The sequence below is a fragment of the Aulonocara stuartgranti genome (genome assembly GCF_965226115.1).
Source record: "Aulonocara stuartgranti genome assembly, chromosome: 7".
Classification (NCBI taxonomy): domain Eukaryota; kingdom Metazoa; phylum Chordata; class Actinopteri; order Cichliformes; family Cichlidae; genus Aulonocara; species Aulonocara stuartgranti.
In genome coordinates, this window is record NC_138945.1 from 36029995 (window position 1) to 36161169 (window position 131175).

Genomic DNA, 131175 nt, shown 5'->3' on the forward strand with positions numbered 1-131175 from the left:
AATATGCATCAAGCTGGCAAATAAATTCTGAGCATTTTGTACAAGTGGAAAATACTACTTCGAAGGTTGTATCTCATACCAGACTAGATTTCTAAACCTTTAGATCTGTAATCAGTCTGTGGATGTTTGGAGATGACTGCTGTTGGGATTGAAAATGTTTGATTTCTTTTACCAAAATAAGTGGTTATAATCATTTTCATACATATACTGCAAATGTGCTCATAATAAGTTGGCACTCAGTCTTCTGAAGGTCATAAGCTTCGTTCGGCGTGACTGTCCGGACTGATATATTGTATTAAAGGGCTTAGAGTGCAGAGGGGTAACTGCAAACATGCTTACACACATAGATTGTGACTAGAATAATTCTCTAGGTCAGAGAGTCCCGAACATGATATTCTAAACCAACTTTGAATCACTAGAAGAACAATGGATAATAACATTAGATTATCAAGGCTAGGCAGAGAGGTGTTTTGCTTTTCTGTCTCTTACAGACGAGGAAGCAGATACCAGACGAAGTCACGGAAATAAGAGGATGCTTCGGAGCAGACACCAAGACTGCCACGTCTGTGCGGGAGGAAGATAGCCGCTATAATCTATGTTTTTGTCTCACTATATAATGTTGTACACTTGAGGGTCATCCTTTTTGTGCTACATGCTGTTGGTTCATGTAGAGGTCCACAGCATTGTGTAAACTTGTAATTTCAACTGCCAAAAGCAAAGTAAATCCTTTTTAAAAGACAAACCTTTCTCCTGAGATTCCTTCCAAAAATTCTGAACACGACACTACAAGAAAGACACAATCAGAGAGAAGCACTTCCTGTTACAGAATTATACAGTGGTTTCTGTATGTGTGTGTGTGTGTGTGTGTGTGTGTGTGTGTGTGTGTGTGTGTGTGTGTGTGTGTGTGTGTGTGTTTAGGGGACGTGAAAATCTGGGACAGAGTGAGCCTAGGGGTGTATCAGCAGCCAAAAGCCATCACTAAGAATGAGGTTCAATCCTGTGATAAGAACTCTGAGAGTTTATAAAACCTGGCACCACGCAGCCCTGTGGAAATCCCAAAGGCCTGGTGATCAAAATGGGGGAGAAATAGTATCAGACTAAGAGAGGAAAAAAACCTACAGCTGAATTTGGCTCAGAAATTTGTTATTCAGTATTTGGAAAGTGAAACATATGCTCTTACAAAATGACTGGCAGTGAAACCAACACATGGTGCTCTTGAGGTGCTAGGTGATTTCAGTCTTTCTGTGCTGAAATGATAACACATTTGATCTCCAGGCATTCCACATATAAAAATGTGTAAATGGGATAACTCCTGCTTTTCTTATTTGGGTATTTGGATTCAGTACTTATATAATCTTCAAATGTATCACGTTTTATAGATAAAGCCTTATTTCCTCTTTGAAAATAGTCAAGGAAGAGCTAGAGTCCTGAAAAGAAATACTGGGATTTTTTGTTTTTTGCGCCATTGTTCTGTAATTACCACATGTGGCCACAGGGGCCGCTGTTAAACAAATGGTGCAGTGATTTCTTACTGAAAGGACACGAGTATATCCCGCAGACTTCATTGCACTGGTAATAAAGTCGAAAAATATATTGAACACAATACAAGGCTGCTGTTTTGTGAACCTATCAATACATTTAAAAAAATCGCCCAGGTCTTTTTTTCTTCTTCTAATCAGGATAATATATAGACTGAAATATGTCTGTGAAGGTATAGACTGAAAGTAATATACTGCAGTCATTAGTTGTATTGCTTCTTTTATCTGCGTTTATAGTTACTTAATGTAATCATTTCGATTTTTAGGGAGGAGTTGTTTTGCTTTTCTTTTTTGTCTCTTTGTCATTATTTTAAGTCTATCAGACGAATAGAGCCTTTTATGTGTCTTTGGAGTCCTTTTATGATCTTTTGTGTTTGTTTTGCAGTGCAAGTGCACTATTAAACTGAGAAACAACAGCGGCGCGTGGGGGTTGGTAGCTGAAAAAATCTTCCATTGCTTCTTTAACTGAGCGCTGTGACTTTTCCACTAAAAAGGTGTATTATAACCCTATCAGTAATCCAAAGGATAGGTAGCTTAATGAAATCAGACTGAAAATGGAAAACAGGACACAAAAAATAGCCCAACACAAGACACATTTTTGTCTAGGTTTAGGACATGTATAGCAGAATTTGTTTTATCCTTGTACTTTGACATTGTTGAAGGTTTAAAAATGAATCTATAATAGTATTAATAGTATAAAGCTGCTTTCCTCATGATCCCAACAACTCCTTTTTCAGTGGAGTGAGCTGGAAAGTGTTGCCACCCTCACTGGTGAAGGCAAAGGATTTCAAATGCATTACTACATTAGCTACAACCACCTGATTTTAGTGGACTAATAAAGATGGTAGGGTTCAGCAGATCCTATAATGATGCTTCCCGAAAACTTCCTATGCATTTTGGCCTTGTCTGAGTGTTAGGTCTATCTAACACTCAGGAGATTATGTCTCTTGAGACATAAGAGATTATGTGATTTGTTGTAAACGCCTCAGGGTCCCACCAGAAGAGCTGGAGGTGGTGGCTGAGGAGAAGGAGGTCTGGGAATTTCTGCTTAGACTGCTGGCCATGTGACGTGGGAGAAGATGGACGGCTGGATAAAAAGAAAAAGAAAAAACAGATGCACTACTTGTGATCACCCATCCTCCAAATTAGCAAGGCGTGGTGTGGAATTAGCAATATCTTGCTCACAGAATTCAGCTGGCGCATGAACATTAACTTGTTGATTTAGAGTCTGTGCAACATATTGGAGCCAGTAATCTGGACCAGGAGTGTCAAACATAAGGCACAAGGGAAGGAATTGTCTCAACAAAGACAGTAATCTGGCTCCCCTGGATGGCTTTGGAAAACGAGACCTAAATTTTTTAATAGATTTTCTTAATGATGAAGTGGAGCTCCATTGTTGTAGTCCATTAAAGATAAAAGTATGTGCCCTACAGTTTGACATCCCTGATCTAGAGAATACAGAACATAAACATAACATATTCTATTCTAGTACAAGACCATTTAACACATGCCCAATCTTCTAAAATCAATGTAAATGAGAACTAGATTCATAAACAGACACATCATAACCTCACATTAATTTTATTTATTTATTTATTTTTACTGCTTTTCTTGCAGGAGTAGATCAAACTCGTGTTTCCATAAGTTATTTGCCCTTTATCTTTGATACAGCCACATGACAGACACTACTCAGGCTGATGACATCTCAGCCTATAGTTTCTTCATGTTTGATGCTAGCCCCACCCACCTATGCCATGTCACACCAATGAGGATGTGCAATTTTGATTATGCTGTTTCACAGATTTCACTTACCATTAATAATAAGAACAATAATAATTTTACCTCTTTAGGTGTGAAAACAAAGCTTATATACAGCACGTTTGCTGTATATAAGTATCGCAGTCATAGTTACTGCCCTTATGTTTGAAGTATATGCAAAAATATATTCATAATGGATATTGAAGAAGCCAACTGTGTCTTAATTTATCTTTGATTTAAGATAGAACTGCTGTGTTATGATACACAGTTACCAGTTTCTTTGAAGTGTTTCCTGCCATATAAAATGTGCTTTATTGTTTTATTACTTCATGCGGATAGCGAAGGGTTAACGTGTGCCGAAGACGTATTGAAGGAGGAAAAAAAAATCCTCCTCAGCTGTGGCACCAATACCTAACGACCTGACCGGTCTCCGCTCGTTACCGTCAATTTGGGGAAATGGATTTAGCCTTGATAGGACAAGACGGGAGCCGTGCGGGCTCGTGGTTGTAGAAGGAGATCAGAAGACGCGTGGTGTGCGCGGCGAACCCCTCCGTGTCTTATTCTCAGCGCTCCTCTCCCCTCGGCCGGACTCAGGTCTGTGTGGCGTCGGCAGGCAAAAGCGGCCCTTCTGCTCTACTCATTCTTTGTGTGCGCATGTGTGGCTTGCGTGTGAACCGGCAAAATCAGAGAGCAAAGCAGGCCAGCGCGCGACAGGGAAGACGGGCAGTGTTGAGGTAGCCCAGCTAGCAGCCGCACGGTTTTTTTTTTTTTTTTCGCACTGCCAGAGATGGTCACGTCCACACAGGGGATCCTTCTGCTGCCGATGCTAATATGTCTCCAACGCTTCGTTAACGTTCACGGTAAGTCCCGAGCCACCATTTCTTTTGTGTGTGTGTGCATTTGGAGTCACCGTACCGGCGAAACGCGCACCCTGTGCGGTGAGTTTAGCTAACCTTAAACGGAGCTGCACACCTGTCTTGGCTGCTCCTTGAAGAAAAGCCCGTGCTTGGCTGCACCTTGGGGCCACTCAACCCCTGCCGCTTCTAATCGAGGAAAGCTCTCAAACTGCGTCTTTCTTAAGGGGACAAAATGAGAAATACGTGCTTTAAATGAATCTGAGTCTGCATTATTTTAGCTTTATTAATTATTGGAAACTACAGGGAGGGGGGTGGCCCCGTTGGGTTCAACGCTGCTCGTTGATACCCAATTAGCCCCACGGTCATTTAATTTAGCCCTGAAGACCCGCAGCCATTCAAATTGTAAACCCTTGTCGTCCTGATTTCTCCTTAGACTGTTGGGATTTTCTCCTGTCATCTCCACCCCCATCGAGCTTCGTAATTTATTTATTTATTCATAAAGTGGAAGCGGACTGGGGAAAGGGGGTGGGTAGGCTGAAAAGCGTGGACACAGTGCGTTAACACGGAGAGAAAAAGCCACAAATAAGGGCAGCAAGCAGCCCCGCAGTTTCGGGAAAGGAGTATCAGCAGTTGACGGATTTTTTTTTTTTTTTTTTTTTTTTTTTGGGGGGGGGGGGCGCAAATTACGTACTGCAGGGGATCCCAGTGAAGGCCCAATTAAGAGCAAAGTGGCCAAGCTCGAGCCGTTAGCAGCTGGTGGTACTTGTAGAGCTGTGCGCACTGGGGTTGCAGCTGTTGGTGATTTTCATGATTGGTTGTGGAATGGAGAAAGCGCTCTGGTCTGCAGAGTAACAGAAAATGTCACGGAGTGTCTGTTACAAGTTCAGAGCATAGCAACAATCAAAAGTTAAAAAGTTGCAGGGCTTTTGTTTGTTTCGGGTTCAGAAATGGGCATGTGGAGGTGGACTAAGCACAACTGGGCTGCATACACTCAAATATATGAGCAACTTTTTTTGGGAGAAATATTTGTATGTCACACAAACCCCTCACTTAAATTCTGTGATGCACCTGCTAAGTTATATATTTTTTAAACATTGTATCATATGGATACTTTTACATATGTGGATACAGACAAGGGGCTAATTAGAATGAGCTTTTAACTGCATTTAATTACTTCAGAACCATAGTCATACATCGATCCCCTCTAATCTAAACTCTGTATCAATGTAAAGATTGATGCGTAGATGTAGAGGGACCTCTAGAATTTATATATGGCTTTCCATAAATGGTAAACGCATCCATTTTTTGGCAACATCTGTGACTGAGAATATGAAGTGCTAAAACGTTGAGGAATTAAGCATATTGATTTTGGTCTCTATTGGTGGATTTCCCCCCTTTAATAACTGCTAGAGAAGGTGATTTATTTATTTTTCATTATATTTTTAATAACTCATCTATCAGGTGTCCCAACACAGGCTTTTGTAACAGATTGTCTGTTACAGGGCCTCACTTCATCTAATTAGAGCCACTGAACTTCATGCTGCTTGGAGCATTTTTAATGGAATTGGCTGCCAAATAACATGGCTTGTTGTGTGATTTTTGGAGGTTTGTTAATGTTTAAGTAATATTCTAGCGTCATCAGTGTAGCATGGCAGCAGCTGTGATGAAGCCTCAAAATCCAGAACATAGCTTGTCTTTTTTCCCTTGATTAGGATGACTTCATAGTCTAATGGTTATCACATTTGCCTAACAAAATGGTAAATGGCCTGTATTTGTATAGCGCTTTACTTAGTCCCTAAGGACCCCAAAGCGCTTTACACTACATTCATTCGCCCCAGGGCACACACTGGTGCCCTGGGGCGCACTGACAGAGGCGAGGCTGCCGGACACTGGTGCCACCAGGCCCTCTGACCACCACCAGTAGGCAACAGGTGAAGTGTCTTGCCCAAGGACACGACTGACTGTCCGAGCCGGGGCTCAAACCGGCAACCTTCCGATTACAAGACAAATGGCCAACTCTTGAGCCACGAACAAAAGAAAGATTACCAACTTGATCTTGAGAGAAGACTGAAATCCTTTGGGATTGTTTTGGGAATAACGGAGCAGCTGAAAGTAGGTTATTATAAAAGTGCTTCAGTATTGCTAGAGTTTGTTTCATGCATCCATCTATATTGGTCTAAACTGAGGTGCATACATGACTCTGGACCTGGTCCAAATGTCGGTATATGAGAGTACTGTCAGTGATTAGTTTCTTTTCTGATAATTGTGCACTGTGGATAGCTTAGTTTTAGCACAATGTTGCAGCCAATACTGGAGATTTTCCTAAGCCTTGTCAACACATACTATCTGGTTACAAGTTTCTGGATGCTTTCAAAGTTTTCAGCAACTATGGCATTACTAGAAAAATGCTAAGTTTAGTCATTTACAAGCAAAGTTTAGGAATCTGGGCAGAACCCCTAAATGATTCATTTCCAAAGGCCTGAAACTTGTCTGAAACCTGCCCGAACCCCAAACTTTGTCCTAGTAATGTGGTAAGCTAATCAGAAGCACACACACAAGCTATTAACAGCTAATAAGAACATGACATAGTCAATCTTGCAATTAACATTTAAACATGTGGGGGATGTGAATATTGATGCTTTCATTGGCTTTTGAACTTGCCCCCCGCCCCCAACTTTTAACAGGTCTTTATGGCATCACATCATGTTCTTAAGCTATTTAAAGTGCTTTTATTTAAGGCTGTAAAGTCTCAAGTCCAGGAAAACAAGATGTTTGTCCTATATTTTTGCCTTCATGCCACTTGCTCAAAGATGGCATCTCTTTGTCCTCATGCAACTTGCATTAAGCTTCATCACTGTTGGATGACATCAGTTGTTTCCTAACCTCAAGGTCAGGTGTTGAACAATACCCGTTACCTTTACAGAATTGAGCAGCTGCAGTATCACATGTGCAGTTTTTTTTTAACATTGTACTATAACTTGTGTCTATAGACATGTCTTACAAATTGAAAAATCTGTTAGTCCCTTAGGCCTGGCAGTATGCAGCACACTGGTAGAAACTCTGAACATGAAGTGAAATGCACGGATCAGTTACATCTTGTGTTTGCTCAACAGACCCAGATTCACCATTATGTATAATAAAAAGCATTAAATGCTGTGCTGTAGGGGTTATTGCACAGTTGAATCGATCAAACTAGTAATTTTGTGTGAAAATGGCTACATTGTAGTAAGAATTCAGTAATTTATAAATGTATCAGTCCCTTTAAGAAGCCTAAAAAACCCCATGTGTATCTTTTGATCAGTTTTATCCACTTATCTGAAGTAATGTTGTGGGAACATCAGGGTTTTCCAGACTTTCCTCCTGGAGATCCCTAAGGAGTTCCCAGGCCAATCGAGAGAGAGAGAGAGAGAGAGAGAATCCTTTCAGCAAGCTCTTTGAAATCGTGGATGCAGCACAATCACTGGTTAACCATTTGAGTGACAAGTAGTTAGGCAGTGGACTTACCCTCATAATTCTCCTTATTGGCTCTAATATTGACCAGAATTTAGAAAATAAACTTTGCTTTACTCTAAGACTGTGACTGGTGCTGGAGCTCATGACCTCAATGTCAGAGGTCAGAGTAAGGTGAGGGCTTCCCCCCCCATAGTCTTGTTTTTGTTGCTTTTAATTTTTATTTTTTGCAGTAAGAGCAGTTGTCCCCTGCTGACCATTAGTAGTGCAGCTTTTAGACACTACTTGGTTGGTTTATATTTTCTTTGGTTGGTGCTTGTTGAAGAAATTTTAGCATTTCCTTTTTGGCCCCAATTACTTATATTTTTTTTTAATCTATTGTTGTTTTTTTTTTTTTTTTTTTTTTTTTTTAAATGTGTGTTTAACATTAAAAGGAAAAAAATGGCAATATTTTCTGTGCTTCACACCCTCCACTGGTGACGGCCCCTCCCTGAGCCTGGTTCTGCTGGTGCTCTACCTGTTAAAGGGAGCTTCTCCTTCCATCAGTAGTTTGATGGTTGGGGTTATCTCTCTATTGTAGAGATTTATAATAAGAAGGCTCCATAAAACAGTGGTTGTGAGCTGGCGATATGTAAATAAAATTAACCTGTGCACGAAATATTAAATTTAATCATGAAACAAGTTATTGAAAGAGATGCATTCCCTGAATTCCAGCCTGCTGTGGAAAAATGGCCTTTGGTGGGAAACTGGTGAATCAGAAGTGCTTATAATGCGCACACACTCCACACACAATACACCCACCAGCAGCACCACCACCACTGTCTCATTCTCAGCTTCTCACCAGGCCTGAACGAACACACACACACAGACCGTGTGAGCCTATTTGAACAAGATGCCACGCAAATTAGGCAACAGCGAGATCAGCAGCGGCAACCCTGGCCTGATTAAAATGGATGTATTTTTTTTTTTTTTTTCCCTCCATGGTTACTGTGATACCATGCTAGACCCAGATCCTCGGCTATAGGGGGGGGGCGGCTATGTGGGGGTGCGCTTGATTCTTGAAGTGGGCGGGGAGGTGGACAGGAGGAGGAGAGCACTGCAAACGTTTCTGTTACTGGGGAAAACTGCATCACCATGACCTCAACTGTGAAAGCAGTTCTATAGCACACAATGAGCTGCTATTTTGGGCAGGAGATGGTTCATTACAGCTCCATGCCTGTTGAATCTGTGGTTTAAATTAGGAGAGTACTACTAGCTGACACAGTTGGGTTGTATTTCTCACAGTAGTAATAGAGAATATTCTGTAAATTAGTCTTAAAGTAGTGTAGTTTTGACAGTTTACTGAGACATTAAACAGTTCGTGCTCTGTGCCCAGTAATGCAGAACAGTGCTGGTTCACAATGCTTTCCACCTCGCAGTGATGGAGAGGGAGAAGTGCTCTAATTTCTCCAGGAATGCCGACTTGGATGGTGGCAGATGGCATCGCTACATTTCAGTTAACTGGTGTACACGATATTAAAAATCTAAATTGCTTAAGCATCTTTTACTGTGGGTGCCAATGAGAAAGGTGGCAACCAATATCTGTATTGCACAAAACATGAAACGATGTCAGTGCGACAGGTTAGAAAATCAAAATTATTTAAAAAATGTATTGTTTTTTGGCTTTTTTAAGTTTTTGTTTTTATATATTTGAGGAGAGAGTGGCTGCGCCACAGAAAATTAGTGCAGTAGAGTTTGTGGCAGTGTGGCCGTGCACATCAGTCCTTTTCTTCAATTAAGAATACCACGACTGTTTTGTGACAATGAATAACAGAACACAGTAACCAGCAGCCTTTAAGTGCTGATTCAACAGGGTTCAGTTGTGCTGGAAAGCAGCTGGTGAGCGTAGTCTTCCTTTTGCAGAGCAAAACCTTTTCAATTTGGCTCAAATTGTTTTATGCTGCAGTCTCTGAGCTCAGTGTCGTGTCACAGGAGCCATTTGGAGTTATGGATGGGCAACTATGTAGAAATCACACTTGTATTCCAGGTATCATCATCTGTTACTACACCAAAGTTTTGCTCGTGCTGCTTGTTCTGAAAAGTTGAACATTTTCAATCATGGTTGTTCAAATACTCCAGTGCTGCTACTAACCAAATATCCTGTGAATATTGTGGGAGTGAGGTGGATGCACACACTTAAAAGAGCATGCATCAACTGGAACTTAAAAAAGGCTATAAATCGATTTGGTGGAAAACTGCAGTCGGTGCGCTCGAGCCAGAATTCTGGAAAATGACAGACCAATCTGAACCTGCTTCTGTGCTGCTCAAACAAAAGTAAACAGCAAATCAGAAATCGAGTTTTTATATACCAGATGGTTGAAAGTGAGACTAGCTGGACAGCAGCAATATTTAAATAATGACTACAATCAAAGAGGCCAGGTTTTTGTTCTATTTCTTGGACGTGTTGGGCTTCAAAAAAAAGCTGTATGCAGAGTCTGTAAAACATGGCCAAGTAATGTGATCTTTAGTCATGTTAAAATATTTAATGTAAAGGTGCAAACAAAGAATGACATTAAAGCAGAGCGACATTTCTCATGTCATTGTAAGCAGTAGTCCTCACTCTGTACAGTCTGGAGGGTTCAGGCTTCAACTCTCAGCTCAAAATTGAATCTGACACTGCAGGGAGAAGGAGCTCGTACAGGTTTGTATACTCGAGCTTACTACTGAGGTGTGTTGTTGCGATGTGTGGATCAAAGTGCAGTTTTCCAGACAGCAAGCCGATGGTTTTCTGTGTAGATATTGGAATAGTAACCCAGGAGGATACGCTCTTAAAGAAGCCAAAAACAGGAATATATTTACCATTCCCTGCAGCTTGGCTTTATGGTTACTTGTATGCGCCGCTGCACCCCATTTACTACACCTCATGTTTACACTAGCAAATGCTGCATATTTTTATATTTCTACTGTGCTTTGGGCTTCTGTTTTCTTTTTGGATTCACTTTAGAGTCCCACAGAAATTGGAGGTGTATCAGTGTTGCTGCTGGACCTTCTATGATTTCTCTGGTTTACATGGTGGCGCTTTGTTTTGGAGTTAACAGCTACTGTGTGCCAGAGGCTCTTTATGTGATCTCACTCTTTACCTCAGTCGGCATTAAATGTACATCAGCAGTGTGATGAGTCAGGACTTTTGTTCCTGTAACATGCAGTTATTTGTCCAAACCCCCCCCCTTTTTTTTTTTCTTTTTTTTTTTCCCACCCCCTTCCCCTTGAAATGAAACATGAACAACTGGGCTGAGTAGTATGAAGGTGAACACTGTAAAAGGATGGACACTTCAGGGGACATAAACGGTGCATGTTCAGTGTTAGAAACTTGGAGGCCAAGGGGACTAGTAGGCTTATTCTAAAGTCACTCACCATGTAAGGGTTGTGTTGAGGAGTGAGGGTCATTCTCAGGGTTATTAACTTAACTGGTTGAAGGACTGCAGAACTGTCATTTCATAATTCACAAATTGTTGCTGCTTGGGTCAGATTTTAGTGAAACTTGTGCACAATTTGGGTGAAAACCAATAGGGTGATCATTGTGCACAAGGTCAAGGCTACATTTGAATTGTGAATGAGCCTTATGGGTGACTAATATCAATGTTGTGGTTTTTATCTTGTTTCCTCATTCCTCCCCTCACCCCAACTGGTCACCCCCCTCCCTGTGCCTGGTTGTGCTTGAGGTTTCTTCCTGTTAAAGGCTTTTTCCCTTCCCAATGTTGCCAAAGCGGTTGCTTAAAGTATGTCATATTGTTGGGGGGTGGCATGGGAGATCAGTAACTTGCAAGTTGCTGGTTCGCGTTTCAGATACAAATACTGCTGTAATCATTGCCCTGAGAGTAGTTGCAGTTGCACAGAATTGATTAAACTGTGCCGAATATGTGTAATCACTCGCTGAAAATCAAGTCTTGTATGCAGCACAGTATCCTGACATTTTTTTTCTTCTGAGAAAGTTGGAAGTTTGGCGAAATCATGAATAACTTTCTGCTTGTGTATTTTTATTTGCGTAGATGTGAATATGTTCAGAAGATGGGTCAGGAGTTGTTGAACCCAGTTAATGGATTCTGTTGCTCATTGAGCTGATGGCCAATGTCTCTGGCTTCATAACAGTTTAATTTATTAATTTTCTTCATAAAATATAAGGTCTTCCCAGAAACACTGCAGTGCTGAGGGATTAAGGAAAACACTAGGTGCTGGATAAGCCCCCCCCTTTTTTTTTTTAATTTATTTTTTTCTTTCATTGACACCTCAACACTTTTGCTTGGCAGTGCCTATTGAAGACTTCAGTGAATTCCCAGATCCAATGTGAATGTTAGTGAGGCTCTCGGAGTGCTTTATTTATTCAGCTTTGTCTGCTTGTTTTGGTCATCTTACAAATGGGAAGTCTTTATGTAATTGCTTGACTCATTTAGCAGTTTCTCCTTTTTCAAGGAAATGTATTTGTCATGGTCGGACTTTATTTTCTCAAGTCATCAGAAAATAAAACATTCTGACAGGAGTCATGTTTTTGGATGGATCTTCTTGTAGTAACTTTTTTAATACTAAGTCTAATCTTAGTCTCCTATCATTTCTAATCATCTTGCCCGTTATCAAGTCCATATGTCACTGTCAAGTCGAATGAAACTTGGGACAAATGTGGCCATGAGGATATATAAGGGAAGGTTCTAAAGAAGTTGTGCAAAGTCACAATAACATGTGGAGTCATTTAATCATTCCTTTTAAAAATAGCATTATTTTAATTATAAATTTCCTTCCGCTCTTACAGACATAAAATCTATTGCCTTTTTTTTTTTTTTCAATTAGTTTAAAGGCATCAACCTGACTGATTTCCTTCAATTGGGCTCTTTTCATTGTCACTTTTGAGAAAGATACTTAATTCCCAGTCTTCTGCAGCAATAAAGCTTATAAAGGGCTGTTAATAAAATCGAAGCCTGCAATGGTAACAAGAGCCGTACTATATCAATGAGTGAAGTTATGGTGTAGCCTGTCAAGTTCAGTGGAAACATTTAAAATTTCAAAAATTGGAACAATGGCCTGTATAAATGTGGCTGCAGTCATAATTGACTCCTCTCAGTAATATGAAGTTTAGAGCTGTTGGATCTTATCCACTTCATTGTCGGTTTCCCACAGTGCCCTCCACCATTAACAGTTGCTATGAATAGTTTTGCATTAGATAAATATACTGTTTTTTTTTTTTTTTTTTTTTTTTTTAAATAAATGTTTGCAGTTTAAAATTTGCCTTTACCACTGACCTTTTCTCTAAACATTTCCTCCTTTCTATGATTTCTGTCTTGGTTAATGATTTTTTTTGGTCTCTTTAGATTGATTTATATTTTTAATATGGTGAAATTACTTGCCGTTTTCCTGATGTAATGGAAAATGAATGAAATGAACTCTTTAAGTACAGGTGGTGTAGTCTTGGATGAATGGATGTCTGCAGGCGTGTATTTGCGTCCTGTGCGGTGAAGCTGCTGGACTCTGATCAACAGCATGCTCTGATGAAGCGTTCAAGTCTTTGCTTTGTTAGTGCAGCGCTGTGCTTGTGTTTAGCATCTCTGTAGATGGTTTGACAGGAGTAAATTTGACTTCGGGATAGAAAGCCTGTAGTCACACCCTTAATCTACAAGGCTGTGTTTGTAAAAATATGTGAAAAGGAGAGCTTTGATGATTAACTTGACCCTGTTGACTCATTAAGAATGTCCTTCCCAAGTGTTTTGTTTCTTACTTGGGTGTATTATTGATTTGGTTGGTGGTGTTTTTTTTATTTATTTTTTTTTAAGTAAGCTTAAATGTTTTTATCCCTGAAATAATCCTGCCACCTCCTGTGCTTTAGAATTTGTCAAAGCTCTGTAACTTCCAATATTTTCCCTGTAAAATCTTACATGGATACTTTAGCTGATGTATTAAGCTCTGAAAATGTTAGATTAAAAAAAACAAACAAAAAACAATAATGCTATAATACATTCAACAAATGTACCAACTATAAGTGGGAAATGTCAGAAGTCAAATGCAGTCTTGCCAGGGTGTAAAGCTGGCTTGCGTCATGAGCCCCCTCCCCTGATGCCAGCAGTGACATATTAAAGTTGACAGATTTGCATTTTTAAAGTGTCTGGCCTCTTACAAAACATTTGAATATTAGTCGTTGGTGTTGGCAGCATGTCTTGAAACTGTGGCATGGTTTCATTGATGTAGATCTTGAATAAAGTGTTGCAGCTTCAGCTAAAGGCCCGAAGCTGTTCAGGTTCAAATCAGTGTGGGGTGTTTTTCTCTCTGGAGGAGCTGCTGACCCACTTAAGTATCCTTCAGATGGCGTTTCAGTGTCTGAATGCAGTTTTTAGAGGCTCTTTCTGGCCTGACGGGGCTATAATTCTGGTGTGCATTCCTGCAGAGCTTTTGATGTTTTATACACATCTCAAGTTTTAACGGGGAGGAAACTTTTTTTCATACATCTTTAAATTCATTGACCTCAGTGGCATACAGATTCAGTTGGAACCGTGACTTCCTCTGGGCTGCTTTTAATCATTATGTGCTCCAGTTATCCACCTGGTCAGGCAGACAGTCGACACTAAAGCAAGGTCAGACTGTGGTATTTTAAGACCTGGAGTAGCGCCTCCAGTACTCTGGTAATAGACTGCACTGCACAGTACTGTCTACAAATCGGTGCTTTGCTTATGTCTGTTTTACTTGTAAAGTGTCAAAATGAGCTTAAGGTTTTCATTTTAATGTCTCTATTTAAGAGGCTTTGATATCTCATTGCAGGCTGTGGGTAGGTGCATTACAGTGTATTGAAAGTGGGATTGTGTTGTCATTTAGGACACAAGCAGACTTTTAAAACTCATAATTGGAATCTGGTTTTTATGGAGAAGCCTAAGAATCATTCTTCTGGTTAAGCCATCATTTTATTTTTTCCCACCCCACTTATTTATTCCACCTTACTAAATTATAGTGATGTGGTAAACATGGTAATCTTGGCTGTTTAGGCTCCACTGAATGATCCTCATACTGTCATACACCAGAAAACTGCAATATTAGCTGCTTCTCAGAGTGCCACTGGGGATGGCAGCTGTCAGCTTCAGAGTCTGGTTAGGACAGTCCTCTGGGAGCGTAGAACTAGTCACCAGCTGTAGTCAAACATGGGGATGAAATGTTCTAAGGGGAAGCATCTGAATGACGTAAAGAACCGAACACAATAGCTACTTGGCTATAGGGCTAGATAAGAATGTCTTGGGGCTGGTTTGCAGCCATTATACTTTCAAGATAAGAGTGGGGGAACTGGTGGGTTTTGGAGCAGTCCAAGCACGTAAGAGCTTCCTATAGTTAAGGCACTGTGGGGGAAATCCATGTTTTAACAAAATTTAACCCTACTTAAAAAAAAAAAAAAAAAAAAAAAAAAAGTTTCAAATTTTTCATATTCTTGTGATTTTTTTTTTTTTCTTTTTATATATATTCCTCTTTTCACTAGCAAAGAGAACCTGTTTGTATAGTATTAAATCAGTTCTGCACGGCAGCATTATTTCAGATTTTTAAAGTTACTCGCTGCATATTTCTGGGTGATGGTTTGACCTTGAGACGATAGTTTGCACTGTTGCCTCACAGCAAGAACATCCTGAGTTCAGGCTGGGGTCTTTCTGTGTGAAGTGTGCATGTTCTCCCAGTGTTCACGTGGGTTCTCTCTGGGTACTCCAGCTTCCTCCCACAGTCCAAAGACATGCAGTTAATGGAGGTTAGAGCAGGGCCAAAAATGTTTATCGCAATATAAATTTGAGAATTTGCGATAACGATATAACTGATGATATAATTGACACTAGACAAGATACTTTACAACTCCACAATTTTATTAGTGCAAAAAAAACCAACCAAAACGTATTTTCACTTAAACAAGCAGCTGGGTTTTTTTTTTTTTGTACATTAAAGTTATATAAAAATGTAACAGTACAAATTCCTTGCTAACAGTTTAACCAAAATGCATTTCCAGTGGAAATTGGCCAACATCCTCACCATAACCATGTTTAACATCCACAAAACTTAGAGGTTACACACACACACAATACGGTAATATTATGTTGAAGCACAGTTCACATCACTCCGCGAGGCTCCTGCCTAATATAGCCGTAATGCTCCGACAATCCATCAAGCGGTGCGGCTTCGTAGCTTAGCAAAGTCGTACTGAAACATTTGACAGATTTTCGAGCGCCGTGTACGACATAAAATTGTTTCGAGGTCAGTAAACAAAACCAGAATCCATAAGGGGACCTGTCGATTTTCAGAAAAATCAAAGGATTGTTTTAAGTGTGCCGTATTTTCCAAACAACACGGTAATAACGACGGCCCGCTAGCATGCTCTACCAAAAATAGTGCTTTGTTGTGTATCTGACGGACGAAAGCTAAACCAGCTCCACACCACTGAAGTTGCAGCTTTTTTTTTTTTTTTTTAAATTAACAAACAAATTCTGGTTCATCCGTTCCATTCAACGATCTGCTTTCACTCTTATTCTGCACCGTGCCTTTTCTGCCATGTATGTATGAAAACAGACACTGCGCATGCACGTTTTATCCATATTCTATTGCAATATTTCATTTTCCTATCGTTGCCCAACATTATACCGGTATTACCGTTTACGGTATGATATGGCCCAGCCCTAATGGGGATAGGTTAATTGGTAACTCTAAATTGCCTGCAGTAGTGAATGTGAGTGCGATTGGTTGTCTGTGCCCTGCGACAGATTGGCGACCTGTCCAGGGTGTGCCCTGCCTCTCACCCTAAGACGGCTAGGATAGACTCCACTGTACTTAAAGGCAAAATAGGAGCGTATTGGTGAAGTTAAAACAAGCACAATTTGTTATCTTAAGCGGTGAGTCAAAGTTGTTGCTGTAATTAAAGTGATAGTTGCAAAGCCCAACAACTACTCAGTTTACTGTTGCACATGTTTTTCAGTTGACATGAAATTGTCATTTCTTTGTGAAATACTAGTGTTACATTTTAGTTGTTGAAGTTTGAATTGTGAAACAAGTTACTGTGGATTTCCAAAATATGTGCCAACTAATGTTCTTTAAAAGGAGATTTAAGCACTGGAGCGAACCTTGATAGAACTAAAACAAAATGGAAATGACATCCCAGACTCCAAATTATATGTGGAAACATTTGGGACTATAATAAGTTGAGTTTTTGTTTTTCTTCTCTCTCTCAAACTGTCTGTCCTCTGTAGGTACGAAGACAGAATGTGAAGCCAATCAATTTCAGTGTGGAAACGGTCGCTGCATCCCGTCCGTGTGGCAGTGTGACGGAGATGAGGACTGCAGCGACGGCAGCGACGAGAACTCATGTGGTGAGGAAAAACACTCAGCTGTCACACAGCAATGCCAACAACTTGAAGTGTGAAAGACTAAGACTAATGCACGTGGCCAGATTTGTTCCATTATGAATCACTGAAGTAAATGGTTTCCAAATGTCCCAGACTATAATAGATTATTATAGTCTGAATTTAAACATTCAGGTCATCAGACCTTTGCATATGTCAGGAAATGTAATTTACCTTTGCCACACACAAATTCTCATCTGTGTTCTTTGGATGAAGATCTTTTGAATATAGCTAATGCCAGATTCTGAAAACTGGCTAAAGTGTATTTAAGAAAATTCAAGTCTTACCTCTGTACACCACCACAGTGGAAATGATCGAGATAGAGTTGAAGTGCACACTCTAAACTTTAATTCAAGTAGTTGAAGAAATGTATTCCACTTAAGCTGCTATATGTCTTTGGGTGGTTATCGGCTGGTACTGAGAGGCACTGTCCAAACTACTTTACTGCATTTGGCTGAATCTGAGCTAAATGTTCTGATGCACATCAGAATTCATCCAGCTTCTCTGTACGATGCTGCACATGCCCATGCATCTCATAGACAGGCCTCGACTGTCTTTCTAATGAGGCTGTATGGTTCATATCATGCCCATTCAAAGCCTCCGCAGTGCTTACTAGTTCCAGTTATCCTTATGCTGACTGATCTTCTATTATCTCTAAAATCAATGCCATTTTGGAGCGAATCCTGCATTATCTTTTTTAGATATGCATTTTGACAAATTCTGGAAATGGCCTTATTTTGAAACTTACTGGTTTGTACCCTGTGGTGAACTGTGCTCTCGTAAGTTTTCTTTCTTTCTTTTTTCTCCTCCTTGACAGACTTGGATAATGATCTGCGTGCCTCCCAGAGAGGGTTCCTCTCTTGACTGCATGTTCTGAAGGAATTTTTATTGGGGCAAAAGGGATATTTTCAGAATGTACCAACTCTGTAGACTATAAAAGATGAATGTGGGTTTCTGGCTCTGAAAAGCCATTTGTTGTAGGACAGACTTTTTAGTTTTCTAATGACCAGCAAGCACTGGACATTTATAGAAATCTTTGAAACTGACCTCGGCTCCCTTGCTCTGACCTTGATGAATGCTTTGCTGTCCTGAGTCCTTATTTCCAAGTTTGATGAGATCATTTTGTAAATTAGTCCTTGGTGGACTCAAAGGTTTCAAACACAAAGATTGCAAATGTGCTCAACTTGAGATTTTACAGCACGACTTTGTGAACAAAAGGATCGGTGACGTCGAGTGGTTACATTCATCACATCACCCGCACTCTTTCGGAGACACTTTCTGAGAGTGCTGCAGCCTGTAGCTGGGTTGGTTCTGTGCTTAGATCGCATTAACACAGGTTACATTTATACCTGCACACTTGTCTGTATTCTTGTTGTTATGAGTGAAGCTGAGCTGCTAATGTTAGACTTGGAGCTCATTGATCTTTCACCGTTAACTTTACTAAGAACTTTTAACTGATTAAGTCAGAGCTGTGAAAATGAGATGTGTCGTAAACACTGAGAATCCTGGTTAATAGAGTAGTGAACAAGTGACTTCCTTCCAGTGATCAGTAATAGTTTACACTGGATATTGCTACCAAATAGACCCATCAGTAGTTGAGGTCTCAGTCTCTGGAATGTGTAACTACATTCCTGGGATGCTACCTGCCCAGTGTGGGGTATGTGTCCAAGAAGCTTCAGAGTCAATCATCAAATTGGCTCAAACTTTGACCATTAAAGAGTCAAAACAGGTTTTCTGCATCTTAAGTTTTAAATCTATTGTGCTGACATACAGAGCTTGGAATTGCAGCTGTCCAGATATTTCTGGAGTTAAATATATCAAATCTTTCAAATCACCAATGAAGTGATTGTGTTGGTAACACTTAGTCTGCCAGGCTCCAGTTATACAAGGGTCTTACTTTCTGCTGTAGAGCTATGGTTATTGAGAAATGTGTAAAAATATACTTGGTGACATGTTCCTTTATCACTGAACACGTGGGAGTTTATTTTGACCCACTCCCACATGCCATCCTGCTCATGGAAGGATGAATTGGTGGCCTAAATGTCACCACCTCAGTTCACTTCTGTGGCAACACAACAAAACTGATTCTGGATTTGGTTGGCGTACAGATTATGTCACAGTCCCATCAGAAATGTAAACATGTGAAGTTAACATAATCCATCAAATGCATTACATGGGTGAGGAGTGAAACTAATAAGCCAGAATAAATTTGTTGGTCCCACAGTCAGGTCAGCATTAGCGTGGAACCGGGGAAGGAAGTAAATGATTAGAATTGCTCTTTTTGTGCTCATTTCATTATTGACTCTTATTCATGAAAGTAGGACCAAACTTCAATTTTACTTAGTTTTGAGGTGTGAACATATGTGACTTTTTTTTTAACTACTCCAAAGACGCTTGTCCTCAATACAGACCACAGACAGTGTAACAGTCAAAAATCAGATGGATTAACAAACTGATTTTTATTTGTGTCATCAGTTTAATGAGAATGTCTCTTCCTTACTTGCTCACCTCCTGAAAACCCTCAGCGTCAATGTTTGCCTGGAGCTTGTCTGCACTGCTCTGTGGATCAGTTGCCATTTATGTCTCTCTTGCTGTAACTGGGCTGGAAACTAATTATTTACACCGTTTGTGGCCTTTTGGAGTGTGGGCGACTGAACGACAGTCCCCCTTGCTTGCAATTAAACGACTTTTCCTGCCAATGTGAACAACATGTAAATTAAGCAGGAAATGGAGTCTGAGCTGTCTGTAAAGGTCAGCTCACAGGGTGCCAGATTTGAATTGATTTTGTATTTACAAAACCTGTTAGAACAGGTACTAAAATTCTTAGTTTTGCACTAATTTTTTCTTCTTTTTATGCTTGGCTGCAAGGGACACACTATATATTAAGATTATATTTTTTATTACACCTGCTGATTACTGCTTATCCCATCAATTTATTATGTGCATTTTGTGTTTAAAAAAAAAAAAAAAAAAAAAAAAAAAATCCCTCAAAATTGCCTTTTACTCCTCAGCCATAAAGACAGTCACCATGCTAGATGGGTAGGCAGGCATCCATGGTGCCCGCCTACCCATCTAGCATGGTGACGAAGTTTGAAAGTAAGAACTTGAGTAAAGTGACGTATGAGGTTCAAATTGATCCACCAATATTTAAGTCATAAAAGGACCTGACGAATGCTGCACACATTTTGTCTGTGATGCAGATAAATGCATTCGAATCACATTGTCCTCTTCTTTCGTATCCTTCACTGAGTTTTAAGAGTGGAGTTGATGGGTTATTCTCCTTAACATTTGCACACATGAATATAATCTCATGACATTCAGAACCTGCCATGTTGGCTCAGTCCCCATCAGGAGCTTTGCTAGGTTCCCTTGGGACATGATGACCTGGTGATGTCAAGGTGGCACATAGAGAAGAGCTAAATATAGTTACAGCTGTGTGTGTCTCCTATACTTTCATCTATCTGGGTCATGTGATGGTGCTAGGAGGGAGAAAAGAACAAGGGATGATGGGAGAGGAGGTAGGGCTTTGCTGTCAATTGAAATTATGGCTTCCAACAATTATTAAAAACAAGATAATTGAGATGGAACGATTATATTGCTCCTTTTTAAGAGCGTGTAGGTTTATCAGTACACAGTACTGTGCTTTAGCACTCTCGAAATGGCCATACTTAATTCCCAACAATGTTTTGCAGGATTTCCTGATGGCCAATTTTAATTAGACTGGGAACTCTATTTCAAACGGGTTTTGGAAGTGTACACTATACACAGCATCGAGTGACTGCAGGGAAGATTTGGAGTTTTACTTATAGCCAGTTAGAACAGAAGCAGATGACTGGTTTTGCGAACAGTGATGGTGAACTGAAAACTAAAAATTAGTTGTATTCCTTCACGCTCTCTCAGCTGCTGACGTGTTGTTGTATTTGAGTCTCAGACTGTTATTCTCTCTGGGAGATCAGAGCTGTTTTACTTTCAGCCCAGACTGAACTGAGGCTCACTGATGCGTGAAAGATGAGAATCCAGATTTAATTAATAAAAGAAGAGTTTGGTAATGAGTCCCACTGTGGCTGGCTGTTGTCATGAGCTTCAAATTGGAGTTGGTTCTGAAGTCTGTATTTGTATTCTGGTCAGATGGTGAAGAGGGCTGAAGTGTGTTCTTGAGCCTCCAGTAGAGATGCTAGTGTTGGAGTTTGTTGTTTCACAAGTTTTCTTGGAAACCTTTCTGTGTCTTCTCTACCGACATGAGAAATTAACATCTTTCCACATTTCTAGTCGTTCCTATCAGATTCTTTGAAACTTTGGTTTGGTTGAGATTCATCAATCCAACATAGCCTGGAGACTGCACTTGCATAAAGGTGTATTTTCCTTTTTAATGTGAGAGTGTTACTGAGAATAATTTAAAGGTTGTGTTATTAAGATAAGAACTTTTATTAGTCCCACACGTGTTTTGTCACAGCAGGAAGTGGACAGTGCAAAAGTTATGAGGCAAAAATTAGAATACAATAAGAATAAATACAGTACACAACTGTACAGAATAGAATAAAATACTATATACAATAAAATAAATATACAATAAGATAAAAAATAGAATACATACTATATACAACTGAGTAAAAATACAACGATGACAGAAAGTCAAAGGTGTAACCACATAATTAACATGGCAAAAGGACAAGTAAACTATTATACTCCAGACTTTAAGTGACATTCTAGGAACAATATTCTCCTTCCAAAGGGAGTATGTGATCTTTTAGTTTGTCTGTTTGCAGTCTAGCTTAAACACTGGAAGCTACACCAACATTTTCAAATACTGTGATGTAGAGGCTAATAACAAAATGGCCGACCTAGGTACTAATGTCCCACAAGGCCTAAGCATTTGACCTTGAAATTCACTGTTTGCAGCCAAGGTCAAAATTGAATGCCCAGCTTATGGTACCCAAAGATTTCAGCTAGTTCTGCTCCAATCATGAGTAAAGAAAATTCACCCTTTTGGTATGTAATGCTTCAGTCAAGGGTCAGGGTCACACGAATTGGGGAGGAAGTGGATATTTTCAAAACCTCTTAAAGAAATATTAGTTATTTGGGAGATAATGAGCTCAAACGAAGATCGAAAAACATTTTTATACGTGTTATGGCGTCCCCATTAATGACACCTGCATCGTTTTCATAGAGCATTTGTGCCAATGCCAGAGTCTTTGTCATTCTAATTTCCATATTAACAATGCTAACAACGTAAGAAATCATTTTATTATAACCCTCGCCCTTTGGGTGGAGTTGCACTCTGAGTGCTCTTATGCATATACTGTTTGTAGAAGTTGACCGACCTGTAAATTATTACCTAATTACTACCTAGTTTTGTAAACCTTATGTTTATATGGTCTTTAAAATGGGGGAAGCTCATGGCTTTAAATGGTTTTAGCACTTTATTGATATTAATGGAGAATAAAATAAGTGTAAAAGATGGAAACCTGAGGCAGGGCAATAATTTCAAAGGAATGAACCACCAAGCCAGTCGTTCACAACCATTTATGGGCTTTGGGCATTCATGGTTCTTTGGCTATAGCACGCATTTATTGTGCTTGGCTGTCTTCAAACACAAGTGAACTAATGTAGTTTCTAGTTGGACCATGAAGATTTGGGTTTAAACATGTGTCAGGTGGGGGCATGTAGCTTCAGCATAGCCTTGCATCACTGTAGTCTAAAAAACAGCAGTGCTTGAAATGTCAAAATGTTTGTGGTGCAATAAATCTGTAAAGCTAAAGCAGTGTGAGAGCTGCTGATCTTCCTTTTCATGACTGTCACTGATATGTTCTGTTTGAAGGGTTGTGAGGTCCCAGAACAGACCTACAACCAAATAAAAATTACACTTTATTTTTGTCTTCAGCCCCCCTTTGATGGAAGGTGAGCGAGACACTCGAACCTCCCGAGGACCGTATCGACTGCATTCCTTATGCAAATGTAGTGTTTGAATCTCGCTTAATCAGAACAGGTTGTAAACTGGTGACCTTTTCACAGGAGAGGAGCAAAAATGAATTCATATTCATGAAGTGCGCCAGTATGGATTTGATCTTTCCCTTGATATTATGTGTTGTTCTTTGTATAATGTGAGACATTTCATTCAAACAGTGATTTCATTTTCTCTCCCATGTTTCAGTTAAAAAGACTTGTGCGGAGTCGGACTTTGTGTGTGACAATGGGCAGTGTGTCCCGAAGCGGTGGCACTGCGATGGGGAGCCAGACTGTGAAGACGGTTCTGATGAGAGCTTGGACATCTGCCGTAAGTAGATGGTTTTTGATGAACGCTGCGCTAAAGTAAATATGAATCTTTCGGTCAGAATTTAGTTTTGAACCTGTAAGCTGTTAAAGTGGAACCTTTCAGTTTGTAAGAATGTAATTGTCTAAATGCCTGATTATCTCATTAGATCAACCTTACTTTATTGTAAATTTCACAATGCAATCAATATGAAATGTAACCAACTTTAACGTGGCAGTGGTCATTTCAGTGTGCTGTTCAGTCTGCAACCCCATGTAAATCTTTTAAGAAAATCTAGGCTTGGCTGTAACAGAAACAGGAAGGGGATGGTGCTTTCAGTTTTCCCCAGCAGTTAAGAGTACGGTTATTATAAGACCAATGGGGCAAAGAATTGGTCTTGGGCTAAATAATCAGCCTCGATCGCACACAGTGAGAGCCCCAGAACTGAAGTCTTTTTAGTGCTGAGTAAAAGGTTTGCATGCTGCAAGATTGATTATTGTTCCTGCTGTATCTGCCGCTGGAGAGGACACTGCTGTATGCAGGTCGGTTACTCCTGTTAATTTATAAATTACTTGGAGGAAAATGGGTTCATTCACAGGTTTGCACAGCAGCCATCACACAGATTAAGATTAACGACAAGGAACAATATCATGAACATTAACGTGTGAAACCTGAGCTTGTATACACATCTCTCTCAGGAGGTCAAGCAGCATGAGATACTTTAATTCTGTGAAAGATACAAACAGCAGTGGAAACTGTAGGTTCAGCCCCAAAAAAACTGAGGATAAACTGACCTAAAAATTGTTTGTCCAGCCTTCTTTGGCTCACATCCTTGTGACTGGCTCACATCAGCCACAAGGATGTAGGCCACCACAGACAGGTCGGCCTTCCTCCCATGGGGTCGTGGCAGACACAAGCACGCATCACACTTGTAGCAAGCAAGCAAAACGTTATTTTATACCACATTTTAGTTGAGGTGGAAGTCCATTGTCACCCCAAAAAGCAAAAGTTGCACTATATGAATTATGGAAAACAGAATTGATAAGTGTAATAAGCTGAATTAATAATAGAATCATAACCAGTGATGATATAAAGGCAACAATAGACCGATAAAAATGACACACAATGATTTCAAAAACCCAAATTTGATGTAAATGTGATGGCTCGTCTGACTTGTGTGGTTTTAAACGCTAGTCTTCAAATGTGTTATCAGTCTGTTGCTCCAGCAGCTTGGTGCATGAAAGCTAAAGCTGCTTCCCCATAACTGGTAGTGACTGGGATCCCAGACCATGCATTAAAAACAGTGAAAATATGAAATGAATTCTAAGATTAGAGTTGACAGTTGAAGCACACACGATCAAATGTCTATGCATGTTAGTTTGCATGTTTGGTTTGCTGCCTGGTACAGTATTAGGTTTACATTGACTCGAGAAGCAGCTGCTGCTGGTCCTGTAATGCCCATTTGAGACCCACCTTTTACAGTATTAAAAGCATGCTTGCAGCCTGGTACAGAAACTCTTTTTGGGGAGAACTTGTCACTGAACTGGCCGTTCGTCGTCATTTGTGCGTCTTGGTGCATTTTAATTTCTTAAAGTGACCAATGGCTTGATGTGGTTGGTGAAGTTTGTGCTTCAGTTGTAATGAGTTAAATGGATTTAAAAGTTTTTTACTCTGCACTAATTAGCTGGTTTAAGATTTCATGGATGTGGCTTGTTGAAGCACTGATAGCATTTGCTGATAACAGTCCACACACTTTTCCATAAATGGTCACTTCTAGGCCCCAAAAACCAACACAATGGAAGTTCAAAAGTACTAATTAAAAAAATAAAATAAAATTCTTGGCCTAAATTTAATGAAATTGAATTTGCACACTGAAATGTATTCAAATAGTGCAGCGAGATGTTCCCGATGCAGAGCTTTCTACAGATTTTAACTGGTGTAAGTTTCATACCTGCCCTTTGTGGGAAGCTAAAACTGTGGCTGAACTTGTATTTTCAAGCACAGTTGCCTTTACTCATGCTAGAGCACATTTATAAACTTTAATAAGCTTTCCATGAGGTCAGACTGGGTTTTTTTTTTTTTTTTTTAAGCTCAAAGTGAATGGTAGTCTCCCTGCTGTTCATAACAGACGCTCATGCTGCTGCAGAAATTCAGCGAGGTACTTGAAAGCAGTGAGGGAAGAGTCCCCCCCCCCCCCCCCCACAAGCAGTACTGTCAAATAAGTTGTTTAAATGGGAAAGCTGCTGTGCTTTAAATATTGTGTGATATGAGGTCTCACCAAGGTGCTTGTTGAAATCAGAGATGACTCATGATGATGATCTTCAATGAATCACTTCTGTGTGCTGCCTCCACTGTGCTGCGTTAATGACAAATGGACTTTGGTGTCTCCTCAGGTGTATAGATAAACATCAGAGTGGAGATGAAAGTGGTTTCACTGCAGCTTTAAAATCTTGATTGCAGATGATAAAAATGCAGAAAGTATAGCTCATGAATGCTGCTGTAAAAGAATACTGAAACTCTGGTCTGGCACACATCAACACCCTTCCTTTGTTGTTTTTAAAGCAGAAAATCAAACTACGTTTTAGTCCTAAAGTCCCTGAAGAATTCCTATTATGTCATTTCTGTGACCTAGAACTCGACTTGCATGGCAGTGAAGGTTGGAAGGAACAGTTTTGTTGTGGGGGTTTAAATTATTGCAATAAATGGACTAAAATAATGACTTTACAGTTAGACAGTTTCAAACTTGTTACAGACATGACTTTCAGCATTATTTGGGGGAACACGAGCAAATGGTTAATGTTACAATTATAGAACCAGGCACTAAATTTAACTTGGAACACGGGGGTGTCAACACTTTTATCAGTGTTTGGAGTGAGATTTGCTGGGGCAGCAGAGCATCTCAGGTGTCTGACAGGGTTGCGCACCAGCTCTGAGTTTTCACAATGAGCAGTCGTGTGTCTGGTATAGTCCCTTTCCTCCCACTGCAGTATTTCAACTCAGCAGGTTCAGTGCACAAACCTGAAAACGATACGAAAGTAACAACCAGCAGAAAAGCAACATCTTAGAGTTGGGGCCAATCCTTTCTGCACTCCTGTGAGGGGATGTTTGGTGCTTTCTGCCAAAACATGAGCGGGACCCGTTGGGGAGTCGTTTCAGCAGCAGTTGTTCCAAGCCGTTGGCTGTTAGGTGTTGCTGAGGCTACAACAGAATTCCTACAGTTAGAAAGACAAAGTGGGTGAAGTGAAAACAAAGACTTTTAGGCCTATAAAATGGAGAGAAACTCCACTGTAAAGTCGTCAGTGAAATGAATGAAAAGGAATTAAATCTCTAATTCATCCCCCTGTGCATCAGTTCAAACATTGAAATAACTTTGTATAATACAACCACTGTTAAACAAGACTTGGCTGACCACCTGCTGTTATCCATTCAGTAACTGCAAATCAGTGTATGGCTTCCCAGATGGGACAAATGAGAACTAGAATGTCTTGGAATACTAAGCAGCCAGGTCGCGTTGTTGGATTGAAGACAAACCCTTCTCTGTGTATTTGACAATAAACACGTCTTATTGCCTGCGCACCACATTTTGACTCAGTGTAAAGCTGATCATGTTGAATGTGACAAAGTAATGATTAGACTAGTTTGGACAGTTGTGAGGTTTCAGTGTTCTGGCTAAAGCAGACTAATGTTGGAGTAACAAGGTTCTTTTTACTTAACTGCCAACTGTAGTGAAGCAAGTTGACATGGCTGAAAAGATCCAACAGTAGTTGTGTTTTTCCTTTCAGTCGCTCCACTATTTGTTTTCGCCCGTGACGTTCAGTCAGAAGGCAGAAGCCTGATGGATGCTGGTTTGAACACCTGTTGGGAAGCTTTTGTTACTTATAGTAACACAGCATGCTGTGGTGACACCATTAAATATAATTTGACTTCAGCTGAATCTTGTCAGCTCCACACGCCGACGTAGGTTTCAGGTGCAAGAAAAGGAGAATATGGTGACTGTAAATGACAGCAGGATGCAGCAGTCGAAAGACTCAGTAAGGGGAAAAAATAACTTGCTGTTTTCTTTCACTGTATTTATCCTCAGCCTGTTTAGTTTTGGCCTAAGGAAAAGCAAATGCATAAGTGATGTCATCTTAAAGACCTTTGTTACACTTTGATTTTGTTATTTGGTAAAATAATTAAGTTGAACTTTGTTTTTGGGTTGGGTTTTTGTTTTGTTTTTTTAACCCATAAAATGATTCGGGGACTTCATATTTTAGCGCTGGTAATGAATTTGTACCAGATGTATACAAATGCCCGTAACAATGTATTAGATTGGACCACAAGTGGAAAAAGTAGTTATAGGTCACCAATTTTTAAAAGTATCAATACTCAACAGTAAAAACTGACACTGGACATTATTTTACTGTTAATACAAGAGCACGAAACCCCATTAGGGGCTCCAAAGGACACGAAGGGCCAGTCAGGCAAAACGCTAAAATAATGGGGGCGCAAACAAGGTTGGTGAGCTGCAGGTTAACACTCCTGTTATGTTGCAGGTCAGATTGACCCAGAACAGAAGAGATGTCACATGTCATCTGCATCACTACAGAAAATGAAACTAATCATAATTATAAAAGAAAATTGTAAAATCAATGCCAGTGTTTCTGACACTTTTCGATGAGTAAATTTCTCCCGGGTCAAATTAACCCAGAAGCATAACTCGTGTTCCTGGAAACCAACATAACAGGAGGGTTAGGAGTATTTGGGAGTGCTTTCAGAACTCAACCGCTCCTGTCAAAAAGCAGCTCTCATAAAGTTGTGCGTATGTAAAAAGTGTGTCTGTCCATCCACTAGCTTGGTTACAAAATGCAATTACAAATGCAACATACGCAGCACATACGTAGGCCATCAAGCAAATGTTAGAGGTCTGTATTGCAACATTATCAAGGTTTGAGCACAAAACAATGGAATAGAAAATATTTATGAATGGGAACTTGTATATAACTGGTGTTTAAAAATTCACATTCATAGATATTATTTATAATCAGAGGTGTTGTTTGTGTATTTATGAACATTAACTGACGAGTTGTTAGAGAAGCTTGAAGTGGTGAGACTCTCTACTGTAGTAACACATTTGAGGAGAATAACAACCCCAGGATAAACGGGAATGTTGGCAGGTGAGAGTATGGTCCGGTGGGTTGGAGGAGCCACATTCCCAAGTTTAAGAACAAAGTAACTTTCAGTTGCCATTTAACTGCCCCCCCCTTTTTTTTTTTTTTTTTTTTTTTTTTTTCACCCCTGATTGAAGTCATGAAACTCATCTAAGTGTTTTTCTCTGAAATCAGCTTGAGCTTTTGTACGGTTTATGCTCTACAAAAGCTTGTAGTGCATGTCTCACTTTTCACTTGGAAAAGTGTCTCGGTCAACTGAAGGTCTTGACAGGGATATCAGTTTGCAGTCTGTGTGAGAAGTTCCAGTCATAACTACAGTGGTGTACGTGCCAGTCAACACTGCTACTGTAGCATTTATCGCTGTACTGTTTGACCAGCTGTTGCTCATGACTTTACAGCAGGCAACAGAGTGACGTCGTCTGAGTGGCTACATGCCTGTTTTTCCTTCACATTTGCATGAAGGACTTTTGTACTGCAGTTGCATTTCTGGAAATTATTTCAGTTTATTTCCCTGTACAAAAACACTTGAGACCTCTTGGTAAACAGAACTTGCAGAACAGGCGTAGTTTCACTATGTGGATCTTGGCAGGATTCTTCCATGTTTGCTTTGTCTCAAGTGTCAGTTTTATGTGGCTAATGAGAGAAATTTAAATTGGTGTAAACTCGAGGCTTGGAAAGTGTTCATGATTGGAAGTAGCATTAAATAAGATTAATAATTTAAAGCTTGCTTCCTTGAAACAGTGTTAACATGTATTTAATCTTGTGGTATAATTGTTATACCAGTCTCAATTCCATTTTAGATTCTACGTAATTGGTTACTGGGAGCACTTATCAGTGTATTGAGGAGAAACTGCATGTGTATGTTAGCTTGGAGGGGCTCAGAGCTACGTTCAAAATCAGTAAAGACAAATGGACGACACAGAGCTGGTCTTTGGTCTTTGATTTAATCACAGAATCAAGTCAAAGATTAAGCCAACAGCTGTGTTTTTGTGTACATGAGTGTTTCAGTTCAAGATTTTTCTTTCCTCAGAAGATTCCACAAAAAGTCCAGTTGGATTCAAAACAACAGTTTGGTTTTTCATAGTTCAGACTTTACAGAGTTAATAAAATATGAAGAATTTTCAGGAAAAGGTAATGGAGGTTTTACCTGGAGGCAGTGATTTGCCATGAAGGTTAGAAGGAAGGGTCCAAATGGAGTTTCTTTCAAAGCCAGCTTCACTGTGGAAACATCACTAGTTTATATAGACAAATGATTTATTTATTTTTATTTCTAGTCTAAAGGGAGATGAATGAGCCTTTGTAAGCCCCTATAAAGGCCTCCTTAGGCAAAAATGTTAATGAGAAATGTTAATGTCATTTGCTGTGAAACTACCATAATCTTAAAATGCCATAATACAAATTTTATTCAGCTCAATTGTAGTTTGTTGGAATTTACCAACTGCTAACTCAAATTTGACTTCAGTCACTTCATTGTTGTATACCTTGCTAGTACCTGGTTGGATAGGGATGGGAATAGAGAAGCAGTTCTCTACAAGAACTAGTTCCCAGTGGTGCAAGTAGTTAAATTTCTTGAGTTTCGGCTTCATCGTGTGTCGTGCATCGTGTAGTATACGTGGGGTAACGAGAAGCAATTAACACCTCACGACCAGCTTCCGATCATCAATCGCTTCGTCGTAAGAAAATCAAACCTGTTTGAAATCCTGTTGGCCATCGTGAGGGTGTCACCGCAGCCTGTCACACCACGCATGAGCAAACACAGAAATGAAAGTGAAGACGGAGTAGCACAACAGTGCAGCGTGTGATCTGGACACAAGTGATGAAAGCACAACTTGTAGAGCTTGCCAAAGTTCTACAAGTTGTGCTTTCATCACTGTTGTGCTGCTCAGTCTTCACTTTAATTTCTGTATTTGCTCATCTGAGCCTTTTCGATGTGGCCTCACAAAATTATCACGACCGCAACAACCGTGAAAATAGTTGGATGGACATTGCTGCTCAATCACAGCTGCCTAATCAATGTTTTTCATTAGCAATTTAGCAAAGTTGATGGTAGTGGTGTGTCTGTGTCACTCAGAGCGAGAGACAGATTTTGTTATAACCTTCATGTTATGGACGCACAGTGTGAGCACTGAGGTCGCATCAGAGCATCGGGCCGTATAGTGTGAGACCCTGCATCGTGAATTAGGAACTTCTAACCCCTGCGAGTCAATCGTACAGTTTGAGCAGGAGCTGAATAACGCGACTAAAAAAATCGCAGTGTTTGCCCAGCTGTAGTTGGCTTGCCTATCGATTCTGCTTATTGGTTCCACTTCCACCGCAATCAGCTGATTTCAATTCATGTGTCTAAGTGGGGAAAATAATGGCACAGTTTATAGCATGGACAAGAGCGTGGTGCATCCAGGACAGAAACAACTGCATTATTCTGCTAACACAATTTCAGCTATTTGCAAGCATCTGCACAGCCAGCCAGCATGCTAAAGTTAAGCTAGCCAAGAAAACAGTGAATGCTAACCCCAGCCCAGCAGCCACATTCTGAACTTAAACGGGTAACAAAATCCCAGCATATCATCTGAAAGGCTCAGGTCAGCCTGTCTGGCACCAACAAGCATGCCATTCAGTGAAATAACCATTCTGATGCAGACATCAAACCAGCCTGCTCAAGTACTTTGTGTGCGCGTGCAGTGTACAGACTATGCAGAAACTTGTACTCTACTGATTAATGGCTGAACTGGAACTTTTCACCCTGTATTCTTAAGAGTGAAGAGGAGACTGCAAAATCAACTAGTCAGTGATGGGGATAAGTGTTAGTGCACACACTGGCTCCTGTGCACTGTGTGTGCAGTGTGCAGCTGAGAGACCAAACTGGGTTCAGAATTATGTCAGTATATCACCAGCCTGGCTTATCACCCAAACTACAATTCTCATAGTCAATAATTCATACATCTGTGGGAGTCACTCTTCTATTCACCTTCATCTGCTGCTCCACCGAGCAGCTCTTATCACTGCACAGCCAGTTTTATGTGCATGCTGCTTATCTCCAGTGTGAGATGAAGGGATAAGAAGCGAACTTGATCTTGGAGCTGAAATTTTATGGAAGAAAGTATTGTTAGGGGAATATGTACCCTGGGGGAGGAAAAAGGGGCTTCCTGATAGTTCAGTAGAATTCTGAGTCGCATTTCTGGAGATGGAATTTAACCCCTTTTCTGGCCATAAAGGGGATCGTATTGTATTAGTAGCTGGCTTTTAAAATAAAGTACATGATCAAGAAAGTTGACAATGCTAAAACAAAACCGAAGACAATGGAAAAGATGATGTACATTCTGACAGATTAACCTGGAAAATATTTGCACCGTAAACATGAAAGGAATCTCAACACTGTTGTATAAATAGGATTTTGCTGCATCAAAGCTGTTGCTGTTCCAGCTAAATGGATTATCTAACAGCTTGCAATTGTATGGTTCTTGAGGTGTTGTGAACATCTGACTTTGTTTTCAGTCACACCTCAGTGCAGCATAACGTTGCCCCGAGCCCTCCAGCTCTCACAAAATGTCAGTTACTGTCATTGGGGCCGCCACGAATGAACCTAAAAGGTAACTGAGTCGCTGCAGCCTTTAGATGATACAGTGTTTTTGTTCATCACATAAACATGATGTGCATCGTTTCCTAAACCCATGTAAAGGAGTCTTGCATTCTTACCTCTGCTTACAAAAGCACGCAGACAGTTGAGCCATCTCAGCTTAAATTGGTCCTTTTTAATATCCCTGTAGAATACATCATTCATTGGAACAGCACCAGCAGTCAGCTGGACTCTTAGTGGTACATTTTGGCCTTTTAGTGACTGCAGCAGAACGCCAAACATCTCTGCTGTTCTGTCTTTTTGATTTCCTGTGTTGTTGGTAAAGGGAGAAAATATGTAATTTACAAAATATGTTAAACATTAAAAAAAAGTGTGTGTGTGTGTGTGTGTATACATAATATGATGGAGCATGAAAATATCTAAGATCTGTTTGTTTTCTTTCCATACAGACATGAGGACATGCCGGATGAATGAGTTTAGCTGTGGCGCCGGCTCAACCCAGTGTATCCCAGTCTTCTGGAAATGTGACGGTGAGAAGGACTGCGACAGCGGCGAGGACGAGGTCAACTGTGGTAGGTGGACGCTGTTTGGCTTGGAGTGCACATGACTTCAGTTGATTTCAATAACTGGCTATTCATTTTAAGTGATGAGGATATTGTTCGGTGTTCTTGAAATCCTTTGGGATTTAAAACATTCCCAGGTTGCCATCAAACACTCGTGTAGTTTGTCACAGCTAAGCAGTGACATCTTCATTTCTCATGTTTGCTGTTCATTGATGAGCACCGTGATGCTGGGAGCTGCAGAAATGCTGCCGTGGACGTAATGAATTGAGACTATCACTGTGAAGCCATTTGAAGTCTCCTTTAGAGCTGCAGCTGAGCAGTTTTCTTTGCCATCTCATTAATATCACAAGTGCACATAAGTTCTTGGTGTGTTTAAGTGTTTCAGAAGTGTTCGAAGTACTGCTTATTACTTGTAGCATTTGGTTTCCAGCTTTTATTGAAGTATTAAAACTGCTTCTAATCGCTGGCATCAGTTTGCCGCCTCCAGCTGTTTATCCTAAATTCTTGCATAAACAAGCTAACGGCTTTTCCTGCACAGCCCGGTCCGAACGATAACACAATCTGACAGTGAAGCACCCTGTAGACATTTAGATTTTTAATTAGGGCAAATGATTACTTCACATAGACATTAAAATGGCTTGCATACTTTTAAGCCATATCTTGGAAGATTTTAATAATTGGCTTTGCACATTTGTGCTGAGTGCGTGACTCATGTTGTCTAAAAGGTGCCAATTTTGAGCATTAGCACTAATGTGTGACACTATACATATATCATTGTTTAAATACTGCTTAGTATCAGCTCTGAAGCAGCTGAAAACACTCAGAAGCTCAGCTACGGGTAATTGTTTGTTCCTGTTGAGTCTGCACCCTTGTTGTCCTTGAACTGTGTGCTGTGATGACTTACTGCAGCGTAGCGTGCTTAGACGGTGACCTTTTTTTTTTTTTTTTTTTTTTTTTTTAAAGTGAGCTGCCACAATACAGTGTAAATCGCAATCTTGCAAACTCAATGTCTCGCGCATTCTTGGAGCTTCCAGTCGCTGCACTAAACTAACACTGGTGTTATTAGAGAAAGCAGAGAGGTGCACACATGATGGGTTTTGCTGTTGAGGTTTTAAAAATGGCTGTGAACTGGTCATCAAGCTGGACTTGTAAACACAAAATGCAGTATTTTAAATATTGAATATTTTGGATGGAAGTCGTTAACAGGCACACAGCAAGTTGTTGACTCGGTTCTGCCCTGTGTGAACTTTTCAGGACTCGGTCTGTGTGTGTGTGTGTTCATGTGACAAATGTTTTGCTCCAGCTGAAGCGTGGCATTGCGCTTGTTAATCTGAGACATGTCCTCTGCTGCTTGTCCAAGGAAACAAAGGCTGAGGCTTGAAACTTAAGTTTAGCCTATTGTTTTAAAGCTGTAATAACAGTAAACAGAGGTCATAAATTCTAGCTTTAAAAAAAATGTCTTGTTACTGCATTAAAAATTCTGTGCTGTCAGTCCTTTCACAGCACACTCACATTTTTCCCCATAACCCTCTCCAGGAAACATCACATGTGCCCCAAATGAGTTTACATGTGCCAGTGGACGCTGCATCTCCCGGAACTTTGTGTGTAATAGCGAGGATGACTGCGGCGATGGTTCGGATGAGGTGGAGTGCGCGCCGTCCTCCTGCGGGCCCAGCGAGTTCCAGTGTGGAAACTCTTCATGCATCCCAGCCAGCTGGGTGTGTGACGATGACGTTGACTGCCAGGTAAGAAAGAATGCCACACACTAATTTGCAACACGCACTCTGACACAATTCTTAACTGAATATGGTCCTTGTGACCCAGCCTGTCTCAGTTATTTATTAATGGGAGCAGATGATTAGGGTCTGACTAAAGTATGGTCGCATGGCAGGAAGTGTTTTGGTGTTATGCTGATTCAAACTAAACAACCCATGTAGGATAAAATTCTTATGGTGTTCTGATCAGTAAACCTGACCTTTTGACCAGTGTAGCTTTTTAGCACTTATTTGCTTAATCTCACAACACTGTCAAAACTTGCCTTTGACTTTCTATGAGAATGTGTCGAACCCAGATCAGTGTTTGTTTTTAGGACCCAAATTTATTAAATCTAATGAATACAACCCAGCTGCAACCTCCAGGGCCAAAACATTAAGCCAACACAGATGTGCCAAAAGCAGTTTCCACAGTCTCGTGTTCTTTAAAACTGGATTTTAGAATAGAATTGGTGTGTGTGATGAAGTTGTGTTTAGAGTGAAATTCTAGTGTTAGTATCTTGAACTAATTAGAATTACAAGATACAGCGGTACAGTACCACTGTGGCGTCGCCAGTTGCATCACTGCTGGGCAGCAAAGGAGGTTGTTGTGGTGCTATACTATAGACAACATGTGGATCAAACACTTGATATAATTGACATTTATTTTTGACCATAATTGGTCACTGACAACAGCCATCAGCACAACCATATTATGACTCCAGCTTGCTGTTCAACTGCCACAGTGCACGCCACCCTCTGATCTAAAAATGGTTACTTCTGGTACCAAACAAACTACCATGACAGCAACTGAAATACTACAGATGTAGTGCCAAAATGTGGAGTTGAAACCCAGTGGATGATGTCAGTTTTAACATCTGTCTTTAAAACTGTCGTATGGACAAAACAGAAAAATGAATGCTGGCTCTTCAGTGGGAGCAGTAGAGGTGAGGAGAGGGATGAGGGGGATGTCGGCTGCAGACAACGAGTGCACCAATCCAGAAACTGCAAACTCGCTGAGTTAACTGGTCACAGGGCTCCTCCTGTGTCAGCATTATACACACCCACACACAAGCTGGAGGGGAGATGCATCTGCCACATGTCAGATGACACAAATCTGATCTTGCACTTTATTCTAGAGAACACTGAATGCCAGAACTGAAATCTGATTCAGAGGCGCTGAATAATGGCAAACTCCATGAAATGGATGGACATGACAAATCATTTTACATCAAGATAGTAAAAAGAGAACCTTTTGTCAGGGTTGCAGTAGGGATACGGTCTTAATTTGAGGCAGACTGCCAATCAATGGTCCGATATTTAACACCCCCACATAGTTATTAACTGATACTTACTATACGTATTCATGAAGAGGTATTAAATCATTTTCTGCTCTTGTAATACTTGACCCTTTATATGCATTGTCAACTCAAACTTTAGTCTATCCTTAAAATACTGATGTTCTTCACATGATGAATAAAAGCTTAAGCTCACTCTTTCCTTATGAGGAAACGTTTTTGTACATGAATACAATTTAGTCTCTTCTAAATCAGTCTTTTCTTTTATAACATTAAAACTTTTAAGATCCTACATTGAATAGGCAAAATCTGTGACTGAGACATGCAGAGTTAAAACTCGGGTTTCCTGACTCTGGCTTTGCATCTTCACTTTGTCTTCAGGTGTTTTTGTTGAGCCTTAAGTATCTGCGGTAGAGATGGCACGATACCACTTTATGTTCGATACCGATATCATAAATTTGGATTTCTGCCGATACGATAAGAATCTGATAGTGTGTTTTTAATCAATGAAACTGGTTTTTTTAATATCTTGAGCATGACTTTATACAAGATGCAGCAAGTTTAAATAAACAACACGAGAAAATTAAGCTTGCAAAACTGGTGTGCATGGATGTGCACGCCTAGGGATGTCATACTGCTTTCTTTACAGTGAGGCTACACACATTTAGGAAATGAGGGAGTGAACTTGTGCATCTTTGCTGTACACCTGAAATGCATGTGGGAAATCCAATGCAGGTGTACAGCAAAGATGCACAAGTTCACTCCCTCATTTCCTAAATGTGTGTAGCCTCACTGTAAAGAAAGCAGTATGACATCCCTAGGCGCGCACATCCATGCACACCAGTTTTGCAAGCTTAATTTAGTCGTACCACCCAGCAGCCACTGACCTGCCTCACACACAAATATTTTCACACACTGCAGAACAAGTTCTACTGATGCAACAATATGCTGCATACCCATTAATTGGCTCACCGGACACAAACACTCACACCCACAAATATTTAAAGGGCTGTGTTCAGTGGGAATGTCGTTATTGTTCCCTCTCTGCTTCTCACACCCCGCCTGCCCTGTGTCAGTATTACGGAGCAGCAGACACGTGCGTTCTCACACTCCATTAATCTGCTCCCATGTGAGTCGGTGACTTTGTGAGATGATGAAAGTGTGAGAAACTCCTTCGTGCTGCTTCTCTTGCTCCTGTTCTGGTCTGTTTGGCAGAGATTAATTCTAATTAATGAGCTAATCATCAGAGATCTAAGTGCTAAATGCTTCTGGCTATGTTATCTGTGACCTGTATGCCCCCCTCCACTTCCAGATCATATGTAAATAATAGTGTGAGGAACCATGTGTATGTGTCTGGGCTCTGTCCTTCAGTGGCTGATGGTGCAAAACTTGGTTTAAAAGTTTTAAAATGTCTCATTAGAATTATAAAACCCACAAATGGCCTTTGACATGCAGCTTGACTAAAGTTTCTCATACACTCAAACCAGACCCTAGTAAATAAGTTTGTATTAAAGTATTACATAACAGATGTGCTTGTTTTAACTTGTTTCAGAGCTGGTTTAATAAAGGACTCGTTTGCTTTTTAGTCATTGTATTTCAGATTACAGTGACTTAAACCTCAATTTCACACTTTAATATGAAATAAGCTGCTGATGGCCAGAGAATGTTTTGGTTAAAAAAAAAAAAAAACACACCTGTCATTGCCAGGAACATCATCAGTAGCCTAGATAAGCAAATGGCTGGCCAGCCGGCTTGCCTGATAGGTGAACTGAGTCTGAGCCATCAGCTCTCCCTGCCAGGTTTACTAGCTTTAAGTTAGACACAATTTTGAGTTGGGAGTTTGCCAACAACTTTAGGATGATGCACTCAATGTTGCTTCTCTGCAAAATTAACTAGAGTTCAGACCTGTTGTATTTATGAATGGTGAAGGGAGGCAGTCTGTGCCTTCAGATTGTTCCTGTCTACTGGAATAATGTAAAGAAACCTTCACCCTCAGCTCCATCACCCACAGCTGTTGATACTCCAGGATGCCTCAGTGAAATCACTTTATGGAGGCTTTGTCAGTCGGCATAATTTTAAAAATAAATAAAATATTGTCAACATGAGTTGCTCGTGTGTGGCAAACAGTGTTGTTACACCTGGCTTGGCTAATCTTTTCTGTCTGCTTGGATCAGCTGGAGGGACTTAATGTTGCTGTACTGCTGTGCAAATTGGGAGTTTCTGTGAGGCAACTGGTGATGCTGTGATTAATTGAAAAGGTGGCACAATGGCTGTTAGACTTAACTTTTTTTTTTTTTTTTTTTTTTTTTTTTTTCTCTGACAAGCAGTCTCAAGTCCCCAAAAACCTCCTGAATTATGATTTTTGCCCAACTGAAAGGATGAATGGTTTCCACAGGTGGTCTCTGTAGCTTTCAAAAGACAGTCAGAGCGGAGTCTGACACCACTACAATGATGCTTTGTTCAACCAACACCTCAGACCTTTAAATTATGTAAAAGTATTGCAGAGTTGCACATTTAAAAAGCTGGAACCATTAAATTTCAGCTTTTCGTTATATAATTTACATGTAATTTTGGTCAGCACTGTGCATTTCCAGGGGATTTATTCAAAAGCTTCAATTCTTAATGAAAGCTTCAGATTGAAAGTGTAAAACTGACTAAATTATATATGCTAAATCAAAGAACTCCAAGGCACTCGTTTCAAATAAAATTTGAAGTGCTTTTATTCTCATGACATGGCTGTGCTTAACTTTAAACTCAACACAATTCAACAGACAAGTCTTCCAAACCCTTCCAAAGACCACGTCAAATAGAAGCGGTTTGAATTTGTGGTTTGTTTGTGTTTTTTTTTTTTTTGTTTTGTTTTTTTTTTAAGTCATTTAAATTGTGTAGTGTGTGTGGGGTTTTTTTTTTTTTTGATAACTAGCACTGACCAAGAAGACAGATGTCCTTTTTAGACTGTACATGTTTGCTTTTTGCTCCTGCTGGCAGTCTTTAATCTGATGGTCGCGTAAGGTCAAACACTTTATTATAACCCGTTTTCCATTGTAACTGGTATTTACTTTTACTTATGGCAGGCTCCCTTCCAGAAAATTGCTAGAAGAGGCAAGAAAACTGCACATAGAAAATTTTGCAAACTGAATATTTGCTGAAATAAACATCGCAAAACACTTTAACACCATTTAACCAATCAGGAGGTCCTATAATATGATTATGTCAGTTTCTCTGTAAAGTAAATGAGTATCAGCTCTTGCGGTGCCCTAAAAGTCACCTTGTGTCCTAACAGGACCAATCAGATGAGTCTCCATCCCGCTGTGGTCGGCACCCAACACCCCCAGCCAAGTGCTCGCCCAGCGAGATGCAGTGTCGCTCAGGAGAGTGCATTCACAAGAAGTGGAGGTGTGATGGAGACTCCGACTGCAAGGACGGCAGTGACGAAGCGAACTGTCGTATGTACACAAGCTTTGCTTGATTCACAATCCCAAATCTTTAGCTGATACTGGACAGAGGATAAACTACAGCTTACTATCTGAAACAAGCAGTTTGGGCTCCTTTCCAGCTCAATTTGATCCAGTATTGTTTTGATGGGTAGCCTTTCCCAACAGCCAGCGGGTGGAGCTTCTGTTTGCACATAAAGTGAAATGGTCACACAACGATTATCACCCACCATTTTGACGGCACTTGGCATAGAGCCACTACTCCTCCACATTGAAAGGAGGCAGTTCAGGTGCTTGACATCTTACTAGGATGCCTGCTGGATACCTCCTAGTTGAGTAGCTTTGGGCATGTCTTACAGGGGAAACGGTCCTGAGACAGACCCCAGGACACATTGGAGAGAGTGTCTCTCGGCTGGCTTGGGAATTCCTTTGTAGTCCTCTGGGGGGAGGTTCAAGGTTCTTTATTCATCACATGCATAGTTATACAAGTGTATATAACACAGTGAAATGTAACCTGACATGCTCCTCGACTTGTGCAAAAGGGGGGAGAGAGGAAGAACATTATATATTATATACATTAGGTGAATGTGCAGTAGTAGCATTGTATGCAGCAAGCAGGTGAATTCTGTACATTAAGTGAATTAAATAAGAAGAGACAATATGAACATATTTAAAATTAAAGGAATTTGAAATGTACATTGTGCTGGTGGGTTTAGTGTATAAAAGGGTCCTCTCAGTCACTTATGGATTATGTGAGAGGGAGCATGAGTTAGTGTGTCAGGGCCCGGATGGCTTGGGGATAGAAGCTCCTCTTGAGTCTCTCTGTCCTTGCCCGGAAGATGCGGAACCTTCTACCAGATTGCAGAAGTTGGAACAGTTTGTTGCCAGGATGGGACGGGTCCTTCAGTATCTGCGCTGCTCTAGTCCGGCATCTCCTGGTGTAGGTGTCCTGAAGCGGGGGGAGAGCAATCCTGCAGCAGCGTTCTGCTGTACGGATCACTCTCTGGAGAGCTTTTTGGTCCTTCACACAGCTGTTCCCGAACCACGATGTCATGTTCTGTGTGAGGATGCTCTCCACAGCGCCTGTATAGAAAATCCTGAGGATCTTTGGAGAGACCCTGAACTTCCTCAGTTGTCGTAGATGGTTCAGGCGCTGCCTAGCCTTTTTGGTCTGGACCTGAATGTGGGCAGACCATGTTTTGTTTTTTTTTGTTTTTTTTTTGTTTTGTTTTTTTTTTTTTTTTAATTGTCACATCACATGTGCAGGCACACTGGCACAGCACATGCGAGTGAAATTCTTGTGTGCGAGCCCCACAAGCAACAGATGTGCAAACACAACAACACAAACGAGCAAAATACAAGAATGGCCAACCTGAAACTAATAAATATATGTACAATATATAATAGTGTATGCATTTCTGGATGTTCTGAGGAGATGTGGACACCAAGATACTTGAAGGACTGCACCCTCTCCACTGGAGCTCAATTGATAATGGGCTTGTAGTCTCTGTGCTGACTACTTCTGAAGTCCACTAGCAGCTCCTTGGTCTTGCCAACATTCAGCTGGAGGTGGTTGTCCTGGCACCATGATGCCAGATTCTTCACTTCGTCCATGTAGGCCACCTCATTGTTGGAGATGGCACCCAACACCACTGTCATCAGCAAACTTTACAATGGTGTTGGAGCCGTGGGTGGCCACACAGTCTGTAGTGTAGAGGGAGTAGAGCAGTGGCGAGAGGACACATCCCTGTGGTGCTCCTGTGTTGATGGTGATGCTGTTAGCGCATCTATCCACCCTCGCCACCTGAGTTCCAACACCCATGCCCAGGTCTGGGCATCTCTGCTCCGATCGCTGCCCTCTGTTAGCCAAACGCAGATAAATGGCAGAAAGTGGATGCACACTTGGATATAGCATCAAACAGCTGTTCTAACAAGTGCTGAGTATCAATTTCTACAGAACAGATTAGCAGTATTGCTTCTGTAGAAAACTTGGCTTTCACTTGTTTTCATTTCATCTGTATCAAAGGAAAATGTTTGGTATAAACTGGCTTAAATTATTTCAGTGTTAAAGAGGTTTAATAAAACAAACCCTCCAGCTGTGGATGCTACACTCCTACGTTTCTTCCATTAATTACCTGATAATCTGTTCGTTGCCTCAGTCGATGCTCTCCACTTTAATCCATGCTGTGATTAGGATTCAGTAAAAAACAAAACAAGATGTCAGTCATCTGCACATTTTTAATTGGCTTTGTTTTTTACTTACAAGAGCTTTCGTGGCTGATAATTTTAATATGGTGCTCATGAATACAAACATAATTATCTAGTGATGTTTTTCTTTTCACTCTTTGAGTGAACAGCTATCACAAATTGGCTGAATTCAAACAAACTTGGGTATTTTAGTTATTCTGCACTGATGAATGGATTTTGAATGGTTCACTGAATATTCACAAATGTTTAGTGTTTAAAGAGTAGCCCATGTCAGCACATGTGCAACTCATGTTTGTGTCCTTGGCAGCTGTTCGCACCTGTGGGTCGGATCAGTTCAAATGTGACGATGGAAACTGCATCCTGGGCAGCAGACAGTGTAATGGCCTCAGAGACTGTGCAGACGGATCAGACGAGGCAAACTGTAGAAACAGTAAGTGTTGTGTGTTGGTGTGAATGTTCACAAACTTATCACCTGAGTGCATTATCAGGATGTGGTTTTTTTTTTATTTTGGGGGGGAATTCTTCTACAACATGCAAGTTTCCATTTCTACATCTTGAGGCTCACCTGAGGTACCAACAGTGTTTAATTTTAAAGCTGCTCTGGGCATGCAAATGTTGACATTTTTCAGGGGTTTTTTGTAACAGTCAACCTCAGGTGGTGCTCCTTGTTTCTTCAAAGGAAAGCTGTCACTCTCCAGATTTGTGGCAGTTTCATTTTTGTGTCCTAATCTAGAAGATGTATATTCAGTGAAAAAACAAACACCCAATTATCTTTTGCTGATTTTGCTCCAGTGTAGTTTTAGAAACTTGTGATTACATTTGTTATGTAATATTTACTCTGACAGATGGAAAAATTAATGAATATTAAGCAACTTCAGCTTTTTAAAGCGCTGAATGCTTATTTTAAACAAGTCTAGTTTTAAACCATGAGGTTAGTGCATATAATCCCTGTGAGACGTGTGTCTGAGAGCAGATGTCCTGTAAAATGGGTCAGGCACACACCTTTAGCTTTGAGTTTAGAAGCTCTGCCCACATGTGCTTTTCCAGGATGTTTAGGGGCAGATAATGAGAAGAAATTTGGCTTAAAGGGGGAGGAGCTAATTTTCACACAGGATAGACTGAGGGCCTACAACAAGCCCTAAAGCAGTTTAAGTACAACCTTCCATAGTTGTATTTGCCTCCTTTTGCCTTTAGAACTGCCTTTGATATTTAATTGTATGGATTTTAGGTTTTACTGAGATTTTGTTCCATGTTAACATGATGGCATCAAACAGTTGAGGTCTTTACTTAACCACATCCCAAAGGTGCTCTTCTGGTTTGAGGTCTGGTGATGCTAGAAGCAGTTTGAGTTCACTGTACTCAACCCATGTCACAAATTTCCATGTTCAAAAACTAGTTTGAGCTTTGACATGGTGCATTGTCCTGTTGGAAGCAGCCATCTGATGAGTTCATTGTAAACAAAGGGATGGAGTAGCGATACACACGCAGCCTGTGATGTTTAAGCCACGCTCAGTTGGTACTAAGGAGCCCAGAGTGTGCCATCCCCTACATCATCACACAACCACAACTAGCCTGAACTCCCTGCTTTCATGTTTTAATTCTGACCCAAACATCCAAATGTTGAATGAGGTTATTCTTCTTCCTCCTACTCCTTCCTCCTCCCTGCAGTGACTCAGTGTAATGGTCCAGAGAAGTTCAAGTGTCGCAGCGGGGAGTGCATAGAGATGAGCAAAGTGTGCAACAAGGTCAGAGACTGTCCCGACTGGAGCGATGAACCGATCAAGGAATGCAGTAAGTGTTCATTTTTATTTTTTTAATTAAAAAATGTAACTGAATTCATCCATGACTGATTTTTCAACTCCGGGTCATGCCCCTCTTAGGTCACAGACTTGCTCCTTTTCTGATTTTGACATTGATGCCTCACTGCAATGAAAAGATGAAACGTGTTCAGGAGATGATTTGCTTTTCAGCGAATTCAGATGTCTTTTCCCGCGGGCCTGAAAGTATCCGGGAGAGTTTATTTCAGGCAATGACATTCCTTCCTCTGTGCTACACATGGATTTATGCTGATAATATGTGGATTTTTTTTTTACATAAATCAGTCCATGAATCTTTCATGCGTCCTACAGTTCAGGTCTAAATAATTCTCTTTCATGGATCAAACAACTCAACCAAAAGTGACTATCAGGCTTTCCACAATCAGAATACTAAATATATGAATTCAGCTGCAGCTCAAACAAATGAAAAGATCTGGAAATAATATAAAAAGAAATCTACAATCACTCATGAAGAAACTTTGACAAATTTGCATGACAATTCATGACTATTTATGTAAGAATGTTACCGATTGTTGTACAGAACTAGTGTATATTGTCAAAATGCATATTGGGGTACATAAAACTTATTCTTGGTGGCCAAACAAGTGTTCAGAGTGCTGAAATGAAAAGCAATGGTGACATCCTAACCACCACCACCCCACCCCCTAGAAATAATAACAGCTGTAGCTTGAGCACGTGAAAGGATGTTGGCCTGTGGCTCATTAAGCCTTACACCTTAATAAATCACACTGTATGTTCTTAATGATGGTGAATTTCAGCCATCTCTGTACTGACACTCTCTGCCCACAGACAAACTAAAGCACCGTGATCTGAAGTTTACGCCAGCTTCTAAGCTGATGCCATGCTGAGGGATTTTCTTCAGTTTGTCATGCATTTGGTTCATTTTCTTCTATTTCAGCTTCGGGAGGTTTTTAGAGATTTGCTCTGACCACCCAGAACATGTGCTTACTGTTGTGATTGCAGGGTTCTGGGAGATCAGTCTCTCCCTGCTGTTGGGTTTATTCTCATAATAATTATAGTTGTGCATTTTAAGATTTCAACAAGCGCACTAATTACAAACATGGTCTTTGTGCTGTAAGTACAGCCTTTGACTTTGTGCTGATGTAAATGATGGTCAGCCAAGTGCATGTTAAAGGAGGTTAATCCTGACAAGGATAGCAGTTGTTGGTTCTTGTTGCTGCCTGTTTCATACACATGCTTGATGTATAAAGAACAAGAGGACGACAACTTCAGAAAGCCAGATTCCTTTAATACAACAGGATGAAATTGCAGTTTTGTTTTAAAGCAGATTTAAAAGAAATTAGGCCACACCTGTTTACCCAGCTTTCATTATGGCACTGATGCTCCAAAGACCTCAACACAACACTGGTTCGTGCCTTTTAGTTACCACTACATACTAAAGGCAAATAAGTGTCTTAACAAACATTGCTCTGAAAAATGAGTAAAAAAGCAGTTGGTGTCCAAAGAACCTTTAAAAGACATTTAAAAGCTTTGAGAATAACTAGTGTCTTTCCTTGGAAGCAAAATATTAAAAATTGGGAATGGCTGAACAGTCGCTCGTCATCACTCTGGTTTTCCAATTGGTTGCTTATCTTCTGGCTACCTTACACAGTACATTGCTTCACGTCCACACAGGTTACTGATGCACGTTTTAGCCTTTTTGGTTTTAAATGTTTTTCTTAAAAGTTATGGGGCTTTTCCATATTGTGTTCCACCCTCTGAGTCTACTAACAAATGCCAATTCATGATATTCAAACCTCTTGTGGTTTGAAGATCTTTCAGTGAATACAATCCTCGTTTAGCTTCGACTCAGACTTCTCCCAAACCACCTTATTGTAACCTTTTAGATCTAATTGGACACACAACTACAGAGCTGTTTCCTGTGTTCCAGATTTTAACGAGTGTCTCCTGAACAACGGTGGCTGCTCGCACATCTGTAAAGACATGGTGATTGGCTACGAGTGTGACTGCACGCCTGGGCTCCAGCTTATAGACCACAAGACCTGCGGAGGTATGCGATCTCTGCATTACACAGCTTGGTGAAAAATGCTAAAAGAAAATTTTAAATCAGTTTTGACAACACTGCAGTATTTAGCGTTGGGAAACTATTACTCAACACAGGATGAATGCATTTTTCTAAAAGGGTTCAAAAGTGTGAGACTGTCTGAATGTACACAAGTATAGGCATCCATCCAAAAACCAAACAACTTTGATACACTGAATTCAATCTAAAACCTTTAAGACTTAAGGAATATTTAATTATGCTTGGCCTCAAATATCTAATCACATGGGTCAGATGGGCTGGTGGTGTTGTGCACTTCTGGCCTCTGAAGGGTTTGGCGTGTAATGTGATTGGGCGTGTCGTAATCTGTTTTCCTAAAAGCAGAAATCCTCTTGGTTACGTTTAGGAGGCACTGATCCGTCACAGTTCTGTTATTGAGCCAATCTTGGCCTCAAACCCTGCTTTGGATATTTGGTAAACGTGTATAATCCCATCTGTATGAACCCCACTGGTTCCACAGAAGCGTTAATCTACTCCAGGATGTAGAATGATCACTAAACTCTGGAAAACGTTTGATAAATTTACATCTAATTCTGATGAGAGCAGCTCGTCGAGTGTTTTGGCAAAACATCAGCGGCAATTAAAGCAAGTTTTAATTTGCATTTTGTGTATTCGAGGCTCAAATCACTTTACACTCATGCAGTAGGAATCCCAGGAACATCCTATTTTTGAAAAGCAAGAAATTTTCATCAATACACACGGACTATACAGCTGTTGAGCCCCCATAGAAAGATTTGATTATTCAAACTGAGGCATTTAGCAGATTTGATAGATGAAACATGCCGCATACAGCTGTTCTTTCTTCACACACGCCTCATGATTCGCCTTTCTGCTACTCTTCTGCAGATATCGATGAGTGCATGAATCCTGGCATTTGCAGTCAGATCTGCATCAACCTGAAGGGAGGGTACAAGTGTGAATGCCACAACGGCTATCAGATGGATCCGACCACCGGCGTCTGCAAGGCTGTTGGTGAGTTAGCAGCTGGGTGATCTTATTAAAATTTCACCTCAACATTTTGATCATATTTGTCTATATTGTTGGCTCTGCCACTGTCTGGGTCCCGATCTCTGGATAATAACGGTGTTTTGCATCCCTCGAGCTAAACAAAAATTTGGTGTCTTGTAAAGTATTGTGGAAATGGGTCTCGTCTCCTGATAAGTAGCAAGAGTCTGAGCTGACCCCTCAGATCCTGCAGGAATAGTCCTGAGCAATGCAAACTTGGGCTCTTTTGAAAGATTATGGTGAAATATCATCTTCATGGCAGAAAAGACATTTCAGGATATATTCATGTACTGGGGGGGCAGCGGAGTCACTTTGATGCTCACATGTGTAACTGTTCATATATGGAGACGTCTGTCCAGTACAGACCCAAAAACTTGGATTTGTCCATCGTGATCCAAAATTGAGCCTCACTTACTCCTACTTTTCACAAACGGCTGCATCCAGTGTGTCTGAGCTGCAGTGGCTTTAGATGACACTGAACCCTTACAGATTGCTGATGTGACTGAACTGGCAGCTTCATGTCTGATCAGGGTTATGACCTTTGGTGTGCGTATGATTTGCTGCCAGACAGAAAAACATCTAGTGATTCACACTCGGTGTCTGAAGACTCTGTGTGGGAGAAAATTGTAGGCGTTGCATTTGGTTTGTCATCGCTTATAACCAGCAGCTTTGAGGCTTTAGTTGACTAACTGCTTCAGATACATCGAGGTAAGAGTGCTGAAAACACACCCACAGATCTATTTCTTCTTTGGGGGGAGTTCACTCGGATTCTCCAGCTCCTTTATTGCCAACAGTAATATAGTTTGCAGCCCAAAAGAACTAAGTGATAGAGTTCAACCACTATACTGTGGGCTCTCACTCCGAAGCGCAGCAAGTTCACGCCATTGACTCAAAATGGTCCATAATTTGCAGATGCAAAGTGATGATAGTGCCTTTGTATGTCAAATCAGTATTAAACTTTTAGGCTTGTTCGCTGCTAAAAAAACCCCAAAACACTTTAATGTCAGGAGGAGGGATGTTGACAGCATATGAAGGTCCACAAGTTGAAATGGTCAGTTTCTCTTTTCTGAAAGGCTTTCAGAGTGGAAAGCAGCGTTTTAACACAGGGCTCTTGTTGGATTGCATTAGTATTAAATGGGTGAAGCTAATTAACTGTAAAAACTGTGGTTTTAATGCAGCTTTCAGCTATGGAAAAAATCCAGCAGAATGACAATTCTGTGGAATAATGGGGAAAATGATGGGTTGGCACTAGAGCTGGGTGGTGAATTGATTTTTAAGGTGTATATTTTCAAAGCAGGCTTAGGATCACAACAATACCACGGCTGAACATTTTCATTTGTAAGTCGTTTTTTCGGGGGGGGGGGGGGGGGGGCAAGAATGAGTTATGTACAACCTGAGATGTACTACTGTGTATTTGACAACACAGGGTCTGGTGTTATCTGGCTGCAGGTGTCATCCATTGTAGGTCTTATGTGTTTCTGCAGTTAAAAAAAAAAAAAAAAAAAAAAGCTTAATTGTTCAGCTTGTTGACAAAGATGACGCCTGTTCCCTTCCACTACTTTACTGATGAATAGAAATCAATGGGTGAAAACAAGCTCCTACTTTAAGCACACAATAATCCCAATTCTTAAAATAGTTTTAAGAACTATGACCAATAATTTTGTCCTAAACAATAAATGGAAGGCATAAAATACTTTGGAAAGATTGTCGTCATTCAATAACCCCTTTCCTGTCCTCAGGTAAGGAGCCCTGCCTGATCTTCACCAACCGCCGTGATATCCGTCGTCTGGGCCTGGAGAGGAAGGAGTACACTCAGATTGTGGAGCAGCAGAGAAACGCAGTGGCTCTGGATGCAGACTTTGACCAGCAGACCATTTTCTGGGCTGACCTGGGCCAGAAGGCGATCTACAGGTAGGGTAGTAGGTGATTGGAGGGAATGACGCAGGCAAACGGGCAATAGAGTATTGTTGTAGGACTATGGGAGGCATTGACAGTGCAGCACAATGTAGTTGTAACTTCACAGGGTAAATGGATTTTATTTGTAAGGTAAACTTAAATTTTTTCCTCTGGTCTGTTAAAGCAGTAAGTTTTTCTCGTGGCCGTGTTGCAATTCAGCTGCTTGATATTTTCATCAAAAAAATCTAAATGTGTAGAATGAAAGGTTCTATTTTACTGAGCTGCCTGCAATAGTTTTGAATTTTATGTGATATAGAGGTCTCAGACTGAAAGGATAATATACTGGGAGTCCTAGCAGCATTTGAAAAACTGTATACATGTATAAATTCTCTACGCATCTGTCCGATGCTGAACTCTTCTCCACTCAGCACTCTTCTGGACAAGCGTGTAGACATTGGCACCCATAAGAAAGTCATTGACAACGTGCAGACTCCAGTGGGAATCGCTGTGGACTGGATCTACAAGAACTTGTACTGGTCTGATCTCTCAACCAAAACAATCTCTGTGGCCAGTTTCAATGGTACCAAGCAGAAAGTTCTGTTCAACAGGGGCCTCAAAGAACCGGCCGATATTGCTGTGGATCCGCTGTCTGGGTAAGTGGACGGCTCATTTTGGTGTTGGCTGAAACCCTTCTGATCTCCCGCTTATGGTCTGCTTTTACTTATGATTGTGTCGGTCCTACAGGTTTCTGTACTGGTCTGACTGGGGAGAGCCAGCCAAGATAGAGAAATCTGGTATGAACGGAGTGGACAGACAGGTTTTGGTGGCGACAGACATCCAGTGGCCTAATGGAATCACACTGGGTAGGAACAAACCAACAAGTCACTGCACGTTTTTCTTTAAGTCTGGGGTGTCTACAGGTCATTTTAAAAAAAAATCTTAAATTCAGTCTGGATTGGTCTTAAATTTTAGTGATGTCACTGTGAGAATTTCAGCACAAGCACTTAAGCTGCCTGTGATTTTAATACTTTGACTATAAATCGCTTGGTATTTGAATAGTTCACTCTTTAACCTCCCAGGACCTGGCGTCCACATATGTGGACATCACATTTTGGGTTATTTAGACCAAAATACTGAATTTTGCTCTACGTGGGCCTGATATCCATTTACGAGGACATTATACCGCTACTGTTCTATCAAAATTTTAAACAAATGGCCTCATATTTGGCTCTTTTCTTAAAAAAAAAAAAGGTTAAAAAAAAAAATAAATCTGGTAATTCTTTGGTTTTACATTCATCAGGCCCCAATATGACCAAATATCAAAGAAATTAAAAATGCATGCCGTGGAAGAGTTCAGGTCTTAGGAGGTAAATGAGAAAGAAGAAAATGAGTTGCAGAGAATCTTTGAAGAGGACGCTGCTCGACCCTGGCTTGCTGTTGTTTGAGTCTATTGTGTGATCTGTCAGTCTTTGATGTTTGCCCTCTGATGGAACTGTGTGTGGGACTTAACATGCAATTTGAATGAACTTTGGCTTGACTTTGGCCTCCTCTTCAATCAATTTTTGTAAGCTAAATTCTGAGTAACCAATTGTGCAGTCTCTAAGAAGAGTCCTTTTTTTTTCTTTTTTTTTTTTTTTTTTTTTTTTAAACCAGGTAACAACATAAGAGGGCGGCTGTAGTTAGGGGATTTTACATTAAATAAGCTGAAGTCCTGATGTATTCAGTTTAACAGAGTTGGTGAATTCATAGTAATACTAATCAATAGGCTAGTCTTGTTTTGTTTTTTGTTTTGTTGCGAAGTGATGGTTATGTTGCTGTAGCAGCTGTAGGTTAGTCAGGCGTTCTGGTGAAATACAGATTCAAATATGTGCCTGTACAAACCAGTCTGAGTCAATGTTCATTTTATACATTGTTTCCAAAAATGTCACAACTCCTAGGTTAATGTGTTTTTAAAAAGTTCTCATTCATCTGATTGTTTTGTTACATTGTTTCTAGTAAAATGGTGTAATATCAGTATATACTTACAATAACTACAAGGTGCTGGAAAGCTTGAAAATACCTTACAGGAAATGCTTAGTGTTTTAAATTGACTTGGACAGTGACCTTTTACAGAAAGAAATGGGTAAACAAACTGCAGTGCGGCTTTCTTTTGTGACGTTTGCACCATTAAGACTAAAAGTCAGTTGATTCATCCTGTTAAAGAATCATCAGTACAACAATTTAATCTTTCATCTCATTCCACTTTTCTGTCTGCTTTCTACTTTCCTTCCCATTGTTCTCCCTTCTTTAGTCTTCCCATTTAATTCCTGCTTCTTTTTTTTTTTTCTTTTTACCCCAGATCTGATCAAAGGCAGGTTGTACTGGGTCGACTCAAAGCTGCACATGCTCTGTAGCGTCGACCTAAACGGGGACAACAGGAATAAAGTGCTCCAGTCTTCAGAGTACCTCGCTCACCCCTTTGCTCTCACCGTTTTTGAGGTACTGCATTTGTCTTTTCTCTAAGCCAGTCTGGGTCAGTTTATGTTGACAGCTGGAAGATGAACTGTCTGACCTGTATGTTGGGCATTAGAGCGCTTTACATCACATGTCTGAGGATAATGAACAAAACGTTTTAAAAATGTAGTTCTGATCCAGGAAATTGGTTTCATGACACAATCAGTTATTGCACATTGCATTTAAGAAATCTGTCTGGGAAAATTTGCCACAGACCTCATCGCCTGTGTACATGAGTTTATTTGCATGTTTTTAAATGTGTCTTTGGTGCCAGTTGCCTTGTCCTTGATGACGTTTCATCTACCAAAACAAACTGGTCCTAGTTTTAAGTAAAATTACAAAAATCAAACACAGGAAAGGAAAAGCTGCTCCCAGCTTCAAACCATGTACAAGTATGATAAAGACTTTTGTTGCACAAAATCCTTTAATCAACCCAGTCGCCCTCAATGTGTATTGTACATGATCTGCCAATGACCCACACAGCAACTATATGCAGACTAATGGAAAATGAACCAAAAATTTTTTAATCTGTTTTTTGCATATTTTATAGAACTGCAATGTGCAGGTACAGTGTTGACATGTTTTAGTATCCACCAAAACACTTGATGTTGTTTGTGTTTAACAACATGCAAAACAACTAGAAGATATTACCTTTCAAATCGAGTGTTCTGTGTACATTTTTACCTTCCAGTTCTTGAATAAAGACTTTCCCATGTGTTTGTGTGTGGGGTTTTCAGGTATTCTGTATAAAAGTATAGATGTGATGGCACATTTATTCACACGATGGCATGAGGTCTAAAACCATCATCAGATTTCTCCTAACAGCACAGTTTATAAAAATCCATCCATTTAATATCATCAGGAACATTTACGTTGAAGCAAAATTTTGCTTTATTTTGTCCATAAAGCTTTTCAGGGGTTAAATCGCGTTCAGTCATTATAAAAAGTCCTCGTCCTTATTTTATATTTTAATATATTAACACATGAACAGGCTTAACGTAAGCATCAAAAGCCATGTGGCAGCTTCATCAGAATATTTAGATGCAACTTTGCGTGCAGTGCAGGAACACCACACATGATCTGAGCAGATGTGACTTGTATTACTGTGGATTCATAAATTTCTTACAATTGTTGAAGGGCTACTCAGTTTACAGATTATTGTAGAATTAACTCTTATTTTATATTGGTATAAAACAATATCACAACAAATGACATGTAATTGTTTCTAAGATGTATAAATGTTGGTATGTTATGGCACTGAAATTGTTTCTGATAATTTAATGAGTCATATTAAACGTGGTGTTGGAGGACTTTACTCAAGTTATGATTTACTTCTTAAGAAGTCATGTATTGCTTCCTGAAGGGAATACATTTCTTGTGCTACTTAGTGCTTTAGTGCTAACTCTGGCTTTATTCTGAAATTTTGTAACAAAGTTTTCATCAGTGTAAAAATCTGCCCAAATCTTAATGGGAGCAAGTTTTCTTGTAATGACACAAAGCTGACACTTTATTGGCACTTAAGCACTTGTGTGATGACAGTGATTTATGGAAGTTTTGTATTGCTGTGATTGAGAGGACTTCAGTGTTAAAGTTTTTGTTTATTCTTCTGCCCTTTGTCCAGGATCGAGTCTTCTGGACTGATGGGGAAAAGGAAGCAATCTACGGTGCAAACAAGTTCACAGGCTCTGACGTGGTTACGCTGGCCAGCAACCTGAACGACCCCCAGGACATCATAGTGTACCATGAGCTCATTCAGCTGTCAGGTAAGAAAGGAGGGAGCTGAAACTAGCAGAGGAGGAACTGACGGATATTAATACTTAAGCTTGGAAATCTTTACTCCTGCAGGCTCAGTGACATCACAGGAACCCCAGTATCAGAGCTGATGTCACTTCTGAGTTAATGAAAGCTAATGAGGGGAAAGTAATCAGAAATTACTGTAATTACACATGATCAAGGTACAAGGAGTGCCAGTGATTATAATTTTAAGCTGTGATCATGTCGCCATTATTGACGCGAGTTTTAATAGCTAATGATGCAACCAAGTTGAGAATCATGTAAAGGGTGTAACAGAGGAGGCTAGTACGTCGAGCCCCAATCTTTAATTTATCCTCACATGTTTGTGAAGCCTTACAGTCACATGTTGTGCTCTGATTGGATTATAAAGGGAAACATAAGCCAGTCGATCCTCTTAAAGTTCTCATAAGAAAGGTAAAGATCCATGACCATTGAGCTCTGTCAATGGGCTATACCTGTATCAATGAGATCACCAGTGGGTCCAACACAGTACTTGTATAGAAACTCAGCAGTATTTGTTTCCATGATGTACAGTATACTTATGTATGCAATACATACCACCACTTTAATTTTGTACACTTAGAAGCTGTAGTTTCTTGATATTTTGTGGTTAATCTGTAATATTTAAACACTTAGTCTATCAAAATGTGTCCCCTTGGTTTATAATGATCATGTGTGCGAAGATCCATAGGATGAAAATGTCGACGATCACACTATGGATGAGACTTAAGCCCTAATTTTGTTCCGTCAACCTGTGGATATACTTCATAGTAGAAGAGGCCGTTAAAGCTCCTTTCACTGTGGATTTAATGTACCCATGTGACACTTGTTAACTGAAATGGTTTGATTAGCTTTTATTTGCTAACCTTTGTGTGCAGGTACTAACTGGTGCTCAGAGAAAGGTGAAAATGGAGGCTGCAGCTACATGTGCCTGCCTGCACCACAGATCAACAAACACTCCCCCAAATATACCTGCGTGTGTCCTGAGGGCCAGGAGCTGACTGCTGACGGCTTGCGCTGCAGACCTGGTGAGTCACGGCACCCTCGCGGGCTTGAGTTGTGTTTTGGCACTTCATCTGTGTTTACACCTGGCTGAACCCCGGAGCAAATCTCACCAAAGCTGCAAACTTGAATGCTACAACATAAATTTTGACATGTTTATATAATTGAAACAAATACTAATGATTTGTGAGCATTTGAAGTACGAGCAGTATTCAGATACATCTGAAATGTGCCAGCAGCAGTTGTTTATAAAGTCTGATGGTACAAGTCATGATCTGCGTACAAGCTTATACTGTAAAATGGTCCAGCGCTTGTAAAGATGCCATACAGTTTTTTTTGTTTTGGTGACATGAATTTCATCCAGCATTTGCGCACATACTGTAATTATTATCTATCCCATGCAAAGGCGATGTTCTGTTCTCTGCATTTGTTTTCTCGTGTTAGCAACTGTCATTAATTTGTATACACAACAGAACTTAGTTGCAGCCACCATTTATAAACAGGGAGTCAAGACTCTGGAGACGGTACCACAGGCCTGGCAAAAACCAGACAGGGTGGATCTTTGCTAGTGAAAACAATGCTGCTGTTGCACAAACATTAGCTACACACTTGGTGAGCTAATGACATTGACTTGTCATTAATGTTAAACACAACACTGCATGCTTATGAGTGATGGCTTGAGATGGTGCATGCAGTATTTGGGCAGTGTCCAGCCTCTAGATTGGATTTTTTTCTTTCTTTTTTTTTTTTTTTTTAAAGTATTTTCCTACTTTTAGTCTGGTCAGATGGTCTTGTTCAATAAAAGCTGTATGGCCAACCACATGACACTGTGTGGATTAGTGGAACAGCAGAGCTGTCTGTGGTTCTCACATTACTGCTTCTTCACAAGCATACTTTTTTTTTATTTTATTTTTTTCCCCCACTTGCAGCATGAATTAAAAAGTAATGTAGGGTTGTCAAGAACATAAGAGCTACAAGTTCAGGAAGTAGCCAAGCAAGCATTCACTTATGTTAAAGCATCTTAAAAATAAATGGTAACCACTCCCAGTGCTTTGGTTCTGTGGGCTGCCGGGCTTGAAATATGCTGACGGAAACCCTGGACTGCATGATCTTAAAAAATGCAAATGCGGTGTTAATCTAAACACAATGAAATATTTTATTAGTTGTAACATGGAAAGAACATGGAGGGAAAGTAAATCTTCAGATTTACATGAAGAGAAACCAAATTATTCAGCAGCAGGAACATCCCATCAGAGGTAGAGTGGTTTCTTGATGAATTGTGAGAAAATTGTGCACACTCTTGTCAGTTCTCATTTCAGTCACTATTGTGAATCTCCAGCAAAGTGGCTTTAAAAGCTCTGCTGTTTTTGTAGTTTGGACATTTGAAGCCCTAAAACACAATACAGTTAGTAAGACATTAATACTGCATGAAAGTATTAGGAAAAATGGAAAGCAGGGAGGTGCCAAACCTCAGCGGTTCTGAGAATGTGTACACCACCTCATTGTGTTCACACATCCACCTGGTTTTTGTTTGTTTTTTTTGTTTTTTGTTAAGCCAATTGCTTCCCTTCCTTTCTGCTTCATACCCCCTGCTGCTCATTTCAAATGTGACTCTATTAAAGAAAAGGTAAAAAGGATCTTAGGTTTCACAGGTTAGCCACCAAAACACAAACAGCTGGAAGATGGAATAAATTCAGTCTAATTCTACGGTTTTCCAAGCATGTTTCCATGGTGTGTGCTCCCACTGTGTCTTGGTTTCTATCTGTATCCATGCCAGCCAAAACCCCAGCTGTCTGTTTGTATTAGTAGTCTGACAGCTGAACAGTAGCTGAGTCACTCGGTGTTGTGATCCAGTTTTTCAGCACCTTTTTGGCAAGTCTCAACATCGTCCTCCTTCACATCTCAGCTGCAGCTTCGTCTCCTCCTGCGTTGGGAAGTGTTTCATCCTGACAGCTGAAGTGTCGGATCCTGACGTTGATCCCTCTTCCACTCAATTGTTGCGTTTTGCTGCTGAAAGTAACCCCCAGCTCTTGTTTTTGTTTGGTTTTTTTCCCCCCCTGGGGGTTAAGTCCCACCCTGTGCAGTCTTCATTTCTCTGCACTGAGTGGAGCGTGACTGTTAGTGCTGTAGCTGAATGGACACAACACCAACCATGAGATTGTTAAAGGTTTTCATTTCATTTTTAAATCATGAGAGCAAGTCTGTGGCTGACCTCGGCTGCTGTGGAAAGATCTGCCACAAGATTTTGGAAGCTGATTGCAGGGATTTGGTCTGGTTCTGAGAAAGTGCTTCAGTTTATCCCTCCAGATCTCTGACCTCAACCCTTTGGGACAATGATTTAATTGATACTATTGCCGTCATCAGTCCTTGTTCTTTATTGACCAAGTTATTGAATCCTGATTTATTTCTGTTTTCATAAAAAGGCATGAACAGGTCTTTACAAATGCAGTGCAGCTGTCTTGTCTCAGATTCTGAATGCAGAATCTGAAAATGGAATTTGTATGAAGTCCTTGCATGTGATTGAGTTGTCACACCAACCTGCCAGCCTTGATGGATGAATGAAGCTTTTCTTAATTCAACATCCTGAGTTAAGGCTCCGTGCATACCAGTCATACCACAGCCCACATCACTCTGGGCCTGGCTCGTAACACCGGCAGCATTATGTAACACTGGGTCAAAAAGGCCAAACAAACTCTTACCATAGTGTAATTATAATTCAAGACATTTATCACTGCTGAGCCTAATGGGTCCAAATTCTGAAAATGGCCCCAGGCTGAAATCTTGTTTGTTTCTGATGAAGAATAAAACTAAAACCTTAATTTCATGAGAGATGAAGTTGGCTACTGATTTCAATCTACAATCCCCAAGCAGGGATGGATATTATTAAATAACTTAGAAAATGCAACTACATACCAAAACGAAAGCTGGAACCAAAGAAACATAAATTATGAAGAAGCCCTAAAAACAAGTACACAAACTGTACTGTGTGTAACACCCTCCTTTCAGTATTAACCAGACTGTCATAGTTGAACTATGCTTACAGATTGATGGGATGACTGGTTTAAAAAAAAAAAAAAAAAGTGCTGGACTGGCTTAATCTTGACATGAATAATGGAAAAGGCTGATTGTGCCCGTTTCATGAAAGACTTGCACAGTATTGTGAAATGAACGTCCTTAGGAAATAAACTTGTACTCTGAACTTTTGAAGCTTGATTATGAAGGATTTCACCGGTTCCATGATTCCTCTTCAGTGACTGGAGGCCTCTTATTCACATTAACTCAAAGAAACAGTCTTTTGATTGTTTTGGCACCGGGACCAAATATTCTCCAGTTCAGTTGTTTAACTGCTGGTTCCCCTTTTGTAGACAACTAGTTAAACCACATAAGACACATCCTTTGCGTGAGAACTTCTGTAGACTTCAGTAAATATTGACCGTAACTATTGTTGAACTGGAGTCTAGTTTGACATTATTGAGAAGATGAGGGGGTTGGTTTCGGAGCAGAAGCATTACATGTGGCCGTGCAATAAACATCTCCTACTCTTTCATTTTTATTGGTCCGTTGAATTGCATACTTGTGCAACACAACAGCTTTACTTACTAGTAATTAAAGCATTGAACATTTTCCCTGAAAGCAATCTTTTCGTCTAATTACTTCACCAGTGTTGGGTAAGTTACTTTAAAAAAGTAATTAATTACTAATTAGTCAATATTATATTTAAAATACGTATCTAATTACTGTCAGAAAAGTAACTTAATTACTAAATAAGTAATTTAACTAAATACTACTAAAAATCCCTGTAAACCTTGAGTGGACAAACAATAGAAATTAAACTCTTTAAATAATAAATACATTTTTTAAAGACGGAGACTCTACAGTACGCAGCGGTAGCATCTCTTCCACAACGTAGCCAGCAATCATTTTTTTTAAGCTCACCTTCAGACTTTCTGTGCTGCTGAAGTAAAATCTAGTTTTGCCTGCTTAGCAGGAGTTGCCGTGGTGTTATCCATGGATGATTAACAAGGATCAAGTGTTCGTCTATGCTCTCGTGTCAGGCGCTTCAGTAGATTACTCGTGCTATTAACAACGGCTGACAGTTGTTGGTTTTTTTGGGGGGGGTTTGTCTCCCCAGGACATAGCTTACATATTACTGTAATGTTCTTGTCTGCTTGTTTCAGAAAAGTGAAGAGTGTGTCAATTTCATAAAACCGCCACTCGCTTCAGCCGAGTCCGACATCTTCCGCTTTAGAATACGACTATGCAGCAAACTGGCGAAATGACGTGCAGCTGCACTACAGCGATGTTAAAGCGGCAGAGTTTACTTCTACGTTTAGAAGACAAATTATTGAAATTAAATAATGATATTCAGCGAGTTTAATTATTTTACAATGTAACACAAGTACATTGTAAGTAACTGTAATTAAAATGCCTAAAAATGAACAGTAATTACTACTTTTTCAGTGGAAAAGTAATTTAATTACAGTAACGCATTACACCAACACTGCACTTCACTGAAGTGTGCTTTGTGCTCTGGATGAGACTGTTTGCTGATTTTTGGCTGCAGAGAAAGCTTACACTGTGGCATACTGATAAAATGAAGGCAAACACTCCTGTTCCTTTTACTGAGGCTCATGCTTTAAGATGCACGGCATGGTGCTGAGATGGATCTAACAAGCCTGTATATGGAACCTACATGTAATATATTTGCAGGCAGCTACCATTTAACGATTATATGGGACCCTAATCCCTTCACAGCATTCTTCAGTAACTCTGACTTTAGTTATGGACCTGCATGTATTCCATATTCTGAGATATTATAGGGAAAGCGGGTTCAGGAACGGGTCCTTGGAGAACTCCGCACTCCCACTGTTTGATACCTTTTCAGATGTTTCCAGTAGCACTACTGTAGTTTAACCTTGTCTCTGTACTTTGACAGCTGAGATGGCTTTAATGTGATTGCAGATTTTGCAAAAGATAAGTTTCAAGTGAAGTTTTCAGTGTTTGTCTAGAGCAAGACTACATCTGCTTTAGGGCTGCCACGATTAGCCGACTAGTCATGATGACGTCGACTATTTAAAATCGTCGTTTGTGGCAGCCCTAATCTGCTTGCATCGGCACTCAAATTTCCGGCAACTTCGTAAGATTTATTTTAACTTCGAAAGCAAGGAGTTTGGACACCAGAAATGGCCAAGTACCAGTGTGTTTGTTACTGTTAGATCTGAGAATTGTAGTAGTACACTAAAAAAAAAAAAAAATCAAACTGCAGCCCTTCTCTCCTTCTGCCTCTTTTATTTGCCAGGGAAAGGTTGCCTAGAAACACTGTCCTCTTCCCTTAGTAGTTTCTGTCTTGAGCAGTCCAGCTCCTTTTTTGCTGCCACAGATTATCCTTTTCATAGTGAAGCACTGTAAGATAGGAACCTGACAGCTGAATTCAGCACACACTCTCTCCTAATTGGACTAGAGCTGTAGACCAAGACACTGGTGTACACAAAGTACTGGAACATCTCCGTGACGACTCTCTGCACTCCTGTCCTCCAGTGTGAAAGTCTCTAGTTAGCCTGTTCGGCTTTCTTTAAGAGTCTTCTCCACTTCCCTCCTCATTTTTGAGTTCTGGGAGTTTTGACAGGTTTTACAGCTTTTCTTAGTGTACAATATCTGGTGGTTTTTAAAGTTTCATTTTCCTCAGATCTATTTTTTACTCCCCCCTTTTTTTTCTTTTCTTTCTTTTTTTTTTTTTAAATATATAGGTGAAGTTTTATCAGAGTCCCTTGGCCTCGTGCACAGCAGGTCAGCTCTGTAATGGTCTAAATGTTAAAGGCGGGAGCTCGTGAAAGGGAAACTCGCTGGTTCAGTCAAATACAACTGTTCAACAGTTTCCAGCTGATTTTAAATATGCTTGAGTGGGCACTCAAACAAATTTAAAATTCCTCACTGACCTCAGCATAATCCTTGCAGCACGTTCCAGACTTTTCAAACTTGATCCATTCAGCTGCCTCTCCAGAGAGCCTCAGGCCTCCTCCAGCTGTACCGTCTTGGACTGCAGCTGGTGATTTAAAGATGTGCTGCAAGCTGGAGGGGCACTATAACCTGAGCTTGCAGCAGATGGAGAATTGGCTCATGTGTCACTGTGCTGAGCAGAGCAAGGACTAAATTTGTCAAATGCAGTCAAAGATGATGCCTAGAGACCTCAGCAGCAGATTCTATTGTTTTGTTGCAAAATATTTGCCGAAGAGTGTCCAAAACTTTAACTGAAGGAATGTCTTTCTGTAGGTGTGCATGCCTGCATCTACAACCAGAAGATCAGAGTAGGCCCATAGTTCTCAGTGTGGTCCACAGTGGTGGCCCTTTAGAACACTTTATGAAGCTCCCAGTGCAAAAAGCATCCACAATAGGTCCTTTCTCTTCAGATTCTCTGTTCAGTTTCTCTTTAACTTATAAGATGAATTCTAGATGGTCAGCTAGAATGACCAGGTAAATGCAGGTAAATGTTTAAGCGTTTTAACTTGAATTCAACTTGGAGCATTTGTTTCACTCATTTGATTTTAAAAATTGAAGTGTGGGGCATGAGCTCTAATTCAGCTTTTGGTGGGTCATTCAGAAAAAGCTTGAACCACAGCTGTAATAGTGTCAGGGTGGTAGAACATAGTTATCACTGCTGTAGTTAGAAAGTTTTAGTCCAGCCTCCGACATTGCTGAGCATGCAGATTGATGCTGCTGGGGTTGCAGAGGGGCATGTAACAGTGTTTTCTGCATGATGGTGGTGGGTAATACTGTGGTTATGAAGATTCCCAGTTGGCATTTGGGTCATTAAAGCTTTGATGCCATGAACTGTGCACCAATAAATTCCTGGTGCTCTGCAGCAGACTTTACAGCCTGGGTTCTTTGCAGATATACAAGGCCTTCGTGTAGTGAGCATCCCTGCAGCCTGAGTCACCATCTCATAGACTGTTAGGGAACCTCGAGCTGTCTCCAGACTCTAATAACTGGAAGTACCACCCTGACTGGCGGGATGTGAAAGTGCATACTTGTCTTTATCTCCTTGGCATCTGTGTTTGCAGTTATGAGATTGATTCTGTACAGACCTGTTTGTATATAGTTTTTTTTTTTTTTGTTGCTGTCTTTATATGAAACTGTATTTTCACGCCTGTCTGTCCTGTTAATAGTGAGAATAGTGTGGGAGGAGTTAAAATGGGATGCCTGTCACTTGCTAAAAGCGCCTCCACCTTCCTCGTAGTCAAAGGCTTCGTTGTCACAGGCCTCGTTGCTCTTTACTAAACCAGCAGATAACACATTTATCCCATTTTACAGCCGTCGCAGCTGGACCGAATGGGGAACTGTAGAGTATTGTGCAGCTGCAGTTTGGACCGGCCCTAATCTTGTTAGTGTGGCACAGGGGGAGAGAGAGTAATGAGCATTGCTCTTCACTTCAGGGTTTGGACCTCAAACTACTACAGAGGGATTCGTATAACAGTCTTTAGAGGCAACTGGGGAGTGTTTTTCCTTCAGACTGCACCATCTCAGGCTGAAATGCAGTGCGTTTCATGGATTTTGCAACTCTGCTGAGACTTGTTCCACTGTTTATTATTTGGTATCATTCATCACAGGTCCCATCTTTCTATAAAGCTGCCAATATTATATCCAAAATTTCTGAATTATCTGAATGAAACATTGTCTAATTAAATATGCTTTTTTTTTTCTTGCCGTTCATACACAAACCTATAAAAATGACAGGCTGTTTATATTAAGCAAAATGCATACTGAGACCACTGTTTTACAGACTCTCCTAAATGTCCTTGCCTTTTATCAGATAAGTTTTCATTGCATTTGGAATTTATTGATTATTGGATTAAAGTCAAATGTGAAAGTCAAAGGAGTGCGGCAAACACGTGCTTTACCCTTCTGCAGATTCAAAGGCTGAAAGCTTGCTCCTGGCTTTTCCTGTTTGCCCAAAAAGTAAAGTTGAACCAATGCCTCAAAGATGAGCCTTAGTTTGCAGGTGCTTGCTTTGTCTTTTTTTGTGTGTGTGAGTTTGGGGACATACTGACATGTTGAGTGTAAAACCTTTCTAGGGTCTGGAGATGTAGTTTTGGAAAGGAGATATTTGGTGTTGGAAGGAAAGAGGTGAGCTTACCAGACACATGTAGCACATTGCTTATCTCTACTTAAGGCTATGCTCGGGGTTATGTTAGCTGATGCTTGTATAACATACCTGAGACTTTGATCAACCCGTCAATGGTCAGGGTTACGTATGTAGCAGGTTTTTCATGATGGCAATCTGAGCTTTTTTCTAAAATGACTGCATTTGAGCCTAATGATGTAAAACCAGAGCTGTGTACATTTTGCTTCCCAATTATACATTTGCTTTTGTTTCCCATTGACTGCTTATAGCCATCCAGCTAGCCCCACCTTCTTCATGACATATGACAAGTGTCATAGAAAAAGTGGTCTGTTATGGAAAAGGGAAGTTTTGACCTGACAGTCGCATCATAACGGCCAAAAATATTGTGCCGTCTGAGTAAAGATAATTGCAACCAAAAGAATTAATGGCCCTCACACAAAGTTACTGCAGTTCAATTCCAATTTTAATCTTTGCAAGTTTTGAGTGATTTGATCTGAAAATGTTTTTCTTTTGTAGATAAAAGTTTTGGAAACTGCTTTAGTTTGGTCTTGACTGTGTTAATATTGCTTTTTCAGTCTGACTTGTTCATTTCAAGCCCTGAGACATCCTAACACTGCTGCCTCTGCTAATCAAGATCATATTGATCCAGCTATAAAGGTTTTATTGTTGCTGTAGCTGTCCTTCCTGGTTGTACAGATGCTGGTAGAGACGTCCTGATTGATGCTTTTTTTTTTTTTTTATATAGTGCGCTGCAGCTTTCAATCTGTGAAATTGCCTTTGAGTCGTCCTCTCACTTGTCCAGCATTCGTCATATCAAAGCAGGAGAACCACAAGGGTAATGTTAAAGATGTGACATTGCTGCTGTTGTGATGGTTCTCTACTTGGCTTGGCTTTCCTCTCACTGAACAAAATGGATCAGTGCTTCAGAGCATTTATTTACTAGCTTAGTCTCCTGAGATCTGGTCTATATTCAAAGAAGGCCTACTTGCATGTGTGCTGCTTGGGGGTTTTTTTTTTTGGTTTTTTTTTTTTTATAAATAGGACACCCTCTGTTAAGTTTTGTGTGTGTGAAGCATGATTCTTGGCTCTCTCTGTACAGACCCTACTTTCAAAGGTCCTTCAAAGGATACTGGGAAAGGTCTAATACAGCCACCCTCAGGTAAAACTGTTGGCTGCGCTGCGTTTGTCTCTGGCTCGCTTTAAAGAATGTTGGGCTTGGTTCAAAAATGATTACAAAAAACAGGCTTTTCTCCTCCCTCACCATGGATCAAGGAGGCATTTTCATTTGAATTGTTAACTGGGGAACATCTGACTTAAATGTTTTTGGGTACAGCCCATCCTTCCCCCAACCTACTCATTTAATCAGCTTTTTGTTTGATTAAAGCCAAAATTAAAGGTTTCTTGTGTCCATGGTGCTGTGGAGATTTTTAACCGCTTGGAGCTTGCTCTTATTTTTTATTTTTTCACGTCTGTTATGCTAGCTTCTGCTTGTGCTTTGGTGTTTATCTGTGCTGAAGATGCACAGAAGGTGTTTGGGTTTTGTTTTTTGTTTTTGTTTTTTTAATATAACACAGTGGGCTGATTTCAGGTAGTCAAGTAGCCTGCTGGTGTCAATATTAACCCTTTCAGGCATAGTGGTCACTACAGTGGACAGCTATTCAAAGGCTGTTTTCTTGTATTGGTATCAGTGCTGATGATATGCCTGCACATAAACCACTACATTGGACCCTGATGTCTCACTCCATACGCTGCCACCCACTGGTTGTTTAATTTTACTATAGATGTGTGACATGTGTCATTGTAATTATCTAACCCTGTCATGCATGAATTATGACATCAATCAGGATTTTTTTTCTCAAGTATTTTCATCTTTTCATGCGGGTACAGGCAAAGAGGATGGCCATTAATGTTCCATGAATCTGTAAGTTCTCAAATGTGATTAATTGGCCTTCGATTACTGTAACGCACTTGGTTGATAAGCTTGCAGGAATTAGAATTGCAGACACAACTGCAGTGTAACGGGCAGTTGTTGCATCAGTGTCTCTGTACAGCAGTATTTGTGCTCAGTGATTTTAGAGTCCATTCCTCTAGTGTTCCCCTTATTGCTGCCCACAGAAAATGATGGGAACTCATCTTGGCTTTGTCCAAAATATAAATTATGGAACCCAAATCTAGGGACAGTCTGCTCTGTGTATACACATATTTAACAAAATATGAAAATGCCTGGGCCACAAAATATTTGCTCACCCTCTCAACATCCAGCAGGTCAATAAGCTCCTTAACAGAACTACCTGTAGCCAAAACGACACAGACCTGATGAAATCTTAGTCTGAGAATATCTGCGCATGAACATTAATGAGCTGATATAAGTCTCTAAATATATTTGAGTACTATACATTTTGCACAGAAAAAACGAATATTTCATCCAAAGGGACAAAGAATCTATTAGTTTATTTAAAAAAAAAAAAAAAAAAAAAAAAACTAGGATTATGTCTCCTGTGCTGTTAAATTTGATTTTCAGGTCATGTTATCTAGATTTCATTTATTTCACTCAGGTTAAAATTTTATTTAACCTGAGGAGCTGAGAATTTTGTTAAATCTCAGCTGCATAAATGTGCTTCTAATCTCAGGTTCATTGTTTTGTGCAGATAAATGTAATGTAGGACTGTGTGTGAGGAAGTCCTCTCAGGTCTCTTGTTGCATGTTTAACGTTTGTTGGAAACAAAGCGGGCATCATGTTGGATGTGTGACTTGTCAGCCATGTGTCAAACATATCAGACTCACAAGGTCTAAAATGTGATTACTGCATAAACAACTTCAGGAACTTTGTTCTAATCCTCTGTAAAATGCTAAAAATGCATACAGCAACCCTAATCAGAAACACAAGGTCTGCTGATGAGATCCTCCCCGTTTCTAAAGTGGAGTTTGTTCTCATGAATCTCATTTGACCACGGAGGGTCAAATGAGATTTTTTTTTTTTATGCTGTACTTAGAGGGAAAAGCTGTTTGCCTCTGTTTCAGCTGATTAAACCACAGTTCATTACACTATTAAGAGCACAGCACATGAGCAACACCTAGTGGCAGGAACAAGGAAGCTTCATCACTAGAATCACTTTCCCATTTAAAGTTTGGCATAATCTGGTAATTAAGACGTGACTGTTATATTACTGCAACACAAAGGGATTGTAGCACAAATCCTTCAGGCATCATCAAGAAATGAAGTCGTGCAAGAGAAGCAAGAATCAGCAATTCTCAGACTGTAACCCCCTCCTTCCCCAACGCTGCTTTTCAAACTGTGATCTCAGCTTTCTTGGGAGAGCATAACATTTGTGCTTACACCAAGAGTTAAAGAAGTCTTGCAGTCCTGAACATCTTAATGTCCTATTTTTAGATGAGGTGTTGCAGGATGTCAAAAATCAAAGAAAGAAAAATAGACTATCAACAAACGACAGAACAATGAATTAATCCTCCTATGAAATCATGCCCAAGTATCCAAAGCCTGCTATATCCTCTTCCTGTCACTGAGCTCCATTGTTGCTGCAAAACACTGTTGCATTGTTCTGATATCCTTCATTACCATAAAGACACAGGCTGTAGTTTAGTTTGACGCAGCTCCAAACACTTTCTTCTGCTGATGGAAATGCTTTATTTAAACTGTAATAAGCTGTTAAAGAGCTTCCACTTTACTCCTGACGGGTTTTTTGACATGTTATAGAAACTAAAAACCATGTATGCTGGTGAATTTTAGAACTTGACAGTTTTGTTTGAATTTAAGCCATCATTCTATTTATAAAAAACTGTCCCACATGGAACAAGAGAAGTCTGAGCTTATAACTTTGTCCACAAAAGCTAAACAAAATGCCCTAAAGTCTCTTTATCCAAGTGAACCTGGATCTCAGACTGAAATCTTCTCGAACACAAAGACTGTTTGACTGTCTGTGTGTTTCGCTTTGATTTGGTAGACAAGACACTTATTGCAGCATAATGATTCTAGCTGATATTTGGTAAACAAAGTGAAGCTAAGGATGTTCTAGCTTTAATAAATCAAACCAAAGATTTGGACAGATTGAACTTTGATTACCTCTATTGATTTTGTCACATATGCGGTCAGCACTCCAAAATGATGGTTTACGCTATTTGAAGGGTGAGGTATGAATTCATTGAAAGGATGAGGCCAGAAGTTTAATATTTTACTCTGAACCAAAATGTTGACATGTTGCAAGAATTTAATAGTTTCACAAAGGGGGCCAGCTGGTAGTACGAGCAAATCCAACTTTCTCTTCTGAGGTCTGTTACTGCGTTCAGCCAAGCTTCTTTTCCGCCCTCACTTGACACTGATACAAGAACACACTGGGTAAAGTAGACTGGGGAAATGAAAGACTCATCAGATGCTGTTTTCTTTAAAAGATTAAAAACCAGTTGCCAAAATGATTTTGGATTTTCACTTTATTCTGCTTCTTGATTGGAAACCTAACTGGTAGTCAAAGTCTAAGGAAATGTTTTTAAACTTGTTGGCTGTTGGCATGTGCCTTGTTTTGTCTTTCAGAAGCCAATGTGAGCACATCAATTCAAGTGAATTCGACAGCCAGAGGTTCTGCTGCTGCCTGGGCCATACTACCCGTCTGTGAGTAGATGCTGCCCACACACTTGCGCAAACTAATTAAAATCCTCATTTCAGATCCTTGGCACTTTTTGGGGGGGAGTTGATTTGACTCCTGACTGTTCGTCTCTCCTCTCAGTGCTACTGGCGATGGCGGCAGCAGGCGGCTACCTGATGTGGAGGAACTGGCAGCTGAAGAACCAGAAGAGCATGAACTTTGACAACCCAGTCTACCTGAAGACCACAGAAGAAGACCTCAACATTGACATCACGAGGCACGGCGCCAATGTAGGACACACGTACCCCGCGGTGAGTGAAGAATCCACGAACAACGTTAACTCAGGGTAGTGATTAACAGTTCGTTCCAGATGAAAATTTAGACTGGGAATTTGGAAATTTCAGCTCGAGACATTTTGTTGGTGAAACTTTGTAAAGGTCTGAGCTGCAGGAACAGTTTAAATGACGGAGCTTTGATTCACATGTTGGTGTGCAAGGCATCAAAATAATAAACTATTCTAAGCAAATAAAAACAACCCAGGAGTAACTCGGTGCACCTGTCACCTTAGGTTGTGAGCAATCACTTACAAAATGTTAGCTCAATTTACTCATAAACTATTGGAGCTGTAAATAAACCATGGCCTCAAATCACCAGAGTAACTAAAACACGCAGCTGCTTATTTATGCAAACAATACCATCACTGTACATGCATTCAGTCAGTAGGTAACCAGGCGTGGGCAGTGGTAGAGGACTGGTAAAGAGTCCTTGTAAGTTGTCCTTAACAATGCCTGTCTGTTTTTTACCCCCTCATACACCTCGCCAGCGTTTTGTGTAATCCTCCCAACAAATGAACTGAACCAGTCACGTAACCTCCTCAGCAAAGGTGAAAATAACCACGAGCTGCAGTTTCTGAGCAGCTTAAATGATTCCAGCCAGGCTTCGGAAGATGGAGCCTGCATGTTAATGACCTCCACTCTCACCATGACCTTGTGGCCCGTAGTAATCCTTAATGTTCATTGTTGGCCGTCTGCAAAGCATGTATACAGATTAAACGGATTAACCTAAGCCCGGCCGGGGCCACAAGATGGACACGAGCCTCTGCTGTCGCCCTCACAGCTGCAGCAGACGTTTCAAAAGGCAACATGAGTTCAATACCTGCAGCACACGCCTTCCCTTTAAACCAGCACACTGTCTTACTTCATGAATGCAGCAGACGGTGCAGCTTGGAATGAACGAGCCTTTAAAGTGCTGTTGTTGTGAGCATTTCTAAACCGGTCTTCCTCTCTCCTCCCCCTCCCTTCATCTTCCTCCAGATTTCGATAGTGAGCACAGAGGATGATTTATCCTGATCGTGTTGGGTCTTTTTTATTTTTTCACGGTCACACCGCGCCGCCTCGTTCCAGTGCCGACGCTTGACCGTAGCAGCAGCAGCAGACCTTATAGTACGACCACATGCCTTCTGAAGTACATTAGACCACTGTGTGTGGTGAAGAGGAAATGTTATTTATTATGTAAATATTGCAATGAATTCTGTCCCAACTGGTTTCATTCCACATCCAAAGTTGTAAGGATCCGTTATTTTTCCGTTATTTTTGGGCCACAGACATTTTCCAGTCATTTCTTTGTCCCGCCCTCTTTAAGAAGCTTGCTGGCATCGTGTCGCAACAGTTGAAAGGGATGAATTGTCAGTTTGATCTCCTCATCTAGGCTCCCAGAATCTGACACGGTGAATGTTTGAAGACTGCACAAAACACGAGGGGTCAAGGGTCCTTTAGAAGTAAGGCTTTAATGAGGAGAGGATGCGGTCCAGATTTTGTTGCTTCCTCAGATGTGAATATTTATGTACGATCATGTTTGGGCAGTAATATCTCAAAACTAAGTTTTCTTTCATTAATTTGAGTGTTTTCTTGCCATCACCACCTCTTAGAATGCATTCTTACAAGATTATTATTATTATTATTATTATTATTATTATGCTTGTGAAATAACCATGGTTACAGCTTTTGTAAACACTGTACATATTTGCCCATCCTTTGGACATGATCGTCAATCAGGACTCTTCAATGCACTTTGATCAAATGCTCCTTGTGTAAATAAGATTGTATACATTTGACTTGATCAGTTTTTTGCTATGGTTGGGCGTCATACCAGCGGCTCAGATGTATTTAAGAAGGAAAAAAACAAAACACAATGAATTTGGTAAAACTATTTTGTATGTTTGTGCTGTTGCTGTGAACTTTTTCTAGCCTTGTACAAAGAAGGGGGGACACCAATAAAATGGGAAGACTCTGTATCTGTGAAGAAACTGATCTGCGAATCACTTCGGAATTAAAATTTAATCCACAACTTTGCTCAGAAAATCTTGTTCTTTGTTTTTTGTCATGCATAAATGTTTTGTGATACATGGCCTCTATGACCTCACCCACTGATTTGTGGACTGTTTTAAAGCCTGTTCCTGAGCTGTACAAATTTTTTCTTTTGTCAAATCTTGGTTATCAAGAAAACTATAGGTGGTAGGTTGCAGGCAAAATACCAGAATTTCACTCAGCAGAGCTGATTATTCTACAAAGCAAGTACAACATTACGTTTGCTGATTTGACAAATGCTAAAATCCCACTTGGACATGACTAATATAACAACAGTAGTTGTAACTTTGTCTGTTAACCAATGACTGTAGAAAACAGTCATAGTATGGCTGTAATGGTTAACCAATATCTGCATGATGCTGGGCAATGTTGTGCACCAGCAGGAACCTGGAGCTTAGGACCCACTGCATCAGCATTGGGTCTGATGATGGGGTCAAAGGATTTCATCCCAATACTTGATTGCAGTTGTGGTGTTGTAAAGATCTGTACGTCCCTGCATGGGTATTCCAGACAATCACAGACCTACCAAAACAGGTGGTGCAAAGCAATGTTTCCATGGTCTCTCCAGACGTCATTCACATGAGAGCTGGTTTGCCACGAGTGTGCCAATTCTGTTATGCTATGGCAAATCCCAGGCACTGAACAGTAGGCCCATTAGAGGATTTTGGGCCCTCAGGCGACCCTCATGAAGTCAGTTTGTTTGTTCAGAAATTCTCTGCAGTGCCCAGCTGAAGGTCATTTTGCTGTGCTCATCCTGTTCCTCCATGCACAAAGGAGCAGAAACATTGCTTCTGGCCAGCTCTCTTGGAATTTTCTCCGTGTCCTTAAATCTGTAAGGGGTGGGAGAGCAAACCTGACAATGGCACACACTGATGTGCCATCCTGGAGGATTGGACTGCTTGCACAACCTCTTTAGGGTCCATGTAAAGCCTCATGCTTCCAGTAGTGACACTGACCTGAGCAAATGCAAAACTCCCTCGAGGGGGGGGGGGGAAACAACAACACAAACCTACACACACAGAAGATGAGGGAGAAATATGTGATTGGCCTCCACCTGTAAAGCTATTCCTGTTTTGGGGGTTGTCTCATCGTTGCCCTTGTAGTGCACCTTCATTAAAACAAAACCAGCTGATTAACCAACTCTGACTAAACTGGCCAGATGGATATGCCAGAGATTTAGTGCATTTTGGGTTGGTTTTTTTTTTTGGGGGGGGGGGGGGTTTGTTTAAAGTTGCAGTGTATTTACTGAAAGCATAACTCCAAAAATATGTAGTTCTCATGCTCAAAGCAAATTATAAAGGTAAATTTGGGTGCAAGAGAACTAAAAATGTTAATGCATGTGCGTGTGCACCTCCCCATAGACCGAGTGGAACAAGTAACAGCACAACTTTCATCTAAGTCTAAGGACTTCCCCTGCACAAGCAGGACTGACTCTGTATGTAATGACTTAAACTCTCCTCCTCTGCTTCCAGCACAGTTTAATCTACCCTCAGTCAGATCAGGGGCAAACATGAGGATGCGTGTATGTAAAGGGAAGTGGGTCGAGAAACTGAGTTTGCCTCCATCTTTTTATTATCCCTGTTTAACTGCAGGAAGGATTAATCTCCACCTAACTACTTGAGTTATAATTGCAGCAACTGCATCAAACGCACACACTTGGATTAAGGCACAGATTTAAAATGCGAAAGTCTGTTGCATCTGAAGGAAGGCTACATCAGATATTTGAAAATCGAGGTTTGCTGTGATGCATTTAAGGAGCGCTCTGAACAACGGGAAATACTTTCCCAAGATCGTATCAACTGAAATATCCAAACTTTGTCTTAAAACCAAAAATGTCTTTTATTTGACTGCTGGGAACAGTAGATGCCTTGCTTTCCATTTTTTATTTTTTTTATTTTTTTTATTTTTTTAGAAAAACTAATATTTACTACATAAAATCCATCTGTTCATCCACAGTTGGCTCAAGGTGACAGCAGGTTAACCCTGCTGTTATGTTGCGGAACAGGAGAGATGTCACATGTCATCTGCATCACTACAGAAAACAACAAAAAAAATCAAACTTATAAAAGAAAATCAAAGTCATCAATGCCAGTGTTTCTGACACTTTTGGATGAGTAAATTTGCCCTGGGTCAAATTAACCCAGGAGCATAATTGGTGTTCCTGGAAACCAACATAACAGGAGGGTTAATTTAGTTTTTCCATACTGTGGAGGATCCTTGAGTGTCTTCTGGATCTCTTGCAAGCTGGAAACCCTCAAATGATCAGATGCCCGATTCATGTCAGTTAATTCAAAGGAGCGACTCAACCGGCTCGGTTCCCCTCCAAGCCTCAAAATACATTTTTCAGTGAAGTGAGGCTTCAAACCATGTACTGCATAAAAGATGGACAAAGATGCTGCAACATTATGTCAAATCATTGATATTGACAATTTTTGATGAGCCAGAAATTACCATATTTGGACATGGCGATGTGCCGAGTTACTAGCTCACAAGTTTCTTTCATAAACTACGCTATTCAAAAAAAAAAAAAAAAACCTTAAAGGAACATTTTAAGAAAGACTGTAAGAACACAAAAAATCAGATCTGAGTGGGGGGGGAAAAATCCCAGGTAGGGACCAGGGATGAACGGAGGTGCAGCCTAGCAGCATTGGTACTCTGTTTGTCCCACCACGTGCTTGTATGTGTGTCTGTCAATGTTGGAAAAATCTCCTAATGACACAGTGAATGAAGTCTAAGGGGATCATCTCCCAGATTTAGACTGAAACATAATGTCCCTGAGATGTTCTATTGGATTTAACACAGGGGAGTTTGGGGCCAGTCAGTGGTTTTCCTACATCGTCCCACTAGTGGCAGATCTAACAGTTCTGGTCTTCTATGGCAAATCTAAGTCGGACTCCACGGTGTAGTGAGCACAGAGCTTACTAAAGGATGTTGGGCCCTCAGATCAACCTCTGGAAGCTGTCTTCTGATTGCTTGGTCAGACGTTCACACCAGTGGCCTGCTGGAGGTCATTATGCAACTGTGCTCCTTGCACAAAGGAGCAGATACTGGTCCTGCTAAAGTACCTTCTACAGGCCTGCCCAGCTCTGCTACAGTAACTGCCTATTACCTGGAATCTCCTCCATGGTTATGAGACTGTGCTGGAGGAAACAGCAAACCTTCTGGCAATGGCATGTATTGATGTGCCAGCCTGGAGGAATTGGGCTCCCTCTGGAAACACTGTAAGGTCCAGGTATCGCTAACAGTAGTGTCATTGTACTAAAATGTACACCAAAGCAGATGAAACTGATCAACAATCCCCTCAGCTACTTTACGGACCAGATCAATGTCCATGTGTAGTGAAGTATAACAATGACAGAACTTTAGATCTGCATGTGTTCTGTAGGGTACAGAGATTTTGACACCTACAGTCACCTACAAAGAAATTGCTACTCTACTTTTTTCCTATGCTATCTGTTGGCAATGAATGTCAGAACTGCATTTTATAGCTGCTCTGTATCATTACGTTTCAGATGCTGTTGTAAATTAAGAGTTTTCAAATACTGTCTTGTACAAAGCAGTGGACTGACATCTTAGAATAGTATTAAAATGATCACATTTATGACCCTAATTTACCAGATTTGTAAACTTATGTGAAAGTGGGAGGAGAGGGAGAGCTTGAGAGATCAGGAGATGGACAGAAGAGGATAATAGTATTTAAAACTTTAAGCACCCGGATCATCTCAGTCAGCAGCATTAGGCAAGGAGAATCACTTCCCTCATCACTCTGCGTGTGATATCTCTCTGTCAGCTGCGTGCATGTGTGTGAACAGTATGATTTCTTTATTACTGAATGTGTCTGTGAATGCGACGTGTCTCTGTGCAGTTTACATTTAACACTTAAAGCAGCGATCATGTTTAACCACCTCAGAGCTCGAAGCAGGAGTTTATTCTCCAGCTACAAGCCCGGCAGCCGGACTCAAGAGGTCAAAGAAACAGTGGAACACCTGGACTTGATCAGCGCCTTCATTAAACCATGGAACTCCATGCAGGTCAGTCACTCGGTCCATTTGGGATTTGTTTGATTTGATGGAGCTATTTTTAAAAAACAGATTTGAGCTATACCTTTGGATTTTGGTTATGTTTTGTTCAGATTCAACAAGTTCAGTGAGGCTGAGACAGCTTCCATGGTTTTACGGCTGTTGTGTTTTTTCAGCATTGAACCACATTCTAGTGCTCAAGCTAAGACTCTCAAATATAAGATAAAGTAGGATTCATGGATGCATAGATATGGAGAGGTAAATGGGTACTTTATTGATGCCACAGGGGAACTTGCCGTCTCACAGCAGAACGGTAATGAATAAAAATAGTACAGGCTACTATAAGCAACAAATCAACAGCAACATTAAAGTAAAACTGGAACTTAAATATACAGATGTGGAGCTCTTCAGTGAAATCTTTGGCAAGGATGCCAAGCAGGAAGTGGAATTGGACTTGGTATTCCATCTGCCTTAAGCACTGTGTTTTCCTCAAATCCACGGCCAGTTCAGAATCTGCTATTTAAATTTGCTGAAGTACTCAAAGCAAACTCCACGCAGAAGACTGTAGATGACCAGGTGAACTGGGGACCTTCTTGCTATGATGTGAGGCAGAAATGCTATTTAGTGAACCACCATGCCACTTATTTTTCTCATAAGTTTGGAAAGTGATCTGTCACGGCAACCAATAAGGTAAAAATTACACAACAGGTGCTACTCTACACCAGGTTTGGTGTAGAGTAGCATTCACCTAATTGGAACTGTGATGAGCAAAAACAAATCTACTACTTTACTACGATCATATCTAAGCTGATATTTTTCAGTTTTTCTGTTCATTTTGTGTTTTGTTATATTTTGAAGGACCTTGGCAGAGACATCTACGATATTTATGCCGAGTATGAAAACGAGGAGGTGGAAGATCGATTGCCAGTGTCTCCCTCCCGCTTGCTGAATTCTCCAACCAAACACTTCATTCTCAACATCAATGTTGGAGGAACGGTAACTCCGCTTAACTTTTGCATAACTGCTAATATTTTTATTTTACTGTTAGGACTGAACCTGACACTTATTAACAAGCAGCAGAGGTGGCACTCATACATCATTATCAGACTGTGAGCTGCATATCTGTCACAGCCGTCTTGCTCAGATGTTACTGCTGAACCCGTGGAATCAGTGGTTCTGATCCAATCCCATAGAAACTTACAGATTCAGGAGGTCTCCTCTGAGTTCACTCTGACTTTTTCCAGTAGCAATGAATAAAAACTAGATTTTTTTAAACTGGTTTTGTACATTGCATATTTTTTGTGATATTAGCATTTTGTAATTGTAATGAAAAATTTTCTATGTTTTTTCAAATGTCTATGCTAAAGAGAAGAGACTAATTCTCTTTTTATTTCTCAGGTGTATCACCTGCCTTACAGGTTAGCCGCCAGGTATCCGAAGACTCGGATCGGTTGCTTGGCCACATACACAGACCACAGCAGGAAGCTGGACCTCTGTGATGACTACGTCGTCCAGCGCAACGAGTTCTTCTTTGACCGCGACCCAACAATTTTCCACAACATCTTTAATTTCTACAGGTGACATAAAACACGTGAGGTTATAAGTCAACACAGGGACACTTTAATCTCCTTTGTGATATCTTGGAATGATCATGGATGCTGTTTTCCTGTCTCTTTCCTCTCTGTCAGAACTGGAGTGTTGTGGATTAAAGACGAGCTGTGTCCCCGAAACTTCCTGGAGGAGATAAACTACTGGGGGGTCAGAATCAAAAACAGCCAGCGCTGCTGCCGCATCTCCTTTGAAGAGAGGCAGGACGAGCTGAACGAGCAGCTGAAAATACAGAAGCAGCTTATTACAGAGATGGGCGATCTGGTGAGTAATGTCACACTTTTTGTGCATTTTTACTTAAATTGTGTGTAATAAATAAACATTTACATTATTGTGCTCAAGTTCACCTCAGTTGAACAGACTTAAAAAACCTTTGCATGATTCACAGTTCACAGTATTTATCTTATACCACACCGTAGTGCAGGCGCTCAGTTCACCATCTGTCTGAAACAACCTTTATAGCTCCCTGTCTCTTTTCTTTAAACCAGTTTTCTTCTAATTGGCTGACCCTCATAAATAAATATTTTGAATTACAGGTGGGTGGGGCTTTTTTCATGGATGCTAAATGTTAGAGGACCAAATAGGAAACGTATCTTTTATGTGCTGCGTTTTATAAAAGGTCTGAAAAATAAGTGCAAGATCTCATGTCAGGATCCCTCATGTTTATCTTGTGACCCTTTTGGGATTTCCGTCTTCAAATGTAACACACACACACATATACATGGCCATGGATTTTTATTTGCAGCCCTCACAGCCTAGAAAACAGTAACTTTCCCTTCTCCGTAAGAAGTGGATAATCCACAGGACACAGGAGGCAGTTTGTAATCAGTGACTTTATTTATTTTACCACCGGTTCGACTCCATATGTTTAACAGTGCTGCAAAATAAAATGTCACGGGTTCATCACCTACTGCTGCCTCATTGGTTCAGCAGTTATTTTTTTAACTCTGATTTGGCAGTAATCTGCTGGCTGACTCTGAGTCTGTTTGACCTACATTATAAATCAGCGCTCTGCTCTGCTGTCTTGACAGATGGGGAGAAGAGAATAAGCTTTTCCTTGGCACAGATTTATACAGATGTTTCCATTACAGTTTGCTGTGCCCGTTTTTTAGTTTAATTCAAGCGCGTTTCAGTTTGGTGACTTGTCTTGACAATTCATTCGTCTAGTTTTATCCTCAATGAAAAATAAGATGTTTTTATACTGCCTATTTTTCTGGTTGTTTCTAGTGAGCATCAAGTTTGACTCCCCTCTAAAAAGCAAACAAAAAATGCTGTTTGTATCCTGTTGCTGATGCATTTCCATCCTGCAGGTAGAAACAGAGGAGAATGAGGTGTTATTTAACGGCATGGCCTTTGGGCAGACCCGGAGGAAAATCTGGAACCTAATGGAGATGCCATTCTCCTCGATCACAGCCAAGCTTGTGGCAGTCGCATCCTCCATGTTTGTGCTGGTGTCGCTGGTCGCCATGACCCTCAACACCGTGGAGGAGATGCAGTACAAGGTGTCTATAACACTAAAACCATGACTGATCCTTTATTGTTTCAGAACAGAAGCTGTATCTTTATATTCTGTGTTCTAGACACCATCAGGTGAGCCCAGTGGCAGGTTCTACGGCGAGTACGTCGAGACGTTATGCATCACCTTTTTCACCTTGGAGTACCTGCTGCGCCTGATCTCCACCCCTGCCCTGAAATGTTTTGGACGCAGCATGCTGAACACAGTTGATCTGATCGCTATCCTGCCACACTACTTGCAGATGATCTTGGAATGCTTTGAAGACAAGGACATCCACGTGCACTCTGGAGACATTGAGACAGTAGCACGTGTTGGGAAGGTAAAGAAAAGATGGGAGAGTTGTTGTTGTTAAACTTTAAATATGGTGGTCTTATCCATGTTTAGTAGTGTTTTTTCCCTCTCTGTAGGTTGGGCAGGTTCTGAGGATCATGCGTCTGATGAGAATCTTCAGGATCTTGAAGTTGGCTCGTCACTCAACGGGCCTCAGAGCCTTTGGCTTCACGCTAAGACAGTGCTACCAGCAGGTCAGGGTTTATCTGCAGGTTGAGAGAAATATGAAGAAAGTGTTTAACTAAATGCTGAAATTGCTCTAAAATATCTCTCCAGGTGGGATGTTTGCTGCTCTTTATCGGCATGGGAATCTTCATGTTTTCAGCCATGGTGTACACAGTGGAGCACGATAGCTACAACACCAGCTTCACCTCCATGCCACACGCATGGTGGTGGGCTGCTGTGAGTCGACACACAATTACACCAACAATTTTTGTTAAGTACACTTGCTCAACTGCTCATTAATGCAAATAAGTGGTGGAACAGGAGAGTTGCATCAGGGATGTAAGTCCAACAAATCTAATGCTATCATGTTAATATGGACCAAAATCTCTGAGGAATGTTTCCAGCAACTTGTTGAATCTTTGCCAATTAAGACAAGCAAGGTGTAACAGTAAATGTACTTTTGCCTCTTGGCATCTATTAATGTCTGTGTTTCTGGATATGAAACCCCTATTTATGACTTTTAACTCATATCCACTGATTCAACGTACACAAAATGAAGATCTTACACTTCATTTTAGAACCAGTGTTTTACATAAAACATAACAATGTATACAAGTAAGTGTTTGTGTGGTGGGACAAAAAAGAAAGACATGTTTCAGTAAATCCTACCTAAGATCATTCAATCTCTGTGTCTACCTTTGCATCTTTATAGTTATTGTCTCTTTCACCCCTCAGGCGAGTATTTCCACAGTGGGCTATGGCGACATGTACCCAGAGACCAACCTTGGACGTATCTTTGCCTTCGCCTGTATCTCCTTTGGCATCATTCTCAATGGCATGCCCATCTCCGTCCTTTACAACAAGTTCTCTGATTATTACACTAAGCTCAAGGCCCATGAGTACACTGCTGTGACCAAGGCTCGTGGGAAGATGGGCTTTGCCAGGAGGGCAGCAAAGAAGTTCTCAGAGTTCTGCGATGACAGCATTCACCAAAAGTGATGACAGTAGCTTGTAGAAGTTTTAAGAGAAGAATTACAAACATGTGTTTGTGACATGTGTGACAGGTTCCTGATCACACATACTGCAGACAGTACCTGAAATTTCCATAACAGCTAGACTCTATCTGGATGAACTGCCGGATGGTGAGATGCTTCTGGAAACTTCCACCACCAACAACACTTTTCTGATATCAGTTTGGGGGTGTACAGGTAAATAGAAGCCAGGAATTGTACTTGTCATTCTACCTCTTTTTTTCAGGTTATTCAGTTATTTTTACAAATTGTTCTCACAATGTTCAAAGCAATATTATTGTTCATAATAGAACTATTTGACTATTCAGATGCCAGCACTGGTGGAAGTGGAAACTAATGTGGCAAGAGACATTTCAGTGAAACAGCTTCCAGAAGCCATTTAAAGTCAAACTTGAGGACTTTCTGGCCAAAGAATTGGCAAACCTGTTTATTTATGCATACTTTCATCCATCCTCCCATTATACATGATGTAATCCCGCCCATTAAAAAAAAACAAAAACACAGGTGGTTTAAATTTGGTTACTATACTCTTGCTCTGTTGTGCTCCCTGCAACTCCTATTGGCTTCGCAGTGCAAACCTTTGGGGGTGTATGACCTCAACAGATAACCATGGACCTGATAAACTGACTTAGTTGGTGTTTAATGCACCACCACTTCTTCTTGCTAGGTCATGCTCTCCTGGCTGCAGTGTTTAAATTTCTTTGTGTGTAAACTTAGATTATTTAGAAATTGAATAAAAACTCACATTTCTAAATGAGCCGATGTCAGTCTCAATTTTATGTTTTAGCTTTGTGAGCTGGGTAGCAACAAAAATTCATGTTATAGGCCAGAAGTACCGATCCTGGACAAGCCCCCAAATTTATTTTTAACCAAGGTTTAAATACCTTTTGTAGAGGCATATCTGCCTCTGTTCATGAACACTCCCACAAATGCTCCTGGTCACATTCCTGACCCGAAGTATCCCAGGTCTCAACTCTCACAAGCAATGATCCTTGGCACAAAAGTCAACGGTTAGTTTTACACAGAAGGGATTTAAAATGATCAGGACAGGATTTCTAGAGAGTGACCCAAACTGAAAGCAGCACTGTAAACAGTTCAGTGGTGCAAAAGGAGATAACCTTGAAGGGGGGCTGTGGCCAAATTTATATGTAGTATCACTTTTGCTTATTATTGTTGTACAAGGTTTTTTTTTTTAAATTCCAATTCTCAAAGTCAAAAAAATGTCCTCTGAATTAAAGGTGTTTATTTATTCCAAACCTGTCTGTGGTGAAGCTGTTAAAGCCTCCATCCCCGACATGGGACCCGATAACATTGAAACATCCAACATCTGGACAGTGCCTGAGAGACCTGTTTATCTGCCCCATGAGTCTCTGTAAGAATGAAACTGTTTCTCATCGTCTTGTCTTCAACAGTTTGTGTACAGAACTTTCTATCCTCAAAATATGAACTGTATCTCTGGAGCCGACAACCTTCTTTTATAAAATATCAGATTTTTTTTGAAGCAATTTCTTGCTTCAAATGGCAAAAAGAATTGAGCCAGGTTCTTTCACAAGAAAGCAACATTTTAAAAAAGCGATGTAGTCAAATTACACGTATGACATTGTCAAAGAGGACCCATTATGTTCATTTCCCCTCCATATTTTTATTCTTAGGCTCTACAGGAGTGGCTTTGCATGATTCAGAGTTAAAAATTATTTATCTTACAGGTATTACCAGTCCATTTACCATGAGCACCAACCATTGGAACAATATCTATGGCAAAAATGTGACAGGTTCTTCCGCTCACTGAAATAAACCAACATTTTAAAGTCTACTTTGACAATGCTCGTTGATTACTTGCTTGCTCACACTCAGGTTTTGGGGTTCTGTGTCAGCATCACATAAATAAATCTCTTATTTAAAAAAAAAAAATCATAATTCATATTATAATTGTCACAATAGTCTTTATTTTGCAAACACAGTAACTTTGTAGCTGATGCTTACAACATATAAAATCTTACAAACCAAATCTGAAGGCTGATCAGATGAATCCTAGTTCACACAAATTACCAAAAAACTTTGGGCTTTGTCATGTTATGCACATGGTTTTACTTGTCCAACCTGCAGAGTGTTGGCCTGAACATAGATTTTAAAATCAAGTCAACTGGAGAAGACCCCAAGCATAAAATAAGCAGGATTTTCTCTTATAATTACAGTAAGTATAAGAGACCTCTGTTCATTTCTTGAAGATCTTGTCATGATTCATTCAGTCATGCTAAGCTCATCAATCACAGACAGAGGCCGTTTCCCATTCACTAATCAGCTCTGTATCTAAACATTTTAGCCTCTGTCCATGAAACCCATCACTTTGTCCAGATTTGTTTAATGTAAATGATGAAGTGCTGAGTTTCAAAGACAGTAATGGACTCGAAACTGATTATCTGAGAATTTATGTGTGTTGTCCGTTGACTTTTGAACTGCCAGCTGTTCTTCCATGTTTGTAATCTGTTTTCTTGTAGCGGTGACCATTTTTCCAAACACTTTTCCTAATTTCCCAGATTCCAAACAAATTCCCATCCACTGTAATTACACAGCAGTGTGTCAGGTTGTATCCACTTCCTGAAAAATGTTCCCATTTGCTGCTTCAATCACTCAGTCATGCAGGTGTTGGTGCCACAGAGGCAGCGATGGGTTAAACATCAGCAGTTTGTTTGGAAGAAACAGGTCTACTTGTTCAGATTCTCCAGCAGGATTTCCACGCCTTTGTTGTTGCTGATGCTGCTAAGCTCCGACCTGATGGACTCCAGCGCCGCCTTCACCTCCGCAGCCACAGACTTGTCACAGCTGTTCAGCAAACTGCAAAGAAACCCCGCCCCCCAAAACTTTAATTTACAAAAAAAGAGGGCAAATGGTTTCTTTGTGATACCAGAGTCGCCCCCTGTTGGTCCTTAGAACAAACACATGGTTATCTTCAGTTTAAAATCAGCTGGAAGTGCCATGTTTTCACATGTTCTTTGAGCATGTTTTAAAATCAGTATCGATTATCTGCTCTTGATAGATTTTTAATCACCGTTTTATCATCATCTGATAATATCTAGGATAGAAGTAGGCAGCACGCAGAGGTTATTTTGTGCTAAAGAAGAGTCATGTGACATTTGACATTATGATACCCTTCATCCCTGACTGGGGTTTGAGTTTTTGTCCAGCCAGTTAATAAAAAGACTATCTGAGATGAACTTCAGTTGTTATACAACCCTCAAGAAACACCCTCTGAAGTGATAGAAATGTGTTTGTTCACCGACCTGCAGAGCACCATGGCTCCTCTGTTGACTTTGGCCCAGCTCTTCATCTTATTTGTTCCTACTGTGTCCACGAGGATCCTCCCAAATCGCTCTGAGAGGGTAAAACAGACAGGCAGAGATTAACAAGATACAGAGATAAGAGATAAGAAGATATATAGTTTCCACTTTCTAGCGCTGATGTGAAGTGATTTTCCTGCAGGTATGTAGGAGTATTGCAGTTTGTGGTGGTTTGTGGTTCTGTTGTTCAGCTCAGCAGAGACACACTCCAAAGCTGTGTGTTTGGCTTTTAGTCCACTGAATACCACCTGTCTGCTTCTAGCGTACTCGTGTTTTTAAAAAGTTCAGTTCTTTCTTTTGATCCATAGCTATAACTGACTAAATCCTCAATCGGGTTAGAGGGGACAGGCACTAAGCTGTTTTCACACATGTGGCCATTAACATTTGGAGACAATGCTCTAGAGAGTTGCCAATGAGAACACAATGTCCAGCTCAGTTGAATCAGGCATTAGCTGGTCTTTAACCTGGCGGTATGTTAGAAGTGTGACAGCTGGACACTGGACCTTGTTTTTACTTTGGGTATAACTATTGATTTTATTTACTCTGAGGACATTTTTATTTGTGATCACCATGTTATTGTTTTTAACATGTCTTTTAATGAGCTTTTGTTCCCTGTTCAACGGATACTTAGCTCTCGTATCTTAGACTCCTCCACAGCTAAGACATTTGCAGATGCTTTTAACCTACTATCTCCTCATAATGATGTTGATTATTTAACCAATCTTTTGAATAATTATTGCCTTTCTATTTTAGATTAAATTTGTCCGGTTAAAATGAGAGTTTCTGCTTGCAAATCTCCTCCTTGGCTAAATGGCAGTATTTGCGGTCTAAAACATGATTGTCGTAAAGCGGAGCGCAGGTGGAGGAAAACCCATCTAAATGTTCATCTCCTCTACCTAAAGGACCTTTTAGCTTCTTTTAATAATGCTATCAGAGATGCGAGGGCTGCCTATTTCTCACACTTAGTTACAAAGAGCAGAGGTAATCCTAAGGTGCTATTCAACACAATTAGTGACATTGTTACTCCTGCTCTTCCTGCAGCCCCTATTTCATCTAATGAGGACGACTGTGACAGTTTTCTTTCTTTTCTGCTTGCAATGATGAAGAATGTAAGAATAAATTTTTCTCATTCAGCACCTGTTATGTCGATCTCAACCCCATCTCGGCACGTCATTTTGGATACTTTCTCTCCCGTTTCACTACCTGAGCTGGTAAAACTAGCGAATTCAGTAAAGACATCCTCTTGTCCACTTGACATTGTTCCTGCATCATCATTCAAAAATGTCTTCCAGGTAATTGGTCCATCTGTGCTCACTCTAATCAACTCTTCACTGGCGTCTGGTATAGTTCCGGTTTATCTTAAAAATGCTGCTATTCTCCCACTTTTAAAAAAACCTCAGCTAGACCCCACTCTTTGGAGCAGCTACAGACCTATCTCTAAATTACTGTTAATTGCTAAGCTTCTAGAAAAGGTTGTGGCTAAGCAACTTATAGCAGCTCTGGACAAACATAGCATTTGTGATAAGTTTCAGTCTGGCTTTCGCCGAGCTCACTCCACAGAAACAGCCCTTCTTAGGGTCTCAAGTGACATTCTGATGAGTAATGATGCAGGAAAATGCTCAGTCCTACTTATGTTGGACCTAACATCGGCTTTTGACACTGCTGACAACCGCAGCCTCCTGGAAAGGCTTAAACATTGGGTTGGTGTATCGGGTACTGATTTGGAGTGGTTCTCCTCATATCTACATCACCGATCTTCTTCTGTGGTGGTCTCCGATTTTAGGTCATCCTCTACTTCCCTTACTTGTGGTCTCCCTCAGGGTTCGGTCTTGGGGCCTTTATTGTTCTTAATATATCTTCTCCCCCTCCAGCATATAATGGGCTCTTTTGAGGACATTTGTTATCACCGTTATGCTGATGATATTCAGTTGTACATCTCTTTTAAGCCCCAGGATTTATCTAAGCTTCAGCTTCTGAATGATTGCTTAGATTCCATCAAACATTGGATGCTGCAAATTTCCTCTAACTCAAACTGAAGTCCTCGTATGCGCTCCTGACAGATTTTTATCCCAGACAGTGAAAGCCCTTGGTCCTCTTTCAGTGTATGTCAAATCCTCTATCAGGAATTTAGGTGTAACTTTTGACACGACTCTCACATTGGATGGGCATGTGAAATCTCTGGTTCGATCTTGTTTTTATCATTTAAGAAATGTGGCTAAGTTAAGCCCTATTTTATCTCACCCTGAACTGGAGATTGCCATACATGCATTTATTTCCTCACGCTTGGACTATTGTAACTCTTTCTTTATGTGTCTAAGCAAAGGTTCTCTGGATCGTCTACAGGTTGTGCAAAATGCTGCAGCTAGGCTGTTGACAAAATTTTATTTATTTATTTACAGCTGCTGCTTCCAAGCAGCTGTCATGTGTCCTGTCTGCTTGTCTAAAAAACACAGTGTTCCCAGCATTGTGAACACATCTAAACCCAGCCTGATTCCCCTGCAAATATCTGGAGTTTGTGTGAAAATGACTCAAGCTAATCTAAGAAACCCACTTAAACAGGTTTTTTAAATGCTCAGCACGCTGTCAGAAATGACCCTGAATTCAACAACATTCTCATTAAAACCAGTTTACTGTGTGTGTGTCAGAGTGTCCTTACCTTCCTTGCCGGCCTCTGCCAGCGTAACGTCCTGCTCTATGAGCCACTTCAGCACCAGGTGTCCTGCTGGATGCTCTGCCATGTGAAGCTACAGAGGGCACAAAGAGCACAGCGCATCAAACATAAAGTCACCATCAAAGCTTCTTTTAGTGAATATCCAAGTAAAAAAAAAAATCCTTTCATATTCATATTTGTTGTTTGTTGACACTTTTGTGCTCGGTTTCTAACTGCTGTCACACACCTTGCCTTTAATCCCTCCTGGTACCAACTCCTGATTGGCCAGCTGAGCCACAGCCGTCATGGCGGGCCGCAGGTCCCCACAGGCCGACGCCAAGATGTCGCTGATGGTGACGCTGGTCGCCTTGTCCATCGCCATGGCAGCTGCGTTGTTACATAGGTACTCCAGCAGCGGTGGGGAGACAACTTCCAGCAGCTCCTTCCTCCGAGTTGCTGTGTCCTTTTTACTGAACAGAGCAGAAACATGTGACCTTCACTCCATCTCAGATTTTTATATGTTAGCATTACTATTTATTTTTACTTTCTTGGATTAAACAAAACCGTCCATATTGCTGTTACCTGTGTGCGTTTCCGTCTCCCTTCTCCAACACCTTGATGATCTCCGGCACCAGGTGAGCCGGGTCTCTGGGGCTCAGCAGGTACACTAGGACCTTTTTACCGTACTTGTTACCTACGACCTCATCCAGAGATTCTAGGATCTCCTGGAAAGGTGGGACACAAATGAGTTTTTAATGGGGATACTTCTTAAACATGTCATGCTTTGCATTCTCTCCCCTCCCAGTCAGGAGCATATGAGTCCAGGAACCATCCAAGTCTGAAGCTAAGGTTTCTTTTGCTGTGGCAGTGTGTGTCTGCCCTGTTCCTGTTCAGACAGATTTGCACTTTGGCTCAGGCCACTCACAGTCATTTTTCTCTACACTCTCTAGTCAGTTTGCAGATTCCTGCTGGGCTCCAAAACCATTTGAGTCTGCATACCAATGAAGTATTTTGCATTTGACTTACTGAGAGCACGGCCTGTTTGACCAGCTTGGTGTCGTCCACACAGTCAAATATGGCCAAAAGAACCAGGTGAGCAAACTCCCCCTGTGGATACATACATATATCGGTCTTCACTCTTACTCACTCTGAGGAATTTTAATTTCTGAACAATGTGACTTTAAAGAGATTAAATAATCAGCTGCTATTTTCTAGTTTTGAACAATTGTGCACATAAAAAGTTGTCTGAGACGTTTTAGAAGATACATCAAGAACAGAGAATTTCATCACAAAACATCTGAAACTGACAGAAATCCACAAGAAAAATAAGACTAATGAGAGGTAGAAGTGGAGGTGAGAATACAAAGTACAGAAATGACAGTGATTATTTTTTGGCAGACATACAACCATGAAGTTATTTTACACTACACTAAAAACATCCAAACTGTTTATAACATACTTTAATTGACCTGCAGACACTTTGCATGAATTGTTAACATATAAACATAGGTTTTGGTTTAATCAATCAACACATGATTAAATGAACTCACCATGGCAAATTTCACCATGTAGGTCTTCATAGTTTTTATGATGACTTTTCGGTCCTGAAACAAAAAATAAAACAATGACTTTGTGTAGCAGACGCTTCCATTTCCTGCCAGTCATCAACATTAGTTACATATATATGAAGTTTGGATGGTGCCAATCTAAAGATTATGAGGAACTGAAGAAGCTTTAATGTGCGGCTGGCATGTTAGAAAATAATTATGATCATCCATCTTCTGCCACTTGATGTCCATCAGGAATCCTAATCAGATGCATGAACCACCTGAACTAGCTTCTTTCAATGAATAAAGCAGCAGCTCTACTCTGAGCTCACCCCTATTCTAATGAAGAACAGGCCATCTTGCATCTTCTAGAGGAAACTCATTTCCCCTCATCTTTTGGTTGCTACCCAGAACTTGAGGGTAAGAGTGTAGATGCACCACTGAACTGACAGCTTTGCTTTTACACCGCAGAAGAAAACCTCTTTGATCACCACAATATCAGTTTACCCTGGGGCTTGTGGTACATGGAACAATTCTGATAGGTAATAATAAAAAAACAACTTTCAGCCTAACCTTTATTTCCCAAGGGGTCACAGTGGATGGACCTGCAACCCTGTACTGGCTTACTAGTACAGGTAAAAGCCTGGGTTTGTGTGTCCTCCTGCTAACCTCATGAACCGATAAATAAACACAGGTGATGACTTGAGGTCATTTATGCCACCGATTTTAAACTGGGTACAAGAGTCTTTACGTAAACAAAATCCGATCAGGCTCTCTTTTCGTGTATTTTGAGCCCATAAGTTTTGTTTTCGAGCAGAGTTTTTTAAATGACTCCCATGGAGGAAAAAAGAAAAGAGTGAAGGCTGCTTCTCAACTGTCTGTAACAACAGAACTCCTGCATGTGCACGTGCAGTTGTTGCATTTGAGCGTGTGCGCACCTTGGCTGTGCCGTGCCACAAGCTGTTCATCGCCACTCGGGCTCCGTCATGAGTGTGGGCCATGTAGACGACAGACTGTCTGATGGACTCGATCATCTCCTGCTCGAATCGCAACAAACACAGAGCAAGGAGAAACAATTATTATTCCATTTTTAGTTCCAATGAAGCAGCGATATTCAGCTTCTGTTCTTTAATACATGGAAACTTTAAAAAGAGGCTCACCGTTCTCTGTTTCTCAGGAGCACACTGGAAGAAATCCAGGAAGACTTTGTGGACTAGAGAGTGTTTGATCACTTGTTCCCTGAAATACAAAAAAACAGTCCAAGTGATTAACAAACATCCAGATAAAATAAAATATAAACAGAATTTTAAAAACAGAAACAAATGTCTAAAACAGCATGTAACATCTCTCTCACTTACAAAACCTTAAATATGTGTGGACGAATCGACTTCAAGGTTTTATTTGTAACTTTTAAGTTCAGTAATGAAATTTTATAACTTTAACTTTCTTTTAGGTTCTAATTTATCTAAAAGAATTTAATTCTGACCATAAATGCGTCTCAAACCAAATCAAAGTTTCCACATCAGCTCAGATTTGTTCTCATCTTTAGGAAAAACATTTTAAACAATGTTTTTATTGAATCTTTTGCCATTTTACCTCAACTTAATGTGAATTGCTTTATTCATTAGTATAACAAAAACTGAAAGCTTTAACCACACTCTGTCAGAAAACATTTGTAAAGGACTTCAAAGTCAAACTTAGCAGGTGATTCTTTTCCTGGTCTTACTTCTGGGCCATGGGTGTGAGAATCTGCTTCATCTCGTCCATGATGTTGTTCAGCTTGTCCGGGTTCGTCCTTACGACTTTCTCAAGGGTGTTGAACTCGTATGACTGGACACGGACAAAGAGACGCACAACACCAATTAATAAACACACCTCTCAAAAATAATAATCACAATAGTGGTCGGCCTGTTTGTCTGCCCTCTGGTGGCGCTGATACAAAACAATAGTTTTAAGCCTGTGTGTGTGTGTGTGTGTGTGTGTGTGTGTGTGTGTGTGTGTTTACCTTGCAGACAGTGTAGGTGTTGCCGTACAGCTCATCTGTGAGCATGAGTCTCTGTGCGAGCACCGCTTTGTCATTGTACGCATACTCGATGATGGACGAGGCAGCGGCGTGCCGGAGCATCTGTCGCACGTGACCTTTAAACCTGTTAATCACTGCTGCCACCAGCTCTTTGTTCCTGTGGAGGAAGTAAATACATAAATAATAAATACACCTAAGATTACACTTATCTACTGCAGAACTTCATTGTAGCTGCTGAGCAGTTTATTCTGTCATATTTAGCTGAATTCATTTAAACTGGTTGGACAAAATAATAGAAACACCTGTTTCAAGATGCTTTTGCAGAAAGGGGAAAAAAACTCCTCTAAGCCGACTCACCCGTACACCAGCAGCTTTTTCACCACATGTCTGCCGTACTGTGACTTGCTCAAACTCAGGATGTCATCTGTTAAAAGAAAACAAGGACACAGTCGTATAACTGGATCTTTTTATATCTACTCACATCTTACTTATTGAATTTTGATGTAAAAGGGAAAATGTGCTGCCTGTTCATAATCCGTGGATGAGGTGTTTTGAAAAAAGCGGCAGAAGCTAGTTTCAGTAGCAACAAATATGACTTTGGCGCTGATGGATTTCTGTTGGTTTTGATAAAAATATAAATTTTCTGGAGGGAAGTAGCAGGGAAAACCCACTGGACCCAAAAATCATTCGTTACCAGCAAAGTTATCAGGGCCGTTCCTGCATGAGTTGAAAAGGTCCAAAGGAACCTCACTAGAATTCTAATATTTTTAACCAGTTTTGCTGGTCTGTAGGCCCATTTACTCAAACATATAAGACATTTTTCCCATTCATCCATCCTTTTTCGCTAATCCTTATCAGGGCTGCAGGAGGGCTGGAGCCTGTCCCGGGCACCAGAGGCATGGGTACACCCTGGACAGCTCACCAGTCTGTCACAGGGCTAACAGAGAAAGACAGACAACCATTCATACTCTCATTCACACCTATGGCCAATTTAGAAACAGCAATTAACCTAACCCTGCTAAATATATGTCTTTACACTGTGTGCTGAATTTTTATGCCAGCATAAAAATGAACGTACATTACTCATGCACGCCAGGGTTTTCTCAGATTCTGGCTGGTTAAAGCACCACGTGTGGTCAATTTGTGATTTCCCTTTCTTGCTAAAAGCCTCGTTGCCATTTCTAAAAATTCTTCTGTGCAAGAATAAAAAGTTAAAACAAACAAAAAATAAAAAATAAAGGGAAAACTATCCACTGTCACATTAAAATCCAGAACTGCTAAATGCCCACAGCCCATTCTGAGTTTTCTGTCTGTATTGGGGATATTTTCTAGACGTCACCTCTGAATTAACTGGTGATGAAAAAGCTCAGAGTTTGGGGTAACTCACACGCAGACTGTAACACTTCCAAAGACAGTAGATGAAATTATGATGCTCACCTTTGAGCTCCTCAAACACTTCCTGCCTTTGCTCGTGGTTGCTGAACTGAATGTAACACTGCAGCACTCGCACGGCGTCGTGAGCAAACGCCATCTGGAGGAAGGAAAGCACGGTCACATAACAATCCAAATCATTCCATAAAATTAAAACAAAATGCAAGAAACTGCTTGTTTTCCTCTGTTCTGTTTTTATGATGTTTTATGATCCGTGTGTCCACTTTTAAGCCTCTTTACTTTCTGAGTCAATTGCAGACATGATGAACAATCCTAAGAGAACTACATTTTAAAAAGGTACATCTTATTGGAAGCCTATCCTGTTTGTTCTTTTTTTCCGTCATATATGATTAGGCTAGTGTATGTACACGTAATCCCTGTGAGCCAAATACTTAGATTTCAGGAGGTTTTTTCCCCACTGTATGATGTCAACAAGAGTGAATGTCCATAATATGGTCATTTGAGGATGGGTTCATTTTAAAGAAAAGTTAAACAGGTTTAAAAATAAAGATAAATCCAAATGTGCAGTTTCTAACAAACAGACGAACCTGTTTGACTTTTCCATGGATCAGATCACGAAGCTCTCTCAACAGTTTCTTCTTCAGGTCTTTCTCGCAGTTCTTCCTGTTAGCACAAACATCCAATATTGAACCGACCGCAGCAATACAAACGACGGCCTTGTCTCCGACCCTGTGAGTGAGTGTGTGTGGACATGTACCTCCTGAGGTCTCCCCACATATGTTTGGACTGATTGATGATCTCATACATGTCCTTCCTCTCAGCTTCCTGTCGACTCTTCTTCAGGTCCTTCTTTCTCTGTTGCCTGTTCTTCTTCAGCTCCTCCTTTGTGAGCTTCTCATTTGGTTTAAACCCATCCTTCTTCACCTTCTTAGCCCCAGGACCTGATCGACACAAAAGAGGAAATACAACTTTTGCTTTTGAAGACCGTCCTCTAACAGAAAGGCTCTCAGGAGAAGCCGAACACAGAATCAGTGATTTAGAGCAGAATGCGTCATTTCAGCAGTCTGACTGTCCACACTGTAGCACAGAGAGTGTATCTCATGTATTTATTTATTTTTACTCTAAAACTAACAAGCAGTGCGTTGATAACATGTGCTGTATATGTGCAGAATGTATGTGTGTTAATTATGTTCAGCTTATGATATACAACCAACTCCAATGTTTACAGTGTCAGATTTGGTCTGTAAAGAGCCGATATTTCCTCACCCTCACCTCCTTCATCTTTAGCATCTGTCAGTTTCCTCTTCCCTCCTTTAGAGAAAGAAAACTTTGTTTGTCTCTTGTCGCCATCCCAGCCCTTCCCCGGTCGGCTCTTCCTCTCTGCGTTGTTGTACTGTTTGAAGGGCTTTTTGCTGCCCGGTTTTCCACCAAATTTGGTCCCTGTGGAATCTGGGCAAAATGAGACACCGCAATCACAAAACTGGTTTGATGTGATGAAGCTTGGAAGCATTGTTGTAAAAGATGCTTTACCTTTTCCTTTTCCTTTCTGCATGAACTTCTTCCCATTTTTAGGAGAAAAAAATTTTTTTGATTGAGTTTCCATCCTAATGTCTGTCTGAGAGAAAAAGTGAGACAAGAGTAGGAAAATTAACATGTCACATACACGCAGGTGACAAATTAAAGTAAAAAAGAAAGAAAGAAAGGATGGAACGCCAATCTCCCACAAGCGGTTATCTGGGTTGAAATTTGTTGGTTATGGAGAGTGTAGCATGTGATCAATATCTCTTTCATACTCATCAAAACCACTGCGTGACCGCTCATGCTGTCACACATAGGCTGTATACAACAAGAGGCTTAGCAGGCACCACAATCCTTCACTGTGTGCTGCAAAGTGATGATGAGATTTTCTATCCATCAGTTACTGCAAGTACAGTGTACTTTGCTGTGATCTGCAGGAGAAGCAGCACTACAGCTGGTGATACTAACAGACTGTACAAACTGGAATCACGAAGACTGGTTCTGTGATTGCAACTGATGAGAACTAAAAACTTGCTATGCTATCACTCTCTATAACACAATATATCTGAAAAAGAAGCACCTGACAGATGTTAATAATAATAATAATAATAAATATTAGTATCATCTGATCATTATTTAAACTGCTTTAATAAGTAACCAAATATGGGAAAAATAAAGTATTCCTGAACATCTTACCGAGGCAGTGAGAAGCTTTGTTGGACTGGGCGAAAGTGTCTGACGATAACGTTTCTGATTCTAATTGGATTTAAACTAGAACCACAGACAAGAAACTACACCAAGCTTTTTTTCTTCACGTGCTGTTAATGACGAAACTCTGCTTAAATTTTAATATTACTGAACCACTTTTCCATCAGTTATAACAGTTTTGAAATGTGTTTTCGATCCATAAAGCGCTTCTGGTGCTTTTACCATGCTACTTAGTTAGCAACATATATAACACAAGTTAGGAACTGTTATTGCGCAAATAAAAATAGCATTTTGTTATAACATAACGACGTAAACGTGATTTTTTCGAGCAGTTAACTCACATTTCAGATGTACACGCTACCTCAGCTCCGTCCCATGTGTTCTATAACCGACACGGTTTACGGCACCAAGCGTCCAATCAAACTGAAACTCCACTGCCGTAAAACGTTGGTTGTTGCGACAATTCATTATCGCCCAAAAACGCCGCACCGATAAATTTATTCGTTTCAGCTCCCAATATTTAACACTTTGAGTGGTTGTGCAGTCCCAAAGTGTACTGACAAAAAGTGAACTTTTTTTTCGATTTGTGGAGCTCTGAGCCACTGTAACGCGGCCAATGTTTGTTTACAGACTGTCATTTAAAGGGGCAGACCTCGTTACTGTGGTTACATCAATGTGAATTAGAAATTGACATTCTTTAAAATTCCTTAAAAATCAAGTTAGTTTAATCTAATATTAAAGTTAATCATGTTTGTAAAAATTATGTCATTTTCTTTAAAATTACGACCCATTACGCTCCAAACGCAAGACAACGGTTGAGAACTACATAACCCACAAGGCTTTGCAACTCACATGTTTCCCGTTGCCCGGCAACGTAGCAACAGACTTTACGGAGCCATATCCAGAAGATAGGACTTTAAATCCATCTGGTGGCATTGTGTATTATCATATTCTAAAGTTTAACTTCCTTCATTTCAAGCTATAAATACCTTTGAATAATAGACTGCCTGTGTGTGTTTCACAGAGCAGGTAACAAACAGGAAATGTTGGGAGAAAACGGAGCTTTTGTTAGTGAACAGACTGAAAGCACACGGACATCTTCACATGAAGGTCAGGCAGCTTAATGCTATTTTCCCCCAAGTTTAATTAATAATTGTTTTTTTAATGTCAGCTATTTTAATTTACTTTATTAACCCGCTTTATTTCAACTTTTAATGAATGAAAACCCATTATTATTAATTATTAATTTATTTCATATTTTAAATTTACATATTTACATTTTAAACTTAAAATGTTGTATTTTTGTTCTAATTTTCTCTTTTTACTTTATTGAGACATTTATTTTGATTTTGAATTTTATTGTACTGTAACGTTCACAAGAACCAGACGGTTGGATCTCAGTTTGTCCGTTTATTCGGTAACACAGGCAAACGGGCCCTCGTACAACACTTCACTTCAGCCCCGCACCGTCACACAACAACAAGGGCCCCCCCTCCCCTTCCTGCACACATTAACTCCCTATTTCCTGCAGCACAACCAAACATGTATCTTAAAGAAATAACAACCGTGTGCAGAGATAACCAACATGTCACTGTAAAATAACATTTAACCATCGTTATAGTACATAGCAATTTCCTCATTCTACCTATTTAAGCTTTGTTCTAGGTTGTGTTAAGTAGTTTTGGCTAATGTAGCCCAAACTTTGGGGTAAATAAAGCATGTATTCTCATGAATGTACCAAGTTAAAGCCAATCAGTTTTAGATACTTCGTTGTTATTGTAGTTTGCTGATCATTTTATGTCATGCACCACGTAAAACCCCGTTTCACTAAAACCATTTTACAATACCCGATATCGGTGTTTTACCTTTAGTGTAAAGTTTGCGTTGTGAGGTGGTAGCACTATCACTTTAAAGCAAGAAGGTCCTAGGTTGAATTAGAAAATAAGTTGTGAAGACAGTGTCCTGGAGGAAAGGTCTTGGCTGTAGATTGTTACACTTGGAGTGGGTGTAAAATTTAAAATTGATACATAAATGTGATTAAGCACTAAAAAAAAATCATGTGGCTATCCCTTGTAGTTCCTAAGTTATGAGTGCTAAAATGCTGGAAAAATAAAGTTAATTAAATGGTACAAGTCACCAGTGACTAAAAACTGTTTTCACATCTTTCCTTCCTGGCAGAATGTGATACCAAGCACTCAGCAATGCAGCAGGAGGCTGGGAGCCAATCAAAAAAGCAACTCCCTGCAGACATGTACTACAAATATGAAGAGCTTCACTCCAGACCGTACATCACACCCGATTCTGAAATCCCAGAGAACCTCCTGCATCTCTCGTATCCTTTGCTGAAAATTTTTTTACACCTTCCATTATAAGAATAGTGCACATAGTTTATTTTGGGTAGTTTTTAACTTCAGCTTTTATGTATTCAATTCAATTAAGTTTTATTTATACAGCAGCAAATCACAACAACAGTCGCCTCAAGGCACTTTATATTGTAATGTAAACACCTCACGATTTTATTTAAATATGTTATAAACACTACCTAACTCTATATCGTGCTAATGTTTGCAGCCATTATATGTTTAGCTTGTATTATATAAGTGTATGTGTAAGTATGAATGCTCAGTATAATATACTGTACATTTAAACATGCGTTGTGTATATTGTAAGTAATATGTAGTGTAGACTAAGCAGTAATATTGTTTAATACAGTAGCATTATAGTGCCATTATCTTATGGTATGTGTCATATATTTCTCTGCTAATACTAATGCTTCTAAATTAATAGTATGTATAAACAGTATGGGGGCCAGAGATATTAGTATATTTATACATTATTATAAAAAAGCAGTTGTCATTTTCATGGGACTTTTGCTAAAAAACATTTTTCTATAACACTGATGTGAATTTTAACTTTGATATCCTTAATTAATGATGCAATCAGTCACTCCTTTGGCTATGACTGTGGACGCAGGGCAAACCTGAAGCTGCTGGATGACAGAACTCTGATTTTTATAGCGGGGAACATGCTCGTCCTGCTCGATGTGAACACCAAGGAGCAGAGATACTTGCGCTCCTGCAGTGGAGGGGGAATTGGAGCAATCACGGTAAGGGGAAATTACTCATCATGCAAGGGAACTGTCCCACGGAATCTGCAATCTCTGTGACGGACAGCAGGCACGTTGAGGAGTTAAATAATGCTACTGGGGATTTAAGCATTAGCGGGAAATCTACGGCACAACTACACCGTAACCCCAAATTCTATCGCTTTTCTGCTGTAGTCAGAGGAGCTTGCAAAGAAGTTCTGCTGTAGTTTTATAATTTAACAGTGCGGCTAGCATCAAATGTAAAACTCCAGGATAAATGCCAGCAACCTGGTCGGCTGCTTATGTGGGTTATATCGTAGGCACTCCAAAGATTTCCTGCAGAAGTGTACATTTATGCACCTACAGTTTTCAAGCAGAAATGATTGAGGTACACACAATTAATATCTCAATTGTTTTAATGCAGTATTTACAAGAAGATTTACAATCCCTTATTATAAAATGCATTTGGTCCAGTTGCATAATTAATCACTTGATGACTGCATTTTCTCAGACATGTGTGTGTGTGTGTGTGTGTGTGTGTGTGTGTGTGTGTGTGTGTGTGTGTGTGGTTAAAGGCCCACCCTGGCAAGGAGTACTTTGTTGTAGCAGAGAAGGGAAAACAGCCCAACATCATAGTCTATGGATATCCTTCATTGGGACCTTACCGCATCCTCAGAGGTACATCGGATTCATTTTACAGTTATTATCTTAATGTTATTTGATGCTCTTGATTTAACCTGCATGTCTGTAGGTGGTACTGAGCGGGAGTACAGTTTTGTGGAGTTTAACCACAACGGAAGCATACTGGCCAGTGTGGGGAGTGCACCTGACTACACGCTGACACTGTGGGACTGGAGGCAGGAGGAGGTGATACTGAGCTGCAAGGCCATTTCACAGGAGGTCTATCGAGTCAGCTTTTCCCCATATAACCCAGGAATCCTCACAACGTCTGGATTTGGGCACATCAAGTAAAGTCAGAGTATAGTCCTCTGAAAATGTTGCAAAAACAACTTTGAGTTAGTTTCTTGTTTTATGCAGAGGATATTGTGGTAAACTCTGGGGTCAGAATAACAAAAAATAACTGCAGTCATTTCTGACTGCAGAGTTGAGGTTTTTACCCTTTTGCAATGTCGAATGTTTTTGTTTTCTTTCTCTCTCTCTTAGGTTTTGGAAAATGGCAAACACATTCACAGGTCCTAAATTACAAGGACTTATAGGACATTTTGGGAAAACTGTACCAACTGATATCGAGGGCTACGTGGAACTTCCTGATGGAAAGGTCTGTACTCGAGAGCCAGAGGCTACCTCCAAGAGAACCTCTTAACTTCCCATTAATCCATTTAAATTGAAACTGGCCACACATCATGTAGTGAAGTCTCCAGATAAAAAGCAAGAATTTTACTTTTTTACAACTATAGTATTGATTACATGTGTAAATTAAAGTGAATAGGTGATTTGTTATTAACTGTAGATAAGAGGGAGATTGAATTATACAAGTGCATGAAATAAAGCTCTGTGTGAAAGTATGGGTAAATGTAGCTTTTAGTCTAAAGTCCTTTGAGAGGTCGGTGACACTCAGAAAGAAGTATTTACATACCACTTCATGTTTTAGTCAAGAGTATGGAGCCTCGCAAGGGACATTGGAGCAAAAAAATGAAGATGAACTTTTGCGAGATTGGCTCTGTACAAGAGAATTAATATTTCACCTCATCTTCTCCTTTTAGGTGTTGTCAGGAACAGATTGGGGCAATTTGCTGCTGTGGGATGGGAACACCATCAAGGTGGAGATTTGCCGTAATGATGGCCGGACCTGTCATGCAGGGACGGTCCAGCCGTTTTCCCTAGAAGATGGACAGCTGATGACGATTGGCTCTGATGGTGTTGTCAGGGTAAGATCCTTGCTACACCAATCACAGCATTAAACCATAGAGTCCCCTTATTTTGCCAAAAACAAAAACATTTGACCTGTCAGAGCATGGCCATGTGTCCCCTGGGTGTGAACAGTAGTAACTGCCAGCAGATACTTGTCCTTCAGCTTGTTCCACCACATGCCAAACATGCTTGATCCTGATGGAGGCTACTGCCACAGCAAGTCAATTTTGTACAGCTAAAATTAACAATGAACTTTTTCTGAAGAAGGAAGAAATGATTATTCTTTCGGAAACTATGTTGGGGACTATTGCCCTAGTGGATTAAAATACATTATTTTTTAATTATTAGTACTTTATTGGACAAGCATACATTTTTTAATTAAGGGCTAGAGTAGAAATATAGAGGCACTTTCTCTTTCTCTTAAAGAAACTGGAATTTGTGTTGAGCGTGGATTTGAGCAGATGGATTTATTGAGATCATGTCAAGCAGTTATTTAAAAAAAAATGCTGACATTCTCTTTTAAGATAATCTTGGTGCTTACAGTACAACCAATTTTCTGTAATATTTTCACCATGACCATTTTTATCAATACCATTCTTTTTTTCTTTCTAGTTGTAAAATTGTATCAATGTGTGAATAGCAAAAGTAAAATTTTCCCATCAGGTTTGGGACTTTGAGAGGATCAACACAGCTGACAGTAACAGTGACGGCATTAGATTTGAGATGGAGCCCAATAATGAGCTGGTGGTCGGACGCAATGTGTGCCTCTCTTCTGTGGTGAGGAGGAGCTCCCTGCCTCACTCCTTCGTTTGGTTTGCCCAGGTCAGAAAAAAAGCTTTGCACTTGGAAACCATAACACATGATCCACACTCACCTCGGTCCTGATCACTCTCCTGTGTGAACTTGTAGGATTCTAATGGAGCCATCTGGAAACTGGACCTTTCATTCACCAACACAGTAAGTTTCCTGCATCTTTTGTTTCTATGGAGAAGCTATGTAAATGCAGCAATTTGTTTATTGGGGATTTGAATGAACAAGTAACAGTGCAGGCATTTCTAAATGGATGGATTGTAACTGATAAAGACCAAAATGTTATATTCTCCGTTCTTCATAGGAACTTCGTTAAACCATTGTGTGTCATAATACAGTGCGCAGGTTCCGGCCTGTGTAATAAAGTCTTTTGTGTGCAGAGTCCTGATCCAGAGTGCCTGTTTTCGTTCCATGGTGGGATGATTCAAGGCCTGGACGTATCAAAGAAATCCCACCTGATGGCAACAACCACTCTGGACTGTGAGTCCATGTGTGCTTACATACCTGTACCATGCTCTCCTTTTCCATTGATTCAGTGCTAGTGGCCAGTCAACCACTAGCAGTTCTATGCATTTCAAAGAAAAATGCTGTTACACTTAAACTGTCGCCGCACCCCAAAGCTATTGGGCCCAGATTTGGAACCACTTTCATGTCAGTAGATATTAGAAAAATCACCAAAATCACACATGCCTGTTCTCAAGAGCTAATACTATAGATATATAGTTTATATAAATATACTATATATGTGAAAACACATTCAAACTCTGTAAGAGCTGCTATTTTGTCCATGTCATCCAGGCTCTGTCAAAGTTTTTGACTTCCTGGCAAAACGAGAACTGACCACCAGACGCTTTAATCAGGGAGGAACTGCTCTCTGCTGGGCTCCAGCTAAGGTGAGTGTGTCAGTGAAAACAGAATTCTTCTTCCAGTGTGACTCAAAAGGCTCAACAATGGCTCCGGTGTTGGCTTTAAGGTGAGCCAGAGTGGAGGTTTACTGGTGACCGGCTTTGAGAATGGAGTAGTTCGCTTGCTGGAGCTGTACAACCCTCAGAGGCTGCAAACTATCACAGGGCAGAGCCCCGAAGGAGATGCCGAGCTGCGCCTTAGACAGCCCTTCAAACCACATGATGCTGCTGTTACAGCTGTGGCATATGAACGAAATGGAGAGATCCTGGCCACTGGGGTAAGCGGTTTTCTAGTTTACTACTGTGAAAGCATATAATATGGAGTACCAGTAACAAGGCTTCTTCAGATAGGCTAAATTCATCTGCTACACAAAGCTAGGTTTTGTCAGCATTTATTGGCTTTGGCAAGAAGGAATTTCCACCCATTAAAAGTTCAGCTAGAGCTAAGCTAGCTAGAGGTGAAGTTTGTAAAGTTTCTGTAGACACTTTATCAGTCTAAGGTTAGTTTTGGTGTTTGTTGTATCTTTCTGATATCTCTTCTTATTCTGATCTTTCTCCTCAGAGTGCTGACTGCACTGTGTTCTTCTTCACTGTTGGAGAGAACTACAACCCCATCGGTTTTATCCACGTCCCTGGGCTGGTAAAGGCGCTGGAGTGGTCACCGCATTCTCACGTAAGCTCAGTGTTTAATCATTGCTGCTGTGAATGTGAAGGGTCTCTGTGATAGATTTGCATAACGTTGTTTTTTGTACGTTTTTATACAGAACGATAACAATCTGGTCATCCTGTGTCAGAGCGGTCATGTGGTTGAGGTGCACAGTCCTGATCTGGCAACTCAGAAACCAACCAACACCTTTCATCTGTCAGAGCTGCCCAGAAGATCCTTCAAGTTTAAAAGCATCAAGTCTCGAATCAAGGTCTGAAAGTGGTCTTTCTTGACTTTAGTCTGTTTGAATAAATAAATTCATTTTCGTCAGCACCGCTAAGGTAAAGAAAGATCAACCTTCACTTCTGCGAGTGTTCATATTTTGGCAGTACAGCTCTGTGCTGGGTGGTGAGAGGTGAAACGTCTTTAGGCAACTTAAAGAAGTCCAGATGCTCCAAGTCAGCAATAGCTGAGCTGTGACAGAAGTGGTTTGTGAAGAGGCTTGCAGGTTCACAGTAACCGTGAGCAGGTTAACCAGCTATAAAATCTTAAGTATGTAAGTTTTACTACTTGGATGTGTAACCACTAACTTTATCTACCAGTACTGTGGCTAAGGTTAATTGTGCGGCCTTTTTGAATTATCGCTGTTCTTAACTTTTATGGCTCCATTAACTGTGTTTTTGTACTCGGTGTTTCTTTATTTCCTGCCTTTTTACTCTGTTTAAAAGAACTGCTGCTTGAATATGAATGGAAACGTCATTTCAGATCAGATGTTTTGCATTTTAAATTCTGTGTTTCAGAGAGAGGAGGATTTTGCAAGAAATAAAGCTATAAAGGAGGAGAAGAAGAAAGCGAAAGAAGAACGGTTAAAAGATACAAAAAAGCTGGATGTAGAGCAAGAAGAAGAAAAAGAGGAGAAGGAAGAATTACCTCCTATCTATATCCCTGATCCACCAAGTCCTCTCTGCTGTGGCTTCTATTCACAGCCTGGACACTTCTGGCTCTCCATGGTATGCATACAAACACAAACACCCATAATATGTCTGTTTCTTAGAGTCATACAGGAATATGATACCAAGTTCCTTCACCCACAAAAGTAGAAAATAAACTAGAGTACAACCTGCATTTGCTGTCAGTGAGTAAAAACATGTAAAATTCACAGTTAAAAAGGGTGAGGTACCAAATCTTTTTTGATAGCTATCAAATCTGTTCAAAAAACAAACCATTGTGCAATATCAGATATAGTCCAAAAACAAGAAGACTAGAAAACTCATCTCCACTTTCAAATATATTGTACACTCTGAGAGTCTTTAGTGCAGAGGTTCCCAAACTTTTTTTGCTGGGCCCCCCTTTGTTTTACAAGAAAAATGTTCACATCCCCCCCCCCCCCTTCCACGCGCACGCACGCACGCACACGCACGCACAAACACATCCTCCAACCACACACACCCGTATTTTGCTCCATTGCGGTTTATTTCACACCTCAAACATTTAGTAAGCAATTAAGCAAATACAAGTAATCTGCAATAAATGACAGGTAGTAAGAAAATAAACTACTAACTCTTTTACGTTATATCTGCACCTACACGGGTATTTTTGAAAACTCAGCTGTTTCGTCCACACATAAACGGCGTTTGGAATCACAGAAAACGGAGATTTTTTAAAACTCATTTTTTGCGTTTACGTGCGGACGAGGAATACAGAGTTCGTCACGCAACGTCAAAGGTATGTGCCTTTTTCACGTCACGCTGTGCGCCACGTTATTGTTTACATGAGATGAATTGCAGAATGGCAGATAGAGACAAAATACTGTTAATCTGACTATCTGCAGGTTTTACACGCTTACATTTACACGCAGTTACTGTCCCTCCATTTACAAAGGCAGAGGCATCACGGTGTAATTATTTTACATGTAGTTGTTTTTTTCTTGTTTAATAATATTCAACATTGCTATCAATACATTTTTCAAAAAATGCCTCTCTGTGCAAAATGGGTTTAAAAACATAAACAACTGTAGGATACTGTTTGTCCGTGATTTGGAGAGCTCAGCTGTGCTGACGAAGGGAAAATCAATTATGCAGGGGAGACCTACCTTGGCATTTGTGCAGGTGAAACCAAAGGGAAGATTTGTTTCACCATATTTTCTAGTCTTTGGCTTAGAATGAAGTTGGTTTGGAAACATATACTGTTAAAAAAACATCTTAAAAGAACGGTAATATTCCGGCAGCTGGGGCGCCAAAATACGACCGTAAAATAACAGAAAATAACTGTCCCATAAAAATACGGTTATTTTCAGTAATGAAAATAGAGTTTGTTGCGCTAATTTTACATGGGATTTTAACGTGATCAAACAATGAAATTACCTATAAACAAGGTCAATGAATGTGGCAATATGAATCATAATACGTAAATGTACAGAAATATACAGTTAACAGTTGGTTTAAATAATAATGGATTGCATGCCCTGGGACAGACTGACAGAGGCGAGGCTGCCATATCGCACCATCGGCCCCTCTGGTCATCACCAGTAGGTGAAGAGTCTTGACCATGGACACAATACCGAGAGTGTCCGAGCCGGTGCTCGAACCGGCAACCTTCTGATCACAAAGTGAACTGCCAACTTTTGAGCCACAATCGCCCTAAATAGCAATAATAATAATACTTATGTGATGTAACACAAGCTTATAGGAATCATGTTATATACTTTTCCATAGCATTACATTTGAATTCAACAGTTCAATCTTTCAAATAACAGACAGATATTTGTGAAATCATGATACATTTGTGAATGTATTTTTACAATCTAAATATGCATATGTACAAGAAAATATATTTACAAAACAAGTAAATTGTGTTTTACTATATTTACAGTGATGTTATGTTATTTTACCTTTGACATGTAAAATCACAGTCTACTTATGTAAATTTAATGATATTCTAGAAAGACAATACAAACTGTAAAATACACAGTAAGATACTTTGACATTACTATTTTTTGGAACAGTGTATTCAGCAATGCTTCATCTCCCGCTTTGCGTTTGTGTGGGCGCCCAGTACTAGCAGCGTCCAAGCCTTGTTTTTTTTGTTTTTTTTGTTTCCCTTTGTTTCCCTTTTCATATAGCCCCCCCTGCAATGGCGGGCCCCACACTTTGGGAAGGTCTGCTTTAGTGTAATTGAATGCAATGGCCACACATTACAGTCACATTCATCAACAAGGAGTTAATGATATCTGTTTAGCTCTGGAAGTTGATGAGATATAGGTAAATATCCTGAAGTGTGATTTTTTTTTCTTCACGACTAACTGTTTTCTGTCTCTCTGAACCCTGTAGGGAGGCTTTGACTCAGGCTTCTTATATCACTGTAAGTTCTCTGAGAATCAAGACGAGGATCCTGAGCAGCGGCAGGATGAACCATTCAGCTTTCTGCCTGTACATAACGCAGAGGATGACCCCATCTGTTCCATCACCTTCAGGTAGCCTGAGGACAGACGAGCTTTTCTAAACTTTTGTGCAGCTGTTTACACTTTACATGTTTTGAATGAAAAGGGTGGTGATTGAAGTGCAATTCCTGGTGCTTTGCAGCTCCAACAGACAGCTGCTTCTCTGCGGCATGAACTCGGGCTCCATCAGGATTTATCCCCTGCAGCCTGGTGATCACAGCCTCACCTCCATGCAGGCATACTGGACTCTCAGCGTCCACGACAACCAGTATGGACACCTGCGACACATCCGCTGTAGCCACGACGACCTGTTTGTGCTGACAGCGGGAGATGACGGGAACATCTTCTCCTTCAGTCTGCTTCCTCCGGAGGAGATGCAGCAAAGCCTACAGAGAAAGAGAGCCAAGATTCCTTCACCCAAGGTCGGTCACATTTTGATGGCGCATTGTCTTTAAACCAGTTATATAATAATCAGCTTGAGTTTGTAAGGGACTAAAATTGAGCTAGTTCATAAGTTTAAGTTTAGAGGGGCACTTTATAGGCCTAAATGCTGAACTCGTGGTCACGTGTTCCCAAGTAAAACAGTTCAGTAGAAGACAGACCCCCCCCCCCCCCCCCCCCCCCAAAAAAAAAAAAAATTAAAGAAATGTTTAATAAAATTGTTTTATATGTGTGAGGTTGTATCAATATCATCTTTTTTGCATGATTTAGATAACTCTTGGGAATGAGACTGAGGATATTGAAGATCCAGCAGCCTACAGGTGAGAATAAATAGCAAGTTTAGTTATAATTTTGTATCAATTAATAATTTCTTCCTCTGTATATCTACCATTTTCTCTTTTTGGGACTCTCATAAACTGTATATACAGGTGAAACTCAAAAACTTGAATATCGTGCAAAAGTTCATTTATTTCAGTAATTCAACTCAAAAGGTAAAACTAATATATGATATAGACTCATGACTTACAGCTTACCCCAAATTCAAAATCTCAGAAAATTAGAATATTGTGAAAAGGTTCAATATTTTAGGCTCAAAGTGTCACACTGTAATAAGCTAATTATTCCAAAACACCTGCATGAGGTTCCTGAGCCTTTACATGCTCTCTCAGTCTGGTTCAGTAGGAATCACAATCATGGGGAAGACTGCTGACCTGACAGTTGTGCATAAAACCATCATTGTCAGCCTCCATAAGGAGGGAAAGCCTCAAAAGGTAATTGCAGAAGAAGTTGAATGCTCCCAAAGTGCTGTATCAAAGCACATTAATAGAAAGTTATGTGGAAGGGAAAGGTGTGGAAGAAAAAGGGCTAAATGAAAAAAAGAACTGGTCTGTTGCTCAGTGGTCGAAGATCCTCTTTTCTAGTGAGAGCAAATGTTGCATCTCATTTGGAAACCAAGTTCCCAGAGTCTGGAGGAAGAATGGAGAGGCACACAATCTAAGATGCTTGAAGTCCAGTGTGAAGTTTCCACAGTCTGTGTTGATTTGGGGAGCCATGTCATGCTGGTGTTGGTCTACTATGCTTTATTAAGTCCAGAGTCAACGCAGCCATCTACCAGGACATTTTGGAGCACTCCATGCTTCCTTCCGCAGACAAGCTTTATGGAAATGCTGACTTTGTTTTCCAACTGGACTTGGGACCTGCCAACACTACCAAAAGTACCCAAAACCTGCTTCAATGACCATGGGATTACTGTGCTTGAGTGGCCAGCAAACTCACCTGACCTGAACCCCATAGAGAATTTATGGGGCATTGCCAAGAGAAAGATGAGTGACACGAGACCGAACAATGCAGAAGAGCTGAAGGCCGCTATTGAAGCAATTATAAAAAATAAAGGTTTCAAATATCTTGCTTTTCATGTAATGAGTCTATATCATATATTAGTTTGACCTTTTAAGTTGAATCAGTGAAATAAATGAACTTTGCATGATATTCAAATTCAGCTTCACCTGTATATGATGGACATAGCTCACCCGATCTGAAACATGAAGATACCTTAATCCTGCATTATTTCTAATGGCCAGTAGAAGGACACTCCTGTTTCACAAAGACATAGAACGAAAATAACCTTACAACCAACACATCTGTGACCTAAGTAAACATTTTCCTGATGAGTTAATGGTCTCAGTCACTACTTTTAAGTCTTATTAATGCATTATGTTTATTTTGGACATCAGAGTTACACATACTTTACAGGGTTGACAAGTAGGCAGAATATGAGCGTGCAGGGTTCCTCGGATTCATAGCTCGTGACATCATGTTATAAACTGCCAAAGTGGGGGTGTTGAAAGCTTGACTCTTCACAATGAAACTTTGCTGTGGCTCATGAAAAGTATCAAGTTTTCTCTCTTCTAACTTTCTAATGTCTCCTTGTTCCAGCTTAGAGATGGCTAAGCAAAAGCTGCAAAATGACCAACTGCAAAAGGAGGCTGAGCTAAAGGTTTCTGAAAAGCAGAAGAACCTGAGTGAACTCCAGAAGAAATTTAAGAAAGTGCTGAATGACAACCAGAATCTGTCGGAGCACATTCGCCTGAAACCTGAGGTACAAATGCAAATCTGGGATGTGTATGTGTGCACTATCCCTGAGTTGGGAAATTCAGCTGCGTTGCCACTGAAACTGAGATTCAATGAGATGTGAAAAATAATCTGATCTGGAATGTTTTATTAAGGGATAGACACAGTAGATTGTTGTTAGATGTATGTGTTGTTGTGTGTCTGTAGGAGCTGCAGCTGGACCAGCGATGTTACAAACAGGCAGAGAGGCTGAAGGCCCAGCGCGTGATGGAGGTCAGGAAGCAGCTAGCCTGGGAGCAGGAGCGCTGCAGCATAGCACTCAAAAAACTACAGGACTGGTACATGCAAGTTTTTATTCTACAACTATTTATATTATTCACAAATCAAAAAAATAGTAATTTGTCTTAAAAAGAGCCTTTTTGGTGTGAAACAAAGTGTTAGCTCCTCTCCTTCTAAGGTTAGCGTCCCTTTCAGCCAGCTTTGTTCTGATTCTGACTGCCTGCCCCTCAAACAGAAAGCTTGAACAGCTGGTGGGACAAAGCTGTGTTCCTGACTTGACCACTGACCTGCACAGACTACATTACTTGAAACTTTGGCCAAGTGAAATATGAGCGTGCATCTTTAGAATAGTGTATGTAGCCAAATGACAAACACCTATGCTTGATGTCAGGTTCAGGGACTCTCTTGGTGGAAAAATGGTCACTGTGGTTGCCATCCAGACCAGCCACAGAGTCTCCACTTACCATTTACCGGAGCCTGCCGAGCTTTCAGCTCAGGTCAGGCATCGGAGCACAACCAGAGAGCCTGTTGGACACAGAGATGCTGCACTAGATTGTAGGAAAGTCAGAGCAGAGACTGCAAAAGGCAGCACCAAAATTGACGGTAAGAAAGTGATTGTGTCTTTGTTTTACACATCAAAGATATATCTTGACCTGCATTGTCACCTATGTGCATTCAGAGGAGGAGGTGTTATGCCACCCAGTGATTCGTACAGCCAAGATCAAGCTGGGAGATCGTCAGGAAGAGAGACTTCGAAAGGCTGCAGAGAAAGCTGAGCAAGCTCGAGCCAAAATAGAAAAGAAGAAGCAGGAATGGGCACAAATGTGAGTGACTCTGCAGTGTCAGGTTAACCCACTAAGGAGTAGCTGGAGCTTAAATGATTACTATGATGCTGGTTCAAAAATGTATTTGGATTTTTGGTGTCTCAGTTACGCAGAGAAACCAAGTGAGGACTATGAAGATCCGAAGGACGTGGAAGCCATCCGTGAAGCCAAAGAGAACATCGGGGACTACATCGGGGTGAAACACCGGAGGGTGAACGCTGAGATGAAGAGAGAAGAACTGATTTCCTTGGAGGAAAATGTACAAACTCACACTAATACCCAGATGTTCACATCTGCTTTAAATATACTTTGTGCTATCTATTTCACACCTACGTGCAGGCATATAATTATGGTCCTTAAATGTCATTATTAAATTATCTGGATAATCTAATGACTCACTCCATCATCACTAGATGCATGAAAAGCAGAGTGAGCTGAACAGACGGATCGTGGCATTGCGGGACTCCAAACTTCGTCTGGTGTCTTGGTTGCGTGCTCAGGCTCAGCGGCTGCAGAAGGTCCAGCAGCGCCTGGCGGTTCATCTCCGCCGGCCTCCACCCATCCTGCCCAACATGTTAACAGAGGAAGTGCCAGAGGAGAAGCTGTGGTACAGCCACTCCACCTTGGAGCGATACCGGTCACTGAGGGAGCAGAGGTACAGAGGATGGCTGTTCTCTGAAAACCAAAACTTTAAATGGTTTCAGTTGGTTTGCTTGACATTGTTGCTACAATGACATGAAAAACATTAGAAAACAAAAACTGTAGATTTTTTATGTTTTGTTTTTAAAAAGGTTTAGGGATTTGGAGCAGGAGGGAGCAGCGAGTTTGTTGGAGCAGCTGGAGAAAGAAATGGAGGAGGATAAAAAGGAAGAAGAGCAGAGGAGAGATGTAGAAGAAACTCCCAGATTGTCTGTTTCATCTGTAACCAGAGAAGAAGAGGAGACACCAGTGGACGAAGGATCTGAACTGAGCGAGCTGGAGGAGGAGCTTCAGAAGGAGGAGGAGATCAGACTGCTGCATGAGCAGAACACTCTGCTGGAGGAGGTCATTGTCATTAATTTGATTTTTAACTGAATAACTAGTTGGAATGTCTTCTGGATAATAACTGATGTGGGGATGGATTTTATCCTCAGATGGAGACTGCGGTTTGTCAGTTTGACGCGGAGCTGCTGCTGCTGTGTCGACAGAAGCTGCATCTGGACTGGCGGCTGAAGCTGGCTGACCTCCGCCTGGTGACGCTCTTTCAGGAGATGCTGCTCCTCAAACAATTTCAGAGGAGAGAGGGAGGCTTACATGAGAAGCTCAACACCTGCATTATGGAGGAGAACAGCATCACAGTAGGTGGATTGAATTAGCCTGGAGTTGGTGTTTTTATTTAATAATACGCTATAGTAATCTGCTTAAAAGGATATAGCAGCGTTCTTATGTTTTAGCTCACCTATGCGCATCCACATGCATCGTTATTTTGAATGGACAGTTTAGGGATAAAACAGAGTGGCTCATTTGGTGACGAGCAGAGGAGAGATGTTGGGCTTATTGAAAGGTAGATGTTAAAGATGGAGAAAGAGAAAGAGGAGGTTTTTAGTGTCAGAGGGCATGCAGGTGACTGTCATAACAGGAAGACGTGGAAGCAAGTGGTTCGTTTGTTTAGGGTCGGCACAATTGTCAGCTTTTAAAAAGCTTGTCACTTGCATTCATCAGTAGTTGTTGTACTCTTGATGCTTCTGGTGGCTTCATACATTGCTATTTTACAGTGACATTCCTTATTTTATTTGTTCTGCTGCTAAATGTGCTTTAAAATAACACTGACTTACTTTAAATTGATAAAAAAAAAGACTTGAAAACAGACCTGAAGCATGAAGATTTTATCAGATATGTGACTCAAATTTACAATTCATTTTTTCCACACATAACTACAATAACTGTGTAGTGTTTGCTGCCAAACACTGGTGGCCTGGAAATCATTATTTGCCAAAAAACTGTGTAAGCACAACACTGGACCTGCAGTTATTGTAGTCCTCACACTTCCTTCCTCTGATCACTCACAGTCAAAGCTGGGAGAGTGCAATGAACAGCTGGAGATGAAGAGGAGAGACATAGCCAAGCTGCAGGAGAGGGAGAAGGCTCTGACCGCTGCCTTCCAGGCTTCGCTCGGGGAAAACAATAAGTATGAAGAGTTTCTGACCAAAGTCTTCAAGAAGAAGATCAAACGTGTGAAGAAGAAGGAGCAGACGGGAAATGAAGGTGAGGGAAAGTAACACAGTGTGTGTAACGATGTGTGCATCAGTACTTTATGATCACAGTGTGTGTTTGTAGAAGAAGAGGACAGTGATGGAGACAGTGATGGAGACTCTGAAGAAGACGATGACTGGGATGATGATTATGACAGTGAAGAAGGAGGAGCTGCTGTGAATGACAGTATTTGCCCTGAAGGTCAGTAAAGTGGTGAAAAACATTCATCTCCTTTAATTTTTTAACAGTGAAAACTTTTCTGTTGTTCCAGCAGGAGCACAGAAACGTTTCAGTACTTTGAAATGCACCATTAAAGACAGATTTCAGGTCATTTCATTTTTCAGCCTGAAAACAGGTCTCTTTAATTTGACTTTAAGCATAAGTCTGTGTTTGTGTGTCTCAGGCTGTGAACCTGAGCTGTTTGAGAACACACTGCAGCTGCGTGAACGTCGACTGGACCTGGAGGAACTGTTAACAGAGGAGAAAAAGAGCGCTGAAGCTCTGAAGAAGGAGAGCGACAGCCTCGCAAAAAAGGTCAAACTCATCGGTTTTCATCACTGTTGTGCTTTCTGTACCTTGCTCTTGTTATCACTCGTGTGTTTTGCACTCATGTTATTGTGCTTGTGTTTTTGCGTGGATTTGATCTGCTCTGCAGGAGAAATCGGTGAAGAGCAGCCGGGCTGCACTGGAAGACGACTTGGATTTAATCAACAGGGAGAAACTGCAGAAAATCAGTGAACTGGATGTTGTGGTTCCTCTGAGATTGCACCAGGTAAATGGGATGTCATGCTGGATATTCTCTGGTGACAAAACTGCTTCAAGCAAGTCATAACAACACATAACAGATGATTGTCTGCCTGCTGTCAAAAATACTTATAGTGAGAAAGTACAACCAGCTCAGTCTGTACAAAAACAATTGATTAGTCCATTTCACCAAATATCCAAGCTTTTACAAAATCTATACAAATCCTGCCTTTTTTTTTAAATTAAAAAATTAAATGTATGTTAATTAAAAATACACTTTAGAAATTATACATTTTAAAAGAATATTGCAGGAAATAAAAGGTTTTTCTCAGAATAGGCATTTGGACCGTGGCGATCACACAATATCCACAAATTTTAATAGCCATTAAAAAAACATTCTGTGTACATGTTTTTTTTTTGTCCTCGTAGAGATGTTTAAGTCTTTAAATAAAGTGAATAAAACAAAAATTCAAATGAAGAAACGAAGTAGAAGAACACTCTTTTGCATGCGTGATTTTATTGATCTTTATTGATCCAAAGCCAAACAGGATTAAAACAAAACATTTTCATGGATTTTACAGATTTTTATTATGAATATTGACCATAATAGACTTCCATGCAATACTTTGTGATGTTTTATTTAAAAGAAATGGTTACAGTGCAGTTTAGTCTATATTACAGAAGTTCTTGAACTTTTTCTTTTTGTTTTCTCCTTCCTTCCACTTTCACCCTGCGTCTTCCAGATTGAGTATGTTGTTAATGGCTCAGTGCCGTCAGATCTGAATGAGGCGTTGGTGCTGGACAAGAGTGAGCTGGAAAGGCTGAAGGGGCGCATCCAGCAGCTGCAGGGGGAAAAGCTTCATCAGAAAGATCTGCACCGTCAAGCTCGCCAGCAGCACACCAAGCTCATCCACGACCGCAGAAACATGGCTGCCACGATCCAGAGTAAGAGTCTCTGACATGGAAGAGCTGAAGTGTAAAGATATACGAGAAGTTCACAGGTCACATGTAGACATTAGCTTTAAAAGAAAACACACATGCAGATGAAAACAAATCCAGATTTGTGTTGCAGGATTTGCCACATGGCTTCAAGAAAATATTCCTGTGACTTTCTTCATGCGTAGATTTGATCATGTGTTTGTTAATCTGTGCTGTTGGGTGCCTGCTTGTATCTTGGTGCAGCATTGGACCAGCAATGCAACGAGTTGATGAGAACAAAGTTTGGGAGGCTTGTGGATTTGGAAGCTTTGCAGATGCTATCGGGGAACAGGAGGCTGGAGGAGCTGAAGCAGGAAAAACTCCTCAAAGAAGCCGCATACGCCAAGGAGATCAGACAGTGGGATGTATGCTTATCTGTGTGTGTGCGAGATGTCTACATCTGTGCTGTTTTGATCATTTGCAAAATGAACATTTTAAAACCACTTCGGGTTACATTTTTTTTAAATCTTCTACTTGGGGGGTGTGTGTGTTCAGGCTAAGGTAGAAGAGGCACGTCAAGCTGTGATGGAGGTGACCACGTGTAATACGGAGCATCTCCGCAGTGCAACGAGTCTGAATGAACAGAAGAAGGAGCTACAGCTTAAACTCAGCACCAGCCAAAAGAAAATGGTAAACAATGTGCAAGGCTGATGAGCCTGGGATCCACGGTGTCACACACACATATATAAACAAATAATGCAGTTTATTTTAATAGTGTCGTTTAACATAAATACTTTTAATATGTTAATATTTCATTTTTGTTCCGGATAAAAAGTGAATCCCGCTATAATTATGCAATTCTGCTTTTCTCATTCAGATCCAGAGACTTATACAAAATATACAAAATATTTGTTGCTATCATGTGTTACTTTGCCCATATACTCTATAATCTATATATGTGTGAATGTATCCAGGGCAGACAACAGTTCCAGGACTACAGGAGACACACAGACCAGGAGGCTATCCAGAATCTCCAAGACTTGGTGATAAAGCAGTCTCAGCAAGCTGAAGCCCTCAGGAGAGAGATCCACCTCCTGTCGTGCAAAGGGGGTCACATGTTGCCCCCTGATCAGACCAGACTGCCACCACTTTCCCCCTTGCGCACCCCCATAGGCAGCATCAACACTGGAAAATAAAGAATGTCCACATAGCGCAGCTGAACAGAGTACGAAATATACATGTACCCATTTATATCATGAACACTTTGCACACCAATAAGGCTTAATAATCATGGAGTGTTGCTTTTCAGTGACCCTCATCACCTTTTCTCTTCTGCTCTTCTGCTATTAACACACCTAAAGAAACATTAAACGAATAAGCACCCAGTACAGGGACACTTATTTAATGAGATATGATTAGAAACATAAATGAAGTTATGAAATATGTAGTATTTCTGTATTTTGACCCCACAAATTACAACACCACAACCAGATGAATAGAATCAACTTTTTGGGACTTCCTTACCTGCATGTTTGAGCATGCATCGAAACTTCCCACAAATTACTGTAATTAGTCAAAGAAATGATCATAGAAGCATAACAAACATCATCATGATTAGTGTAGCTTCTATCCACTCGCACCAGCTGTTAAATAACTCCAGTCTATTTGAGGTCAGACAGCTTAGCAGTGGATCCCATATCTAGTCCGAGTCCGGCACAGAGGGGCTGAGTGAATGTGGTCTGGACTCTGTGGAGGAGAGTCATGGTGCCAGAGACTCTGTAGAAGGACAGAATGCCTGCTCTGTGATTCAGGTACACTCCTACTCTGGACGGCCGGCAGACTGAAATGGGAGTCTTTCTTTTGTTATGTTTGAAAAAGCATCTTTGGTCAACACATTGCAAAGCCCAGGATTTGTCATTGTGTCCGAATTCACTTTCTTCTTGCTGCTTCCTGCTGATATCCCGGTATGTGACTGCCACTGTAACCCCTCCGCCGCTCCACTCCACCTCCCAGTAACAACGTCCAGTCAGAGTCTCTCTGCTCAGCACCTGAAACCTGTTAGTGAAAGCATGTGATTCTGGTTTGTTGGCATATAAATCCACTGCCAGTTGCACTGCCGCTAGCAAAGTGGGCATTCCTGTTACTTTCCTGTTCCCTTCGGACAATATCAATAATGAGTTTGCCGTGCTCTGATCCAGTGTGAGCTGACAGGAATACTGTAAGAATGTAGCTCTTGTTTTGGGATCTGGTTGTGGCAGTAAAACATCCACTTCACTCACTGTCTGTGAGATGTTGGTATAAACATCACTAAACATTTCCTGCATTTTATCCCTGGCTTTTGCCACAGCTGCTGTCACATCCTTAAAGTAGCGCAGAGGACGGATGTTGATGCTCGGTGAATCTGTCCATTCGCTGATGTGTGACAGTGAGGTGTAAGTGCAGAGAAACTGTGTGTGGTCCTCCGTATGGAAAAGCTGCTCCAGCTCAGTGTTTCTCCTCCTCAGCTCAGAGATCTCCTGCTGCAGCTTCTCCTGAAGCTCTTTAACCCGACTGACCTCAGTTTTTTGCTGAAGTCTGATCTGCTGGGTCACATCAGATCTTCTTTTCTCAATTGTTTTAATCAGTTCAGTGAAAATCGTCTCACTGCACCTCACAGCTTTATCAGCAGAGTGATTAATGGCCTCCACCTCCTGCTGAAACACTCTCTTGGCTTCCTCTCTCTCCTGGAGTCTCTGCTGGAGTTTTTCATGACTTGCCCCGAGTGCTTTCTGCCTCTCTTTCCTTTCTGCTTCAGCGGAGACAGTGCAGTGACCTTTATGCTCATCCATGGAGCACAGATAACAAATGCACTGTTGATCAGTGCGGCAGAATATCTTCATCACCTCATTGTGGCGAGGGCAGATAATCCTCATCTGGGAGGGGTCCACCAGCTTGTGTTTTTTGAAGGCAGGAGATTCATAGTGAGGCTGGAGGTGCTGCTCACAGTAAAAGACCAGACACTGCAGACAGGACTTGACAGCTTTCATTTTTTCCCCAATGCAAAAATCACAGGCCACATCTTCAGATCCAGCATCGCAGTGATCAGCAGGAGGAGCTTGGAGTCCGCTTTTCTTCAGCTCCTCCACTAATTCTGCCAACATGGTGTTTTTCACCAGAGCAGGTCTTGGTATGAAGGCTTGTCTGCACTGAGGGCAGCAGGGGATCTCCCTCAGATCACCTCTATCCCAGCAGCATTTGATGCAGTTCATGCAGTAGTTGTGTCCGCAGGGAATAGTCACAGGATCTTTCAGTAGATCCAAACAGATCGAACAGCAGAGTTTGTCCTGGTCGAGCTGAATTCCTTGCTGCGCCATTTTACCTCAGAGAGAGTGCGTGTGTGAGAGTTTCACTTCCTGCCACCCGATCCAAACCAAAACTTAGTTCCTTTTTCTTGCTTTGCTATCTTGTCAGTTGTCTGCACTCTGGCATATATTTGGAAGGATCAGAAAACAGGAAGTTATGTTGATCAAAGGGCAAACAGGAAGAAGGGGGAGGGTATTTTATGGTTCAGATAATTCCAGGAAGAGGAGTGGTTTCACGAAACAGGGTGTGTTTTTATGTCCTGAGTGTTAGAAATAGAAAAGAGTAAGTGTGATATAAAAATGCCTGCAGACAAAACAAAGCAGAACCAAACCAGTGAAACCAATCATCACTGGTTTGGCTGTAGTGTTGATCCATGGGTCTGTAGATCTGTTTTCATTGAACAGTTTGTGGCCTAAATTGATTCATGAAATACTAAACATGATGATGTACCAATTCAGTGTAATGTAAATCATGTTTGATATGTAATATGGGTATCGTGTTTTTTCCTCTTGTAATCAATGAAGCAGTTTATGGGAAAGTGCTCTGGTGCTCTTAACACATTCTTTATTTTATTTTATTTTTTTAAAGCTTATGTTTGTAATAATAGAAGTAAAAATGATTAAAAAAAAATCAGTCACTTGGTACACTTGGTCTGCTGCTTGTTAGTGCAAATGTCTAATCAGCCATTCATATTGCAGCAACTTGATGCATTTAGATAGGTAGATATGATCAAGACAGCCTGCTGAAGTTCAAACAGCATCAGAACGAGGAATGTGATGAAACCCCAAAAAGTTGATTCTGTTCATCTGGACGTAGCGTTTTCAGGTGGATAAACGTTTCAGCTCTCCCACTGAAAATGCAACGTCCAAATGAACAGAATCAACTTTTTGGGGTTTACTGACCTGGATGATTAAGCATGCATCAAGAATGTGATGAAAGTGACCTTGACCGTGGCGTGGTTATCGGTGCGAGACAGGCTGGTATTTCAGAAACTGGCAATCTATCAGGTCGATAAGCAGCAGAAGAACAAACCAGGTGCCATTCCTGTGAGCTAAAAATACAAAAGTGAGGCTTCAGTTCACACTGATTCACCAAAACTGCACAATAGAAGATTGGTGAAGTGCTGCCGGATCTGAAGAGTCTCAGTTTCTGCAACATTCGGAGGGTAGGGTCAGAATTCGGTGTAAACAACATATGGCCAGCAGATCTGTATGATCTTAGCAAAATCCCTGAGGAATGTTTCCAGCAGGCCGTTGAATCTATTTCATTCAACTGGGTACTAGGTGATTTTTTTTTAGGCCCAAGCATCCCTCACTAATATGATGCTGAATCAACAAATGTGGAAGTGAAGTCAGAATCAAAATCAATCAGATGTCAGGTGGTCTTGAGATGTTTTCTTGAAGCAAATCCAACCAGGATGTAAGGTGATCATAAAGATTGTGACTATCATAACTATAGAAATCTTTAAGCAGTTGTGTTCAAAGTTCAAGGTGTTCCTCTTCCAGGACTGTGAAACACTCACGCTGTTATTTAGTGCATATAAATCAGCTCATTATACTCTGTTCATACTCTGTTCAGTAAAATGCACAAGTTTACATGTTGTTCCATTAAATTTGCTGCTTTTTTGTGTCGTGAGTTTCGCCAACCTCATTTTCAGTAAGAATTTTTTAGTTTAGTTTTATTTAACTGTTTACAGTGGTATGCAAAAGTTTGGGCGCCCTTGATAATTTTCATGATTTTCCTTCATAAATCATTGGTTGTTTGGATCAGCAATTTCATTTAAATATATCATATATAGCAGATGAACACAATGATATTTGAGAAGTGAAATGAAGTTTATAGGATTTACAGAAAGTGTGCAATAGTTACTTAAACTAAATTAGGCAGGTGCATAAATTTAGGCACCCCAACAGAAAAATTACATCAATATTTAGTAGAAATACCAGCCTCCAAACACTTCCTATAGCTTCCAATGAGAGTCTGGATTGTGGTTGAAGGTATTTTGGACCATTTTGTTTTTACAAAACATGTCCAGTTCAGTCAGGTTTGATGGTTTCCGAGCATGGACAGCCCGCTTTGTCATGATCTGGGTGGGTACCTGCAGGTCTCCAACAGCGGCTCCTCCTTTAGGTGGAGTTTGGTTGCTCCTCCCTGGCTGACCACCTGTGAGCAATTATTCCGGCAGTATATCAGACCTGCGCACTCAACCGTTCATCGCCTGAGTATCTACTATCCCCATGTTAGTCAAGTGGAGCATTATTGCTCTGTCCAGAACCTGTGTGATGACTTGTTCTCAGAGGTAGCACCTGGAGTGGAGGTCTTGTCTCCCTCCTTTCCTGGACCTGGGCCGCTTGCTGCTGATACGACGTTGCCTGCCGGCCCACCACTCACTTGCCTGCCTCCCCACATCTCGACCGCTTCCGGGCCTTCCGCCCCACCTGTCCCCTCCACCTGAAACCAAGTAAGGCAACTCAGTTTAACTGTGGAGGATCGTTGATTGTCTGCTGGATCCCACTGACCGTGATCTCCTCTCATTCCAGTGCCCCGGCCCCTACATAGTCCTGCTTCCACCTCCCCGCTGCCTCTGCTGTTCAGCTGTCTCCTAGAGGTGTCTAGGTCACCCTTAGTTATCTTAGATTATCCTACGCGCCACTAGTGTGGTGGCGTCGTTTTGTTTTTGCTTGTGTTTGCCTGTGGGTGAAAATAAATCCTTTGTTCTCTTACCGTCTCGCTTCCGGGTTGGTTTCTGCACCTGTGTCCATCTCTGTTCCCTCGTGCCGCTGGGCCGTGACACGCTTTAAGTAACACCTAAGATTTTCAATAATATTCAGCTCTGGGGACTGAGATGGCCATTCCAGAACGTTGTACTTGATCCTCTGCATGAATGTCTTAGTAGATTTTGAGCAGTGTTTTGGGTGGTTGTCTTGTTGAAATATCCAGCCCCGGTGCAACTTCAACTTTGTCTCTGATTCTTGAACATTGTTCTCAAGAATCTGCTGATACTGACTGGAATCCATGTGTCCCTCAACTTTAACAAGATTCCCAGTACCTGCACTTGTCACACAAACCCCACAACATGATGGAACCGCCACCATATTTTACTGTGGCTAGCTCTTGGAATGCTGTGTTCTGTTTCCGCCATGCATACCGCCTCTTGTTATGTCCAAATAACTCAATTTTAGTTTCATCAGTCCACAGCACCTTATTCCAAAATGAAGCTGGCTTGTCCAAATGTGCTTAATCATACCTCAAGCAACTCTGCTTGTGGCATGTGCGTGGAAAAGGCTTCTTCTGCATTACTCTCCCATACAGCATCTCCTTGTGAAAAGTGCGCTGAATAGTTGAATGATGCACAGTGACGCCATCTGCAGCAAGATGATGTTGCAGGTCTTTGGAGCTGGTCTGTGGGTTGACTATGACTGTTCTCACCATCCTTCGCCTCTGCTTATCTAAGATTTTTCTTGACCTGTCACTTCCGGCCTTAACTAGAACTGTGCCTGTGTTCTTCCATTTCCTCACTATGTTCCTCAAAGTGGAAACTGACAGCTGAAATCTCTGAGATAGCTTTTTGTATCCTTCCCCTAAACCATGATGTTGAATAATATTTGTTTTCAGGTCATTTAAGAGTTGTTTTGAGGCTCCCATGTAGCCACTCTTGAGAGAAGATGCAAAGAGGGGAAAAACTTGCAATTGGCCACCTTAAATACCCTTTCTTATGTAGGTCAAGGGTCAATGAGCTTACCAAACAAATTTTATGTTCCAATAATTAGTGCTAAAGGTATTCAAATCAATGAAATGACAAGGGTGCCTAAATTTATGCACCTGCCTAATTTAGTTTAAGTAACTATTGCACACTTTCTGTAAATCCTATAAACTTCATTTCACTTCTCAAATATCATTGTGTACCTCTGCTATATGATACATTTAAATGAAATTGCAGATCCAACCAACTGAAGATTTATGAAGGAAAATCATGAAAATTATCAAGGGCGCCCAAACTTTTGCATACCACTGTAAATGTGTGTTGGTTGCATTCTAGGATAATATTGGAGTATTTAAACTCAATACATATTCATTAATACAGTTAAATGTATGACATTTAAGCTTATTTTTCCAGAAATGGAACAGTTTAAGTGAAAATATCTTCACTCAAAATTCTCTTCTTAAAACCATCTAGTTTCAGCTGCAGCAGCTCATCCTTGCCTTTTGATCATGGGGGCGTTAAAATATCCAAACTGACTGTTGTATTATTGGACTGCACAGCTGAGGTCTTTTGTGTTTTCTGACAGATGAAATTCCTCACTAGGTGTGGACTCTGTGTTGCCATGTTTTTATACTCTGACACAAGAAAGAATGGTCTGATAGTAGAAATGTAGCTGGTTTCCTGGTGACATCTATGCAGTAATAGCAGCCTCGGTCCCACTCCCTGTGAAGCGCTCCCAAGATCTTAAACTCCACATCTGAATTTGGGTTCTAATTTCCATTTGTTAGCCTCAAACGAGTTTGTAATCAGCATTGAAATACCTAATGATAATCTTATGGATCTGACAGAGTGATAAATGCAAAGCGGTACTCACTGATCCATTTTAAAGAACATTGTTATTTTGAAATTGTCTACAAATTGTCAAGGACTGAGTTAAGGTTGTGTAAGGTGTCTAGTATTTGCATCTTATACTCTGTGTTGTCAACAGTGGGTAGAACCACATGGTGCTTTTCTCAAGAGTTGTGGCTTCGTGGCATGACTTGCAGGCTGAAAACTTCCTCACTATTCACAAAATCAACCAATTGCGTTCAGTCTCAGTGTTTTTCTACAGCTTCACTCTCACAGATCTTCTCAGAAGTTAAGACATCAGGATGCTGTTACAAACGAGCCGCAATGCAGATATTGAAGCACGCATAAAGAAGATGTAGTTTCTGTGTAATTTGCTTTTAAAAAATCTTTTTTAATTTTAATGCGGTAGTACTATATATATATATTTTTTTATCATTCTGTTATCTGAGAGCGATAATGGCACGGCAAACAAGCAGACTGGATGAGAAAAAAATCTGCTGTTCGATCTGTTTGGATCTCCTGAAGGATCCGGTCACTGTTCCCTGTGGACACAGCTACTGTATGAAGTGTATTAAAAGCTACTGGGATGAAGAGGATCAGAAGAACATCCAGAGTTGCCCTCAGTGCAGACAGACCTTCATACCGAGGCCTGCTTTGAAGAAAAACACTGTCTTGGCAGAGTTAGTGGAGGAGCTGCAGAAGACTGAACTCCAAGCTTCACCTGCCGATCATGGCTATGCTGGACCTAAAGATGTGGCCTGTGATGTCTGCACTGGGAGGAAACTGAAAGCCATCAAGTCCTGTCTGCAGTGTCTGGTCTCTTACTGTGAGCAGCACCTCCAGCCTCACTATGAATCTACTGCCTTTGAGAAACACAAGCTGGTGGACACATCAAAGAGGCTTAAGAAAATCATCTGTTCTCAACACAGTGAGGTGATGAAGATATTTTGCCGCACTGATCAGCAGTGTATCTGTTATTTGTGCTCCATGGATGAACATAAAGGCCATGACACAGTTTCAGCTACAGCAGAAAGGAATAAAAAGCGGAGAGAACTTGGGGTGAGTCGAAAGAAAATCCAAGAGAGAATCCAGGACAAAGAAAAAGACATAAAGGTGCTTCAGGAGGAGGTGGAAGCCATCACTCAGTCTGCTGATAAAGCAGTGAGGGACAGTGAGAAGATCTTTAATGATGTAAAACAGCAGATCAGATCTCGTCAGAAAGCTGAAGTGTGTCGTGCAAGAGAGCTTCAGGACAGAATAGAGAATGAGATCACTGTGCTGAAGAGGAAAGATGCTGAGCTGGGGCAGCTCTTTCATACACAGGATCACACCCACTTTCTCCAGACGTACACCTCACTGTCACATGTGCATGAATCTGTTGGATCACTCAACATTAAAACATGTACTTTGCAGTACTTTGAGGATGTGATGACAGCTGTGTCAGAGTTCAAACGTAAACTACAGGAAATCCGTTTTGGCACCGCAGTCTCACAGTTAGAGGGGGAAGTGGATGCAGTAATGTCTCGACCTGAACCCAAAACCAGAGCTGAGTTCCTCGGACTATCTCAAGAACTAACGCTGGATTTTAACACAGCAAACACAAGTCTCTTATTTGAAGGGGACAAAAAAGTCAAATGTATGAGTAAAAAATTTTTATATAGTCATCACTCAGACAGATTCATCAACAGACATCAAGTCCTGAGCAGAGAGAGTCTGACTGGATGTTGTTACTGGGAGGTGGTGTGGAGTGGAGGAGCACTTTCAGTGGCAGTTTCATACAAGAATATCAGCAGAACAGGAGATGAAAGTCTGTTTGGGAACAATGACAGTTCTTGGGCACTGGAGTGTTTCAAAAATGGTTATGAACTGAGACATAACAAAATCAGAACTGTCATTTCAGGCCCTCAGTCACCCAGAATAGGAGTATACGTGGATCACAGAGCGGGTATGCTGTCGTTTTACAGTGTCTCAAAGACCATGTGTCTCCTGCACAGAGTCCAGACCACATTCACTCAGCCGCTCTACGCTGGATTTTGGCTTTATGTTGGATCGTGTGTTGAGCTGTGTGAGCTCAAATAGTCTAGAAAAAGAGGTCTCTCCTAAAGAGGTCAGGCAAAATATATAGCATAGATTATAAGTGCAGTGATGTAGCATGGGTCTGTGTTACTTGCTATAAAAATTAACAAAAACAAATAAAAGTAATTAAAAATCTTTAACTGGAGGTGAGCAGACAGTGTGTCACAGCTTCCCCATTTAAGCAAAAACAAAAATTGCCTAAAATTGATTACCTCAGTAAGTGTGTGTGATATAGATGACTTCAGATGTTGAGGATGAACTCAACTGCACAAGTCACCTGGACTGTTAAGGACAGCATAAGTGCAGGCCAGTGGGAGAGTGGGGACAATTGGATCGTCCTGGGTCATTTGAAGCAGCGTTTTGAGCTTTCTTGTATTTTAGTGTAATTTTGTATTATGGTTTATGTAACTGTCCCTGAGACAGTTAAAATAAAGTTGGTTATTTCATGTTTCTGTGATAGATTCATGCTTAATTTAGTTCATTTATTTATAACATAAGATGATAAAAGTGTAACATTAATTAAAAAACATGTCTAAAATATGTGATTACAAAATATGGGTTTGTTAAATATGTAAAGTGCTGTAAGTTTGTATGAGCTAAAGTTTGTAATTGTCACATGACCAGAGTTTGGTTGAGAGCACAACCATGGCATTGTGGAGCTAGCATGGATACATGGCTACAGATGCATCTACAGCCTCAGCGTTAATGTTATTCTGCATGTGGTCCAAGAGGCGCACACGGTATGGTTTCATGTATATTGTTTGTATAATGTTGCATACGTGTTCTACACTGGTAATGAGAGGACATTTTTGTGATATCCATTATTGTGCATTTTTCTGTTCTGCTTGCACAAGACTGTTTATGGACACTGATATGAGAGACTGATAAGCTCAAAACATTTATGTTGTAAACTTTGTGTTTCTTCAGTTTTCACGGTGTCTGAAGACAAGAGTGAGAGAGAGAGAGAGAGAGAGAGAGAGAGAAATAAATTTCCGAAGACATCAGTATGATGCGTGGCCATTCTTTGTTGGACCCCTGTAGTTACAGTTTATGTTTAGGTTCATTAGTTGGTCAGGAATTTATTCTGCATTTTGAATTGTCTAGTTTCCCCCGTTTTCCCCCCTGTGTCTTTGTCCTGCGTCCCTCTCTAGGGTGGCTGTAGCTCAGGAGGTAGAACGGGTCACCTACTGATCGGAAGGTTAGTGGTTCCATCCATGGCTCCTCTAGTCTGCATATCAAGTATCCTTGGGCAAGATACTAACCCCAAGTTGCTCTCCAATGCATTCATTGGAGTATGAAAGTAGTTAGGAAGCACTAAGTATAGAAAGAAAGAATGTGGCATGATGTATAGAGCGCTCTGAGTACTCGGGAGAGTAGAAAAGCACTATATAAGAAACAGTCCATTTACTCTCTTTGGGTTTGTGTGTGTGCGTCTTGATTTCCTTTTCTGTTCCCATGTTCCCCCTCCTTGGGTTCATTCCAGTCCTCTCCTGTCTGTCATGTTTATCCATGTTTCTGCAACTCCCCTGTCTCTTGTCCCCTCTCACTCCTTCTCTCTCGTGTCCCCTCTCGCTCCCTCTCCCTACCTGTTCCCTTGTTGCTCTCCTTGTGTTTCATCTCGTCTCCCCGTTTGCATCCCTGTTTATCCCTGGTGTGGTGTCATGGTCTTAGGTCTGCGTCTCTGTGCTTCCTGTTTTATTTTGACAGTCAAGTGTCCTGTGTTCAGTGTGTTCAGTTTTGCTTCCTCCTGTTATGTCATTATGTTTATTCACCCCAGCTGTGCTACCCGTGTGTTTCCTCTTCCCTCTTCATCCCTCTGTGTATTTATGAGGTCCCCGTGTTTGTTGTCCGTTCGTCTGTTAACCTTTCCTGCATCTCCATGTTTCATGTACTCAGTTTTTCCAGTTCAGGTTTTATGTTAGTTTCTCCCCTGGTTATTTCCTTTGTTTGGCTTGTGTTTTTGTTCTTAGCCACAATAAAGGCTCATTTTTCATTAAAGTTCAGTTCTGCCTCGTTCGTCTGCATTAGGGTCCTCACACCACAACCTCCACGCGATCTTGACAATAATGATGCTCCAGGAAGAAATAAGGCAACTGTGCATGATATGAGTTCACCCTTACAGAGTATTTTGCAGGGAAGAATGTTTAAAAAAGACAAACTGAAGCACTCATAGCAAGCAAAACTTGCTACTGACCACACAGTAAGTACCAATGCCAAGTCAATGGCTCTAGGGTTAGGATGATAGTTGGGACTTGGTTTACGCTCAGCCTATTTTGCAACAACGAGTTGAAAAATTAAAATTCCTATTTTAGATGTCTCTAAAAGAAAACCCAGTACTCTCCTAACCGTGGACCGGTCTTGTAGTCTCAGATTTTGGATGATGCCCCATCTGTTTCCTGTTGTCCATGAGTCCTCAGTGTCTATAAATTTTTCTGAGTACTTAGCTGCTTTGATTCTTGATACTTACTTTTGGATCTTTGGCTCTTTCATACAGAGGCTTGCTTATTAACCCTTTAGAGCCGGTCGGAGCGGGCACGCTCTGTTTTGCGTAACTATTTTTAAATCCCGGTACCTCTGCAACCAAGTAAGCTAGCGCAATAATTTTTTTTGCATATGAAACCGGAGGAGTTGTACTTACATCTTATGCCATCAGCTTGTCCTAGGTCACAGTTTCCTTCCACATAAAGCTTTGCAAAAACTGCATAAAAAGCACTTGCAGCAACAAAAACATAATATTCCAGAAACACGCTTTGCCGATCCGATCAGCTGTTCATAACACTTCCTACGTTGGAATAGACGTCAGCGCGAACTTTTGCATGTCGGCCATTACCTGCCCGAAACCGGAAGTGACGTCATTTTCGCGGAAATGTAGTTTTTTGTTTGTTTTTTTTACCATCAGGGCCTTATGAGCCTATACTGGTGTTTTTAAAAGTTATGTTTGACTTTATGACTTTCTGTGTCGTTTCTGGGATGCTTAGGACTCATATTGCACTGCTGGAAATAATTTATTTTGATGCAGATGCTGCTTTTTTGCAAATTTGCATTATAATATTTATTTTCGTTTTTCCTGCAGTGTATAAAAATTGGTGTATTTCAAAAATAAAACTATGAAGACACTCAAAATAAATTTCCTGTGGTGGGAAACTATTTTGTGCAACTTTTTTTGTATTTACAGTTTTGAGAGATAAGCCTCTTAAATTTCTCTAACTAGAAATATATGTTAAAAAAGCAAAAACGATTTTCAATTATTTTGTAGTTTATTGCACTTTTTTGCAATTTATGTAATTACTATGCACTTAATGCAGACATATTATTAAAATCTGGGCTATAATGGTTGTATTGATGTATAGCAACTTGAAATGCTCCCAAAAATGGCTCCACAGCATGTAAAAATATAATATAAGCTCTGGCGGACTTGGTTCTATGGTAGGTCTTAAAGGGTTAATTTTTGGTTTGCTTGCATGTGCAATTAGTTTCTGTAAAAAAAGAAAAAAAAAAAGAAGAAGCCTATTCCAGTTTGGCATGGCCTGATAAATTTCACAAAAATTAAAAAGTTAATGACAAAGGTAATGTAAAAAGCTCCCATAAAAGCATAATACTTCTTACATAAAAGATCAAAATACAGTGGAACCCCGGCTTACGAATACCCCATTTAATGAAAAATTCAAGTTATGAAGGCACTTAACGGCAATATTTCTGCCTGTGGTACGGCAAAATGCCCACATAACGAAATCCGCTGGCTGCGCCCAGAATGCCTTCCAAATCATGTGATAACCCCTTGGGTTTCGTACTTGCGTTTCGCTGTTCCACATGAAAGACTGTCAAGAGATGTATTCTAAAGACACTTCTTCAGCTGAGAGTCAGAGAGTAGAAACACACACACACGCTGCAGTTTTTACTTGCAAGGGCAGTCACAGAGCGCTCACACGAGAGTGGGGGCCCTGTGATGTGCGCTCTAATTTTGCTCTTGTCTTTATTTATAGACAAGGGTAATCAAATCAAATCAAATCACTTTTATTGCCACATCACATGTGCAGGTACATTGGTACAGCACATGTGAGTGAAATTCTTGTGTGCGAGCTTCACAAGCAACAGAGTTGTGCAAAATACAATAATGTAAACAAGCAAAATACAAGCTACATCTGAAACTAATAAATATATGTACAATATATAATAGTATATGCATTTCTGGATGTGTATACTAAATATTTTTCTACGTGTGTGTGTGTGTGTGTGTGTGTGTGTACACATATTTTACAAATTAAATAGAGTAAACAATAAATAAAATAAATAAAATAAAATATACAGAGTGAGACATGTGCAAAACAGTGGCATTACTGTACAGTATGGAGTGCATAATGTTAAAGTTCCAGTAGTGAAGCTGAGGTGTCTATGACGTGTTCAGCAGTCTGATGGCCTGGTGGAAGAAGCTGTCTCTCAGTCTGCTGGTACGGGACCGGATGCTGCAGAACCTCCGTCCTGATGGAAGTAGTCTGAACAGTTTATGGCTGGGGTGACTGGAGTCCTTGATGATCCTCCCCGCTTTCCTCAGGCACCGCTTCCTGTAGATGTCTTGGAGGGAGGGAAGCTCACCTCCAATTATCCGTTCAGAGCACCGCACTACTCGCTGGAGAGCTTTGCAGTTGTAGGCAGTGCTGTTGCCATACCAGGTGGTGATGCATCCAGTGAGGATGCTCTCAATGGCACAGTGATAGAAGGTCCTGAGGATGCGGGGGCTCATGCCGAATCTTTTCAGTCTCCTGAGAAAGAAGAGGCGCTGCTGCGCCTTCTTTCACTGTTTTACAATGTACTTTAGTGAATACGTCTGTTCATAGACAGAGGGGTGTGTGTGTGTGTGTGTGTGTGTGTGTGTGTGTGTGTGTGTGTGTGTGTGTGTGTGAGAGAGAGAGAGATTCTGAAGGAAGCGGCCCATTCACACTGAAATGATCTGAAGCTAACTGTGTGCATTTAGCCACAGTTAGCTTCAGAGAGACGGAGAGGTGATCTGATATCTGGAGATTTTTATCCTCAAAATGTGTGTGATGTATGTTAAATGTTAAGTTTTGAACCTCCAAGCCTTTAAAATCCTACTGATATTTAAAAAATAATTACTTTGTCTTAGAAGAGTGTAATTAACATAAAGTAATTTAAATAATGTTCTTACTATTTTAGAGAATTAAACTAGTTCACATAACTGTCTTTGAGAGGTGAAACGACGCAGCATGGAATTCGCATGGACCCTGTGGACACAGCTACTGTATGAATTGTATGAAAGGAGAAAGGACTGAAACGGCAAAAAGAGGTCAACTCAAGTCGTGAAAAAACTCAGGAGAGAATCAAGAACAGAGAAGGAGATGTGATGGTGCTTCTGCAGGAGGTGGAGGCCATTAATCAGTCTGCTGATAAAGCTGTGAGGGACACTGGGAGGACACTTCAACAACTATTCCTTCTCATCAAGAAAAGCATTTCTGATATCCAGCAACAGATCAGATCCCAACAGAAAACTCAGATAGATGAATACTTTACATCTATCTCAAGCCCTCCATCTTACAGAATTGGAGTGTAACTGGATCACAGAGCAGGTATTCTGTCCTTCTACAGCATCTCTAAAACCATGACTCTCCTCCATTCACTCAGCCGCTCTATGCCGGATTCAGGGCTAATCACTTCTTAGGTGAAGGCTCTTCTGCTGTGTTCTGTGACCTTGGGAAATCAGAAGCTGCTATGGAATGAACTGGAATTCTTCTGCTTTCAGTTTTTAATTACTCACCATTGTTGCTTCTCTAGCGGTTTGCATGGGCTGACTTGTGATGATGCTATTTCTGTTTTCTGTCGATGCCATTTTCTTTATAATCCTTATACTTTCTTCTTAATCTTACCTTACTGGGGCAATAACCTAGTTTTACTTGAGTTTTATTTCACTATTCTAAATCTGGTTGGTTTATTCTAATGAATTGGTTCTAACATCATTATTATCATCACAGTCAGATATTGATTTTGCTTACTTTTACATTTTCCTTGTGCAGTTTTCAGTTAATCTGTTTAACAAATAGATGCAATGCTGCTTTCACTGCATGGCCCTATGTGGATCTAAGTGTAAAACTAGGTGTCGCAAATAGTTGTTTATTTCATTTATTTTCATTTTTAACAATGCAAATGATTTCAAAAATATTACAATGATATAATGTTCATCAAATCATATGTTCACTAAATAAATGTATATTTCAATATATTTAACCATATTTTAAACATATTTAGTACATGAAAAGTCTGTTGTTCTTCCAGTGTTGTAAATAATTGAAAATTCTGAAAAACAAGCTTGCTGTAATTGCTGTAGCTCAATTATAACTAGCTTGTCTATACCATGTCAATAATTGGTAAAGTCACTTTTCTAATAACAAATGCGTTACCAAAATAACTGTTTTTCAAACATATCTCTTGGGGACAGTGAAAGTGAAGGCGATGGGGCACTTTCTGTGGCCTAGCTGGAGGCCAGCAACAAAGCAGGAGACTGACAGTGCTGACAACAAGGAAGGAGACCCTCTATAGAGTGGCATCGTATCAGAATCAGAATCACAGAATCTGGGGACATCTCAGGCCCTCCAAGGTTTGGAGGCCTATCTCCCCCTACCACCACTTCCCCTGCCAGTGGCGGACTCCCTCAGACATCGGTGCGTTGGTGGTTCTTTGTGTCCGGGGATGGGCGTCCAGGTACACACCGGCTCACTCCTTGGCGGCCGCTTATCGGGGCCTGGAGCCTGGGGCTCGCTCGGGCCACTTCGGAGGTGGGGTGCCCCCGGCCTCTCGGCCTGGGGCTCGGTCACTCAGGCGCAGCTGGCTGCCGGCGGAGCTCACGGGCGCGTCACTGCAACTCCCCCTGGCTTCTGCTCCGCGGCTGCTGAGTGAGCCCTCATCTGGGACTCTCCTCAGCTCTTTCCGGGACAGTGGCGCAGCTGCCCCTCTGTTGGTCTTCCTTGGTCTCTTGTGTTCTGGGGGCCTCTGGATGTCTGGAGTTTTGATCTCCTCCACACCTGCTTCACGCCCTGGAGGACGGGGCTGTGCCCCCCCCCCCCCCCCCCCCCCCCCCACACCCTCTAGCAGATCATTACATGAAGGAACCTTTTAAAAAAACAAAAAACAAGCGCGTCCATGCTCACAGGTGTACACACAGGTGATCACACCCACAAACTACACCCTTTTTGGCTCCTACCTCAAAGCACACTGTGTTCTGTTGATCTTATGTGCTGCACAATAATGTTTAACATTTAGTATTTACTGTCATATTCCCATATATCATTGTGATGTTGTTTATTCTATTACTCTTGTTCTCTTCTGCTTGCTTTCTTTTTTCTTTCTCAGCAGGTGATCCAGGTGATTGATATATGCATTTTTTTCTTCTCTGCCCATTCTGTTGGTTTTTGTCTTTTGCCCTTCTCCCCCGTCCCTCTTCTCAGCTGTTTCTCTTTCCCTCTTTCTTTCTCCCCTTCTTTCCCCCAGTCAAGTCTGTCCCGTATTCAGTAAGTGAAAATAAAATAAACAATAAAAGGTGAATCAAATGGACCATTACGGCAAGGCTGGGATGGTCAGTTTGGTAAAGTAAATCCGTTGGGCATCTTTCTTTGCCTTTAGACAACAATTCTGATGGCAAAAGAGCCAAACGGGACAGGCAAAAAAAAAAAAAAAGAATCAGAATCACAATACTTTATTAACCGTTATGAAAGTATGTGGTTACAGTTCAATTCTATTTTAAATTTTACAGCACCAAATCACAACAACAGTCGCCTCAAGGTGCTTTATATAGTAAGGTAGACCCTATAATAATACATATGTTGCTCCAAGACAATAAGAACAGTAACAGACTGTACTAAATTAAATACAAACGATTACAAGTTACAAAATATAAGGAACAGCTCTAATATATACAGTCTATGCAACTGTGGCGTCTTTGGCAAAGGAACAAAGCATGACGTCTTGCAGTGCACTGGGACCCTCTGCAGACTCAGACTCATCATGAACAGTTTGCGCTGCGGTCCCATTCCTCCCCAAAAGTAACAGTTCTGTTGCAACAAGAACAAAAACTCTCCATCCACATATTTGAGAGAAAGCAATTAAAATAAACTAACACTCTACCCACACCACCTATTCACACAATCAAACTCTCACAAGGAATCTTTAAGGCTGCAGACCCTGAGTTGGCAATTGGGGGTTTAATAAATTTGTCCATATTTCTAGCTGCTCCATCCAGAGTGGGATGGATGCCGTCTCTCCTAACAAGACCAGGATTTCCCACAGTATAATTCACACCCCCATTAGTGAATAAATATTTCTGCCATTTTACACCATCAAACTTAGATAGCTAGGGATGAAGAACATTTTGTTCTTTAAAGAACCATTTGTAATAGCTGAAGAGCCATCCAAAAAATAAAACGTTTTTTTGACGTATGATGTTTCTTTAAAGAACCATAAAGACATCTGAAGAACCATTTAAGAAGCATAATTTTTCTGAGAGTACTTGCCATGTGTCGTAGCTCTCTTGTCCAACTAGAGCCTAGTTTGACTCCACAGCCGTCATGTTCGCAAAACTTAGGAAACCGATTCATACTACAACCAAAAGCTTAGAGTTCCTCGGTGAAACTCAGGAGAACAACATCCTCACACAGGATCAGGATCTATTTTATCTATACTTTGGACAAAGTTCTCCTTTTTGGATCTGCAAAGGCTCTGATGTGCTTTTCGATCACAAATCAGTTTCTCCTCCTCACCGTCATCTACTGGTTGTTCATGTTATAATTGCCACTCTCCTCTGCAATTATAAATAGTATCATTTGTCTACAAATTTGTTACTATAAGTACATTGCTGCATAACATTGTAGCCTTATTAACATTAAAGAAAACAAAAAAGAAATATTAATCAACTTAAAGCAAAGAATAACTTTACGAATATTGCTTTTTAGTCTGTAACAGAAAAGATTTAAAGTGCATGTAGTCACAGTGAAGCCAAGCTACATACACTGGTTATATTTCCTTGTCTTAGCTTTCGGGAGACTTTGGTTTGTCTCATTATCTCTGTCTCTCTCCGCCTTTCTTTTTGTTAACTGTTAAATATTTTTCCATTTATCTTGAGGGTTTGTTTACTGCTAGAGGTGGGTGGATCGATCCAAATAGTATCAATACCAACTCTGCTATTGGTATTTGATTGATACTAGCACAATTGAATCGATCCTTCAGGTTCAGTATGCAGCCCACTGAACTGTGTTAATTATTTCTTTGTAAAAAATAAACCTCAAACTTGCACTTTGAAAAATGTTTGAACCTTTATGTGTGCTTTAGAGACCAGAAAAATGTACATTCCAGGTCTCCAAAAACCCAGTTTCAAAACACATGAAAAGGTGAAAGGTGTGTTTTGTTGTGTTAACTAATTGTTGTGGAAAGTAACAATCACAGTGATATAGTTGTGTTGTGGTGGACCACTGGAAGGCTCCACTCACACCCAGTTCTCAGGAAGTGTTGTTGCTGTGTTTTGGAGGCAAAGTGTTCAGTTCTGTGGTGATGAGTAATAAACGAGCAGTGTTTATCGAGAGCTCTCGGGTCGTCTGTGTTTACCTCCACAGTGTTTAAATTGTGTTCAAAATTTGCAAATTGTGAATTCATCTCATAAGTCATGGCACACTACTTTCCTCCAATTGGCTGCCCGAATAACTTCTGCAATACTGGCCCTGCATTTACTTTGTATTAGATTGATACCAACATTTGTACTGTGAATGAGGGAAATTGTGAATGTTGAATTTTCTTGTTGAAATGTCCAGGCACGTATATACATGTTAAATGACAAGATATACATGTTCAAATAGCATCAACTAACAAAAAAACTTCAGTTTTTAATTTCTATATGATAATTCAACAATAGGAGCAAGTAGTCTGATGTCCTGTGATTATTATGAAGATATAATTTAAAATACAATAACACGTTATGTTTTTGTACAAAGTATCAGTATCGGATCAGTATCGGCGACACCACCCTGAATTTTGCTTGGTATTGGATCAGAAAGGAAATCAGTGGTATGGCACATCACTATTTACTGCACTTTCATTTCTCCTGCTCTGTGCTGTGCGTGCACATGCTTGGTGCAAAAATAAACCCTGCCACCTACTGTAGTGGATGTGCAATTACAGTTTATTCTAGTATGGCGATAAAAGCATCTTCCCATACCCCCTGACATCGGCCCCACTATTTGAGAAAGACTGCTCTAGAGAAAGACCGGGCAGCACAGTGGCACGGTGATTAGCACTGTTGCCGCACAGCAAGAAGGTCCTGAGTTCAATTCCACCATCAGGCCGGGGTCTTTCTGTGTGGAGTTTGCATGTTCTCCCCGTGTTTGCGTGGGTTCTCTCTGGGTACTCCGGCTTCCTCCCACCGTCCAAAGACATGCAGCTTGTGGGGATAGGTTAATTGATTAATCCAAATTGTCACTAGGTGTGAATGTGCGCGTGAATGTGAGTGTGAATGGTTGTCTGTCCCTATATGTTAGCCCTGCGACAGACTGGCGACCTGTCCAGGGTGTATCCTGCCTTTCGCCCTATGACAGCTGGGATAGGCTCCAGCGCCCCCCGCGACCCTGAAAAGGATAAGCGGAAGCGAATGGATGGATGGATGGATGCTCTAGAGTCTTTAGCTGACAGTACAGAGAGGCGTGAGGTGGTTATTGTGATTAGGAGCTATATAAATAATCTGAAACTGAATTCAAATAAACAGTCCAAAAACAAAACAAAATAAAAAGTTGCAGTAAAATATTTTCAATAATTTATCTTTTACTCAGTTGTCTTAATGAGTTTGGTAGTGATAGTGTTAATTTGTCAAAAACAAGTTTAATAAATAAATTAATCAAATTATGATGTGCCTTTAGAGTTCTATTCCATGGAATAAAGTCCTCTATGTTTTACACTGTATTAGTTCGAGTTTAATATGTGCATACATCTACAGTGTTTTTATTCTTCTAAGAACATAATTACTCAGATGGATAAATACATTCTACTACAAATCTTATAATTTTTTAATCATTTATTGTGTTGTGCTTTGCAAAGACAATAAGAATCATTTCAGTTTTTCATGTGAAGCAGTAATTGAGAAACTAAGCAGCTTTAATGTGAAGGAAAAGAAATGCTAATATTGCCGTGGTAACCAGAATGTTACTACTGTTCTATGCTCTAATGACATCATGCTCCTTCATGATGTCATTTGAGTTTAACACACATGATGTCACTCAGATGGCTTTGATGTCTGGAATCCTTTCATCTTTCTTTATTCTTAAATATAGGTTTGGACTCATTTCACAGCACTTGGTTCCTCCATAAAACAGGTATTTTATGCTTTACTGCTACGTTTCGTAAAAAGCGGCACAACGTTTGTATTACAAATTTTCTTTCTCTTCTACTGAACTGACTATAAGCAGACATGCCCCTCCTGCTTTTGTCTGCGATTTCGTGGGCTGCTAGACGTGCTGCAAATGTCATCAGATCAAGTCTTGGATTTGATCATCCTGATTCATCCACTGCCCACCAAACAAAAGGTGTGCCATGTGACGTAGCTCCACCAGACTACTGTCCAACTAATGGTCAGTTTGACCCCACACTCTTCAGCTACACAAAACTTAGGTCCAAAGGGTTGGAGTTAGTCAGTGAAAATCAGGGAAACAAAACAGAAAATACTCACACAGAATCAGAAAAATCTATTTTATCTGGAGTTTGCACAAAACTCTCATATTTCTCTTCCCTACCAAGAGCTGCTGCTCTGTCTGTGGGTCGTGCAATAATTTACATCACCAGGACAACAATCAATAATTCATGCAGGGCAGTTGTGGCGATGTTTAACATGCTCCTGGCAACAATTAGACGCTCTTTTTCTTGGTTTTGGGAAAGAATTGCAGCTCTGATTTCCAGAATCAGAATGGCTGCAAAACAACTGGTGGCAACAAAAGTTGCTTTTACCTCTCGTGGAAGCAAGATAGTAATTCCACTTTTTATGGTAATCACATTCACACCAATTGCAATTTTCCATGCAATACTTAAGACTTTAGTAAAACTTATACTTACTAACTTAAAAAATGAACAGGCGAAAAATGAAAAATGTGAAATTTTAATTTCCATGGCCTGTAACAAAAGGGCAAACAATGAAAGTGTTGGATGCTGGATTTTCAAAGACAAGAATCTGATTTTTAGATGCATTAAGCCTCAATATCACCAAGCGAAAAGCTTAAATTCGCTTGATTGGTACCATATCGAAGGAAGACTTGTGGAAGTGGCTTGTGTCAAAGATCGAAAGAAGCGCCAGGGAGTCTCTTACAAGTTTTTGTAAGAGACTCCCTGGAGAAATCCAGCAAACCAAACTTGCTGTAAACCCCCCAAATTGGTTCAATCTTAATTAGGCTGTAATGATGTTATTTAGGCTCTTATCATACAAACAACAGTTAAAAATGGTTTATCTTACAGGTAAACTAACCCAACCAGTCGCGACAGATGGCTGCCCCTCACTGAGTTTGGTTCTGTCAGAGGTTTCTTCCTGTTAAAAGGGAGTTTTTCCTCTCCGCCATTGCCTAGTGCTTGCTCATAGGGGATCATTAGATCGTTGGGATGCTCTCTAATACTTTAGGGTCTTTACCTGACAGTATAGGTAACTGTTGTTGTGATGTTGAGCTATAGAAATCATTTTAAATTCAA

General features: G+C 40.6%; 6 protein-coding genes across 10 annotated transcripts; 4 read left to right on the plus strand and 2 right to left on the minus strand.

Annotated features, from left to right (window-relative positions):
• Positions 1-3674: 3674 nt before the first annotated feature.
• vldlr (very low density lipoprotein receptor) lies at positions 3675-68375 on the plus strand. Its single transcript, XM_082540400.1, has 19 exons — positions 3675-4156; positions 16828-16947; positions 23132-23254; positions 32404-32526; positions 34054-34262; positions 38850-39012; positions 41516-41638; positions 42877-42999; positions 44938-45057; positions 45955-46080; positions 47853-48024; positions 48438-48662; positions 48754-48872; positions 50348-50487; positions 52124-52265; positions 53175-53324; positions 65964-66041; positions 66157-66326; positions 67329-68375. The coding sequence occupies exons 1-19, from the start codon at positions 4084-4086 to the stop codon at positions 67362-67364; spliced, it is 2535 nt and encodes an 844-aa protein (XP_082396526.1). The 5' UTR covers positions 3675-4083; the 3' UTR covers positions 67365-68375.
• A 3750-nt stretch (positions 68376-72125) lies between these two features.
• Positions 72126-77210, plus strand: kcnv2a (potassium channel, subfamily V, member 2a). 2 transcript variants are annotated; one of them, XM_082540681.1, is made up of 9 exons: positions 72126-72412; positions 73259-73396; positions 73799-73977; positions 74089-74272; positions 75319-75510; positions 75589-75843; positions 75932-76048; positions 76131-76289; positions 76755-77210. In XM_082540681.1, the coding sequence occupies exons 1-9, from the start codon at positions 72275-72277 to the stop codon at positions 77016-77018; spliced, it is 1626 nt and encodes a 541-aa protein (XP_082396807.1). In that variant the 5' UTR covers positions 72126-72274; the 3' UTR covers positions 77019-77210. The 2 variants fall into 2 exon arrangements, with proteins under 2 accessions (XP_082396807.1, XP_082396808.1); XM_082540682.1 differs by having other exon boundaries at positions 76131-76256.
• Positions 77211-78973: 1763 nt separating this feature from the next.
• pum3 (pumilio RNA-binding family member 3) lies at positions 78974-90812 on the minus strand. 3 transcript variants are annotated; one of them, XM_082538313.1, is made up of 18 exons: positions 90568-90812; positions 89531-89611; positions 89267-89449; positions 88758-88941; positions 88588-88663; positions 88046-88139; positions 86966-87032; positions 86591-86765; positions 86312-86415; positions 85746-85824; positions 85524-85622; positions 84589-84642; positions 84065-84145; positions 83621-83763; positions 83286-83508; positions 83045-83132; positions 80332-80422; positions 78974-79885 (listed from the first exon to the last, which is right to left on the minus strand). In XM_082538313.1, the coding sequence occupies exons 2-18, from the start codon at positions 89601-89603 to the stop codon at positions 79756-79758; spliced, it is 1944 nt and encodes a 647-aa protein (XP_082394439.1). In that variant the 5' UTR covers positions 89604-89611; positions 90568-90812; the 3' UTR covers positions 78974-79755. The 3 variants fall into 3 exon arrangements, with proteins under 3 accessions (XP_082394439.1, XP_082394438.1, XP_082394440.1); XM_082538312.1 differs by having other exon boundaries at positions 89531-89615; positions 90568-90808; XM_082538314.1 differs by having other exon boundaries at positions 89273-89449; positions 89531-89615; positions 90568-90718.
• A 329-nt stretch (positions 90813-91141) lies between these two features.
• Positions 91142-110022, plus strand: cfap44 (cilia and flagella associated protein 44). Of its 2 annotated transcripts, none has more exons than XM_082538288.1 (34): positions 91142-91336; positions 92405-92558; positions 93170-93332; positions 93887-93989; positions 94063-94279; positions 94476-94590; positions 95036-95200; positions 95847-96005; positions 96093-96140; positions 96374-96473; positions 96792-96886; positions 96967-97176; positions 97461-97571; positions 97663-97815; positions 98345-98554; positions 100874-101016; positions 101126-101405; positions 101695-101744; positions 103360-103522; positions 103702-103832; positions 104165-104376; positions 104453-104597; positions 104703-104856; positions 105011-105252; positions 105389-105641; positions 105731-105934; positions 106646-106841; positions 106914-107030; positions 107233-107363; positions 107485-107601; positions 108317-108518; positions 108756-108916; positions 109047-109181; positions 109466-110022. In XM_082538288.1, the coding sequence occupies exons 1-34, from the start codon at positions 91270-91272 to the stop codon at positions 109685-109687; spliced, it is 5328 nt and encodes a 1775-aa protein (XP_082394414.1). In that variant the 5' UTR covers positions 91142-91269; the 3' UTR covers positions 109688-110022. The 2 variants fall into 2 exon arrangements, with proteins under 2 accessions (XP_082394414.1, XP_082394415.1); XM_082538289.1 differs by lacking the exon at positions 91142-91336 and adding an exon at positions 92192-92227.
• A 130-nt stretch (positions 110023-110152) lies between these two features.
• Positions 110153-113384, minus strand: LOC309709597 (tripartite motif-containing protein 16-like; the record flags this gene model as incomplete). Its single annotated transcript, XM_082538330.1, has 1 exon — positions 110153-113384. The coding sequence occupies exon 1, from the start codon at positions 111842-111844 to the stop codon at positions 110153-110155; it is 1692 nt and encodes a 563-aa protein (XP_082394456.1). The 5' UTR covers positions 111845-113384.
• A 3334-nt stretch (positions 113385-116718) lies between these two features.
• LOC309709598 (E3 ubiquitin/ISG15 ligase TRIM25-like) lies at positions 116719-118901 on the plus strand. The gene has a single exon (XM_082538331.1). The coding sequence runs from the start codon at positions 116842-116844 to the stop codon at positions 118462-118464; it is 1623 nt and encodes a 540-aa protein (XP_082394457.1). The 5' UTR covers positions 116719-116841; the 3' UTR covers positions 118465-118901.
• The last annotated feature ends 12274 nt before the right edge of the window (positions 118902-131175 follow it).

What these genes read in the sequence shown, in the direction of transcription:
- vldlr (XM_082540400.1), top strand. Translation starts at nt 4,084, where the DNA reads ATGGTCACGTCCACACAGGGGATCCTTCTGCTGCCGATGCTAATATGT. An exon ending in TGAACCGATCAAGGAATGCA is followed by an intron (nt 43,000 to 44,937) that starts GTAAGTGTTCAT and finishes CCTGTGTTCCAG; the next exon opens with ATTTTAACGAGTGTCTCCTG. An exon ending in CTGGGCCATACTACCCGTCT is followed by an intron (nt 66,042 to 66,156) that starts GTGAGTAGATGC and finishes CTCTCCTCTCAG; the next exon opens with TGCTACTGGCGATGGCGGCA.
- pum3 (XM_082538313.1), bottom strand. Translation starts at nt 89,603, where the DNA reads ATGGAAACTCAATCAAAAAAATTTTTTTCTCCTAAAAATGGGAAGAAG. An exon ending in TCCATGGAAAAGTCAAACAG is followed by an intron (nt 88,140 to 88,587) that starts GTTCGTCTGTTT and finishes TCCTTCCTCCAG; the next exon opens with ATGGCGTTTGCTCACGACGC. An exon ending in ACACCTACACTGTCTGCAAG is followed by an intron (nt 86,416 to 86,590) that starts GTAAACACACAC and finishes GTCCGTGTCCAG; the next exon opens with TCATACGAGTTCAACACCCT.
- LOC309709598 (XM_082538331.1), top strand. Translation starts at nt 116,842, where the DNA reads ATGGCACGGCAAACAAGCAGACTGGATGAGAAAAAAATCTGCTGTTCG.
- cfap44 (XM_082538288.1), top strand. Translation starts at nt 91,270, where the DNA reads ATGTTGGGAGAAAACGGAGCTTTTGTTAGTGAACAGACTGAAAGCACA. An exon ending in CGGTCACTGAGGGAGCAGAG is followed by an intron (nt 105,253 to 105,388) that starts GTACAGAGGATG and finishes GTTTTTAAAAAG; the next exon opens with GTTTAGGGATTTGGAGCAGG. An exon ending in GCGACAGCCTCGCAAAAAAG is followed by an intron (nt 107,364 to 107,484) that starts GTCAAACTCATC and finishes TCTGCTCTGCAG; the next exon opens with GAGAAATCGGTGAAGAGCAG.
- kcnv2a (XM_082540681.1), top strand. Translation starts at nt 72,275, where the DNA reads ATGTTTAACCACCTCAGAGCTCGAAGCAGGAGTTTATTCTCCAGCTAC. An exon ending in TTACAGAGATGGGCGATCTG is followed by an intron (nt 74,273 to 75,318) that starts GTGAGTAATGTC and finishes TCCATCCTGCAG; the next exon opens with GTAGAAACAGAGGAGAATGA. An exon ending in TGGAGGAGATGCAGTACAAG is followed by an intron (nt 75,511 to 75,588) that starts GTGTCTATAACA and finishes TCTGTGTTCTAG; the next exon opens with ACACCATCAGGTGAGCCCAG.